Source organism: Onychostoma macrolepis, chromosome 08, assembly GCF_012432095.1.
Source record: "Onychostoma macrolepis isolate SWU-2019 chromosome 08, ASM1243209v1, whole genome shotgun sequence".
Taxonomy (NCBI): Eukaryota; Metazoa; Chordata; class Actinopteri; order Cypriniformes; family Cyprinidae; genus Onychostoma; species Onychostoma macrolepis.
In genome coordinates this window covers 10508465-10619524 of record NC_081162.1, presented here as the reverse complement: position 1 = coordinate 10619524, position 111060 = coordinate 10508465, and the positions used below count along the sequence as shown (strand labels likewise).

Below are 111060 nucleotides of genomic sequence, written 5' to 3'. Positions count from 1 at the left end.
GTTTTTTCCTCAAACGTGGATTAAACTCTTCTCCGATGAAGACGTGACTTGACATCCTCTGCTCACTGCATGTCGGGAGTCGAGACGGCTCACTTTTCCATCGGGCACGTCGCCAGACAGCCTGCCCTGGGTCAGGTCCTCATAGGAGGGCCGCCGTGGCCAAAGACACATTTGCTTGTAACTTCTGTCACCTGTTGCTTGAGGGACAAGGCAGCATGACTGAGAGCAGTCACATCAGTGCAGAAGAAGCTACGGAGGCCTTATCTGAAACCGGAAAACTGTGTGCCCGTCAATTTAGTTTCCTCAGGCACATCAGTGGCACAGCTCAGAGCTCATTTCTCATATTAACGCTGACAGAAATCAGCAAAGCAGGCGTCAAGCATACATACTTAGGCCAGATCGCTCTCACTCGGAGGGAGCCATTGGCTACAGATGATGCATGTCTGATTGATCGTGCTGGTGGACTTTAGAGACGTCTCAGATAAAATATATCAACATCTGAGATGAGCATTCTATAGGCTGAGGTGAACACTAACATAAAGTGATCTTAAAGGGACAGTTCACCTTAAAAAATCTTTTATCAGCCTCTTGTCATTTCAAACCTGCATGAATGTCTTTCTTCCCTCTGCAGAACACAAAATAAGATATTTCGAAAAACCTTTTTGACTTTGACACTGAAAGTCAATAGGGTCTAAAACAACACTGACTCTTACAGATAAAAAATACTGAGACATTTCTCAAAATGTTCTTTTGTGTTCCACAGAATAAAGTAAATATCAACTTTAGTAAATTGACCAGGTTTACTGCAAAAGATATTTCAAAGAATGTTGTTTTGGCCATACAAGTCAATAGAGTCCCTGCACCCCTTTGAAAAAAAAAACAAAAAAACACTGAGACTTTGATCAAAATATGATTTTTTTGTGTGTGTGTGTGTGTGTGTGTGTGTTCCACAGAAGATAGTTCTACATGTTTGGATTGATATGAGTGCGTGTAAATATATTTTTTGCCATCAAAACATGCACATTCCTGTGACTTGTGAATGTACAACAGCACAAATTAACAAGGCTAAACCTAGTACCACTGATGCATGGCAATGTTTTTCTTCCAACATTTTGGACTAAATAAAGGAATGACCATATAAAGTTTTTTTTTTTTTTTTCAGATTGTGAAATTGTTGTTGGTGTGTCTGTTGTTTGTTTGAATGGATGTTGTTTTGTTGATTTAAAGAAAAAAATTAAATAAAAAGCATGCACATTCCTATTCTCCCTGTGAATAATTTATCAGTGCATGTTGTTCCAAAGTAAATAGTTTACCTTTAATTAAAATCGAATATCTTGGTCATACTCTGAAACGACTTTCCTTTTCTGATGACATCACTTAGGCCATGCAGGCTATTGGATAACAGTCAAACAGCTGTTTAGACCTTATTACAGCAAATTCTAAAACAATTCTGGCTCAATTCTTATGCAAATCACCCTGTTTCGCCATCAAATCAACAGTTTTATACTGATTGACAATACAGTGATTCTCAGGGGGCCTCGGCAAACCTTTATAATCTCAGTTGTTGTTTTTTTTTAAATCAGGGACAATACACATTAATAATACATAAAATTATCCAGATTTAAGATGGCTAATTTTTATCTGTAGTCCCAGGTCAGGTTGATTATTAAGATGATAATAATAAAACCCTTAATATTGTTTAGATTAGATTAACAATCTTAATTAAAATGCTTAAAAAAGACACTATAAAAAATAAAGACGTACAGCACTGAACTAAGATTTAATAGGTTTAGTTAATACATTTTTTTATTACAGTCAAAGTACCAGAGGTGAATATATGCTTAGATTGAAGGGCCTTCAAATATTGTATTGGAGTCCAAACTGTTGAGAACTACCGGGTTAAAAAACTAAAAATAAATAAAAATCCCACCCTACATTTTTTCCCCCCTCAAGATCCTCTTAAATACGTCACATTACACAAGTTAAACTGTGAATGGCAAGTTGACTTTAAAGAGCATCTCTGCTAACAGCAACAAAACAAGACATAAAAACAATTCATGCTGTATATATTACAAGACAGTCCTTAGGAGCTGAAACACCTAATATTCTTACAAGATCTTTAAAACGCCACATATTTTATGCTGATGTTATTAATCTTCCATAAGCCATATCGTATAATAAGCTTATCTGCTGCATTAAAGACTCGCATCCTCAGGTTTTTAACGCACAGCAGTCCTGGTGTGCTGGTCATGCTTTTCACTAACACAATTTAGGCAGCCAGCATGTTTGGAGCTGAAGACCCTGTTTTTTTGGTATTTGGTTTGGATGGTGAACGTCTCTCATGTCCATGCTGCAATCCCAGTGTGTGCAGGTTGAGCTGGGTTTCATTATTTACATCTCTGCGGATCCTCCTGAGCTCTAATCTGCACGTCTCGCAGGCTCCTCGGGGCTATTTCATTTAGCTTTAATATGTGCGTTTGACGTTTTGTTCATTTAGCTTCCCCCTTTAATTTAATTGACATGCTGCTGCCTTGTTTTGTTTGTTCTCGCCTGTGTAGGGATGGTTTTTTTCTCATCTTCTAATGCTTCTATAATGCTGCGGTTGTGTTAGAACTTTTATTGTGTGTGGACAGACAGAGAAAATGAATTTATGCAAGCATGCTTATGGGAAGGTAAAAGTCAGTGACTTTTTTATTACATTACAATTGCAAGCGGTACCTGTGGGCATCAGCAGCATTGTGTTGCGTAATCTGATTGACTGAATAATAACCAGCTGAGATTATGAGAATGCCATTTTGTTGGTTATCGATTATGTGCATTGGTTAATGTTGCCTTTAAATTAGCAGTTATTTAATAGTGTAGACTGATGGTAAACTTATTTCCAAAAAGCACTTTGAGAAAACAAGAGCAAAGAAAGAGTTGTGATTTTCAGGAGCATAAATTTATAGTTAATAGTTAAACTTATTTGCGCGGTTTAATATTTTATATCTACTTTTAGCTCATGTGAAGCTACTCTGGGGCCTAGACCAGACATATTTCTCAAAAGTACAGTTATATAAGAGCCACGAGCTCCCACTTTTTATTTTAAGATGATTTAAATGAATGTTAAAGAAAGCAGTTGTGAATGATTAAGAATAGTTTTCTTATAAGTGAAAAGTAAAACTTTAGAATATCACAAAATTCTATTATATTTTTTCAAATGTAATCTGCAAAATCTTACATTATGGTTTTTAAACATGAGATTTTTTAATTTTATAGCCATAACCCTGCTGATGCGAATAAACTCAATAATAATAATAATCATAATAATAATTCACCCATGTTATTTACATTTTCTAATTATTATTAGGTGTTTATATCTGAACACGTACCATCTTGCAGACATTCCATTTGTATGTATGTATATATATATATATATATATATATATATATATATATATATATATATATATATTTTTTTTTTTTTTTTTATCTTATCATCAGCATTACTGATTGTCTAAATTATGTAGGCTATTTTAAAGGAAGGTTTCACAAAATGGTGTGTGTTTTAGCTACAGCATCTGAATGTGTTCTTTGTTTCGGGGACATCAGAAGCGCTGGTCGCAAATGGCGCGGCTGCCATCTGGCGGTCACTGAGAGAACGACACCCACTCAGACCTATTAATGTCTGCACATGTACTGACATTACTCTATCAATCCCATATTATGACTTTAGTTCAGAGCAACCTAGCGCAGCTTTATAATTGAGCATGTGGTAATTAAACTTTCACACTCTGAGGTTGAAATAACACCATACAAATTTCAACTAAAATGCAGTTGAAATTGATAATTGTGAATTTCTAAACACACATTACACAATAAAAAAATAAATCAATATAATCAGTCCATATGTATGGGTTACTGACAGTTGTGTCCAGATCTAATAAAAAATTAGAAAACAAAATGCAATGCATTACTTAGTACGGCAATGCAAAACATTACTTGAACACACCTCATAAATTTCTGATTTATACTGTTAAAAAAAAAAAAAAAAATTATTGTTTAACAAAGTAAGAAACCTGGTTGCTATCAAATTTTGAGTTAATTGAAAGTAAATATAGAAATAATAATAATAATAAATACTTTTTTGCACAATGTAAAGTCAAAAAAGTCTGGGTGGTTTATATGTCAAAAAATTTAATATAGAAAAAAGTATATAAGCTAATAATAAGCTAAAATTAAATATTGTCATTTTATTTCCTTATTAATATAGCAAAAAAAAAAAAAAAAAATTGTACAGCTATCATTATTATTATTATTATTAGCAGCAGTAGTATTACTATTATTTAAAAAATAAATAAATAAAAATAAAAAATTCTATCAAATTGATTTCACTGCAAGAAGCCATGCAGTTGTGTTGTCATCACATGACCAAAAAGTAAGGAAATATCCCCACCCCACATACATATGTGATATATGTGACCCTGGACCACAACACCAGTCATAAGCACAGGTATATTTGAAAAAATGCATTGTATGGGTCAAAATTATAAATTTTTCTTTTATGCCAAAAATCATTAGGATATTAAGTAAAGATCATGTTCCATTAAGATATTTTGTAAATTTCCTACCGTAAATATATTAAAACTTCTTGATAAGTAATATGCATTGCTAAGGACTTCATTTGGACAACTTTAAAGGCGATTTTCTCAATATTTTGATTTTTTGCACCCTCAGATTCTAGATTTTCAAATAGCTCAATTTGGAAAATTGACCCTTATGACTGGTTCTGTAGTCCAAGGTCACATATTGGCTATATTACATACATAAGGTAGCCTGTTAAAGGTAGCTGACCCATAAAGCTTGCAGCTGCATGTGATCACAAACCATGTGAATAAAGCAAGCCTAACATTATTAAAAAAAAAAAAAAATCCTGACTGAATAGTCTGTGTTTGTGTGAGTGCATGTGTGAGCCTCACTGGACTGATGATCTGTGATTTCAGTGCCATCTGGGCTTGGCCCTCAGGCTGTTTAGATCTTCATGCAACAATCTGACATCAATATGTAACACAGTTGCATCAGACAAAACCCATTCCCAAATCCAGCATGCACAATCAAATCAGCAAACCCCCAAGAACCTTTGTTTACAAACGGCTAAACGACAATAACACGGCCAGAGGATTGCCAAATGTGTTTAGATGGGGGGCGACGACCTCGTGTTGTATAATCAAAGTTTATTCATATCACCAGCCTGTTTCACCAATACGGCCTCCATCTCACACAGCGGGCTGCCGATATCCACCCGATCTCACCTAAACAAAAGCCATCTCATCTCCCGACCAACCGAGTCATTTTGGGTTATTAATACAACTAATTACCCTTTTTCTGGCCAAATTTGAATTTAAATGAACAATCGGAGATATCATCAAGAGAAGCAAAGGCGCCCCGCTGTGTTCTTTTCCTCTGATGGAAAGATTACAATTAGAGCACTGGAGTGGTAAGGGCAGGAGAGAGAGAGAGAGAGCGAACGAGAGCCTATTACACTGAAAAAATCTCCAATTACAAATCCGCTATACAGTTGTCAGTGGTAATTAAATGTGTGGCGAGTGCGGGGGCTTTGCTATTTGTGGCACCCTTTGTTTCATCATATTCAAGCCAGGCGCGTGACGTGAAGGTGATAGACATCGACGTGTAAACTTCGACAGAATGGCAGTTTTTAAAAGCAGTTATGTCTTTGTTGATCAAACTTTTATGGATGAATAGTTTGGGATTATCGATTGTGAATAAAGTCTTTCCACTGTCTGACCTTGGCTGCTTCAGGAAGTTTAGGTCAGCACAATTAAAAAACAAAAAACAAAAAAAAACCAGAACACAGGCAGAAGGACATTTGGCGTAAAAACAGACGTTGCATGTTCACGGAAAAAGTCTTTAATCATTTTTTTTTTTTTTTTTTAAAGAATTATGTACAGGTTTATATTAAAACCACATAACACACAGAATGCCTTCCCCAACAGTAGCCCAAACGAGTAAGCTTACAAATGCAAGCATTACCCATAATTCTCTTAGCATGCTCTTCAAAACAGTGGACCAACATTGTACAGTAGGGATTATAAAGCTCTTAAATACAGATTGAGTACAATGCCTTGCTCTCAGTCAACATATCCAGTTCAGTTTAGTACCCCAAAACCCTGTTTACACCAGAAATCATCGCTGGAGTCGCTTCTGCTAAAACAGTGAACAAATGAATAGTAGTGTTTTTTATTCAAACGCTCTCACTGGTTTAATTACAAAAGGCCCTATTGGAAATCACAAAGATTATGCAATTAGTCTTAGGTTAGAATATTTGAACATTGAGACCGTCACCTTTTATTTCTTCCAGTTACACCAAAAACACCAAACTTTCCGGGGGGGGGGGGACAAAAGTAACAAGCAAATCAAGATCAATCCTCTTCAAATATTTGCCACAGGTTACACAACCCTCAAGGTGCATGTTTTAGGTAGGACAGGCTATGTACACAAAAACATCAGTATAAGAATGTCATGAAAATATAGTCTTTGATTCCTTTGGCAACTACTTTCACCAAGATGCAGATACCACCAAATGCAACATTGCTGCTGTAGGGGGAAAATATTCAACCGCTGCAAACAAAAAGAGCACCAAAATAGTCTGATAGCATGAACCATTCGAGATTTTGAGATGTTTAATCAACCAACACCCGATTCCACATTACAGAAAATGTTGAAAAGGCAATTTTTTTAATATATATATCACATTATAACTTAAATAGGAACAAATAAAAACAAAGATATTCTGTTATAACATTTATATAGAATATAAAATGCTATAATATACAGAATATCAGTGTTGTTCCAAAGTGCACTGCGAAGTGAGTCTTGTAGCTGATGCTCTTCGCATTACAGTTTGTGCAAGAGAGAGATACATGGTAGCAACCGGCGATATAGAGTTCATGCACCATTCAAATCAGAAAGAAAATGTACAGAGCTCTAAAGGCTACAAAACCTAGAGGAAAAGAACGCATTACATTTTATTCATCCCTTTATGTACATAGTCAGAGGTAGAACTAATTGTTCTAAGTGCATCTACTATATTTAGGACCAAAACAAACACTCAGCCCTCAGTGTTTGCTTTTAGATGTTTAGGAGCAACGTTAAAAGGCAGATTTGAAGCGGGATACTCTGACAACCACGTATACTATTAAGAATAATTTTCTTTTGCCCTAGTTCTACTGGTGTGCAAAGGTTAGTGGGAAGTTCTGATCTAATAAAGATAATTTAACAACAACACATAGAGCATGATTTTTTTTCCTGTTTAAATAATATACTGTGCTGTAATTCATTAGATATCAACAGCAAAATCTGTTATGAAGAATATGTGCTAGCTGTTAGGGGGTTATGACACGAGGTAGCCTGTATCAATACATATATTCTCCTCAACATCAATACACTAGCATTGATAATGATGCCACAGTGTTACAATGTTCTTTGCCATCTAAACTCAAACATACTGTCAGAAAAAATATGCAAAAACTGTACCAGCTTGTCACTGGGATGTACACCTTATTTACCCCTAAAAGGTGCATGTTCGTACTTAAGGTACTACTATGAACCTTTTAGGGGTAAATAAGTTGTCCCTTTGAGGGTACATCATACGCTTTTTGAACCTCAAAAATATTCCTCCTAACTCGTAGTTTTACTTGGGAAATGCATTATAAAAATAACAATGATTTAATCCTACAAAAGTAAGAACTCTGAAACAATACATGGAATTTCAACACAAGTAAAGGTCAGTAGCAAACTAAATAAAAATATTTTCTGGGGACGACAGCAATAACTCTCATGCAAGACCATATCATAAGACCCAGCAGTCAATTTTCCATCTATTCAACACAAATAACAATCCTCATACTGACTGTCCAAACGTAGGGTGTTTCTACTTGGCATGTTGTACTTTTTATTTCAGGTTTGTTATTAATAGCATAGTGGCGTTTAGCCAGGCTTGACTTTGACAGCTCCGACTTCCTCACTTCAAGGAAGACGCAAGAAACGCTAGATGTGGCAGAAAATCCACCAAAACTAAAAGAACAAGTGTTACTGCAAATATCAGCAAGGCACTAATTTACAACACTATCCGCTAATGTGAGGAAACCCTGTTTTAGCAGCTCTCTGTGAGATTGAAGATTTCTAGAACTTGTTTCCTCAACCGAACCGTGTGCATCTGCCCGACATCTAATTCACGGAACAAGTCAGTAAATATAATAAAACATTAAATACAGGAGTTAAGTAATAAATACATTTTATTTTATATAAATATGTGGGCCCTTATTTCCAAATTGTCTGGGAAACGTAGGAAAGAATGAATGTACAATGACAACACCTGTTTACATTCATTGAACAAGCTGCCCTATTAAAATAATGGCATGATTAATTTGATAAACTGTAACATTGATACACTGGCAGCATCTATAGTGATGCGTTCTTCGATATGACTCGACGTGTGACTGTTAGCTTTGAACGGGGTGAGATTGCACGGTTTATACAAGGAGGACAGAATCATGGATTCCCCTCTGAAGCGTCCCGACACAAGATCGTTGCAGGTAGTTCCTGGTCCCTTTTTCATTCGATAGGTATGTTTTAATAGAGCTAATTACTTGCTAAATCTGCGTTTAATATAAAATTTGATTCTAAGCCCCAGCACCTCCCCAATACTACAGAAAAAGACATGTGTTATAAGCGAGATCAGTAGAGAGCGGCAATGTCGCCACCTGCCGCGTTATTTGTTTTTATTCGTTTAACACCCCAGCATAGTAAAACCTGTCATGATCATATCTAATGTTTGATCGAATTTAAACTTGAAGTGTTTTTGCCTCTATGTACAGCTATACAGACTGAGGCGATGCCGCGCTGTGCGTTCTCGATGAAGGGGAGAGTTGTCCGCGCTGTCCTCTCTCTTTCTCTCTTTCTCCTTCCTACAGTCTGCCCATACAGGTGGCTGTTCTGCTTCACTTGCGATCGTCGATGGTTTTAATGAATTCCACGGCGGCAGTGAACTGCATCCACCAATAGCACTCCTCCCCGCTCAGCCTGCTGGCGTAGAAATTATTGATGTACTGAATGGTGGACAGAAGGCAGGGTGGGTTTGCCTGGAGGGAGGGAGAGAACGAGTGAGAGGGGGGAATTAACGTACGAGATAACATCTGACCACCCACATTGTGCATGCTTACACATTCAAGCGCACTTACAAGTTTAGAAAATCTGGTGTGGGCGTGTGCATAGAAAATGCAAATAGGTATGGGTGGGGAAAACTGAAAAACATCCACACACACACACACACACACACACACACACACACACACACACACACAATAACTAAACGTACACACATCAAGCAAACAAAAACTCTAGTATTAGTATCAGTGCATTAAGTTTGTTTACAGGTTTTAACCTTGAAGCAAAGTAGCATTCAAAAGTGTTTTTTTATTAATACTTTTGTTCAGCAAGGATGCATTAAATTGATCAAGAGCGACAGTAAAGGGATTGCTTTTTTTTCCAAATAAAAGCTGTTCTTTAAATTTTTACTGTATTATTTGATCAAATAAATACAGACTTGGTGAGCATAAGAGACTTCTTTGAAAAACAAAAAAAATCTTACCAACCACAACGTAATGTATTTAAAATTAACCTTAAAAAGAATAATCTTCAACAATAATCTTTTTTTTTTTTAATGTCTTTTGTAGCAGTGATGCACACTATATTGGTACCATACCTGTTACTGGCTAATATATCATTTCTGATTTTTAAATAATGTCATTTAAAAAAAAAAAAAAAAAATACATTTTTCGTATCAACAAATATCGGAAATTAGGGCCAAAAAATTAGCATGATATCGATAATTATCACGATAACTCGAATATTTCTTTCAAGTTTAAAGGCAGATTTTTGCTTTTAAGTGAAAGTTGTAGAAAGCAGAATGTTAATTGTCACAACATCACAAACACTTCACATTTTTGAGTTCTTTACAATTTTCCAGTCATTTTTCCTTAAAATAAATATCTTAATAGAAAAATAATTTTCTTAGTGTCTGCGTGTTCTAATGAGTGGTATTGTTTCAAATCATGAAACAGGTTTGAGTTGCCTGACTTTGACAAGTATCTTTAGCACTGTTTGTAGTTCAAGCTGCAACACGTATAAATAATATTACATTTTGTGTCTCTTAGAAATGCACATTTGACAGTAGCTTGAGTTAGGATGCAGATGTAAATTTAAGTTCATTTTCAAAAACAGTAAAAATTGTAACAACCTTATTTTTATTCAGTGAAATTTAATTATTCTGACTGTATGAGTTTTATTAAAATAAACCATTTGTCTTCCATAGTAGCATAAATTTAGATCATGATAACGACAGTTATCATAAACTACACATAGCACCTCAATACCATGGTAAAAATGTAATTATATGGTTTCTAAGTATTTGTATGAAAAACAGTAGTCTAAATACATTTAGTATAAATGCTTAAAAGCTATAGCATTATTATTATAGCATTATTTTCTATTACTCCTTTAATACATTTAAAACATGTCTACATTAGGGTTGTGCGATATATATCGTCTGCAATAATATCGTAATTGTCATTTTAACGATGTACGATTTGATATTATCGAGTATTTTGCAAGAACCATTCAAAACACCCCTACAGAGTGCACGCATACATTACGTGAAGTCCAGACTTGTGCGAGTGCGCATTTACAGTGCCTTCACTGCATGATTCAATCTATTAAAACACATTTAGAACGATCACAAATTCAAGACATGGGGGCAGAAAATGTAAAAATTTATACCACTTCATATAGTTAATCGATATCACACGAAGAGTGCCATTTTTCCTCCAAAAATTACCATGTGATTTTTTACAACAGTTCAATAAAGTTAATTAAGAGACTTGCGTTTTAGATACCATATTTCCTGTTTTTGCGCTATTTCGATAACAAAAATTATTCCAAACACAGCCACAGCTGCGTCTCTAAGCAACATAACGGTGTTTCGTTCCTGAATGAATCAACCGTTTAAATGATTCAGATCTATCGCAATGACTCACTTATTAACAGTGACTTGCTGCCACCTGCTGGCGATTCAAGTATCTTTTATTATTTTCATAATTTCAAATATCAGTATTCAACGTTTTATGTTTAATATATCAAAACATTATTTATGCATTTGTTATTGCAGGTTAAAGTGCATTCATGTCCTGCATTAAACAGTGTGTAAATACATCTAAATGCCACTTCAGATGCAGCTTCTGTGATTCCTCTGCATTGCAAAGATTAATTTTGTTGATACCGATTTCATTTGCTTGGTAACAGCCCAAATGTCTTATTAGTCTAATTGACTGATTAAATGTAAGAATTTGACTCAAAAGATAAATGGACACTTTTAGAATAAATTGCTTTATAAATGTAAAAATGCTCATAAAATGGAAAAATCTGTTTAAACTTATTGGAAAAGATTCATTTCTATCAGTGTGAACTGACCACCAGCACAATAACACAACCAGAAAATAGAGATAATATTTTGTCAATATCGCACACCCCTAGTCTACATTAATGATTTACTACAGTAAATCCATTGGAAATAATAGCGATTTAGGTAGAAAAGTCTTCTGATTATCGTTGCACAGTGTTTCTCCTGTTTGTCAGCGCGGTTTCATCTGGCTGTAAATTAGTTTAAATCACCGAGTCATTGTGTTGCTCGCTGAACTCAAGCGCTTCACTGTGGTCACATTACCCAACACTTATTAGCAAGTAAACACAGTAATCTCGCACTGCCATTTGAACTTTGATCTGAGCGGATATAGGTCCGTGTGGAACGATTCAAATAAGTAGCATTGTTTTGATCAGCTTTTGGCACATAAGCTTTATATCAAACATTTATTAAACTCTTGTTATCATTTTATCAAGTAAAACTACATTGCGCTAATTATCGTTATGCTTTTATCGCCCAGCCCTATTGGAAATATAACTGTGCAGCTGGTTTTTAAGCATCAGGGAGGCAAAAACAAATAAATATTAGGTATCTTGTTTAAAGGACAAAGCAATGAATCCTGCTCTTACAAAATTACAACTGCAAGTTGCTTGTAGTTGAAAGGATGTGCAGTTTTTCATTACATCTTAAAGCTGTTTAATAAAGCCAATATGTGTTATGGATGTACTGTAGTTGCGATTACAGAACAGGCTGAATTTATTTAATGAACTTCTAAAGAGATATTTTTATTAAATGCCATATTTGATTACTTAGACCCCAATGCTTATGGGCCTTAGTGCCAACTATCAGAAATTATCATTGTACTGTTACAGAATGCACAACACACTTAACGCAATTATGAGCATTATCACTCTATGGTTGTGTCTCTTAACTCACTTTAATCAGGACAAAGACGAGCACAGGTACAAAGTCGTCTGCCCCGGGTACAGCGTCCTCATTGGCCAGGCTGAGCAGGTTCATAATTGTGGAGCACATGCGCAGGATGCACTGTACTTTATCTCGTGGGGTCTTATAGGCGTTGATGGTCCTAATCTCAGCCTGTGCTGAGGGCCACGGTGCCTCCTTCAGATACACCTGCACAGATTCACACAGATTAAACGCTATTTTTTTTTTGTCTTTGTTTCTAACTATATTCTGAGACGTAGTGCAAATCTGGTTACCTCTGGGATCTGCAGGGCTTTGTGATTGGCCGTCACCACTTTGCACAGACGTTGGATGTGCTCCTGGAATAGCCTTGAATAAAGGAGACATACCATTAACCACTTATACCATTTTTTTGTGCAAATTAACAGAGTCACAGGCAGTTGAAACATATACAGTGTCATAAACAGGATTTTAGTCCAGTAAGATTTCATTGTGGGCGCAACAAAGACAAAAACCATGTCTGACTGACAAAATGCCAGACAGATTAGTATAGAGGAGGTTGCATCATGAATCACATCTGGTTTAGACACAATGTGGAAATTAACAGGAATAAGGAAGAAGGATTTATGAGTTTCCTCACTCGTCTCTGTGGATGTCCCCATCCTGATTGGGGTAGAATGCCAGTTTGAAGATGCGGTTCATGACGCTGCGTTCGATGGCCATCTGGGCATCCTGGAGCTGCTCTTCACTGGCGTACTGCCAGATGGCATCGTGGGCCATGGCTCCATACAGGTAACGCAGGAAATCCTCCACGGCTGCTGTCTTATCGTCAGCTGCTGTGCAGCCCTGAAATGCTGCAGAACCACAAAGACAATCAGACTTAAATGCAGGGATCTCACTCTTATCATTTCATAGATTTTCGACCAGATGCACTTTATCTTGCCTGTTTACAGGAAATAAAATTATTTTATTTACAGTACAAATATCACATGTGCAGATTTACTGCTAAGTATTTTTGTCATTTTACACCATTCAGTTTGCGGTCAATAAGAATTGTTATTTTTAATAAACATTAATTAGCAAGGATGTACTAAATTGAATTAAACTGACAGTAAAGCTTAGTATAATGTTACAAATGATTTATATTTCAAGCAAACGCTGTTCATTTGAAAAAAAATTGTATCATGGCTTCCACAAAGTATTAAGCAGAACAACTGGTTTCATCATTGACAATAATAATAAACACATGAATAAATGATTTCTGAAGGATCATGTAAGACTAAAGGATCCTCAAGACAGGAGTAATGGCTGCAGAAAATTCAGTTTTGCCCTTATAAGAATAAATTACATTCTAATATATATAATTTTTTATAAAACTTATTTTAAATTGTAATATTTTTTTCACAATATTACTGTTTTTACTGTATTTCTGATCAAACAAATGCAGAATTACTGAACATAAGAGACTTCTTTAAAACAAAACAATTCTTAAGCAACCTCAAACTTTTGAACAGTACTGTATTTTTAAATTACTAACACTGTGATGTTTCTGGTCTATTAATGAGACTGCGACCTGTCTGCAGTTCTCCATGAATACAATCTCAGACATCATTAATCCAATAAACTACAGAGTAGGACTTTAGATAAGTGTGTAATAAGTCACTATAGTCTGAAAAGGGCTAGCCATGCATGCATAACTATACAATTAGCTGTAAAACACAAAAAAAATAAAAAAAACAGCTAGCTAGTAACCATCGGGTAATTAAAGTTTGAAACCTCAGCTCTAATGAGACATATACTCAAACTGATTTAAATACACTGGAATATATAATCAACACCATGAGTGCAACTACAACTTTCATTTTCATTCATAGAGATGCATATAGACCTTTGATGAAGTCAAGCATCTTTGACTCCATGTGTTCCAGGAGCAGTCGGACACAGACGGTGGTAAAGTAGCGGTTGGCCACTTCTTTATCTCTCAACACTCTCTGCAGGAGTCGCTCCAGATGAGCCTGAGATGTCTGCAGGCCTTGCCTGCACCGCGTCAGATAGGCGATGTACGGAGACCGCTTCCTATTGCACAAAATCATCACAGCGCTCATTATGGAGTCATGCCCAAAACCATGTCAGCACAATCTTTTATTAAACGGTGATTCATAGATGTGTGTGAAAGAAGTGAGTAAAAAAGAAACAATGTGACAAAGTTAGGGAGACATTAGGAGAGAGAGAATAAGAGAGTAATGTGTGTACCTGTAGTCCTCTGCCATGGCAGTGAGCAGTTTTCTGCAGGTGCGGGGGTCGAGGTGGCTGACGCAGCGCGTAGTCTCCTGGATCTGAGCCATCTGGTTCTTATCCTGCAGGTTAATGGCCTCCGCCAGCTGCACCTTCAGAAAGCACACGATCTCGTTGTCTGAGGAGAGAGAGGAGACAGGGGCCAGACATAAATGCACAGCGTTTTGAACCTCAAAACCTACAGAACAGCTACTTTCACCCCATGTGTAGAGCAACAAAAACTTTAGTTCAGATGAAGGTTCCTTTTAAACAGGACTGCATACTAGCATAAAAATAACAACGACGACAACAATAATAAGTTTATAAAATAAAAAAATAAATAATTGTAGTATTAATAATAATGACTATCATTATTATTAACAACACTAATAATTGCATATTTTTATTGCAGTTAATTTTTTTAAATTATATACAACTAATACTTTTTAAAAATAGTATTCATTTATTATTGTCATTATTATTATAATAAACTAAAAGAAACATATTACAACTTTGTAAGAAGTATAGTATGAGGCATGTATAGATAATTGAAGATAATATAGATCAGGGGTTCTCAAGAGGCGGCCCGCGGCCCGCATCCGGCCCATCTGCATTAATTTTGTGGCCCACGTCATGCTGAAGATTAATGTATTTTTATTACAATTTGCGCTCAAAATATTAGGCAATTTGATTTTTTAAAAATTAAATATATACAAATCGCAGTAGTAAAAGCTGCTCGATCTCTGCAAGCGTTGTAACTAACATGCAATTAAAAAGCGACACGCCCCAAACCTAAAAAAGAAGTGTTCACCAAAAGAAGACATTTAATAACACGATTTTACTCTACAACATCAGTCGAGTGTTTCAAATAGCTTCATTTTGTGAGCTGATGTGTGGTTTTTGTCACAGAACAAGGCAGACAATATATTCCATATTGTAACAAAGGCTGTGTCGATTAGCATTGGATTATAAATATACTTTATTATTATGAAAATACCAGAGATGGCTTGAAGAACTGTTTACAAACAGACATTGGGTCGTATACCGTTGGATATTTAAATAATTAGCCAGATTGCGAACAGATTCAATCATCATCAATACTGTTCATAAATGACAGGATTAAAGCCCTAATCACACACTGTGACATTCAAATCTGCGTTCGCGCTGCCGCTGATCCAGAGACAGCAGTTTACGGATAGGAAACATCATTACAAAGTCTTTTGTATCGTTATTTCTGCGTTACAAAAATTCAAATAATCAAAGAAGTACTGGAATAAAAGTTTATAGTTCGGATATAAACACTGCTGTCTACAGAAGGATAATAAATCACCTTTTTGAAAGTGACGATGCTTCAAATAATGATTGTGTCAATTAGAACGTAATGCCAGCAGGTGGAGACAAGTGACTTAAACAGATTCGTTCAAAAAAAATGTTGATTCATTCAGGAATGAAACAAGAGAAGTCTTTGTGAGCAAGTCATGAAGTTATGAATCATTTGTTTAACATTTTTTGTTTTTTGATCAATTCGTTGAAAATTGTATTCTATAAATAGACTGCAGCAATTTTTTCTACAAACTCTAGTAAATTACATGTTATTTTTAGTTGTCTGATTTATGGTGGGAGAATAGTGATATCTATTTTAAAAATAAAATATTGATACAATATAGTTAATATAAATATGAAAAATAATACTTCTTTCTAAAAGCATTTGTGAACCATATTTGCTCAAGAATGTTTTTAGTTTTAGCATTTTGAGTATGAATGCAATTTTATTTTGCATCAATATAGCAAAGCAAACTTTTAATCCAATTTTTTGTTCCAGATTTTTTTTACTGAAAAAAAAAAAAATAATAATAATAATAATAATAATAATAATAATATATATATATATATATATAATGCTCAGTGTTATTTTAAAAAGGACAAGGACAAGCAAGACTTAGATAAGTAATAAACTGTATTTCTAAATCAGTAAATCTGCAAATATTGTCTTAAAGTCTGATGATGCAAATTGTAATTTGTGGCCCTTCGCATTTTATGTAGTTTAAATGCAGCCCGCTTGGCCTCTGAACTTGAGTACCCCTGATATAGATAATAAGTAACCTTCAGGATCTGCATGGTCTGGGAGACCGTTACGTGTTGTTGCCGGTGGAATGATGGGAAATACAACCGAATCTGCAGAGCACAGCGCCAGGCGTAGCTTTTTCTTAATATCACTGCAGAGATACAAAAGACAGGTTATGCACACATTAGATCAAAATTCACTCCTCAGATGTTCTGAATCTGTTAAATGTTCATTGCCATTTTGTTTTCTGAGATTGGACTTTCAGAATGTACTGGTTTTACTTTCAAGAGAATAAAGTGTGAGTGAGAGTTAGTTTGTCTGAGACACCTGAAGGAGAATGTCTTGTCCTGAGGTGGTGCTGTTTGACTGGCAGAGTCTGGAAGGTCATCTGCAGAGATGTTCTGCAGAGCTTCATCTTTAGGGGAGTCATGCTCACTGTCTCCTTCTCTACAAGGCTCTGTAAAAAGCAGTATTGGGGAAGCTCTTTTAAAAACTGTAGTCAAGCTACTTTTAAAGTAGTTAAAGGAATAGTTTACTGGAATTACTGCAACTATATCCTCACTATTTCCAGTGCTGTTCCAAACAATGTAAGTTGCTAACAAAAAGCAATTTTATTTTATTTTTTTCATATATCAGTCAAAAAAGACTAAGCCTAATGTATTTTACTACAAAATGAGAAGAACTTCTACACACTGATTCGCTGATCAATCTGTAAATTATTTTTGTTGTATTGAAGTTAATGCCATATCAGCTTCACAGGCTATTTAATGCAAGAGACAAACTTAACTGAATAAATAGATACGATAAACAATACAATAAATAAATCATTTAATAAAATAATAATTTAATATAATTGAATAAAAAGAAAAAAACAGTAAACAACGTTGTGTGTGTGTGTGTGTGTGTATGTGTGAGTGTGTACTCCATAAACTATAAAATATTATTTGTGATAAAAAATAGTTTCACCTTAAAAAAAAAAGTCTTATAAACAAATCCTTTTGTTTGTCAAAAGCTGTGAATTATTTATGTGATTCATGCTTTAAATATTTACATGAACCAACCAATTTACTAAAATGAATTGGACAATGCAACACATGAGGGAACAATGTCTAAGAGTGTCTGTACCAGACTACTATAAAATGTTAGAAGCATCACTACTTTTAGTTATTTACTCCACAATACTGAAGAGAGTGTGTTTCTACAGTTTCTATATAATGTATGAACATTATCATATGACAAACCTTGTCCAACATAACTTCCAGCAACTGTCCCATCACTGTGGGTGGGTCGTTTCTCCATGATGTACTTGTACTTGTCCATTATTGCCTCTGCTGACTGAGTCTTGGAGCTCTGCCTGAATGCTGATGGCTCATCTGGTACACCTGAGGTGCATACACATGTGATCAGCTTGGAAAATGGCTGCAGTGAGTGTTTGATAAGAGTTAAATGAAAGCAGACCTTGTGGTACCCTCTCGGCTCCTTGCTCGTCTTTTTCCGGCTTATCCCGCTTTCGCAGCCCCCCGATCGGCACTGCAAAAATTAACAGGAACAGTTATTCTCACAAAAATCCCACAATGCTGCAGTCGTGCTCCTACAAGGCGGCAAACCTCAAGACACGGACCCTCTCCGGTCCAATGTACCAAATGGACGAACATGCTTTGAATGCTTTTGAGCCACTACCAAATTCAGTAATGGGGAACTAAAACAGGAAGCATGTCACTAATAAAGTGCAAACACACAGATGTGGGCCTCTGTGCTGCAGAATGTCATGTGTATGCGCGTGTGAAGGCTGTGTGCGAAAACAATCTGATGAGATTGTCTTAATATGAAAAGTCTATGAAAACTGAGGTCCCGATACCAAATTTCAATAGTTACCAAGAACAGTAAAATATCTTGACTCTCAACACTAATTTTGATTCCACAACAAAAAGTTATATGCTAGTAAACAATCTCGTTCTTTTTAATTTAACAATTAAAGTATTTAACTTTCTAAATAATTTTTTTCAAGAGCATATTTGAGCAAAATCCTTATTTAGAGTTCAACCACTGCAAAATAAATTATGGAAAACCAAGATGGCTGCATGAAGGAAAAGATGAAGCTTGACTGTGTCACGTCACAGCTCGAGCCGTCACGCAGTGGCGAGGAGAAGTCTACAGGAGCTAGCAAATATTTGGGCTGCTAGTGTACAGCACTAGACTGAGTGGGAGAGAACTTGAAGAGTGGGTTACCTGGGAGTTCACCCTCTGCAGTCCAATAGAGCACTGTGTGAGGAACACAGACAGCAACAGACAGGGTTGGGCTTCATAAACACAAACCCAAGCCATGCTAAATGCTAATTGCTAATGAGCATCAGAAAGGTAGACCGAATCGAGTTGCATATGGGAGTTTGACTGTCCAAAATTTTTTTTTAGTTTTTCATTAATTTGATCAAAAGTGACAGAAAAAACATTTATAATGCTACAATAGATTTCTATTTCTCAAATAAATGCTGTTCTTTTGAACTTTATATTCATCAAAGAATACTGAAAAAAAAAATTATAAACTAGAATATATACGGTACTTTATACCCTAAACATTTAAACGTACAAGGTAATTCCATACAAAACACATCTTTAGTGTGTAATAGTCAAACATCTGAAAGAAAAGAACAGCCAATAGTAAACACTTGATTTTTAAAATGAATAATACTTTCTTCTTAAAGAAGAATCACAAAAATCACAAAAAGACAAATACTGATTCACATTCAGAAATGCAATAATCCGAGTACACATTTAAAGTTTTGCACATTTAAGGAAGTCTTATAGTTGTAGGAATGCATATTAGAACAGTGACCATATCAGTATTAGTCAAAAGTTTTCAACTTTATTGCCATCATTCCATTTGGACCAATAATAGAAGCAGATATTATCAGCACTTTTCCCCACATTCAAACAAAGTACTACTTTTTTTCTATGCCGGCTATTTTCATATTTAAATGCAATTCTCTAGCCATTGGCCACTGATCCACAGGATGAAGGCAGGCACGTACTCATTACTAAAACCTACAGGGAATAAGAGTTAGGCTCCTCACCTTTAGGAATGGCAGGAACAAAGCGCTTCTTCCACCAGGGTCTGTTCCTATCAGACTTCTCATCATCACTGTCCTTTCTGTCCTCAGACTGAACGCATACAAAATCATGATCATTTAAGGAAGTTGTTCACTCAAACATTTACATTGTCAATTACTTGACCTCAATTAACTTGAACCCTGAATGAAGAAAAAAAGTTTATGTTTATGTTTCAGTTTATGTAACTTAGTGGAGTCGATTTTGAGATTTTTTTTTTTTTTTTTCTTTTTCAGAAATAACAATTTTACATAGCGGAAGATGCAAGATTTTTTTTACTAATTTAATTCTATAAATGAATGAATGAAAATGTAAACTGATCAAAAGTAACAGCAAAGAATGTATACTGTTACAAAAAAATATCTAATTCAAAAATACGCTGTCCTTTTGAACTTTAAATTCATTTAAAAAAGAAAAAACGTGGTTTCCACAAAAATATTAAGTAGCACAACTGTTTTCAATACTGATAATAATAATAATAAATAATAATAATAATAAATATTTCCTGAGCAGCAAATCAGCATATTAGAATGATTTCTGAAGGATCATGTGGCATTGAACACTGGAGTAATGGCTTCTGAAAATTCAGCTTTGCATCACAGGAATAAATTACATTTTAATTATTATATTAAAATAGAAAACGGTTATTTTAAATTGCAATAATACTGATACAGTAGTGCAAGTCTAGATAAATCATACTGATTATACAAAACTGATAAATCCATCTCTCTCACCTCTCCTTTGAGTGAATCCTTGCTGGGAGAGGAAGTGGGTCCTGTGGAATAAGCCCCAGCCGGTTCTCTCTCCTCCATCATGGTCCTGCGGTTCAGACCGGGATCACTGTTGGGTCTGCGGCCAGCGGATACCACATCTGTACTGCGGCTCCTGACCAGCCTTTCAGGGTAAGAGTGCCTCTGCTTGGGATGCTCCAGGTCACTCTGTGCTAGGTGGGGGGCGAAGAGGGGTGGACGAGGCTCCAGGTGACCCGCTATGCTGGCCTCTGGAATGGGCGGGTCAGGGGGAGGGTGAGGGGGCCGGGGATAGTGTACCTTGGGCCGCACAATGGTGCCAGTGGACGAACCTGCAAAGACATTTGACCCAAATTTAGAGGGTCTTTGCTTTAGTATTTAAATCATGCCACAGGCTAAACTCTATACCTGTGAGAAAAACATTTTTGCATATTGATATTTGCAACGTAACCTCCAGTTCTTGACAAACAAAACTAGAGCCAGGGTCGTGACATGACTTCTGTTCAACTGGCATTCATAAAAAAGGTTGCATGCACACCGTCAGCAGGAGTGAGTGTGTGTGTGTGTGTGTGAGAGAGCTTGAGAGAGCTGTCAGAGTCAGACAGACCTCAGGTGAAAGTAGGCCACCTGTTCCAAGGGTACAGCATCTCTGCTGTGTGCCTTCCAATGCCAGCCCTGTGCCACTAGCTCAGTAGGGACAGGCCGCTGAGCCAAAACGCCTGCAGTGAGGTCTAGCAACCTGTCATCCCCTCACCTTGCCCCACACACGTATTCTCACAATGTTTCTCCAACACATTTATGCAACTTTCCATTGTAGATTTGTAGGCTTAGACACAAATCAAATTTAGCCTTTAAACACCAACATCCTAAAAACCCTCTATTCTACAAGAATGGGCCATAATGGGATAGAAATCTGGCAAGTGCTTGCTTTATTTCACAGCGCACACGCTGTTCAGTGGGCTCTTGTCATTAGGCACATTAATGGCACTCCTTTCTAGCTCTTACATGTGTAAGTACTGCATTCAACAGCAGTGCATGCTGGGAAGTGACATTACCTTCTCCAGAGGAGAGGGGATCGAACATGGCCAGCAGTGAATCTGCTTGAGAGGGTGCACAGGATAGACCGTGGGCTCCTAGAGAGGTGGAAGAATGGAGGGATGCATAAAGGGATAAAGTAAATGAGTGACAAAATACACATTAGTCCCACACCAGAAATCCCAAGAAACATATTCAACAGCTGTGTAGGATAAGATTTAATAGAGAATAAAAACATATGTCTGAAGATAAGTTTGACATACTCCTTTATAGATGTGTTTACAAAACTCACAAAAATTTGGAATTTAAACTCAAAGATGCACCAAGTATGTGTTCATATGTTTCGCTGGCTCTTATCACCATCTTTAAACAACTGATGTGTCAGCATTATGCTCTCAGCAACACCTTTTCCATAAACTGGTGTGCAACATAATTCGATGTTCACTGGAATACAGATGCACTGATATTAAAATCTTGACCGATAACAAAGAGCTAGCAGTTATATAAAATGGTATAGCCATTAGCTAATAACATTAACAATTTTTAATGTTTTTGAAAGAAGTCTCTAATGCTCACCAAGGCTGCATTTATTTGGTCAAACTGCAGTAAAACAGTAATACTGTGAAATATTTTAACAATATAAAATAACCGTTTTCTATTTTAAAGGTGGGGTATGTATTCTTTCAAAAACGCTTTAGAAAACGAGTCGGGCCGAGTACCAAAACAAACTTGCAGCCAATCAGCAGTAAGGGGCATGTCTACTCATGAGGAGAGAGCGCTCATCAGTGCACATGACGGACATTAGCTGAGCCAAGCTACAGATTTTTATATATATATATATATATATATATATATATATAAAAACAAGTGGAAAACGTCTGTGTAACAAAAGAAGGCTTACACCATGTCTACACCGGACGTGACAGTTGTACACTGGACGTGACAATGCGACCGTTGAAAATAATTAGAAATTTGTGTCAATGTGTCATAAATAGAATGCGGCAGCAGTTTACTGTTGGGGATTTGTCATGTCGCGGCGCGGCAACCAGTGTTGACAGCTTCACTGATTATAATGAGTTCTATAGTATTTTGTTGCGCCGCTCACATCCTGCATAGACATGGTGTTACAATAAGTAGGATCCGTGTAAATATCGGATCAGCTTTCCAGCGCTGGAGAGAACTCAAGGAGCGGGAAGGCATGCGATCGAACGCCAAGGTTGCTTTGTTTCTTCTCGATAGGCGAGTAACATTGGTTTTGCTTTGTTTCACAAAACGAATCATTACCTGGGCAGTCAAAATACGTGCGAGACCCTTTTGGGATAGGGGCGTGTTTGTTTTGGTGATTTCAAATATCAACGTTGGCTACCAGAAATCACTTACCCCAACTTTAATATATTTTAAAATGCAATTTATTCCTGTGATGACACAGCTGAATATTCAGGAGCCATTACTTCAGTCTTCAGTGTAATCAGCATTTATTTGAAACAGAATTCTTCTGTAACATTATAAAAACTTAATTCATTTTTGAATTTAATGCAACCTTGCTGAATAAAAACTTATTTCAAAAACTTACTCACCCCAAACTTTTGAAAAGTACTGTAAATGAACATATGTCAGATGTTTAAAAAAAAAAAAAAAAAAATCACTAATATCAGCTGATATCAGAAATGGTACTGACACATTGTGGCAAATGTTGTCTGAATTAGGTTTCACTGAAGTTGAACCATCTACCAGCAAGGGATAACAGCCATGCTAACCAGCCAAACCTTGACATCTTGGCTGCCACAATGAGACTCTACTTGTGTTATGCACCACAAAACAGCTCGTATCAGTTCATATCTTAAGGAGTGGAACTTTCTTGGTGCATCTTTAAGTAATGAGTGAGTGTGTGTATGTGTGTGCATGCATGTGCTCAATCAGTCTCTTGATTGTGTGTTTGTACCATGAGCAGAGTCCTCTCCATCTGGACTGGTCACGGAGTCTTTGCCTCCAAAATCTGAGCTGCACTCTGAGCGTAGGTCTTCAATCTTATTGGGGATGTCCTCTGACGTGGCACTGATGCCTGCACAAACAATAAGTAACAAATCAGCAATACCTCCGACTATAAATCACAGAAGGAAACATATTACTTATAGAGCTGTGAAGTAGTTTGGTTTGCCAAAGAGGAAACTTTTCATGACATACTACCTCTGATACAAGGAACAAATGACAAAAAAAACCCAACACTTTGTTCTGCTGCCTTAGCAAAACGAGCCTAGAGTTTGAATGTGCATACATCTCTCAGATCTACAGAATAGTTCAGAGAGTAAGCAAAAGTATAACGTGTAAGTGATGGAGTGGTGGCCATGTTGAACAGCCAATCTCATTTCAAGCTCTTCATGGAAGCGAAGAAACCATGCCAATGCTCCCTTGAGCACACAAAGAGGGCAGGAGAATCCCCAGGGAGGTCAGAGTAGGTGAACGAGAGATGGAAACGGCAAGAATGAACGAAGGAGGAAGGGAAAGGTGATCCATCTGCCGAAGTCCTCAGGGAAAACTCCCCACAAGGAGTTTGCCGTTGTGTTACATGGCTATTCGTCTTCATCAGCATGTCAGGGAAGAAGAGTCGCTGAATAAAGAACTCAGCGAGGCAGAGAATAACATTCAAATGTGACATGCAAGATGTTAAAACCTTTGGATTGTTGAATTCTGCAAGTTCACTTTTGCACAATTCTGCGATTCCATACTGACAGCGTTTGCTCATTTGAACGCATTTAGACAGTTAGGTTTTTGTACCTGAAACGACACTGAGTCCCGGGGTGCTGGGTCGGGAGCTGACCTCTCTGACCTCTGTGTCATCTGAAGTGCTACCCACACCCGAGCAGCTCTCCAGCTCCTGCAATCGCTCCTCCTGCTTCAGGTCTGCAGCTTCTGCAACACAGATTCATTAACTGTAGAAAACTGCGTATCCACACACACAAAGACACCCAGGGCATCCCCGTGGAGGGCTCTCATTTACGTGCTCATTTGTAATAATGCAGGTCTCAATTGGTCTTCGGAGTCTACTTTTACACTGCCTAGAACTGAAACAAACCCCAGCAAAGGAAAAAAACAATCACTCATTCTCTCTTTCTAGTGTTTGTGATGCAAAACGGGCAGGGAGACAAGACCACACACAGACTGCCGTATGCCTGCTACTGGCACAGTCTGGTTTTACATCATTTCTTATTCACAAATTGCATGATTCATAACATAATCAGCCCTGTTTACAGGATTATCATTAAGGGTTGTCACAACAACCAAATTTCAGTAATGGACAACAACAATATTTAAATTTAAAAAAAAAAAATTCCTGATACACCAACAAAAACTAATATGCTACTTAACACATTGGTTTAATAAAAAATAAAAAAAATATGCAAATGTTAATTATGTTAATTATCAAACTGAACTAAAACAATGGAAAATATAATTAAAGTGTTTATTCAAGTAAATGGTCAGTAATAAAGAAGAAAAAAAGAGCAGTGAGTGATGTCAATTAAAAAAAATATTATTATTATTAATAATAATAATAATAATATTCAGGCTGCATTGTTTTATTAATAATAATAATAATAATAATAATAATATTTTATTATTTTTAATTTTTTTTTATACATCTTTAACATTAGTATTATTATTAGTAGTATAATAATGATAATAAGAATAATAAATCAGGCTGCCCACTTGATTCATTCATGTTTTCCTACCAGAAAATGTGACAGAAATGCCAAAAAAAAAAAAAAAAAAGTAAAAACACTAAAATTGTTTAAAAATGTGTGTATAAAATTAAAAGTAAAAGTGATTAAAAATGGTTAATTTACGTTCATAAAATCCTATTAAAATGAGTTGACAGGTTTATTGGCAGGTTCTCAAGGGACACTTTAGAATAGATTAATAATTTAGATCACAGGGGATTCTTGGGAAACCCTCCACTATAAGCTATAGCCTTATAGACAGGTATAGTAAGTTTAATAAATGCCATCTTTGGACCAGTGATATAAGCAGTGTTGTGTTACTAAATTGAGTATTTTAGCATGGCTGGAACACTGTATTTCCCAGCAGCCAGGAATAGAGCTACATTTAATAAAGAGTTCCATGATTATTTAGTAAAGCCAAAGCTGAATACTAACACCCTAAACTGAACCATCCTTGTATGGGTTCAGCTCTCACCTGAGTCACTCGGCAGAACCTCCACGCTCCACGCCTCGCTCGTCGTCTCAGAGATGGTAGAACCGTACGGGTCCAGAAGCACCGGCAGACACAGCATGCTGCCCAAGGCGTTCTCCGCCGCAGCTCCTGAGGAGAACACACACATAAGAAGCACATGGGGTATGAGGCGTCTGTGATCTAAAGCAGCAGGTAGGAGGACTGTGACAGAGATGGCCAAAGGTTAATTGCAGCCTTCCTCCTCACACACAGATACAGACACGCGTACGCGGTATCATCAGGGTTGTGACTTTGAGGTGTGGATCGAGCCGAGCATCACTCATAACCTCATTATTCTCTCAACCAGCATCCCACACAGCGCCTCCTCTCTCCGAAACACTCCCAACAGGAGCTAACGCCTAACAAGGCAGAAGAATGGAGATGGAGCGCTGGAAGGGGAGGGGGAGCATGAACAGCCAGCATGGCGGGGGGGGGTGTTTGCATGCATGCGGGGGCGTTTGATGGTCGGGCAGAAGCGGAGATCATGAGCGCTCCGTATGAAGCTCTCCACAGGTCACGTCTCCCTACATACGCACGCATACGTATGCGCACAAGGGCAGGTTTGGTGGGCCTGCAGGAGAGCTTTCCCCCGCTGGCCCTGTTTACAGTGAGTGAGGCAGGGGCTCTGGGCCGCCCGTCTTTCAGGTGCATGATTAAATGAGTGGCACCCGCAGTAGTGAAACAATTAGAATTTCTGCCTCATTATCATGGTAATCTTATCAGTGGGATAATGAGGTATTAATGGATATTTAATGTGTATCTCATAACCCAATCCCTCGGAGAAAACACATAAGGAAATCGCTGTAAATTCACTTAATGATGGAAAAGTCCCCCAACGCCATATTCCGAGGAATGAAAAATGGAGGATGCAAATGAGAAGGAACCAAGGTCAATAAGACTGCAGGGACTGTGTGAATGTCAGAGAGAGGGAAGCGAGAAAGAGAGAGAACACGGAAGACGAGGGAACAGAGTGAAAAGAAGGGGTGGAGGGAGGGAGCGAGAGAGACTGACTGAAAGACAGAGGAGGAGAAAGAGTTGGAGAGAGAGATGGAATGTGGTGGGATTAAATGAGAAGCAGTTTTAGGTTGTTCTACACATCACTCCGTTCCTGTACAGAAATTATACACACACTTGATACTTTTTTCAGGGTTATTTGATGAATAAAAAGTTAAACAGAACAGCATATTCAAAATAGAAATCTTTTCTAACAAAATGTCTTTACTATCAATTTAACACATCCTTGCTAAATAAAAGTATTAATTTCTTTAAATTCTTTAAAAAACACTGATCCCAAACTTTTGAATGGCAGTGTACATTACCTAATATTTTGGAAACTGGTTTCAAATTGGAAAGTATAAATCGATTTATAAAAATCTTTACATTATATTATAATAATGACTTAAATTATAACTATTTAATGTTGCTTAATGGCATGCAAATATTAATGAAAATGGCTAAAATGACAATTGATTTGTAAAAATGTCTTCAATAGGAAAACAATGATAGAATATAATTACAATAACAGAATCTATTGCATTCTTCAGCTCCTTGTTTGAGAAGTGCAACTTTTCAGCTAACCACAGGGTGGCGGTAATGAATTTGCTGGCCACGATGCCAAAATGAACCTTACACCTCACTGTGTAATTTGTCTTACTTATCAAATGTGTAATTTGCACCTGAATCCAAAACAAAATCAACCTTGAAATTGAAAGTAAAATTTCAATTGCAAAGAGAGGAAAAAACTACTATTTACGGTTATATGAACATTATATGACCCATATGAAAACAGCACACTACAAAAAATGCATATCATTATAGGCCTAACTGTAGCCATGACTGCAAGATTTGCAGAAATGCAATCGTACCTGCTATCTCCTGCAGTCGGTCCTCATCCATGTTGGGATCAAAGTCACTGCCCAGGACGTCAGTGCTCCAAGTCTCACTGACCGTCTCAGAAATGTCTCGGTCATCTGTCAGTCCCATCATGTCCCGAATCTCAAACTTACGCAGCTTATCGTCCAAATTATCCTGTGTAGTGGCTACATAAAGAACAACCCAGAGTAATAATTAAGCTACACCACTCTAACTGAAAAATTCCACAGCAAATCATATTTAGTTTATTGCTGGATGGTGAAAAACCAGTAATATAAAACACATATTCACCTTGTTCATGTTCCAGTAGCTGCAAGGCTTCTGCACCATTGCTACCAGACGGCCCTGGTCCTCCTTCTGACACAGACTCCACCTCCAAGTCCAAAGAAGAAACTGAATTGGAGCGGTTAGACGGCCCTGCAGACAGACCACATTTATTCATATTAACTAACAAGCTACTACTAACTTATTTAGTTAATGGTTTTATCCAAAAGAACACTTATTGCAACAACAGTCCTCCAACAAACAAAACAAAACAAATTTAACAGCAGATTATATCCATGACTGGCTTAATGTCCATTTCTGGCTGCAATGGAAAAAAAATAAAAAAATAAAAATAATTAAATTAAAATTAAATGGAATAAAATAAAATGCAATGAAATGAAATGCTATTAAATAAAAAATAAATTAAATATAAAATTAAATAAAAGTACAAAATAAAATGAAAAATAAAATAAAATAATATAAAAAAGAGAGATATAAACTAGCAATCTTTTAAACTATTTTATTTTATTACAAAAGGTAATAATGGAAAAGAAAATGTCAGGTGGATATGGGACAGCTTATGTACAAGACAGCCATCTGCTGGTTGTCTGGTGAAAACACACCCTCAGAAATGCCCTCCAGGTTGTCACTGCAGAGTGAGAAGCGCAGCGTTTTGTCAGGTTTTCCATGCAGTTTGGTGTCATCAACAGGGGCATCTCCTTGTCCACCGTCTCCAAGATGCAGAGTCAGAACCTACAGACAGACACAGCAGTCACTAACCAATACCACTATACTTGTTAACTACTACAATTAAGACCTTCACAGCGTGACATATCGACTCAAGATTCTGACCTCGTTTTCAGACATCATCCCAGGTACGGTCTGCAGTGAGGTTCCCAGCGAGATGACTAGCACTTCCTCAGGTGTGACCTCCTGCAGAGACTCCTGGGAGCTGGCTTCAGTCTCACCCTCCTGGGCCATGTTAGATCGGCTTCGGCTGCGAGAGCCTGCTGGGTGAGGAAGAGCAGGAATGGAGACAAACTGTTAGGGTTAAAGAAACAGCAAGGCTGCTAAGTGTGTTAGCAAAAGCCTGCATGAGAACTAGCACTCACAAATGCCCAAAAAACACAACAATAACATACAAGTGAACATAAACTTTTAAGAGAACTGTGGCAAATACAGCTTTTACAGATAACGCTTTAAGACGATATACGCGTTTGGTTCCAGACTGCTTAAATACAAATTGGACTGCTTCTCTTTATGGCTGATGAAACCTAATTCTAATGTGTTAACTCTGCATCATTCATTGAAACTGGAATGGATAAGACAAGAGCAAACAAATCAAATGAAGAAAACAGCTAGTATGGAATATGATGGAAAAAATGTATGACACTCATAAACAGTTTTGCTTGTCTGAGCAACTACAACTACATTTATATTGCTAGGGGCAAGTAATGCAACCCAGATGTGCTACAGCGAGAAGCAAATACATAGCAGGGACACACACGGCAAACACAGCGAGCACTGGCAAAGCATGGGTGAAGCGGTGAAAGGTTGGACAGGGGTATTTATACATGTCGGTCACGTAAGAGTGTCAGGGTTACCCACCAAATGGGGTTACTAAGGGTATATGAGCGGACAGGGCAGTGGCAGAGGGCTCCCAACACGTTATGGCTGCCAACTGTTGTCCTGATGATCATTGGCAGCAAGGCAAGAAAAAAGGTGGAAGAGACAGAAGGGGGAAGTCAGAGACTTGGTGGATAAGATAAACCGTGTGTAAAAGATCAGTAAGTGAGTGTAAGAACAGACAGTAGTTAATTAATAGAAGACCACTAAATAGTGTCCATGTCTGAGTGAGTTGTACAGAAGAGATATTAGCTGTTTCAGCGTCCTTATGACTCCACGCTTAAACCTCCCATGCTCATAACCGATTTCAATATATTTTGAATAGATCAACATGTAGCTAAACTAACAGCGCTATGCTCTATGCAGAAAAAAACAACTGGGTAAAATCATACATAGGATGCCAGCTAAGATTTTTTTTTAAATTCTAAAATATTATTATTATTATTATTATTAGTTGTTGTTGTTGTTATTATTATTATTGTTAATATCATCTTCCTATCTTATAAAAACAACAACAACAATAAACAGTAGTAGTAACAGTAATAGTAGTAGTAGTATCTTATATATCTTATTATTTAATAATCTTATATACAAATAATAATTAGTTATTAGGATTTAATTTTTCACTAAGCTAATTTTAAGATTGCTGTCTCTGTGGAAGATACATGGGATGCAATCCAAGTTTTTTTTTTTTGTTGAATTCGACAAAAATTATCTAAAAAACATTATTATTATTATTATCATCATCATCATCCTATCTTATAATAAGAACCACATCAACAAACAGTAGCAGATAGTATCTTATATTTTTCTTATTATTAGTAATTATTATTATTATTATTATTATTATTAATAATAATAATAATAATAATAATAATAATAATAAGTAAATAGTATCATTATTTAATAATAATAATAATTAGTAGTAGTAGTAGTAGTAATAATAATAATAATAATAATAGTAGTGGTATTATCTTATAACCGTAATAATAAATTATTATTGTCAAACGTTCTTAAATTATTATTATTATTGTATCATTTATTTTTTTTTAAAGTGCATCCTCAAATACACAATCATATGAACAACCAGTTACTAACAACACAGATTTAAGTTTCACATCCTTAGTGCACAAAACTTACTTTCAATATGAACATCACTGAAAGTAATGGTACTTGCAGCTCAATAAGTCAGTCAGATGTTGATTCAATACCCTTTTCAACTGACTCAGTAGGTTGACATAACTGATTCAATTTGATTCTTTTTGGACAATTTCAAAGAACCAGAATAAAGAGTCATTTATTCTTGAATCAGATTACACTGGACTGCACTTTCTGTAATCAAGAGGGTTAGTCTCCAAAGAATCTGCAGCAATCAACATGCAGTAAAGTTAATGTAGAAGGAATACCAATAGGGAGTCTGTTCTTCTTGTTGGCGGGTGTGGTAGCTGGGGAGAGCTGGGGTGTGTTAGAGGGCGTGAGCTCCAGGCTGTTGCTCTTTGTTGTGCGGGACTGAGGTACATTGGCTAGTAGGGTTTCCAGAGCCAGGTGGTCTTCTTCTCTGAGCTGATCTCCTGCAGTGACACTACGCACAAAGTCCACCTGAACACAGAAATGAGGTTGAATTTCTTTTTTCTTTGGCTCAAACATGCTATCAAGTAATCACTCCAAGTTGATATCCAGTGAAATAAGGACAAATAAAGATGCACAATGAGCTCTCTTTACATCTTCAGGTAATTTTTTTTAACTCATTCTTAATCAGTGCTGTTAATTAAAGCAGGTGGGCCTCATTATTCAGCTATCATCATTAGTGGATTTCAAACAGTGAGTCTAATGCAATAACAACATAGGAGTCGGGCTAATTGGCTCTGTAAATGACAGTGTGATGATGAACATCTTGCTGCTCATGCGGAGAAGAAAAACACAGGGAAATGGAGGGTTACTGGCTCTTGGTAGTGTTGGGCAGGAAGAGTTAAAGCATTAGGACTGTAAGGTATGCAGTATGACTGTTATTGCTATATTATGGGACGTGTTTGGGCATGTTCTGCTGAGGTTCGAAAGAGGGTGAGGTAGGCAAGTCATTTTTCATTGATCTGAAGCTTATGTAACAGCTAAGTACAGTAAAAGCACTGAGATGTTTTGATTAGGGGTGTCAAATGAATAAAAAAAAGTGATTATTCTTGTTTAATTACATGACACTGTGATTAATTAAATTAACTAAATTATTGCACATCAATATTACATAAAAGCTCACAAATGAAAAAAAAAAAAGTCAATCCTTCCTGCTACAATAATCTAATGTCTTTGAATTGACATCCCAAAAAGTGTCTAGAAGTTTGCTTTATCACATAATTAGCATAAGCCTGTCACAGACCTACAGTAATCCATTGTGCAATCAATCCATCTTAGTGTTAAAGTTTTTGTGTGCTGATTCACATGCAGGTGATCAAACGTGTTCATTTTAGTATCACATTATATGTTCTATAATTGTAGTAAATTACAATTTAAATGGACAGTCCTTGTTTACTGAAGGCAGACTAGTTTGTGAATATGACAATGTTCAGGACATCCCACTGTCTGCTAAACTGTTCAGAAAATGTTCAAACTATAAACATTTTCATGAAGCCTTAACATTTCAAGCAGGAAAAGGATGTGAAACTGCAAAGGAATTATTATATAAGTCATAGTGCAACTTATTACGAAACTGCAGACCAATATTTTAGAGGGATGTGATTGCAATGTGACCATGTGAACAACCCATTAAGCTCATTTGTACTTCTGACGATGTAATCATAAAACTCAGATGAAGTTAACTTCCTTCCACACATCTCATTCTTCACTACATTACATACCAGAGCTAAAAGCTGATTGTGAGTCATGTAAACCACCGTCCGTGTGAGACCCTCCAGTAAATTCATTGACGACATAGGTGGAGTCTCGACAGCTCTTCCACCGATGACGACATCCAAAAAGGCAGCCACACACATCTAAAAAGACGAAAAAGCTAACTGCAATGAGTCAATCCACAAAAGGAGTGTTGGGACGTGTTAATGAACCATTTCACATTTCCTGGTTATGATTAGAATAGCATACTACCAACGTAGTACTCATACTGTAATATGCACAATATTCTTTCTGCAGTATGTTAATATTCTATATGTATGCAATACCCAGATGACATTTACTAAAATATGAGTATGTCCAATAGCACATTACATTTTGTGGTCAAATTGCATTAAGAACCATGAAATTTCACTGGTGTTGGTTGGTTTCCACTACTCAAATGTTGCTATTGTTATCATATTACATTGTGAACTGGGCAGTGTGCAATACGCAAATAGTCTATGTTAATCTTCATATAGTAACAAGATGAAAAAGACAATCATTCAGAAAAAAAGGAGCTTGAGAATTCTGGGTTTGTCTCTTACCTTATCAAACTTGGATAAGCTGCTTTTACGTCGAGGATCTCCATCATCTGCATCAGACATGGCTAACTGCTGCAACAACTGCCCAACCTAAAACATCAAATTAGGTTTTATTTTTTAGAATATATTAATATAACAGCCAGACATGAACCATACTAAATATTTTTGCCAGGAAAAGAGTTTTATTGACTTATGGCTAGATGTCTTTCTATAGTGTCCCCTGTGCTGGCCATATGAAAAGTCAAACATAAATCGCAGTACAATTTATGATCAAATGATTATAATTTGGTTATGTTAATGAACTAAAATTTGACTCACTGAACTGCAAGTTATAACTTCAGAATCAGAACTTGAAGCAAACTGAAACTGTACTCTACTCTATATATAACCCTCTATGTACCATACTGTAAAAAAAAATGTGGTTTGTGGGACTTAAATTAAAATGGCCTACAATTGCTGACTGGTTATTCATGCAACAATTGTGGGCCTAATTCAAGTTACATTAATAGTATTTTTTTAAATATATTGTTTTGATGAATATTTTAATGCTGTATATTTAAATACAAATAAAAATTAGTGCATTCTACTGTCCTACTCTCAGCATTTTAACCCTAGCTGACAGCAGTTGAAGAAAGACCCTCACATTACAGTTGTTTTGTAATATACTGATTCAACAACATTATCCTCTACCTGCATGAGGTTGAAACGTGCCACCTCATTGATGGGTGCATCTGAGATGATGCCATACTGTTCAGGGTTGACGACAGCTGGACAGATGAAGCAGGTGAGCAGCAAGTCTGTGCACATCGTCCTCACCTCCCCGACCTCTAACCTCTCCACCCGTGCCAGCGTCTTATACATCTGAGACACAATCCAGCGCAGGCTCTGAGGGAAGCAATAGGTGTTCTGCTTAAGATAGCCAATAAAGGTATTGACCAGGGCTACCAGCTTGGCCTCGTTGGCCTCCACTGCTGCCTGAACTTTCCTGCGGTACTCATCTGTGCCTTTCTCCCCAAACAGACGCTCCTGCTGGGCCGGGGTAAAGCGCTCTATCAGTTTGGCTGGATCTGTCTCTAGATGGTCCTCGTCCTCCACCAGCAATTGCATGATGGGCTCGTGGAGGGTTGCAGTGAGGAAAAGCTTAGCTGAATACAGGCCCTCGGAGAAGAGTTTGAAGAGGATGCTGAAGGCACACGTGCCTCGCCGTAACAGACGACGAGGGTTGTCACTTTCCTTTAGCTCAAATTCCACCAAATAACGTAGCACCTGGACAAAGTAGGACCGCACAATGTAGTATGTGGTATAAATGTATCATCTTTAAGAAATAAAATAATAAATAAAACAAATAAATTAAATAAATAATATTTATAATAATACATATACCTAAAATAATATACTATAATAAATAAAATTATATTTTTAAAAATTATATTTCTACTACTACACACATATATCTTATGTACCTGCAGCAGGTAGCATTCATCCTCCTGCATGATGCAGTTGCCATAGAGCGAGGTGAAGACTGTGTGTATAACCCCCTGCGTGTGTTCATGATTAAGTCTTTCTCCTGCCACCAGACAGGATGCCACCAATCGTGGGTTCTCCCTCAAGCGGCCCAGGAACTCCCCATAGATGCTCTCTTGAAAGCCCAGTGTCTTATAACCATCCACAAACTGTGTGTCCTCCAGAAACTTGGCATGCTGGCAGCATTCCGCAGGAGAGGCCTCCGCACTGGAAAGGAAAGAAATGCATTCAGAGAACTGGACTGCAGAGAAGCATGTGATTAAATCTGATAACGCTGGAGATGTACTGGAATGAATGTGCAAATGCAATTCAGATAAAGAAATATCTAGATACTATCTGCTAGCTGGTTACGCCAACTATTCAATACAAGCTTATAAAACCCCAACTGAATATCCAAGTGGCTGTCCTGAACAAACTTGAATGTTGTGTAAAAGATCTTTCTAGCATCAAAAACTTTGAAAGAAGTTTGAAAACCATTGCCAAATTCAGCAATAGTTTACCAAGAAGTAATTTACTCAACTTTTTTATGTTCCAAACCTGTATGACTTAATTTCTTTCATTCAACACAAAAAAAATAATAGAACTTCTAGAGAATGTACAGGCTTCTCTCTTCCATAAATTGAAAGTGAACAGGAATCCAGGATTTTAGATTTGGGTCAATGAGTTCACTAGCAGAGCACGACGCAAGCATGCCTCAGATGACACAGCACATAAACGCCGTTTACGGTGTACGCTGGCCTTGACGTCAGTAGGTCACGACGTTTATGTCTTGCGTCATCTGAGGCGTGCTTGCGTCGTGCTCTGCTAGTAAACTCATGAACGCGCTTGTAGGAAGTGTCACGGAGGAGCAGAAAAAGTTGAATAAAGTCGATATTTTGGGGGGGTTTTTGCGCACAAAAAGTGTTTTAGTCGCATCATAAAATTCAGATTGCACGTCTGATAGCAGATGGACTGTTTTGACGACATCTTTCATACTTTTATGGACCTTGACAGTGCAATTTACTATGCAGTCAATGGGACAGTCACAAGCCTCCCGGTTTTCATCTAAAATATATTAAATTGTGTTCCGAAGACGAATGAAGTTTTTACGGGTTTGGAACGACATGGGGGTAAGTGATTAATGACAAAATTTTCATTTTGGGGTGGAGTATCCCTTTAAGCAACCAACATTGGGCAAAGTACAGAAATAACTGGGGCTAAAGAAATGCCTGCAGTTAATGCCACGTGCTGCACTTTTCACACATATCTCTTTAAATTGATTTTTAATGATATAAGGTAGTTTTGTTATTTGGAGCGACCACTCATGTGGTGCGACCAATAACAGCAATAACTGTATTAAAATAAAATATCTAATTTCTGTGGTTGAAATATGAATCACTGCTACAGTATGCTTAAGTGAATGGTATTTTTAAAACATTTTTATCAGTTTTATGCAATTTGCAGGAAAAATAAGTCTGTTAACTACATTTAAGAAGGCAATTCTGAAATTATAGAACAAAAATAAGAGATCATTATTTACAAAAACTCAAATTAAATGCAAATACTCGGTTTCTAAACACTTTAATTACTGAGAACATTTAAAAAAATAATAAAATAAATTAAGCATGTTAAGGAAATTATTTAATTTTAAGATAAATCATGGTCACACCACATGACATTTAAGGCTACGGCTAATTCATCTAGATGAAAAAAAACACTAAAATTTTAATTTTAATATGAATTTGTGTGTACACAACATTCTTAATGTTTGAACAATTACAGTAGACATTATTATTTTTTTGTATTTTAAAATCGGCCTGTTGAAAATCCTTATACGTCAATGCTCCATTTATTTATTTTTTCCCCCCATGTACCATAAAGAAAGAAACTCATACGGATTTGGAACAACATGAGAGTGAGTAAATGATGACAAAAACTTGGAATGAAAAAAAAAAAAAATAGAATTAGTCAATCTAATGTCAGAACTTGCCAAGCCAGAATAATCATGTGGCTCTTTCCCAAGTTTCAACCACTGAGATGATCCGCAATGTGATCTTAGCGATTCTACTGGTTCAGTTGATCAGGTAATGAGTCATGAAAGAAAATCACGAGGAGAGCCTGCTAGTTTTACTGGTCTGGAGTGCAGTCACCTGGTAAGGATGAGGCGGTCGAGGTTGATCCTTTGCTGTTTGGCGATCCAGGCTGCGCGGTAGAGCCGCTCTGCTGTCTTGAGCACCTCGTTGTTAAGCCGTTGGATGAGCTGCTTCTCTGACGCCACATACAGCCGTTCCTGCTTCAGGTGGTGGGCCAGAGTGTGAATGTCTGGCTTCACCATCGTTCAGCTCAGCCACGGCGCTTAAGTTGGACAGCAGGACAAGCAAATTAGTGGCATTGCAGGAATATTTACAACAGCATCATGTCAGTGAAGTATGAAGTAAATACTAATGTAAATTCAGTACAAGAGATGGGTGGATTATGGGCAACAAGACCTGAGCAGTATTATGTATATCCCAGGCTACAGAAGACATCACAATCACTGGGCTATTAAAAATAATAGTTATAACACACATACATATATGAGACACTGGACCACAAAACCAGTCTTAAGTTGCTGGGGTATATTTGTAGCAATAGCCAAAAACACATTGTATGGGTCAAAATTATCGATTTATCTTCTATGCCAAAAATCATTAGGATATTAAGTAAAGATCATGTTCCATGAATATATTTTGTAAATTTCTTACTGTAAATGTATCAAAACTTAATTTTTGATTAGTAATATGCATTGCTAAGAATTTCATTTAGACAACTTTAAAGGCGATTTTCTCAACATTTAGATTTTTTTGCACCCTCAGATTCCAGATTTTCAAATAGTTGTATCTCAGACAAATATTGTCCGATCCTAACAAACCATACATCAATGGAAAGCTTATTTATTCAGCTTTTGGATTATGTATAAATCTAAATTTAGAAAAATTGACACTTAAGACTGGTTTTGTCATCCAGGGTCACATATACTGCATAAATTAACAACGGTTTTCAGAGACAATGAATACTGACCAAAAGACAATAGAATTCAGTTGGAGCAGAGACCATAATTAATTAGACATGAAATTAAAAAATAAAAAATAAAACAGGCTGTGAGTGATGGAAGTAGGGTGTGTCTAGTACAGTTATTCTAGTCAAATGAACGTGCTTTTCCTGTTGTTCAAGACTAAATTAAGTTAACTAGAATAAATCAACTAGACCTTTTGCTGTGACCTGGATAACAGTGTCTTCAAAGACAGTCCGTTAAATATGTCGTAGTGTATCAAGTTCCTAAGTTGCGTGGTATGTTTCATTTTCCAAAACTGTTTTTAAGAGGCTGAAGGTTTTTGCATGAAGAGCCGTGTTAAAATGCATGTTAAATGCCTATACAAAATTATGACAGACCGAAAATAAAGCTATTTTGGCTATGGTGCTCAGGCTGATTGTTCCCTGCTGTCTCAGTTGTTCACAATTTTCTTGTACTAACAAAGACTGCATTTATATTTTTGTAAAAACAGTTTACTTTTTTTAAACATTGCCTGATCTGGACATCATGTCATACCAGTCATCCCAGTAAGTCAGCATGGAATAAGAGGTAAAAATACTTCTGGGAAGTAAGCAGAAGTATTCATCTAGCAGCAAGTTTGGTTCCTTCTGTGTAGTGTCATTAGGGTGGTATGAGTTTTCACAACAGGGATTCAGTAGTAAACCCTCATTATAACAGCTGGACAGCATATCTTAGATTCACACATACTCTACCTTGGTAGGATAAAAGCAAATGAGGCCTATTATAAAAGTAAAATCACTACACATAGAATCAATAAACAGAGCTGCTGAATAGTGCAAATCCAACTGTGTAAGACAAATAATCACGCCTAAACAGGAAGGCCGCTCTATTTCCTCTGAGACGAGAGAGAATAGAGCAATTTTCATACAGGGAACTTACCAGACTATTAACACGGACTATTAACACGGACATACAGCGTAAGAAAATTGCACAAATTTTATAAGGTCCAAAGGGCATGCTGAAGTAAAGCATTTTTTAATTACTTCACCTTTTTACCCAGAGTCAGCACACAGCAATGGCAACTACACATTTAGCTTCGACGCATTTCATTTAACCTCATGAAACTGCCGTAAAAAGCAGCAAGGCATGAAATGCATCATTTCTGTTTATTTGTTCTGTGTGCAAAACAGATGTCATGAACCAACTGTGCCAAAATCTTTGACCAAAATCATTCTACTGGTAAACATAGGCAGCACTGAGTATTAAGGATTATACAGCAGTAATCCTTTGCTAAAAATGCAAACATAATGAATATGACAATGCAAAGACCACATAAAATCTTTTAGAGTATCCTTCAACAGTCAAGTGCTTCTGAGAAATGAAAAGAGATGGAGTGTGCAATTTGCTCTTGGTCGACAATGTATTTTAGGACTGTCCAGATTTCTAATGCTGATGTTACTCAAATGTAAACTCCATAATACATACAGTGGGGGGGGGGGGGGGATTATTTGATCCCCTGCTGATTTTGTATGTTTGACAAAGAAATGATCAGTCTATAATTTTAATGGTAGGTTTATTTGAACAGTGAGAGACAGAATAACAACAAAAAAATCCAGAAAAACACATTTTAAAAAAGTAATAAATTGATTTGCATTTTAATGAGTCAAATAAGTATTTGATCCCCTATCAATCAGCAAGATCTCTGGCTCCCAGGTGTCTTTTATACAGGTAAGGAGCTGAGATTAGGAGCACTCTCTTACAGGGAGTAATCTCAGCGTGTTACCTGTATAAAAGACACCTGTCCACAGAAGCAATCAATCTGATTTCAAACTCTCCACCATGGCCAAGACCAAAGAGCTGTCCAAGGATGTCAGGGCAGGGCTCGCAAAATCGCTAGCCCGATGTCCCGGGGCTATTGTGTTTTCCAGTCAGGCTACCAAAATGTATCACCGCCTGCCCGACGGGCTACCTTACATACAGATCTCCCGCAGATCTTTAAAAACTCTTAAAGTGAGTTGTATCACACTAAAAGTTTTAAATACGTTAAATGGTATAAGAAATGTCTTAATTATAATTTCTAGAGGTCTTACAGTTGGGGACGGAAAGACAAGAGTCGCGATATGGCTGGATTAAACTTCAAAAGGCAATGATGTCATTGAATAAATATGAGCGCTGCACGTTTCAAGTCAAAACGCGGCGCGGATGTCTTTATGCGAATGTATCTGAAGGGAACCGACTGTCCTCAGGAACGTGTCGTTGGCATTTTAATTTCATTTTACCTATAATTCCTGATAAATCAGGGTTTATGAGCGAAGAGCTGCGTAGTGTACAGTGTTTCCGGGGAAAACGCAATATTTCAGCGCTCCTAAAGCGCCACCTCGTGGCAGAGAATGAATTTGCATTTCCAAAAAGCCTTTCTTGCTGTTTATGGTCAGATCAATGCAAATATCAACTTTTTACGCAGCAAACACAGAGTTGTAAATGAGAAAGAATTTAATGTGCCTTCTAAAAATGTAAACAATTAACACATTAAATTAACATAATACCTGACCATAATACCTTTAACATGAAAACCTGTATCTGAACTGTAAATAATGTAATTTTATGGCTCAATGCTGTATGTTACCATAGACATTGTCCAACCCTGCTCATTCTGTGTTCAGTTTACTTGTGCAGCTCTTAAAATGGGTCATGAATTGCCTTAAATTTATTTTAAAACATTCTGCGCAGACCCTGTAAATAGTGAAATAAGATTCCTTCCTTCATATTTGTTTATATTTGTGTATTGAAAATATTTTTGATTGACATTTATACTCCTATCTGATTTTCTACATTTAAAAAAAAAAAAAAAAAAAAAAGAAGTTTTTTTAATTTAGGCTATTTAAATTAATTTTCGGGCTACCAAAATCTGAAGAGTACCTGCCCGAAGGGCTACCAGGGATTTTGAAATTTAGCGAGCCCTGCAGGGACAAGATTGTAGACCTACACAAGGCTGGAATGGGCTACAAGACCATTGCCAAGCAGCTTCGTGAGAAGGTGACAACAGTTGGTGCTAGGGCTGGGCGATATGGCCTAAAAAAAAAAAAAAAAGTCCAATTTACGATTTAAATCGATTTCCCCCTACTTAAAATCAATCTGCAGATGACAAAGAAATTGTTCAAAACAAGTTTTAACTTTATTTTGTTTTGATTTTCCCTTCTGGGATTTGATCTGTATTTCCCCCTTGGGGTTAAAGTGCAATCAGCAACAACAAGCCAAAGAGACAAGATGGCAGGCCCTGCCATTGTAAACAGTGAAAATGTAGCATAACATAACACATAACATAAAATGTAACATAAAACATAAAATTATGTGACCCATTTTGATAAGTTTTCTTTAAACACAAGTTTAACATCTTGCTATTCAGTAGATAGGAGGTAGTTCTGATAAACGATGGACGATGACATCGTGGGGGTTAGGGGGTGTGCCCAAAGCGTGAATCCGTATTCAGAAAGGCACGGAAAACGAATAACGATTGCTAACGGTTGCCTGTTACAGTTACATACCGCTATACCGCTCCCTAGTATAAACGTGGACGTGCGATCGCCAATCTCGAAAGTGAAAGTGAAACTAAAAAGCGATCGTGCATTCAAAAGCAGTTGCAATGCATAATAGCGGCTCCCTGAATCCCGCAATTTTATACAGTATGATGATCACCCAATGAAAAACTGCGAGGGAAAGAAATATAAATTTTCCTCCCATCTTGTATTTATTCTCAGCAGTGAGTCAATGTCATGGATGTAAGGGCAGAGCGAGTTTAAATATCTTTCTAGTCTATATTTCCATCTTGTAATCCTGCTGTTTTGGGTATTTAAAAAAAAATTATTATTATTATTATTATTTGTAATAAAGCAGACACTGACTGTTGTTCATGTATTTATGACCTCATTTGGCGAGACTGCAGACGCTGAAAACAATGCGCGCTTCAGTATGTGTGTAGTAAACGAAACTGCACATCTGTGCATTCATAAGACAACAGGATTCATATTTAAATGGTATTGCAGCTTCACATTTACAGATACTAGTTCATATCGCGATTTGATTTAAGTGTAATGACCTAGTTTTGATTTACTCATCCAAACTTTGACAAATTGACAATGACATTACGTGTTATACAGTAAATACTGTTTTTATAACCAGATTCCGTCCGCGTTTTCCGCATCGCAGAAATCATAAAGCCCTGATCGCACCGTGACGCTCACGACCGGTGTAGACAAGGTGCGAGTTTTTTATGGGTTATGTTACAGCCCTGCTTGCATTTTTAATGTTTTTATGAAATCTCTGTATTGTTCATATCATCGTATTATTTACTGCCATGCGAGCCACAAATTAAAGCTTGGCGAGCCACATGAGTCTCGTGAGCCGCACAATGAGTAACACTGCTTTAAGGGATCCGCATTCCGCAGTACACGTCATTTTCTTTGCGAACACGTTGGGATGCAGCGGATTGCGGGGGGGGGGGGATCACAAAACCCTACTTAAACTCTAATATGGCAAATTCGCGGGGGGAGGGCTGAGCCCATTCCGGACTATGGGAGCCCAGAGGGGAGCGTTGGCGGATGTTAAAGAGAAAACCGATTTTCATTCAAACAAATCGACGTAAACTACACATTTGAGTTAATCGATAAAATCTATTTATCGCCCAGCGCTAGTTGGTGCGATTATTCGTAAATGGAAGAAACACAAAATAACTCTCAATCTCCCTCGGACTGGGGCTCCATGCAAGATCTCACCTCGTGGAGTTTCAATGATCATGAAAACGGTGGGGAATCAGCCCAGAACTACACGGGAGGATCTTGTAAATGATCTCAAGGCAGCTGGGACCATAGTCACCAATAGGGATGCAACGATTATAGATTTTGTTGGTACGATTATAGTCTGAGGAATAATCACGGTTTCACGATTATTATGCATTTATTCATTTCACAACATAAAATCACATAAACACTCTTTAGATATTAAAGTGTTATTTATTGCTGCCTTTTGAAACAGAAATAACACAGTAACCAATAATACAGCACAAAATAATAATACTAAAGAAAAAAAAAAGGTGACCTCTGCTCTGTAAACATCCATGTCAGTATTTCCCTTTTGAAAATAACAAATGTATTTGGTGTTTTCATTTCATTCTTTCTACATTTCTTTTGGACCTGAGGTACAGAACTTGGAAAGATGGTGAAAAATAAATTGACTTATGAATAATACTATAACAGGGATGATAAATCACAATATTAATGAAGTATTATTAATATATGACTAATATTAACTTTATTTATCCCACAGAGGACACTGTTACTAATGAGGGGAATAAACTAAACTATTATTGTAATCAACTGTCATCCATACTTATTCATTTTAATAATCTTTATTCATCTGATTTTACATAAGGCCTGAGAAAATCATGTCTATTATTTTGGTTTGTGAGATCGAGATCGAGCTGCCCACACAAACATTTAGGAGGACAGAAACCTGTTGTCAACGCTGCCCAGCGACTTTCATTAATAAAATAGCTTAGATACTGGATCGCTACATTATATTAATCAGCAAAGAGGGGGTAAAATGACTGTTTAAATAACTAAACTCAAATCTTCATTGTTTGTAGTGACGCAGATGCAGGTAGGCTAAAGCCTCGTTTATACTCGCGCCTGGCTCCGCTTGCGAGCCTCCGCTGACTGCGCGCGCTTCACACGCTGGCCGCTCTCTCTCACTGCACTATTTCATCTCTGAAGCGGCAGAATGTTAGCGCTAACGAACGTCGCGTCAGGTGGTCCTTGCCTTCACGTCGTGCATTAAAATCGTTTATTGCACAGCCAGAACAGGTTGGCTAGCTGTGCATTATCCCTTATGTATTCGCTCTTTAACAGCGATTTTTACGGCAATATTGATGTACCCAAATTTAAAATGGTCCCACACTATCGACTTCTGTCATTTCTCTGGTGGAAATAAAGGATCGCTGTTTGGTTCCTCTGTCATAGTTAATCTAGTAGCCTCCGTGTCTCTGATAAGCACGGCATTTTAAGCTGGTGCACCGCTAGTGTAACTTTGTTTTCGTTTTGCTCTTGTTTCAACAGTTCCATTCCATACAACAGAAACACTCGGTGTAGCAGAGCCTTTACGATTAATTAACCGTGACGTTTTAAAGCGCGGTTAATCGTAAAACCGGTAAATCGCTGCATCCCTAGTCACCAAGAAAACAATTGGTAACACACTACACAATCCTGCACTCCTGTAGCACCCGCAAGGTCCCCCTGCTCAAGAAAGCACATGTACAGGCCCGTCTGAAGTTTGCCAATGATTCAGAGGAGAACTGGGTGAAAGTGTTGTGGTCAGATGAGACCAAAATCTAGCTCTTTGGCATCAATTCAACTCGCCATGTTTGGAGGAGAAGGAATGCTGCCTATGAACACAAGAACACCATCCCCACCGTCAAACATGGAGGTGGAAACATTACGCTTTGGGGGTGTTTTTCTGCTAAGGGGACAGGACAACTGCACCGCATTAAAGGGACGATGGACAGGGCCATGTACCGCCAGGGTCAGGGCATCAAGGGTTTTGCCACCAAGTACTAAATCATGTTTTGCGATGGGGTCAAATACTTATTTCACTCATTAAAATGCAAATCAATTTATAACTTTTTTTTTGTTATTCTGTCTCTCACTGTTCAAAGAAACCTACCATTAAAATTACAGACTGATCATTTCTTTGTCAGTGGGCAAACATACAAAATCAGCAGGGGATCAAATATTTTTTTTCCCCACTGTAAGTGAGATATAATGTATAGTCGATAATGTGAACAAATCCAAAATAATACACTGAAGGACCAATCAGAGTGAAGTGTTCCAAAGCCATGTGATAATTAAATGTTTATTTTGTTATTTGTATATTTTGCTATTATTGTTAAATGTATTCATTAAAATATAAGTATTAGAAGAAAATCTAAACTCAATCTTAAAAAAAAATAAAAATTAAGAATTAAATGTTGCCTTGGCAGTTGGCAAAAAAACAAATTAATTAAATGGAACTTAAAACAATTTAAATCAAATAAAAAGCTAATATAGTAGGATATAAATATAGTTAGTATAAATACAGCTAATATAAATATAGCTAGCATATTATACTAAAATAAACAACACACTGATGTTAATCAGCATATTTAATGCAGCTATAACTCAATTACAAAGCCTGGACTACCGTGACCTGACAGACACTTCATGCTTCATGAATGGCCAAAAAATAATATGCAAATCACATTAGTCGCCTTTGCTTTCTCACATAATGGAGGGATATAGACAGAAAACACCCACACAACACCCATTTAATCTCTCTCTCTCAGACGCACGCACACACACAAGTATTAATGTACACACACAAACATTCAAACTAGAGAAAATGCAAAAAATCTGAATAATTTCTTGGACCATTCCTCAGGCACAAAGAGGTCTTTGTAAAGCACAGTTACACTGGAGAATGTGGGACGAAGAGCAGCCCAGAGACGCCCTTGATGGAGCCCGGGCCCCTGCGCAACTGTAAAAGCAGCCCACAAACACAGAGCGGAATATCAGTACATCCGCGGAGGCCTCTTGTACCACTCACTCCTGAATCAGCTCAACCTCTTGTCATCCTGCCAAATACAGCACATCACTGTGCGCGCTGTGTTTTGTGATTTAGCCTTGGGGGCAGAGGAAATGGCCACCTATTCACATACCTACTTCTTCTATTCTGAGAAGTTTAAGGTAGATGTAACGGCTTTCCTACTTTGTGTCAGCAAGCTTATAAATAGTGCAGAGATTAGCATAAATCAAATAACTAGGCCTACTTTTCTACAGATCTAAATTTTGCTTAGTTGGCCACATGGTATCATGTTTATACACTACAAAGGTTTGTATTTTTTTACACAGATATTTACAGATATTCAGACAATTTGCAAAACATTTCTATTTTAAACTATTGTTGTTAACTTATGTTGTTCTTTATAACTGCTTTTATAATTGTAAGATATTAAGTAAGAAAACAGTTCTTTTAAATTGTAATAATATTTTGCAATATTACTGTTTTTACTGTATTTTTCATCAAACAAATGCAGCCTTGGCGAACATAAGAGACTTCTTTAAAAAATAAATAAATAAAATAACAAACCCAAACTTTTGAATGGTAATGTATTAAAAGTGGTACTTATTGTATTGATATGACATGGTTGCATAAATAAATAAACTGAAAACCGCACAAACTGGACCCAATATAATAATAGGACCACAAATAAAAATGGACATTTTTAACTAACATACTGCTTTTCTTCCGCTGCCAAATTTCTGATATGGGAAGTTGAAGGAGTTGAGAACATTTTCTAGACACAGATGTCCCATTTCGATGATCGAAAAGATCAACAGAACATCAATGTATCTATTAAAAAATGGAAATGTTTCACATCTTATAAGCAGCAGTATTGTTTCTACTCTAAAACATCCCAGGGATGTTTCTCTGGTGGAACAACACACTGCCGTCAATATGAGCACAGCAGTGATAAACACACAAGAAACTAAAACCAAGAGATTCGTCTACTTTCGCTTTTTTCAGGTTTTGGACTGCAGCCGATGCTGTTTTTAGCAACACTGAGAGAAAGGCACACTTTCCAAAAGCATTGGGAACAGGAGGAAGGTCCTTTTTTCGGTTCCTCTATTTTGAAGAGCTGTGTTTGGATTAGATCTGACAGCATTTGAGCAGGTAGAGCAGACACATTCTGAGAAGGAATGGAGAGGGAGATGAATGTGTGCTTAGTGTATTCTTATGCAAGAGAACAAAATGTCTTTTATTAAATGTCTTCAAGCACATAGCCCATGGGTTTAAAGTAGGGATGTGCAGATAAAATTTTTTTAGAGGCCAAGCACAACCAACACTATTTTTTGTACCTGCTGATATGATACATGAAATTCAGTACTTCTGTGTTCAGTGTACAGTGCAATGCTGTTACAGTTTCCTTGTTATTCGCCTCCTATAGTCTACACGATTTTCTTCTGATTGAAATGATTGAACATGCCTGCACTAAACAAGCCGACAGCACTCGAGTGCACACACAGATTTCTGCTCACACAACAGCACAGTGTAGATTAACACTGCATTAGACTTGGTGCATTCCTTGTCTAACAGCATCAACCTCTCTCAAAACTGTAAAATATTGTCTTGTGCATTATTTGATTACAAATACAGTAAAAAAATAATAATAATAATATTGTGAAATATTATTACTATTTAAAATGACTGTTTTCTATTTTAATATATTTTAAAATGTAATTTATTCCTGTGATGGCAAAGCTGAATTTTCAGTAGCCATTACTCCAGTCTTCAGTGTCCCATGATCCTTCAGAAATCATTCTAATATGCTGATTTGCTGCTCAAGAAACACTTATAATTATCAGTATTGAAAACAAATTGTGCTGTTTAAGTGAACATGAAATTAAAATTATTCTTTATGCAGTGTTCAATATAAATACTTTAATATTTTGTGGAAACCGTGATTTTAAAGATTTTTGATAAACAGAAATATAATTTGAAATAGCCTAGAATTCTTTTGCATCATTATGAATGCCTTTCCTGTCATCAATGTGTATTTGCTGAAAAAAAAAAAAGTATTAATTACATTCAAAAAACAAAATCTTACTGACCCCAAAGTTTAAATTCTTTATGCTTTATGTATTTGTTGACAAGATTAAGAGTCAAAGTGATTCTGTTTAAGACAGACTGACCGGAAACACTCTGTGCGAGTTGCGTGTAACTCTCAGGTTAGGTAGGTGCCTTAACAAGGATCCGTTTTTCATTTCTTCTTCCTCTTTGTATCTGGTTGAGGCAGTGCTCTCAGTGCCCTTAAAACATAGCAGTGTGGAGCTGTGTGGGATATGAATCACAGCTCAAATGCAACATCAAGCACTTTCACATGTTTACAGTGCACCAGATCTGACCACTCATGAGAAACTACCCACACACTCCATTCAGCAGTGAATGCCATCTGACTCTGCAATGGACAGCTTTGTGGATGTACTAGTGACTGAGCAGATGAGAAATCCGAGTGGAAAATAAATGTTTCCTGGCCATTATGAATACAACAAGACAACATCTGAGGAATGAGGGCAGCTAACGTGACTAGGGATGTGATGAGGAATGGGATGCTTTCTCTATGGCCAGGCATCCCAACCACATTTCCATTAACAACTTGGCCATACTGAAAGCCCTTTCAGTGTGTTCAGATCTGCATTTTTTCTGCTTCTACTGGTATCTGACTGACCACTGAAAATCCCATAACCAAGCACTAAGTCATTCTGAGAAATATATTTCCTTACACCAGCCAGGCGTACAGGAGGGTGTGGGAGTACTGCACGGAAATGTCTCCAAACCAGGATGCTTTCTGCTCTCTTTAAACAATGCAAAACAATATCTCTGTGGTTTACAGAAATAGTGCACCAAGCAAGTTTGAGGACCTTGGCAAAAATCCTGAGATAAAATAACAACCACATGCACAGTTTAGCATCAGTCATCTTTGAGATTTCACAACAAAGTCACCAAACATAATGGGTCTAAGAAACACCTGTGCCAAGACAAGGAGGTGATATTATGCCTCAGAAAAATAGACTGCTGATGGAATAGCATACTAAATGACAAATCAAAACTTAAAAAAAAAAAAAAATAAATATCTAACATGACTAAAGTCAACACACAGATGACATAAGCCTCCTGTGAAACACAATTTCATGCTGCTCCCAGAAACCATCATCATACTTCTCATGTTGTAGATGGAGAAGTTGTTGACAGATCTGAAAAAGTGGTCAATTACGTAAAGGAAGGCCAACAAATGATTCCTTAATGAAATAAACAAATACAACAAACACTCCTCTCACCTATGTTTTTTATATTTTTTGAAGTGGGCAAACATTGAGTCCCTTTCACTATTTTGCTTTATTATATATATATATATATATATATATATATATATATAAAAAAAAAAAAAAAAAAAACAGTAAAGGTTTTTGCTGGAATAGATCTATTATAAATCTATTAAAACAGAGATACGAATAACATGACCACAACTGTTATCGCCCAATATTTAAATTAATTAACAATATCAGATATTTAGTTGGCCCATACTGGATATTTAACTGTGGGCTATTATAATTCAAAACTAGTTCAATTTAGCATTAATTTAAATGGAATGTTACGTCACCGATTTAACCTTCAAAGATTTTTTTTTAATCTACTGCCTGTGTGTGTGTGTGTGTGTGTGTGTCTCTCTCCATTTAGCCAAATTTCATTCCAAACTTTTGTCTGTGAAATATAAAATATATTTTGAGAAATGTCTCAAAAAAAAAAAAAGACTCTGGAACCATGTCTACTGTGGAATCTCAGAGAAGGATGATTCACATTCTAGTATGTTTACAAGCACAAGATGTTCAAGAATTGCCCATTTTCTCAGTTTTGCTAAGTACCAACAGCAGAGCACCAAGAAAAATATGCTAAGAGCCCCTCTGACATTACTATGTGTGTCAGCGCACTCTCTCTCTCTCTCATGCACATCATCACACACACATACTATCAGGAGATTCACACTTCCTAACTCCTGACCCTGCTAAAAACACATCCTGCTTGACCTCAGCATCACCTCACAGCACGTCCCGGAAACAGTTTGTACACTGCCTCAGTCACATGACACAAAACTGCAGTCTGTTAAAAATGCAGAACATCCATTAAAGCTGAAATGGTTTGTCAGTACATAGCACTAAACATAACCAGGATTTTTTGGCTGAGGTAGGAGTAAATTGGCATCATGAAACTTCCTTATTGAGCTTTCACTATACTAGAAGGCAAAAGAAGGTGTAGAGATATGAGCAGAGCACCACTAAAATAGTTACTGCATCAAATAAACTCCAGTATATTACTGAAAGAGCACCGCTGATCTAATGTCACAGCTTTGGCATGTGTTGAGGAGATGCCATGGGAGGAGCTTCATACCCTCAATATGAGGCAACAGGAGGACGGCCGAACAGTTGGGGGATGAACCAGATCAGAAAAGCAGTCCTTCCTGTGCCAGCCACACAGCTGAGTGATTAGAAAACAAGAGCGCTCTAGGATTTGGCAGACTTCTAAGAGAAACAAGACCAGCTTTTCTGAGACTGAGCAAGAGAGCTTGTACGGATCACAGTTTCCCAAATTACCCAAAACCCATTCAAATTTATTTTGTATTTGCTCTTAATTATGTCTAATCAAAGCATTCCAGTGCTGATTTAGTCTAACACCAATGGGACTTTCCGAAAAAACGGCTTTTGTGACAAGCAAAGCTTAATGCCCATCATCATTTTAAGAGGCGGTTAAAGTCACAATGAAAAAGAAGTAGCAACACGCTTTTTTTGAAACCGGATTATCAAAAAAAATTAAAATAGGGCGGGGACTTGGTTCTATCCAATAATTGTTAATGCAATGTTTCAGTTGATTATGGAAGGGCAGGGTTTAAGTGGACTATATGGGAGAAGCTCTGCAAACATGACCAGAGAGAAGTTTGTCGTTATTACCAGAAGACTGAGTTGTGACAATTTAATGAAATCTCAGAGGTTTAAAAAATAAAAAAAAAATGTAAAAAAACAAAAATGAAACATATGCACAGACGAATTGTTCACAATAAAATCTGTATCAAAAGAGATACAAATTTCATGCTGTACAATGTTTCATAACTTTAAGAAATATACAAATTGGGCAGTTTTGTCTGAAACAAAGTCAACACTAACATCTCACTTAATAAACTGTTGTATAAAAGCAATACCAAACTCACAAGTGTGCTGTTGGTCTGAATATCAACGTGATTAATGATCTGCAAGTTGAACCACATCAGCTAATGTTCCTAAATTATGGATTTTTATATGACTATTTGTGTTTCATTTTACACACCAAATTACCATTGTCTGAAAATGTTAACTAAACCTACCTTTAGGGATAGTTAGGTCACATATTTCCAGACAAATTATGTTGGGAAATAAGTGACCAGTACGCAAAACGTCGAATTTAAAGATTTGCGGCAAACAACACTGTCAAATACTGTTAACAAAACTATTATTTCGATCCATATTTCGATTACCATGGGAAATGTCTAACGTCAATCACATGTGAGCCATTATAGAGATTACAGGAACAATATTTGGCTGCAAATCCTAGTGCGATTGACATTGAAAGGAAATGATACAAACCTCTAAGGGCCTTAAACTATCAAATAACACACTGTAGGTGCCATTATCACAGCAACATGACTGTCAATGAGAAGTGCATGTCAACAACAAAAGCTGCAAGAGTCGGTGTGTCAGCGAAGAATCATCGTGTTTTATAGCGCAAGAATAAATGAAATAGCCTGCTTTGTAGCGTATTGAAATCTACATTCATGTAACAATATGCCTAGAAACCCAAATGTGTTCCTAAGAGCTTAATTTGGCAACAAACGTGCTTAAAAACAAAAGGTGACAACATGACCGAGACAAGCAGGCCAACAATCAGCTAACGCTCAGTTCGCTAAAGTGTCACATTAACAAACCAGCTCGAGCCAGCGTACAACATACTTACCGACAAATTTGACGGCTGGGTGTGAAGTACTGAATTCAGTCGCGACTGGTATGGGTGGGTTTTACAGTTTAGTTCTCGTTCCAGTCCTCCAAAGGTCCTAGTTGCGAATGAAAGAGATAAAAAGCCCTCCGTCGTGAGATTTTCTCCTCCCTTTAGCAACAGCCACAGCGTACAGCTGTCATCAAACAGGGACGCGCGCCATGCGCATGCGCAGTTCAAGCCTGCGCAGACCTTTTTTTATTCCCAGAATATGTACAAACATTTGTACAAATATATACAATTCGCAACAAATATGAATATAAAAAAGTATACAAAACATATACAAATATATGTAGGGGGAAAGAACCTGAGCAGACCTGAAACGTGTGTAATTTTTGAATGTGTTTTTTGTTTGCTTGTTTTGTACATGCGATTTGTTTTCTGTGTTTGCGATCACCGTTTTCTTTCACCATTATATTTATTTTTACCATTATGTTAAAAATTTGAGAATTAATTAAATTAATTTCACTTGAACGCTTGAAATAGGCAGAACCGTTGTTGAAATTCAATTGTTTTCCCAGCAGGTGTCGCTACCAGCATGTCATGATTGAAATATGTTAAATATGCTCTCTTTTGTGGAGAATGCTTTGTGGAGAAGTGAGTTGTATTCTCAGTTTTGGTTTGTAAATATATAAATACATTTAGATATGACTGCCTTTCTGTTGATGTTGCAATAATAATATTACTTCCTAAATATTGCAGAGGGATGCACAATGTGGGAAAAGATGTGCCAAGGAAAACATCTGGCACTCTTATACTTAGAGATTGATGTTTTATTCTGGTTCTGTTGTTTTTGGTTTTCTTGTGTGTTTTTATTTGTTTTAAACCACATTCTTAAACCAGTTGTGTGGGGTCATAGAGACCCCTGTACTGTATGTATATGTAATTACAAGAACTGTGGTAATTAACTTGTGTAGATGTCTGGTTTTTTAATCTTATTTTCAATAGATATATTTAAATAGAAGCTTAGTAATTCAAATGTAAAATGTAAAAACCCACATGCATGCAATGAACACATTATAAGTTCTGTCAAACTGTAAGCAAATGTATACAAATCAATTACAATACAAATTAATGAAATTGTATCATCATTCATTTCTTTATTACGGACAATATCATTGCATATATAATAAATAATATCCTTATCTCATGCAAAATTTTTAAAAAAGTGAATTGACACATTTTATAAAATCACCTCTTTGATTAACCCTCTGAAATCATATAAACACATTAAACAAAATACAAAAAAAAAAAAACATTAGCAATTACATTTTCTTAATGTACAATAAATTGCACCACTGTACATTTGATTAATACAGTTGGACAACAAATTTAAATACATAGATTAGTATCCTTTGCATTAACAAAATATAGTAAAGATATTTTTTATTTAGTGATATTTATTTTTATATATTTATTCAATAACAAAAATCTTGTGCAATGTGATTGTAAAATTATAGCATCTATAGGTGATAAAACTATAAACAGATTTAGGAATTTGTACCTCATTTTGTATATTTTGTCACTGAAATCTCAATGACATGTCTTATAAATCAGCATTATACACACTATTTACCTCCTTGGTGTATCTTTTTTTTTTTTAGTAGTATTTTTCTAGGAGGTCTTCAATAGTTTCATGGACGAACAACGCAAAATAGCACAGAAGAAAGCCATTCTGCTCCTTAGCTCTCTTCGCAGCTGTTCATATTGAACGATCTTATCTTGCGATCATCGTTGATTTTGAAAGTTCAGAATAATTATGGCTTCTCCCCTGATGGACCTTTTCCAGTGAACAATAGTGTGTGTTTGGATCACAGACCTCACTAGCATGTTGGCTTACCAATGCGAGTCCTGCTTCGCAAAGCCTTCTTGCCTTTCTGTGCAGGAGGTAGAGCAGGAGGCAATGGCCCAGGAGGATGACTTAGCGCCTCGTCTCTCCTCAGCAACATCTGAGCGCCGTTGCTGTTGGCGGTCTCAGTCTCCCAGCCCCCCAGTGGCTCTGAATTGGAGCGGGGCCCCAGAGACAGAGGTAAGCAAGTTTTAGGGGTGATAGTGGTCATTGTGCGGTTGAGCACTCGTCTTCTAGATGTTCCCAGAGGAGGCATGCTGGGAGGTCTGTGCTTCTTGGTCTCCATGGAATCGACTGTGTGGTTTCTTGGAAGTGCAGAGGGAGTTGTGCGAGCCAGCGTTTGTATTTTCAGTAAGTTAGTTAGGCGGGTCTCCAGGCCGCAGAGCGCTTGGTCTGTGTAGCTTTGCATCTCATGGCGAAGCTGAGCGAGCTCCTCTCTCAAATCCTTCTTTAATGACTCCAAGTTCAACAATATCTCCTCCAACAAGGTTACACATACCTCTTCTCCTCTTTCCTTACTATGTTCTCCGTTTTCTGTAATCCGCTCTTCTACAGTCTCTTTCTGGGCCGCCTGATCCACTGCGTTCTCCTCAGATGAGCTGATCTCAACTGTGAGTGCAGGTTCTTCTTGTTCTTTCTTGTTCTTCTCTAGTTCCTTGGTGAGTTGGTTTACAACATCTAGTATGCCCATGCGCTGACCATCCAAACCGGCCTGCGCTCTGATCTGACTCCTCACCAAAGAGAAGACTGAATGGACTCTAGCCTGTTTTTCTTTTTCTGTAACTGCCTCTGCTGTTTCAATCTTCTCCTCCATTTCTTCATGAACAGCATCAGCTTCAACCTGCATGTTTATTTCCTCCTTCACTTTGTCATCTCTGCTTCTCCTCTTTTGCAACCACTTCTCCAGGATGGCTGGGTTTTCTGCTGTCTGCTCATTCATGGTGTTTAGCTCTATTTGTTCTCTTTTCTTCACTTGTCTCCTCTCCTCGTGCTTGTTTTATAATCTCATGGTTTATTATCTCATTGTTGTTTCTTCATTCTCCTCTGATCTCTCCTATGACTTGTGTTGAGATCACGTCGAGCTAAGAGAGACCAACAGTGCTGTATTTCCCTCAAGAACTGTAGCTGTCCAATTAGCTTTGGCTACAGACTGCCACTCACTGTTCTCTGGGGAAACATACCTCATGTGCATCAACACCTTTCCCCAAACACTTACATATCTGCTCATTTAAATTTCAGCTATTGCAAGTGCAATGTGAAATACCCTGTCTCAGTAGGCTTGGACTTCTGAGAACACATAGTACGTGTTTCACATTTACATTTACAACACTGTGACTATTTGCTACAATTTTGTGAAGCAAAGTCTTAAATGAAACATTTGTATTCCTGTGGCTTTGGATAAATGTGTTGGCTAAATGAGCAAATGTAAATGCAAATATTTATATATAAGTTACATCACACCTGCATAACTGTCCTGAGTATCAACATTGTTCTCAGCATCATCTCAAACACTGTTAATGAAGTCCCCAGTGGGTTAAAAGCATTTTGCAAACTATTCAAAATGGGGCAGTGGGGCTGCAACAGTAAACCTGATAGGGGGAGTGACAGGGAGGAGTTTGAATTTTAGACATCAGAATGACACTGCAGTTCTTTAGAATCATTTTCATGAAACATTTACATTTCCTTCATTACCATATTGAAATGAACTCAGGCAAATATCTATTAATTTAATTAAAATTAAGTTTAAATAACTAATTGCATCAATAATTATTTAATTGTTTAATGAAATAGTAGTGTACATTTAAATAGAAATACAAACTCATTTAAAAGGAAATATAGTTCTGAAAAAAAAAGTGTGTCAAACTTCATGACTACAGAATGAATGGTTGATCATACTCACATGGAAAACTACATAAGCAGCTCAACTGGCCAATAGGGTTGAAGGAACTGTGTGCCTCCTCTTTTGCTTGTAGACAAACAGCTTCACAAAACATGAAAAAAGAAAATCACTCAAAAATCACAGCTTAGCTTCTAAAAGAGACAAAAATCTGAAGATCAATTATTTTGGGGTATATTTGACTGATTTTGTATGCTTGGAGACTTACTCTTTATTGCAAACTGCAAGTAGGTAATAGTTTTAAAATCATAGTCATTATATATTAAACTAATTTTATTATTACTTGATAAGATTACATTGCAAATCATAATAGTATATTAAACAGTATAGTAAAATAGTAATTTATATTCAACAGTAGAGCATCTTGATTGTTGCTCTACTCCTCTCCGGAGCTCCGGTGGGCGGAGTCTCACAAACTACAAATTCACATCTGCAGCATCTGCACTCACCTCTCCTCATTTCTGCCACTGACCCAAGAAGAGGCTACCTTCAAAAACCACTAAAACATGGTAAGACTTATTTTTTAAGACAACTTTGATTTGCAAGCTGACTGTCCAAACAATTTAAACATGCTTTCATTTCTTGTTTCTTTTTCTCTAGACATCCTACACTGACAAAGGTGAAAAGGTAGGTCATTATTTTTAATAACTTGGCTCCCTTCCTTCTCCTAATATACTAATATTTCACAGCCATCTGCCTTCTGAACTTGTGTGCTTGTGATACTCATTAGGCAACATCATTACACTATTCAAACTAGTCTCTAGATATCCTGTAAGAAATATACAAAAAATAAGCAGATCATGGTCATTGCTGTAATTGTTTTTATGCCAACAGCACGAGCAGGGCAGGTTTGTCTGCTTTGACCACCTAACTTTCTGGGTTGGAAATGCCAAACAGGTAATTCTTTAACATTATATGTTTATAGATTTAGTTTGTTTCTGAATATTGGAGGAGGTGTCCTGTAGGGAGATGCTATTGGCTCTTCTCAGGGGTGGGAGAAATAAGCATGCAGCTGCAGAAACCACCATCCTCCACTCACTAATGTGTTCCATATTGAGACGTTTTGGGCAATTCTTAGATCTCACCAGTAGATGGTGCCATTACCATTCTATACATGTAGAAAACGACAAATATGTATGTTAGGATCATTTAGTTTGGAATAGTTTGGATAATTTATATGAATGGCCTAAATTTAAAATATATAGATACAGATAAAGAATTTTGTCTTGTCATTCTCTTTGCTTTTCTCTCTGTGATGTTATGTATCCCAGGCAGCATCTTATTACTGTAACAAACTGGGTTTTGAGCCCCTGGCGTATCGTGGGCTGGAGACAGGCAGTCGTGATGTTGTGTCTCATGTGGTGAAACAGGGGAAGGTGAGAGTCAGATTGTGTCATTATTCCCGTCCATCCTCTTCATTCCTTATGGATTGAACATTTAATACATTCTGTAGAAGCCTTGACAATTTAACCTGCTTGCTCATGTTCTCCGATCAATGTCAATGTCTATTTCTTGTAGATAATTTATGTCTTCAGCTCTGCCTTGAATCCTGGTAATAAAGGTAAGACTTAGGCCTGTAAATGAGTATTGTAGATTCTTGATATTAGATAGTCTTCCATACTGTATAATCTGTTATTTTCCTTGAACAGAGATGGGAGATCACCTGGTAAAACATGGAGATGGTGTTAAAGATGTAGCTTTCACTGTAGAGAACTGTGACTTCCTGGTAGAGGTAAATGCTGGTGTAAATGCTTCTCATGTTTTATTTCTTAAAAGTGCTTTCTGAGGATCATTTGCAATAATCACTTCATTTTTCTGCAGAAAGCGAGAGAACGAGGTGCCATCGTCATTACAGAGCCTCATGTTGTGGAGGATAAGTTTGGCAGGGTGAAGATGGCAGTACTGCAGACGGTATGTATAGTGTCATGATTTTTTAAAACAAATTAATACTTTTATTCAGCAAGAATGTATTAATACAAATTTCAGTAGACATTCAATTTCAAATAAAAGCTGTTCTTAGCAAAAAATGTTTCTCGAGCAGCAAATTAGCATGTTAGAATCATTTCTGAAGGATCATGTGACATGGAAAACTGGAGTAATGGCTGCTGAAAATTCAGCTTTGCTTCACAGGAATAAATTACATTTTAAAATATATTCAAATATTTTTACTGTATATTTGAGTGAATAAATGCAACCAAAACATTTTAAAATCTTACCGACCCCAAACTTTTACACGGTATGTGTTTGTGTTTGTTTAAATCAAAATTTTGTCATAATTCTTCTCTGATTCCTCTTTCCTTATTGTTTTAGTATGGCGATACCACTCATACATTTTTAGAGCGGGCAGGATATAATGGGATCTTCCTCCCAGGATTCCATGCTCCTCTGTTCTGTGACCCTTTCTTGGCAAAATTGTGAGTGTAGTATTCAAACTGTATGATAACACGTAAATATGATTAAACTGTGTTTGCTATTGTTCAGTGGTGAAATGATGTGTCCATGTCTCATCATATAAGAAGTCCATATCTCAGATCACACTTGGATTGTTTTCTATCAGTGTCATTTTCTTAGTCTCTTAACCTGATTTTTCTTTCACAGGCCAAGTGGGAAGCTGGACTTCATTGATCATGTGGTTGGAAATCAGCCAGACAATGAGATGGTGCCAATAGTGGAGTGGTATAAAACTTTTCTAAACACATTGTTGAACTTATTCCAAAATTTGTAAATATTAACAGGCAGACAGCAACAGACTTCTGTGCCAGGGTTTTTAAGACTGAAACGCATAAAAGAAGTCACAAAGGTAAACTCGCTCAGAACAGCTCAAGTCTTTAGGGGGAAACTCCCTATCCATCCCATCCAGTCAGAATACACCGAGAGCCCCTCCCCAGTGATCAGCAGTGTGTCTCCATGGTGAGGATGGAGTGAAGACAGAGAGGAAAGATCAGAAGAGAGTCTCAGAGAGAATAGATGGAGACGGCAGATGGGATGGTTGCATTTTAGTCTGTGGTAGTGGACGACTGAATATTATGCAACAAAAAACCCTAGTAATTATGACTCAGCAAAATGGTTTTTAAAGGGTCTGAGACATCATCTGGAGACGGTTAGACACAGCAGGGAGGGGGAGAAGGAGGAAAAGAGGGTGGTGAGGGGTGGGAATAGCAAAATTATCTAAACCAGACCCCATCCCATCATGTCCAGCTCTTGAACATGCACTGCAGACAATGATTTATTTTTCAGAACAAATACCTAAACATTCCTAAACCAAGATGTATTTACTTGACTAAAGTGTTATTAAGTCTTATTTTCTAAAGAAATTATCAAAATTAAGTGAGTTTGTGCTTACAAAAGGAAAAATGTATTGTTCATGGCTTTTTTGTTATGGATAAACACTTTTTACTTTAAATAATAATAAATTATAAAGGAATAAAAATAAATGAATTCTTAGAGATTTATATTTTAAGTAATTTTGTTTTAAAAGGGAAATTTAAGGGGATTTTTTAACATATATAAACATTAAATGACTCTAACCTTGTCACTATTGCTATTAATTTTGCAGATGATCCCTTGTCACTTATATTTTTGCCATTGCTTTTTGCATCAGCATCACTGTGTTAAATTGACCTATGTGTGTTTGTATGAAGGTATCAGAGGAACCTGTTGTTCCACAGATTCTGGTCTGTAGATGACAAGCAGTTACAGACTGAATACAGTGCACTGCGCTCCATAGTGGTGGCCAACTATGAAGAAACTGTGAAAATGCCAATTAATGAACCAGCCATGGGGAAGCGCAAGTCCCAGATTCAGGCATGTATTATAGACATGACATCTACTGTACTTACATTCATCTATACAATGCATGCATCTATTCATCTGACTATTTTTTCTCTTTTTAGGAGTATGTGGAGTACTATGGTGGTGCAGGGGTTCAACACATCGCCATGAACACCTCTGACATCATCACAGCAGTGAGTAAACCACAGCAATAAGAGGTTTTACAACATTGATAGAGAAGGCAAAACGGTTTGTGTTGCTCTTTGTGAATGCTGAAAAAGTTTACTTGGTATTTTGAATATATTTTCAGATCCGTAACCTAAAGGAACGTGGTATGGAGTTCATGAGAGTGCCTGACACTTACTACCAGCAGCTCAAGGAGAAGCTGAAGTTTTCCAAAGTCAAAATTGCTGAGGACATCAGCATATTGGAGGTAAGACAATATTTCCAGTTCAATTAATCAAAGTGTTTTATCTGCTATTAAGAATGAGAAGCAATGCAGAGTCTAAATTTTGAATTTGACCTTTAAGTTGAAGGAAATGCAGCAAAGAGTTATTGGCCAGCTAATAATGCAAATTTCTGTAGCAAGTCTGAAGCAGAATGAGAAAATAGTGTGGCATTGTTTTATACAGGAACTTAAAATCTTGGTGGATTATGACGACAATGGCTACCTACTCCAGATCTTCACCAAACCAATACAGGACAGACCTACAGTGTTTCTGGAGGTAATCCAGAGACACAACCATCAGGTTAGGAAGAATCTAGCAATATTTCATGAATTGTTTCAGAGCAAGCATTCTTCATATATATTGCATTTAACTGATTAAAAACTGTTCTTCAGAAATGTCTCCTAAATGCAGAGACATATGTAGCATTTCTGGAGAAAAAATAAATAACAGTAGGCTACATTCCTTTCTTGTTTTAGGGGTTTGGTGCTGGAAATTTCAAATCTCTGTTTGAGGCAATTGAAGCAGACCAGAATGCCAGAGGAAACCTCACCATCCTTACACCTAATGGCACATCACAGAAACTCTGAATTGGTTATTGCTATTCACAGTAAATGCATGGTACACATATTTTGAAATATGCATAGTAAATTCTCTAATGTTTTACTTTGTCATATTTTTTGTTTGGCTTTTAAGCATGTGCCAATATATTTTGTACCCAAGTGTTTCTGCAACTACAGACACATCTGACCTTGTGGACCTTTAGAAAAATCTAAATGTCTCGTGGACATTTCCAACAGAGTTAAATTTACATCATATCTCAAATTATATATTATGTTTAACAGTGGTTGAAATAATATTACAATATGGTAGTGGAAATTATATTTTGGAATTTAGATTTGTTCTTGAGGTCTATTTCATTGTTTTGTATCCTGTATTTTTTAAATGTATTTGGCAACATTTGATAAGTGACTCCTTTTTGTTCCTCTTTTTGTGTAATTTGGATGGAGTCACTTATCAAAGATGCCTAGCAGTACACCTCACGTGAATTGAGATAGCTGCAATGTGCAATTGTTCAATTTAATCATAATAAAATAATTGTTCATTTATGATACACTCGTAAGCAGCTTCTAGCTTGTACCTGCGATTTTTGATCAGTAGTACACTGTAAGAAAATAGGGAAAAGATACTAGTAATTTTAATAGTAACTAGATACTAGTAACTGCTTAAAGAATAATTGTGTAGTAGCCAATTACTAGTTTACTAGCTATTAAAAAAAAACTCAAATTGTAATCATTCAAAAATGTGTAGCCTAAGTGTTCAATAATTAAATGCATTAAAAAAGTTATTTATATTTGAATATTATATTATACATATTATTTTACAAACAAATCTAAATTAACATACAGTGGGTACGGAAAGTATTCAGACCCCCTTAAATTTTTCACTCTTTGTTATATTGCAGCCATTTGCTAAAATCATTTAAGTTCTTTTTTTTTCCTCATTAATGTACACACAGCACCCCATATTGACAGAAAAACACAGAATTGTTGACATTTTTGCAGATTTATTCAAAAAGAAAAACTGAAATATCACATGGTCTTAAGTATTCAGACCCTTTGCTGTGACACTCATATATTTAACTCAGGTGCTGTCCATTTCTTCTGATCATCCTTGAGATGGTTCTACACCTTCATTTGAGTCCAGCTGTGTTTGATTATACTGATTGGACTTGATTAGGAAAGCCACACACCTGTCTATATAAGACCTTACAGCTCACAGTGCATGTCAGAGCAAATGAGAATCATGAGGTCAAAGGAACTGCCTGAAGAGCTCAGAGACAGAATTGTGGCAAGGTACAGATCTGGCCAAGGTTACAAAAAAATTTCTGCTGCACTTAAGGTTCCTAAGAGCATAGTGGCCTCCATAATCCTTAAATGGAAGACTTTATGGCAGAGTGGCCCGACGGAAGCCTCTCCTCAGTGCAAGACACATGAAAGCCCGCATGGAGTTTGCTAAAAAACACCTGAAGGACTCCAAGATGGTGAGAAATAAGATTCTCTGGTCTGATGAGACCAAGATAGAACTTTTTGGCCTTAATTCTAAGCTGTATGTGTGGAGAAAACCAGGCACTGCTCATCACCTGTCCAATACAGTCCCAACAGTGAAGCATGGTGGTGGCAGCATCATGCTGTGGGGGTGTTTTTCAGCTGCAGGGACAGGACGACTGGTTGCAATCGAGGGAAAGATGAATGCGGCCAAGTACAGGGATATCCTGGACGAAAACCTTCTCCAGAGTGCTCAGGACCTCAGACTGGGCCGAAGGTTTACCTTCCAACAAGACAATGACCCTAAGCACACAGCTAAAATAATGAAGGAGTGGCTTCACAACAACTCCGTGACTGTTCTTGAATGGCCCAGCCAGAGCCCTGACTTAAACCCAATTGAGCATCTCTGGAGAGACCTAAAAATGGCTGTCCACCAACGTTTACCATCCAACCTGACAGAACTGGAGAGGATCTACAAGGAGGAATGGCAGAGGACCCCCAAATCCAGGTGTGAAAAACTTGTTGCATCTTTCCCAAAAAGACTCATGGCTGTATTAGATCGAAAGGGTGCTTCTACTAAATACTGAGCAAAGGGTCTGAATACTTAGGACCACGTGATATTTCAGTTTTTCTTTTTTAATAAATCTGCAAAAATGTCAACAATTCTGTGTTTTTCTGTCAATATGGGGTGCTGTGTGTACATTAATGAGGGAAAAAAATGAACTTAAATGATTTTAGCAAATGGTTGCAATATAACAAAGAGTGAAAAATTTAAGGGGCTCTGAATACTTTCCGTACCCACTGTATATCAAATATATATATTTTAAAATATATTTATTTAATCGCGCAATGATATCACGTCATTTAGCAACTTTTAGCAACAAATCGACCTTCCTTTAGCAACTTTATCTGAAAATTAGTTGGCAACACTTAAGTAGCCTACTTGTGAAACAGTTACAATATCTTTTTTATTTTTTTGTCTTTATGCTATGTATAGGGAAGTAAGCAAAATAGCAAGGTAATCAAATCTCTTGTTTGCATTATTGTAATGAAGGTATATTTTTAATTATTCACCGCCAAGTGTAATACTAAATAGTGTATTTAGAGTAAAGTTTGATAGCATGCAGAAAAAAACATTTATTTGGAAAAATACATATACTTTTTATTTTCATTTATATTTCACAATAAAACTCATGAAAGCATATTTAACTTTAATCCAAACAATCTAATAATTAACATGATGAAAATCACATTTTACCAGTGAACTAGCATGTTAGATTGTCATTTGCCCCTGTGAAAAATGATGTTACGTCCTTGTGAATATATTTAAAACCCTTATTCCTCACAGACTTATAGAACAGGTTCATGTTAACTGAAACTTGTTTACTGCTAATACTTTGAGTGTGCAAGATCAGTCCTTGTCTAATTGAGGGTTCCTCTACAGTTCTCTGCGGCACACAGGCAGGGGATCTTCTCATCCTCAATAGGGAATTTGTAATCGTAAGTGATCTCTTCATTTACACCAATAGGTTGCCGAGAGTAGATGACTATCTTCTTTTGAGCTTCGACAGTGATGATTTTGGCATAGCAGTTTGGCTATGGAAGGAAAAACACAAAACCAGTAAACATAGAATTAATTACATTCATACTAAATGCTAAACAACAAAAATAATTATTTGGCATATTGACAATGTATTATGGCTAGTTACTTAAAAACACATCATTTTGGTCTTACATTACAACTGTGATTGATGAATCTTGCCAGGTTACCGCACTTGGTTGCATCAATGATAGTGTCCTGGTCGACTCGGAAAAGATAACTGCTTCCAATACCTTCATTTTCATAGCGCCTTTCACGCATGTCTGCAATCACCTACAAGCAGAATTTGGAATATAATAAAAAATATACCGGAACTTGTGAATTTGCAAAACATTTATAGCTTTAAAAAAAGAAATCACTGATGATTTAACTCAGAAATGAGTGCTGAAATATCTAAATATGTGTTTTAAGTTCAGATTGTGTATTGTGTATCTCACCTGTCGAATGCTCTGGCCTACATATTCAATTATCATTTCATCTGCAGCAATAGGTTCCTCTGCAAACAGCCCCCAGTCGTGAATACGACTCCTACCAAAACGCAGCTTCTTCTTACGGAACTGTAAAGAGGGAAAATATTTACACTCCTTGTGGACCATATAAAAAATAAAAAAATGAAGTAGCAAAATAGTGCTGTTGTGGAAGATTTTGGTGTTTCTGGTTATTCTACCATCTCTTTAGTTGTGTTATACTGTTGTTAGCACTAGGACAGCTGGTCCGTCTCACCTTGAGTTGGTTGAATTTGAGGAGGTCGCTGTCACAGCTGAAGGATGACAACAGGCGACGCTGTTCTGCTCTGAGTTCTGATCCTGATCTGGATGAAGATGGAATCTGAGCTGGCACACTTTTCCCCTGCATAGATCATCATATAATCTCAAATTACTTTTAAAAGTGCATTAAGTCATGAATTTCAAGACTTGACATATTCATGAAAACATCTTGGTCTTGGACTTTATACTGACACCTACTGGTGTGGATGCATAAAGTTTTTGTTCATGACAGTAAATTGGTCAAACTGCACAACATGCATGATTACGACACAACATGGTGGACATGGTAGAATAAAACTTTTTTTTTTTTTTTTCTTCGAGTTTACATTTCATGTGAGTTGTATTTGTTTACAAGTAAAACTTTTTGGAAGTGAAAAAATGGCGCATCTTTAAATAGACATAATGCAGAGAAATAACTGATGGTATTTTTAAGGTCTTTAAACGTGTTTATATATTTACAAATGAATGGCAACCGTAACAGACAAATAAATAAAGCACAATTTTCTTTCCAGTATTACGTCAGCATTATTTTTAGTTTACTATAATTGTATTTATTAATATTTTTAATTACTTTTTACTTATTCACATTTCAGTTTTCCTTGTAATTTTAATAAGTTTCAGTAATGTTGTTTTTCTTAGTTTTGGTGGGTTTATATAGGTTTGATTAAATTTTAGTCATTTTAGTATTTCAGCTGCAACTTATTTCATGTAGCTCCAAGGCAGCATCATTTTTGTTTAAGTTGTTCATCTGATGTTTGTTTTATTTTATTTCAGCTTTATTTCAATTACCGAAAACAATTTGTTAAGGTTTCAGTTAACAATAACAGCACTGTTTCTTTCTCACCTGATTATTTGAAATAAACTCTTCTGAAGCAGAAAGCTCATCCCTGAGATATCGCAGCTTTTCCCTCTTGCTGATGAAGTAATAACCCTCACTGCGTGCACAACCTGTCACATGATTCCTGATTCCATCCTGCCATCTTCTTGGCCTGTCGTCAGGAGTGCTGGTTGGTGCAACAGAGTCAAGGAACAAACAACAGAGCAACATGCATATGGAAAATATATTTGACACGATATATTTTAACACATTAGTCCACTGGATAAAAAATACATTATCAAGTACTGTGACTATGACATGTATTATGTGTTTAAGGATATGAGGATGTGGGACCCAGCGTGTGCTGTTCAACCAATCACATTCTTTATCCTCCACCACAAGCCTCTCATAAGTGGCCTTCAGGTGATTGATCTCCTCCTCATTTACCCCCTTAGTCCACACAGCATGAAGGACCAGCTTCTCTCTTCTCTCAGAACGTGGAGAGAAGATGAGGGGACATGTGGATGAAGGTTCTCTCCACCTTCTCCACACATAAGAACTCTCCTGAAGCCTTTGATTCTCACTCTGTTGATGTCTGTCCTCTGTTGATGTAGTTTGTCTATGGGATTCTGGTGGTTTTTGCTCAGTCCTAATATCTGAGACACAATCCAAAGGCCCCAAAACCTGATTTGAAGAAGATTTTGTTGTCACATTGTTCACTTGTAAGGGTGAATGAGTATTTATATTTGTGTATTGTCTTGTCCGTTGTAATTCAATTATTCGTCTTCTCATTTTAAGCCGCTCTCGTCGCCTTTTCAAGCGTGCCGTGTCTAAACAAGCTGTTCGACCTGAGGAGATATGACAGTCATGAGGTGCATGACTACTATTTATACTGAAATGATTAGTTTGCCCCTCTGACTGTGCAAAACCAGAGTTGTGATGATGGAGTCCACTAGCCCACAGCTCTCTATGGGTTCGGACAGGTGGAGATGGAGACATGTCTCTCCCTGGAGTCCTCGGGATCCCGCTGTCAGCACATGGAGACAGAACGGGGTTACAGGGGCTTCCCATTCTCAGTGAGGTCTCTTGCAGTAATCCCGCTGGTGTTATTCCCTCAGAGTGATAAACGTGGCGTGGACCATTGACCCTGCCTGGTGTTTTTGGTATTTCCTCATACATGGGGTATGAGGAAGGGAGAGGAGGACAGTGGTAAACGGGTGAGAAGGGAAATTCCTGGATGCCTGTGGGAGAAGGAGGAAGTGGTAGTGGTGTAGGTGGCCCTGGAGGTAAAAAATGATCCTCAGTCTCCTCCATTTCCAGACATCCACCAGGTGTGTGAGGCAGCTCCACCTCCTCAATAGTAGGAGGTGAAAACCGCAGTCCCAGCTCCATTTCAGGGTCTCTATCAGACAAGGATCCAGTGGGTGTGATGGGTCTGAGGTTCTCAGAATCCTCCAGTGTTTCTGTAATGACTCTCTGGTCCTCTGAATCTGAAGTGTATTGTGTCTCCAAATCATCTGAAAGCAGAAAGATACAGATTCTGCAACTACTTGATAAACTGTTGATTATTTATTTAATTGTCTGTTATAACAAATATGCAAATATAATGTAAGTCTATATAATGCAAAAATGGTTGAAAATATAAAGATTACAAAACAAATGTAATACAAAAATGTTTGAAACAGTTGAATCATCCAAAATTACAGTAATACTGCATAATGGAGAGTAACATTATTACAATATAACAGCATATACTGTAATACATTTTTGTTTTTTACTACTTTATTATGGCGCAAAAACCTGATTATATATAGGATTTTATTTAACGGCAGCCCTATAAGTTTGTTATATATTATTGCAAAATGTAAAAATATAGAAATATATAAACTAATATATAATAACATAATAATTATTATTTAGACACAAAAATAAAATGGTAAAATGATCATATGATCATATTTACATGTATACAGTGGGGCAAAAAAGTATTTAGTCAGACACCAATTGTGCAAGTTCTCCCACTTAAAAAGATGAGAGACGCCTGTAATTTTCATCATAGGCATACCTCAACTATGAGAGACAAAATGAGAAAAAAAAAATCCAGAAAATCACATTGTAGGATTTCTGGCTCTCACAGACCTGTAACTTCTTTAAGAGGCTCCTCTGTCCTCCACTCGTTACCTGTATTAATGGCATCTGTTTGAACTTGTTATCAGTATAAAAGACACCTGTCTACAACCTCAAACAGTCCAACTCCAAACTCCACCATGGCCAAGACCAAAGAGCTGTCAAAGGACACCAGAAACAAAATTGTAGACCTGCACCAGGCTGGGAAGACTGAATCTGCAATAGGTAAGCAGCTTGGTGTGAAGAAATCAACTGTGGGAGCAATTATTAGAAAATGGAAGACATACAAGACTACTGATAATCTCCCTCGATCTGGGGCTCCACGCAAGATCTCACCCCGTGGGGTCAAAATGATCACAAGAACTGTGAGCAAAAATCCCAGAACCACACGGGGGGACCTAGTGAATGACCTGCAGAGAGCTGGGACCAAAGTAACAAAGGCCTCAAATCCTGCAGTGCCAGACGTGTCCCCCTGCTTAAGCCAGTACATGTCCGGGCCCGTCTGAAGTCTGAAGCATTTGGATGATCCAGAAGAGGATTGGGAGAATCAGATGAAACCAAAATATAACTTTTTGGTAAAAACTCAACTTGTCGTGTTTGGAGGAGAAAGAATGCTGAGTTGCATCCAAAGAACACCATACCTACTGTGAAGCATGGGGGTGGAAACATCATGCTTTGGGGCTGTTTTTCTGCAAAGGGACCAGGACGACTGATCCGTGTAAACGAAAGAATGAATGGGGCCATGTATCGTGAGATTTTGAGTGAAAACCTCCTTCCATCAGCAAGGGCATTGAAGATGAAACGTGGCTGGGTCTTTCAGCATGACAATGATCCCAAACGCACCGCCTGGCAACGAAGGAGTGGCTTCAGAAGAAGCATTTCAAGGTCCTGGAGTGGCCTAGCCAGTCTCCAGATCTCAACCCCATCGAAAATCTTTGGAGGGAGCTGAAAGTCCGTGTTGCCCAGCGACAGCCCCAAAACATTACTGCTCTAGAGGAGATCTGCACGGAGGAATGGGCCAAAATACCAGCAACAGTGTGTGAAAACCTTGTGAAGACTTACAGAAAACGTTTGACCTCTGTCATTGCCAACAAAGGGTATATAACAAAGTATTGAGATGAAATTTTGTTATTGACCAAATACTTATTTTCCACCATAATTTGCAAATAAATTCTTTAAAAATCCTACAATGTGATTTTCTGGATTTTTTTTTCTCATTTTGTCTCTCATAGTTGAGGTATACCTATGATGAAAATTACAGGCCTCTCTCATCTTTCCAAGTGGGAGAACTTGCACAATTGGTGGCTGACTAAATACTTTTTTGCCCCACTGTATGTATGTGCATGTGTTTGCTTGTATTTTTTTGTGTTAGATATGAACTAGAAAATCAAAATCAAATGTTTTCGGCATGTTCACTGTGGGTTTGTAAGGCACTATTTCCCTTACTTTACCTTTTATTGGCTTAATTTAGCTATTTTGTGTAAACCTGCTTGTAGAAATGGATCAGTGAAGAGTAAACCATACCTGACAGTTCTCTGTATGTGGGAGACGGTGGGCTTGGCAGCTCTGACTCCTGGTCTGAAAAGAATATCACCGGGTCTGGGAGCTTTAGTTTGTTTGTTAAACAGTGTTTAACTGGGTCCTGTAAGGTGTATCTGAGAGGCTCAGGTAGTTTCAGACCTTGCATATAAACTCTAACGCTCAGTTCCTCCTCTGGGTCTTCTGTGCTAGCTGGATCCAAATCTGCAAGAGCCGAACCACAAATGACATTTGTCAAAACTGATGATTTAAATATTTATTTAAATATAAATGGTATTTAATGTTTTGCTACACCAATTGGATCAGAAAACTAGCTCTGATATAGCTATGAGAAAATATTAAGAATTCTCAAAAACATCTGATGCGCAGATAACTGAAACACATACATTCTCCTTGTAATATAATGTAAATAATGCAACAACAACAACAACAACAAAAAAACCAGTTGTTATAAATGTCCAGTTCAAAACTTTGATTAAGTTATGATTTATCATCTCTAAAAAATAACAATACAGATGAAGATAAAAATGCATGTCTTGTCTAAACAGTGACCTCTAGAGGACATATATATATATACATATATTTGATTTTTTTATTTTCATTTTGGAAACATGGGGGTTGATTTGTGCTTTATGTGAAAACAGAAAATCTATAAACTAACCGAACAATTCATGTTCCACATCACTTTCTACTAAATCTGGAGCAGATGGGGTCACAGGGGGGTCAAGATCTTCTTCCCATTGTGTAAAAGATGAGTAAATAGGAGTGTGAATGATCTCCTGGTTTTCATTTTCATCCTCATCTGAAGAAATCCATATAGTCTCTTCTATTTTTCTGTCCTCATGTGGAGTTTCAGTAAAAGAATGTTCACCATCCAACTGATCGTCCTCCCCAGAAGACAGAGAGTCTGAGGAATCATCGTTTCTGTCATCTGAGGAGTCAAAAACAGATCTAGAGGAAACTGAGGAGTCAATAACAGATGGAGAAGAAGCTGAAGAGTCAGAGACAGTTCTGGGAGAGGCTAAGGAGTCGTATCCTTGGCTTTTAGAAGCAGATGAGTTTGAACTTGTGTGACTGATAGTATCTGAAATATATAAAAACATACAATAAATGTATCATACAAGATGTAGAAAATATAATTATTTTAAAATTCTCTACAGAAGTTTGGGTTCAGTAAGATTATTTGTTGTTGTCATCTCTTATGTTCACCAAGACTGCATTTATTTGATTAACAATACAGTAAAAGCATTCATTTCCATATATTTTAAAATATAATTTATTCCTGTGACAGCAAAGCATTACTTCAGTCTTCAATGTCACATGATCCTTCACAAATCATTCTAATATGCTAATATGACGCTTAAGTTGTGCTGATTTGTGGAAACTGATTTTTGGGGGTTTTTCGGATTTTTTGATGAACAGAAAGTTTATTAGCATTTATTTAAAATATTTTTGTAACATTATAAACATATTTGCTGACTCTTTTATTTATTTTAATGCATTCTGCTGTTCCCATACTTTTGAATGGTAGTGTTTATATTTGTATAAAATATACTGAATATATATACAGTACAGAAATACAATTATTTTATTACAATTAACAGATATCAGTAAATACCTGTATCTGAGTGATCTTCATCCTCTATGATACCACTGGGATCACTCTTCTCATCTTTATGTACTTCATCAACTGACATCGCTTTACCCTCCTGAAAAACACAATGACACCATTAAACTCGTGTCCATTTGTGACCGGTAAATGATCACAATTTCAGCTTAAATATTACTTTTTATACAAGTACATATTTGTTTATAAAAAGTGAAACAACACCTGAGTAGACACATGAGCTTCCTCAGATTTTGGATTCTCTGCTTTGTCAGAATTCTCTTCATCTTCTTCCTCTTCACTATCTAACACCAGAGGCCTGGAATGCCTGCGTTTCACCATAGTGTCTTCACTGGAATTTTTGGTTGTGTCCTCTTCAACATTATCTACGGCTGTTTGCTGCTCTGATTCTTTAAAATAAAGGTTTACCATATTTCGTCATTGTGTAAGATTACTTTAAATGTAAGTAGACTGCAAACTCAGGTGGAGACAGGTGCAAACGGTAATAACAGTAATAAAAATGGTAATAGTGAAATAAAAGTAAGATTAAGAAATAAAGTAACATTGTGGAATCACAATCGGAAGATGCTATATAAAGTCACAGTCATCTTTTTATCTCTAAAGTAGGAGCAGGATTCTGTAGAAAACAGATCATTTTTCCACACTCAAACATCAAGGGTTTTTATAAAACCAAGTGAAACAGCGTTCCAAACTAACCTTCATCCTCCGAGTGCTCAAGACCAGGAGAAGGGCAGATCCTTTTGACATCACTAAAGGCTTCAGTTAATGGATCCTTCCTCTTTAACTGAGCATTAACACAAATCAGATATCATAAACCTTTTATATTACTGTTTGATATAAATTTTATGATAGCACAGGCAATACTAAAATGGATAATACATACTAAATCATAGTAAAAACATAATCATAGTCAAGATATCTTCTGTATATCTTGGAATTTACTGAAATACCAAGTTTGTACCTTAAAAGATGGTAGTTTGATGCCACCATGCAGACTTATTTTTCCTGTGCCCAATACAGAGCCTTCAACCCCTGCATTCCCCATTCTTAGGCTCTGCTGCATTGGTCTGAGCATTGTATCTTTATTTCCTCCCGATTTAACAGTTGGGGTGGATACCTGGAGGTGTACAACATGATGAACAGTATATGAAAGCAATGTTGAAATGGTAATGGAAATAAAGATTGACATTACACAGTTTATCACTACAGCTGAAATAAGATGCAATTCCCACCTTAGCTGCCTGTTCTTTATCATCCCACCACTGATCAAACGCTTTGAAGGCAACAATCTCAACCATCCTGCGATGCATGTCTTTCTTTATGCTAGCCCGCAGCTCTGAAGCGACAACAGCTAGAACTCCATCCACTGTTGCCTTATGGGGTGATTCATCCATAGGGACATAACCTGGTGGAGGTACTGAGGGGTCAAACCTGGGCATGGGGGGTGGAGGCCAAGGTGGCCTGTACCTCAACATTGTAGATGAACACCCAGCGGAAGGGAATGGTGGGCGATGAGTCATGAAATTGAAGGTTGGAGGGAGGAAGGGAGGTGAGAATGAGGTTTGCCCTTGTGTTATTCTAGTAGGAATGGGAAGAGGTACTTGGCTACCCTGCCAATTGGATGGCCTACAGACTTGCTGGATCTTTGGAGGAGGGTATAATGAACAAGAAGAACTAGGCAGAGTGTATCCAGGTAACAATGGAGCCATAGGTGGAGGAGGTAAATTAGGAGATGGAAGGGAGGGGTAGTGAGCAGATGGTGATATAATGATTGGAGGTGGGGGCATTTGAAGTATAGTCGGAGGTAAAGAGCTCCTGTTACTGCAGATCACTGGTATACTACACGGCTGATCTGAAGTATCTTCAACTTCATCTGGGTTGACCTTGGGCTTCTTAGCTGATTGAAGTTCATGGTCTTCTTTTCCCACATCACAGAGTGAAGTGAGACTCACATCATCAATGCCAGATAAACTTTCTCTTGGATGAGAGCCATTATTACTCACAATAGATGATGTTTGGTCACAGTTTAGGACAACATCTGTGGAACGAGAAGGAGAGGGGCTGGGATCTTTGGGAGAAGGTTGAGGATGATAGTCTGTACCACCCTCTTCAGTAGCTGAAGTCTCTGAGTCTGAACTTTCTTGGTTCAGAAGAGGCAGAACTGGACTTCCACCACTAAGAAGCATCTGGATGCGAGAGTCCAGGCTGTCAGGCTTTGATTCCAGAGCAGGAGATTCAGATTCAGGAGAAGGACAGTGCACTATAGGCTCTGAAAGATCTTCTGTGGTTTCAGAGGAAGAACACGGCTTTGGGGTATATGAGTGAGAAGACTGGCCTTGTGGTGGACAATGATTTTGGTTCACCTCATGGGCTGTCTTACAAGGTTCTTGAGTACCACTGAAATGATTTTCTGACTTATTTTCATTTATCTGTATATCAGGAAGAATGTAACGAAAATCCACTCCAATAGCCTTTTGAGGCAGAATATCTAAATTAGGAGGGGATGGAGGATCTTCACCAACAGATCTGTGATTAACACTGAGGCCCTTGATTGAGCCAGAAAAGTATTGGCCTGTGAGCTTATCCGAATGTGATGGTGTAGTTGAAGCATCCTGAAATTTTCTAAAAGGCAGTTGACTGGCTGTAGATCCAGAGTGGTAATGAGCTCCCCTATATACAGGTCTATGTATATAGTGGTGCTGTGGCCTACGGTTATATGCGTTTTGGTACTTGCTCTCAAGAGGTCTGACCCGGTGTCCTCTACGAACATGGTTGCTAAAGTGAGGATTGCGTCCTGGAGTTCTTTGTCTATTTGAAAAGCTGCCATTTTGACAAGGAGCTCCACCAAGCTTCCAAAAGTTTTGCACAGCACCTTGAATAATGCTAGGTTTACTTGAGGCTGGTTGAGTAACATGATCAGGCTGAAGCTGTGAGATGTTTGGGATGGATTGAATAAAAGGGACACTGGAGGCACTGTTTATCGGTGTTGATTCATTTGGGGTCTTTTCACACTGAGATGGTGTGCCTGGTCTACTGTGGGTCAGAGAAGGGGTGCAGGGGGTATCTTGGTATTGAGGGGTCTGCCAGAAGCTACTGGGTGTGTCCTGAAGCATGCTGGAGTAGGCAGTATCCATGGATAAAGGAGTAGAACAATCCAACGAAGGGGAGCCATTACATATTGACGACGATGATGATGATAATGTGTAAGTCAGCTTCTTCAGTGGTTCACACTCCTGAAATGTTGAAAGATACTTACAAGTGAACTAAAACAATAAATCCAGACAGGTTTCCAAAATAATAATAAAAATAATTTGTCAAGCAACGTCTTGTACTCACAGTTAAAGAGTCAGTGAACGAGGATGGTGACTGGGGTCCCCAGGCCTCTTCTCCAACAGGGAGAGTAAAAGGTGTATATAAACCACTAACAAGCATCCGGAAGTATCGGTTCCTCTTCACACCTAAAGTAATGAAGATCATGAATCATGTAATGCATGCAAATACAGTAAATCCTGTAATTAATACAGACCGCATACGTGTTCATGAAATATTTTATTTTATTTAGAAGATACTAACAAGGTATTATAGAAAAAAATAAAGGTAGAAATGTACCTTTGGGGTCAAACTCTACATGGATGTTGTTTCCCATCACAGAAGTGTTGTGGAGGTTTTTTACTGCATTATTTGCTGCCTTTACAGATTCAAAAATAACTTTCGCTATTCCTAAATGCTTCTTATTCTTTGGATTGTATAAAACTTTCAAATCTTGAACCTCTCCAAAGTTTGTACACATTTCAGATAGGAATCCATCCCTAATGTTGTCATTAAGCCTTGCAAATGTCAGCTCCTTCGGTGCTCCAACATAATTCTCATCAACCTAAAAAAAAGGGTTTATTGACATATGGCATTATTTTTGTTGTTGTGTTTTGGATGCGAGAAACCCAAAGGAAATTTTAATTGGTCAGATAGCATACATTAACATCTGTTTGTTACTTTTGAGAAACGACTATAAGTTTGATAACACTACCAATCACAATCACCTTTCTTAAAAAAAAAAAAAAAACACTTTTATCAGAAAGTCAGAGGAACAATGTTAAATTGGATAAGTAAGATAGATAGATATATAGATACATTAATGAAAACACATAATAAAGAATATGTTTACACATTTTATTTTCTCAGGGACCCTAAACACAAAGAAAGTAAATACCAATATAACATGAGGGTTACATGTTTATTATAATTTTTTTTTTTTTTTTTTTTTTTAATTAACATAGTACTAACCTTAAATTTGGGGACTGGGAGATCTGCTTCTTTGAATTTTGTCCAAAAACGTGCAATTCTGGGATCTCGTATAACATCCACAGGGAAACATTCAGGATGCTGGCGGACAACAATTTAGTAAGCTTCATTTGTACAATGCAGAATACAACTATACAGTGTAAATAGGATTAGATCTCATTAAGTTGGATAACTATTTTTTTTATGTTAACATCTATACAAATATTAGTAGCTATTTTTTTGTTCTGCTTAAAACCAGATGTACTTACCGGTGCGCTGAAGTGCTGTCCATCATAGCGGTACAATTTCTGACTTCCGCCGTTCAAAACCGGATCAATAATCAGTTTGTAACAACTCCAGTTTGGAGTTGCGTCTTCCAGGGGATCACAACTATCGGTTTTGACTAATAAATCTAAAATTGAAAATCACAGCACACAATGAAAAGTAGCGTTTTCACACGACGGAAGCTCTGAGTCATGAATATAATAAGTAGGCCTGCTACTAACAGATATTTTGATAGGCTGCAGCTTTATTTCTTACCGTTATCTTTTCGTTGACCCTCCTTTTCGACGCTTTCGTACATGATTCGCAGTCATTGTACAATGATAGTAAATGACTCTTTATAAGACGCTGATTAAAACGATATTTCCTGTAAATATCAGGAGGCCGTTGTCAGGAGTACACTGTAGGTCTTACGTGTCTCCCCAGAGGAGCCGCGCATCACTGCTGCACAACAGGTGGGAGGAACCTGCCGCCACACCCGCGCTGTCATCTGGACAGAAGACTGGAGATCACTGCGGATCCGCAAATCAAATAGATAAACGAAATAAATGCATTCAAAAAAACATGTTATTATTATTATTTATCATCATCGTCGTCGTCGTCATCGTCGTTATTAATAGGCCTATTCCAAATTAAAGTTATAAAATATTATTATCTCTAAACTTGATTTATTTAATAAAGTAGGCTACAAAGAATGCTTGTTTTAACCTACTCTACGAACAAGGTGAGTTGTAACAGCGGGTGGAGTTGGTTGTGAATCTATGGAAACATTTTATTTTAAAACAGAATTTTACGTTGTGGAAATTACTCAACAAATACATAGGCTAAATGATAGATTAAAAACATAACAGACAACACATATAACCCCAATCATTTTTACAATTGTGGCAAATGGCTATATTTGGCCTTATCTGTATTGAGGGTCCAGTATTATGGGGTAAGTCATTGAATGCTCAGACACGAAATTTCTGACTTTTTTTTTTTTTTTTACATTTAAGTGAAAGTTTTAAGTAAATGTTACAGTACTGAACTAAACAAAATAATCTGCTGATTTAACTTACTTCAGTTAGGCTATGTAATTTAATAACCATAAAAAATGCATGGGTTAAATACAACCCAGTGCTGGGTAAATATTGGACAGAACACATGCTGGGTTGTTTTCACTATATTAACCCAACCGCTGGGTAAAAACAACCCAATCGCTGGGTTCGTCTATAATATTTCCATATTGTATTTAACCCAGCATTTTTTAGAGTGTGGTTAAACTGTTTTACAACTTACCTTACAGCACTCCTAGATCACCCCTATACTAATAAGAATAAAATCTCCTGGGAAATGTGGGTACTTTCCAGCACATAGTGAACTCTCCTATAAGATTAAAATCTGTAAGAATGAATAGAATTTTAATATTGTTCTTAGTTATGAGCTCATTGTTTCAAACAAGTGAAAACTATTTTACTTAATGATTCATTTATTCATTCTTTGCAACAAATTTTCAGAGTGGTCATGACTTTTCTCTCCTTCATTTAATTTTCTACCAGCATGCTGGCGCTGCAGGCCTGTCTCTAATTCAGTAGGATTGGAACAAACAGTTTTATGGCTCCCTTTGCCTCTAAGGACCTCTTCACTATATTTTCAGTTGTAATGACAGCCCTGCTGGTGTGTTGCTTCATCTGAGCCCAAATATTAAACTCTTTGCTCTAAAGAACTACATATATCAAGCTAGTTTTTAAAGCCAAATTTATGATATCTTTTATTTTGTAAATAATATAACAAATTAATACAAACTCATAATACAGCATGTTACATTTCTTTTATTCAAAACAGGAGACACATTCAACAAGGCTGACAAGTTTTTGACCAAATTTGTTTATGGAAAAATAATATTTAAACATTATATGAAATAAACATATTAAAATTTAGCACATTACAAAATATATCAATGCATATAACATAAACAACCTTTATCTACACATTAAAGCATATTATGTAGAATGTTTCTGATATAAGGAAACAAACATATCTGCTATCTATTGATCCGTTGAAGTCACATATTTAAGGTATAGTTTAAAAACCTGTAATATTAAGTTAATATATATTAAAAACACAAACAAACACATTCTTACCTGTGAAAGTTTATCCAAATTCTCAATGATTTATTGTGAGAGATGACACATTGACCGTTCCAAGATGGCAGATGCGTCAATCAGGGTTGTCAGGTTTTCACAACAAAACCCACCCAATTTCTATTAAAAACTTGCTCAATCGCATTTCGAGGTGGTCCCCAGTAGTCTAGAAATTGGTTCCGGGGGATAAAATACACGTTTTTGGTGGGGTTCCTCTGGTAAAATTTGCATTCCAGGGGCTAAATATCATGTTATTGGGATCGCTTCAACCCACGGACATGAAAAACATTTTAAGGTAGCCATGTTAAAGTAGCCCAATTCTGTGGGAAAATCTTGGACTTAACAACACTGGCATCAATATGTCTGGAGTGCAGAAGCATGGGCATACCATCTCAGCCAACCCAGTCTCATTCACATTCATGGACAAGAATTAACTTTTTTTTATTTTGATTTATTTTTTTATTTTTTTCACTCAACATGACTTGCAATCTAGTGTATTTCAATACACTATAGTATCTCGGTGCAGGGTACCCCTTCAGTGTTTAAATCTTCGCATTTGTAGAAATAGAAATTAGAACAAAAATAACTAAAAATTATTTTATAAATATTTACTATTTTGGAGTACCTAACACTCCTACCCTAAACCTAAACCTACCCACTTCTCATCAATATAAAACACAGGCAAATGTAATTACAACAGACGTATGTATTTATTGTAAAAACATCAACTTATTTTTGTGGGAGAATCTTACATTTTTGTTGTATGAACTTAAAACGACAAGTTGATAAAACTCAAAAATCTGCTGAAGCTGGTTGCCTTAAAATTTTAAGTTGGCTCAACTTTTTTTTCTTTTTTTTTTTTTTACAGTGTATTACAAACATCACGTGTTGCATTCCAAATGGACAGATGTGGGCTATTTTTTCATTATTTCTACATTAAGCAGGTAAACGGTCTGGAGTTTATTCTGAGTGTGCTGTTTGCATTTGGAAGCTGTTGCTGTGAACCCACATCATGCAGTCAAAGGATCTCTCAATACAAGTGAAACAGACAATTGTTAGGCTTCAAAAACAAAACAAATCCATCAGAGAGATAGCAGAAACATTAAGAGTGGCCAAATCAACAGTTTGGTACATTCTGAGAAAAAAGAATGCTTTTTGTTTTCCTTTGTACAGAGCTCGATTTAGGTTTGACTAAACTGTTGCAATTGAATTCATTTTGACAACTAATAGTGTTAAACATCGACTGTTTTTTTTGTTTGTTTTTTTTTAGTTCATTGTTTATATAAAATTCAGTGAAGGTTGACTAAACTTTGAACTATCTGCATGTCTCATCCATGAGTAGGCCTATGCAATGATAGGCGACAATGATAGGCAATGATGAGAACAAGCTTTTGGGGTGTTGAGACCCAGAACCAAACTGACTGAGCAATAAAGCTAGAGTGAGCCCTTTTATTAAAATACCTGGAGGTAATACAAAAATAATAATTAAAAAATTTTCATATTCACTCAATTACCTGTTCTAATGCACAACTTCACAAATTCTCAATTACAATTACGTACAATTTAATTGTTTTCAGTTGTGTTTTAGGCAATGAAACAGTCCAGTATAGTCAAATAGGCTACATTTTGAAATAATGAAGATTTCTGTGCCACCACAGACTGGTTGCTGGCCCCTTCCTGGCCACCCCTATAAAAACAATCTGGCCACTGCCGAAGAGGGCAAATATCCCTATTGCTCAAAAATAAAAATAAAAATAAAAATAAAACCTCATGTTTGTGAATGTGTATTTGATTTACATTTGAGAGAAACTGAGAAGATTGTAAACAATACAAACTAGCTACCTTTCACTGAAAATTGCCGTTTTGAATTCAGAATAGGCCATCTGTGTGATTCAAGTAGATCCAGTGAGTTGAAAACTCTTGCTACTTCATACTTCAATACAAAACAATGCTGAATTTTGACAAAAAGGAGATTTTTAAATGTTATAATTGTGATTTTATGTCTAAATATAAATCCATTAGCAAAACATGTGAAAAGTACAAAGTGGAAATGGCAAATGACACAATAAATGATCCTCTGCTGCCATCCAATGGTCATAGTGGGTATCATCACATTCATTTTAATAGTAGGCCCATTTGTTTTTCTGCCAGGTGAAATCTTAGCAAATAGAAATATTAGAAATATTTTTAAACTTTTTTCACTTCTGATGAGTTTGTAATCTTCCATGAACATATGATTAAAAAAATTGCACAACCACCAATTAGGTGGCGATATACTCTAAGAATGTAACTCGCCATTAAACAAAAGAAGAAAAAAGGAGAATGGCACGCTTTTTGTTGGTGTCCATTTCCATGGTGACTTATCGTTTTGATGAGAATGTCTTGTATGTTAACCGTGAATATTGTTGACTGTGCAGTAGCCTATTATGATTTTACTGTGAACTTACAATGATTTTGGGACCAGCATACATCGAGTAAGCAAGTTTTGGATTAAAGAACCGAGAGTTCAGGGAATACGTGAAGGTAAGTTAACCTTGATGACTGAAATACACACCTGATTTACTAAAAGAAGTGAGAACTGTTCATTTTAAATGCACTTATCTCACTCCTCCCCTCACTGCAGCCACACACCACAATCAAGTCTGACAACCACAAGAACATAGAATATGAATATAATAAGAGAAAACAGGCAGAAACCTGTCATATCTAACACAGGGTAAAGACACTGCTCCTGTTTAGAGAGCGTCAAATGAACTTTGACGGGCTGCTAAGTAACAATGGACTATAACGATCAAAGAACACTGTAAAAGGACACAACACTTGTTTTTAATTTATACTTGTCTTTCATTAAAAATTAAATTGTGGATTAAAAAAAAGATTTATTCTAAAGTGATTAACAAGCCAATCAATCATGCTCACACAAATTTTACATTCCTTATTTAAATAAACAATGAACTTAATATTAGTGTAAATATCGATAAGACAGAATTTTTTTACTAATAGTTCAGCAAAATAATGCCATAATTTTCTCATTGTCACTGGTATTTAAAACCTGCTTGACATCAATCAAAAAAAAATATGTGAACTATTCTTTTTAGATACAGACTGTGAACTAATGTCATGAACTTGAGTCAAATGTATACACGGTTCATTATCAGTCCTGATTACTAGTTTAAAAATCACTGTATTTAAATATTAAATGACTGTAAAATCATCTGTCGCTAATTTTAGCTGACAATATTCGAGATTAGCTTAATCAAATTATCAAAAAATTATTAGCTTATCAAAAAGTTGATTTATTTCACTAATTCCATTCAAAAAGTGAAACTTGTATATTATATTCATTCATTACACACAGACTGATATATTTCAAATGTTTATTTCTTTTAATTTTGATGATTATAACTGACAACTAAGGAAAATCCCAAATTCAGTATCTCAGAAAATTAGAATATTACTTAAGACCAATACAAAGAAAGGATTTTTAGAAATCTTGGCCAACTGAAAAGTATGAACATGAAAAGTATGAGCATGTACAGCACTCAATACTTAGTTGGGGCTCCTTTTGCCTGAATTACTGCAGCAATGCGGCGTGGCATGGAGTCGATCAGTCTGTGGCACTGCTCAGGTGTTATGAGAGCCCAGGTTGCTCTGATAGTGGCCTTCAGCTCTTCTGCATTGTTGGGTCTGGCATATCACATCTTCCTCTTCACAATACCACATAGATTTTCTATGAGGTTAAGGTCAGGCGAGTTTGCTGGCCAATTAAGAACAGGGATACCATGGTCCTTAAACCAGATACTGGTTGCTTTGGCACTGTGTGCAGGTGCCAAGTCCTGTTGGAAAATGAAATCTGCATCTCCATAAAGTTGGTCAGCAGCAGGAAGCATGAAGTGCTCTAAAACTTCCTGGTATACGGCTGCGTTGACCTTGGACCTCAGAAAACACAGTGGACCAACACCAGCAGATGACATGGCACCCCAAACCATCACTGACTGTGGAAACTTTACACTGGACCTCAAGCAACGTGGATTGTGTGCCTCTCCTCTCTTCCTCCAGACTCTGGGACCACTTTTGTTTCACAATCCTCTCCAGGGTGCGGTTATCCCTATTGCTTGTACACTTTTTTTCTACCACATCTTTTCCTTCCCTTCACCTCTCTATTAATGTGCTTGGACACAGAGCTCTGTGAACAGCCAGCCTCTTTTGCAATGACTTTTTGTGTCTTGCCCTCCTTGTGCAACATGTCAATGGTCGTCTTTTGGACAACTGTCAAGTCAGCAGTCTTCCCCATGATTGTGTAGCCTACAGAACTAGACTGAGAGACCATTTAAAGGCCTTTGCAGGTGTTTTGAGTTAATTAGCTGATTAGAGTGTGGCACCAGGTGTCTTCAATATTGAACCTTTTCACAATATTCTAATTTTCTGAGATACTGAATTTGGGATTTTCCTTAGTTGTCAGTTATAATCATCAAAATTAAAAGAAATAAACATTTGAAATATATCAGTCTGTGTGTAATGAATGAATATAATATACAAGTTTCACTTTTTGAATGGAATTAGTGAAATAAATCAACTTTTTGATGATATTCTAACTATATGACCAGCACCTGTATACTTTCATACTCTCGTGTTTGTATTATAACATAATGGATAATAGATTATAACAGGATATTCAGTAAGAGAGCAGAACTCACAATGAATTGAAGTGATTGACAGCTCCAATGATTATAAAGTGAGCATTCTTTGATTGCTTTCTGTATATAATTTAATCATAATTTGAATAACAGCTGTTTTTAAAGCTAATATGGAACAATGTAAAGCTGACCAATCAGAACACACCCACACACACACACACACAAACACACTACTACTACTACTACCAAATCCTATGGACAGTTTTTCCCCACCATGTTCTTTGGCTTGCTCACTAAAAGCACTAAACAAATAAAAATGACATGACAGTTTCTAACCTTTGTGTCTCTATTTGTAGGTGTGTAGACTATCTATGAATGTATAGTTGTATGTATTTGACACTGTATAATATTATATGCTTGTCCTTGTGTATCCACAGGCTCTCACATATTTGCAAAATATATAGTTGGACAAACAGTATTTCCAAAATTTAGTCTTTTAGTGATGCTGGACAATTTGAAAATAATGTATTATGACTCAAACACATGGAAAATTGTTTATCGCTATCAGAGTGATTCAAAATGATGAAGAGCAAAGTGATGCTCCTGTTATATTTTGTGAAATGTATTACACCTTGCAAGAGTGATCAAATTATCTTAAGGAGCATCTAAATCACACAGATGGTGAGAGCTATAGCCTACATATCATTATCATCACACAAAACACTTAGGACCATATTTACAGAGATAGCTCGCAAACATCTCTTCAACCTGGGGCATCCTCACATATCCAAATTCACCAAGTGTTACAGCTTGCATGGATTTATATGCAGCAATTTGTGTTTATTGAACAAAAGGACTCAAGAACCAGACAACCAAAATCACATGCGATGAGATTTCTTGCCACAGACAGGCTTAACTTAAGCCTGTCTGTGGCAAGAAATGAAACTAAAAGACTGTTTCATCTGTTTCAGCTTTGTGCAAAGTGAAACATAAACAGTGAGTCTATATGGGCCCATATTAAGGTCAAGACAATACATTATAGGCCTACATTATCTCCTGCGATTACTATTTTTTGTTGGTTTATTTGTTTGTTTTTGTTTTTTAGTTATGAGTGTCACTATAGAATAACAATTTCTTAACTGATGCTTCTATAACTGTATGTTTGACATATTGGTCCATTTTTTACACAGAATTTGCACAATGTGTTAAACAGTTTTCAGATCTTTCCATTTTTGTAGCCATATTTTCATATATTTTATAAATAGTCATATTTTATTTTATAAATAGTAATATATATCATATATCATATAAAATGGTCCTATATTTTATTTTATTTATTCCATTCTGTTTACTTAATTGTTGTTCCTGTAAAGTCTGCCAATGTAGTTATTTTACTGCCTCCACAAATAATTACAAAAAACAAAAAAACACAGCTTTACCAGGTTAGTGTTCCTTACCAGGTTTTCCCTGCCTGTTTCTGGCACACATTTTATTGTTAAAATGACACAAAAGAACATACAACTGTCTGTTGTTATATACCTGTACATACAATTATCAATTTGTATATTTTTATTCCTTATTTACTTGTTCTATTTTTTTTATTCTTCTTTTTATTTTTCTGTGTTTTTTGTTCTGTCACTGTCATTCTGTTGCACTGTAGAAGCTTCTGTCACGAAAACAAATTCCTCGTATGTGTAAACATACCTGGCAATAAAAGCTCATTCTGATTCTGATAAAACAGAGAACTGGCAACAAAAGACTGATAAAATATATTAAGCATTTTACTACAAGTAAAATACTACATTTACATTTTACTACAAGTCTCCGCAGAAAATACAGTTGACTTTGTCCCTTCCTGTATATTGCCTCTATGTTTTTAGTCCAGTTAAGCTTATTGTCAATGTAGACCCCCAGGTATTTGTAGGAGTCCACAATCTCCACATTACAGCCACTTATACAGACAGGAGTGAGTTGTGTCTTTTTCCTCCTGAAGTCATTTACCAAATCTTTTGTTGTTGTAACATTTAGCTGTATGTGATTAGTTCCACACCACTCCACAAAGCTGTTGATAAGTGCCCTTTACTCCATCTCCTGCCCATCCACGATACACCCAACCACAGCAGAGTCATCAGAGGACTTTTGCAGGTGACAATGCTTTGTGTTGTACTGGAAGTCAGACGTGTAAAGGGTGAAAAGAAAGTGAGACAGAACAGTTCCTTGGGGAGCACCTATGTTGCACCTCCCGTGACACACAGTTCCCCAGCCTCACAAATTGTGGTCTGCCTGTGAGATAATAATTATTATGAGATAATTATGCAATTTTCTGTAAATGTCTGATTAAGGACGGTTGTCCTGTGTATGTTTAAATCTCGACTTATGTAAGCATATCTTATATATGCTTAAATGAAAATAAAAATAGTCCTCCGATTGAGAACCGTGCGTAGACAAGACTTTTATTTTGACCTGGCGTTAGACGTCATAAGGCTGCGCCGCTCTCGTCTGGCTCAACAGAGGTTTGTGTTTTAGTATTTAGGGTGTTTAAATCTATTTATACTAGTTTGCAAGTACTATGAAATCAACCGATGAATTGTTATGTGGAGTGTTTGTCCATGTGCCGCTTTACGGTTACGTTTTCAGACCATAATACAAAGGCAAAAATTAAATATAAAACCAAATCAAAACGTTTTGTTTTGTTTTTTTGTAAAATTGCAATTTCCATTTAGACCCCAAAAATACAAATTCAAACTCATTTACTCACACTCACGTCGTTACAAACATGTGATTTTCTTTATTATGTGGAACATATAACATGTTGCATTTGTATTGATATGGTCTAAAAATTTAACTAACTTAAGCGTTACATAAACCCTAATGGTGTATCTCCTTTATGCGTGTTATTTTGTCTGGAATCATATTTCTTTCTATTATTTGTTTTCCTTATTTTAAACATGATATGTCATAACATATAATGTCTAAACATACAGGGGGAAAAAAACTGCTGGTGAAACAACTTGAGATCAGCTTCCATATTAAGATGGCGTTTATTAAAGAAGAGAGTGAAGACATGAGCATTTCAGAGCCATTTCGAGTGAAACGTGAAGATACTGAGGAACAAACAGGTTGGTTCTCAAATCTGAATTATGTAATTATTATTATTATTATTTTTTTTTTAATTTTCACAAATATAAGGTGTTATTTACTAAAATCATAACATCAAAACATCATTTCCACTGGTCATGTAAATTCATGAAAATATTGTAGTGTAAAGATAATTAGCTTTTTTTTTTTTTTTAAATAGTGCAATAATAGCCTACCTTTGCCATAATGCCATAATCATTCACCATGGACACTGTGGAATACAGGGTTACATTCATGCTATGTCTGTTTACAAGATTGTGCTGTCACAATACCAAATTTAAGTAGTTGTTACCAATACCAGTAAAATGTCACCGTTCTCAGTAATAGTTTCAGTATATAACAAAAACTCATCAGAACTCCGTTTTAGTATTTTAACTTTTTGAAGATAAAAAAATAAATGAGTATTTCTGATGCTAATTTAAGTAAATGATACATTAAAACATTAGCATGTAGCCTTCAATTCTTTTTAAATTAAGTAAACATGAAGGCCAAGTGAAAAGTCAATGTAATGATAAGTATAACAAAGAAACAGATGATATGTAATAGAATAAGTGCGCTCTAAAAAATGTACATGTTGGGTTATTTTGACCTAGCTTGTTGGTTTTTATACATTAAAAACCCATTTGGTTTTTTGTTGTTGTTGTTTTTTTGGACAAAGTTAATTTTAAATAATAAAAATGCACTCTAAAATCTCTGTTATATAAATAAGACAGCAACAGCTCATATGCAATATTTTTTATTCAATGGCAAGTCAGTCTTTTACAATCACAAAATACTCAAAAAACATTCAGTAAATATTTTAGGCAACAGCAGTCAATCGGAATCTGTGGGAAGAAAACTGGTAACATAAGCTGTTCCAGTTCATTAAATTACAAACACATATTTATGGTTGAAAAGTTAGCTTCACCTTTGCTTGTGCCAGCTCATCTGTCTGACATTTAAATTTCAATTTCAACCCGTCAAACACATAGTGCGATCAAAGCTGTGTTGCTAGTTCGCTAGATCAGTAGCGCTCCAATTGTGGTCATTGGAGTGCACAGAAACTGTGCTACATATAACAACGTGGTGACGTGTTTCAGCCCTGTTTGCACATTCATTTGGTAGGAGGTGAAACTTCCATGGTGGAGGGGGTGTGAAGCGGTATGTGAGGGGGTTCATCATTTGTATTGACAGTAAAAATTACTCCACTGCTGAGTTACAGTAAAACTTCTCAGCACCTGGGTTAAATAACTGGCTGAACCCAGCATTTGGGTTAAAAAAATTAAATAACCCAACATTTTTTGTAGAAAGTCTGTTAGTCTGCATTCACACTCATTTTAGACTTAAAGCTGCCATAGATTGGAAAACTGTATTTACCTTGGCATAGTTGAATAATAACAGTTCTGTACATGGAAATGACATACCGTGAGCCTCAAACACCATTGTTTCCTCCTTTCTTATGTAAATCTTGTGAATGCAAAAGACATGTCAGCGCAAGCTCACTGACTAGGTACTTTCGCAAAAACTCTTGTTATAATCAAAAACTACAAAACGTATCTCTTATTTAAAATATCTTTATTACTTTGTTAGTTATACATGTCTATGGCTACAATGTTAAACGTTTCTAACACACATTGCAAATGGAAACCTTGATTTCTGTAGTTTTGTATCATTAAACTGGGATTTGCTTTTTTTCACTTTAGACCTGATGCCGCTTAAGGAGGAGAGTCAAGAACTGAATGAAATGGAGGAGAAAGAGCAGTATGAGAAACATGATTTCATAACTGGTGAAAAACTTGGCTTGCAGACTGAAAAGTCACAAAAACTAGTGCAGGAGACAGATTCCAAAAGTTATTTCACCTGCCATCAGTGTGGAAGTGTTTTCGGTTCTGCAGGAAGCCTTAAAGTCCACATACGAATTCACAATGGAGAGAATCCTTTCACTTGTGATCAGTGTGGAAAGAGTTACACTCGAAGCAAAACCTTAAAGCATCACATGAGAATTCACACTGGAGAAAAACCTTTCACATGTGATCAGTGTGGAAAGAGTTTCATACGTAAAGACACCTTTAATTTACACATGAGAATTCACTCAAGAGAGAACTGTTTTATATGTCGTCAGTGTGGAAAAAGTTTCATGTCTTTAGAAGACCTTAACAAGCATGTGATAATTCACTCGGGAGAGAAGCCCTTCCAGTGCCATCAATGTGGAAAGGGGTTCCAAGTAAATAAGGTCCTCAAGAGACACATGATATCTCATACTGGGGAGAAGCTTTTTAAGTGCCATCAGTGTGGAAAGTGTTTAAAACATGAAGAATCCCTCAATTACCACATGAAACTTCACACCGGTGAAAGACGTTTCACCTGCCCTCAATGTGGAAAGGGTTTCATACATAAAGGACACCTCAATGATCACATGAGAATTCACATGAGAGAGAACAGTTTGAAATGCCTTCAATGTGGAACGAGTTTCACAGACAAAAAACAACTGAAAATGCATGAAAATACTCACACCAAAGAGAGGCCTTTCTCCTGCTCTCAGTGTGGAAAGAGTTACACACTTAAAGGAAACCTTAAGACTCACATGAGATCTCACAGCGGAGAGAAGCCTTTAACTTGTTCTCAATGTGGAAAGAGTTTCATACATAAAGGACATCTTAATAGTCACATGAAAATTCACGAAAGAGACAATGATTTCAAGTGCCAACAGTGTGGAAAGAGTTTCACAGACAAGAAACATCTTAAATGGCACGTAAATATTCACAAAGGACAGAAGCCTTTCATGTGCTATCACTGTGGAAGGATTTGTACATGCAAAGCAAACCTCAAGGTTCACTTGCGAATTCACACTGGAGAAAAGCCTTTCTCCTGCCCTCATTGTGGAAAGAGTTTCACATTTAGCGGAAGCCTTAAGATTCACATGAGAATTCACACTGGAGAGAAGCCGTACACATGTCTTCACTGTGAGGAGAGTTTCGTTTATCTAGGACAGCTAAAAAGTCATTTGCAAACTCATTCTGGAGAGGAATTGCAGTGTTCTGATTGTTGCAAGAAGTAATTTAATTGTGATCAATGTAATAAAAAAATGTTGTCATCACACTTAAAGGGCTCATATGATGCGATTTCAAGTTTTCCTTTCTCTTTGGAGTGTTACAAGCTGTTTGTGCATAGATACGATCTTGCAACGAAGTTGCAAAGACTAAAGTCTCAAATCCAAAGAAATATTGTTTATAAAAGTTAAGACTCGTCCACGCCCTCCTAAAACGGCTCATTCAAACACGCCCCCACATGTCTACGTCACTGTGTGGGAATATTTGCATAACACCGCCCAAACGTACACGCAATGAAAGAGGGTGTGATTTTTATTCTCGCTGTAGTATTGTTGCTGCCGCCGGCGTCATGTCCTAGAGACTCTGTGTTTCGTTGTGAAAGCAAAACTACTTTGTTTGGGCTTCCAAAAGAGGACACAACTAGATATCAGTGGTTAAGTTGTGTTAAGGTGGGGCATAGAGGAGCAACAATAATGTACAGTATGTGGAAAATAATGTTTTTTTTTTTTTTATGTAAACCACATAAACATATTGCATTACACCAAATACACAAAATAATGTTCTTTTTAGCAACATCATATGACCCCTTTAAAGATACACCTGAAAAGTCACGCAGACAAGAGACCCTATTTGTGTTCTTTGTGTGGAAAGAAATTTCAATGGCTCTGAAATTTGAGATTGCACAAGAGATTTCATATCCATGTGAAACCTATGACCAGAGCAAGCTACTTAAAACGAAAGCAACAAATCCATACTGGAAAAAAAGCCTGATAAGTTTCAGCATCATGAAAGGTGACTTTTGTGGTGGTTGAGTGATGGTGCCTTAATTGTGTTATGCAAAGCTGCTGTTTTTTGTTTCTTGTCCCATGTCACTGTGATAAACATTAATAATTTTTTTTTTTTTCAGGAAATTTTGTTCTTACGTTATTGTGTTGTATGTGAGGCAACTATTCGTAATGTAGTTTTTTTTCAATGCACTGCCTTTTCTTTGTTACTTTTCTTTAATATCCTACCAAAATAATGAAAACTGCAGTGTGTAATGTAACCAAGTAATAATACTTTGTTTATTAAATGTATACTTGTATTTCCCCGACGCATTTAGAATCATTAAAATTCAAGGCATTCTAAATTATATAAAGTTCCAAACGTAGGTTCGGGAGGAGCCTAATCATTCAGTCCTGTCAAACATCATTATACGAGCCTATATAAGCAGCTCTCATTGCGCGGTCCCAGCGTCAATTCTTCCAGCATCCCTCCACATCCCCATCTCCTCCTCTATTTCTGTTTTTCTTCCTCTAGGTAGTATCGCAGTGCGGGGTTGAACGCCTCAGGTTTGAGCCTCCATTAAGGACAGCAAGCTAAGTTTGTTTACCATTAACCATCAGGACTGGATGGGCAGGGAGAACTCATGAAAGGCGGCATAAATGCCTCTATGTGTTTTATATTTATATAATTTAGTTGATCTATATCGCATGAAGAGTATGTTTTTTTTTCTCCAGTTATCAGCATGTAATGTTGATACAAATGTAATATTGATTTTATACAAGTTTAAAGTTAGCATTAAGTAACTTACATTTTGGACATTATATTGCCTGTTGTTTCTCAATATTGTCAACAAAAACAGTTCCAAACAAAGATCACAACACTGTTTTGCATCTTTGAGCAACACAGGATATGTATTGTGTTCCTTATTGAATCAATCAGCCGTTTGAATGAATCGGTTGAATCTCAATGTCTCACTCATGAACAGCGACTTGCTGACATCTGGCAGTGTTAATTTCACATTTCAACAATTTTTTCATGTTTTAAATAATTTCAAATAGCCTGGTTTTCAACATTTTATGTTTAAAAAAAACATAGGCCTACTTATGCATTTGTAACTAGGTCAAATGCATTCATGTCCCATCTGAGCTACAGTACAGTAAACTGTGTAAATACATCTAAATGCCACTTCAGATGCAGATACCATAATTGTTTTTGTTTGTTTTTTGTAATGAAAGAGACTAAGTACTGGCTGAAGTGCCTCTTATTATTACCCAAAAAACAAAATGGATGAAAGAGTTAAAATTAAATGCAATTTTCTGCTCAAACTGTCTGTGTATAAACATTTTTCTAAATTTATTTGCTTTTCCATTTTGCATTTAGGCTACTTAAGTATGTTTAATTTTCATACCTAAGTAGGCCTACAATAAATATTTCATACTTAAAACTTTTACTCAAGTAATATTCTAAACTTTATTCAAAATTTTCAGGTGAGAAATCTGTACGTTTACTTAACTGTGGCTTTCAGGGCTACTGCATCCACCACTGGAAAACTGTACGTATGTGGACTCATCTGGTCGGTCTGAAAAAGAAGTCAGAAGTTTAAAATAAACGAATAATGGTTAGTGGAACTGCAAACGAATGAAAACAAAACTTGCACATTCAGTATTGTGATATAAAAATGTGTGTTCTATTGCCTTTAAGTTTAGACCAATCCTGAATGGCAGCATAAAGATAATTTGTTGATAAAGAAAGCTTCTGTAACAGTGCATGGTTTCTGAACCTAAACATCAGTATGTTGCTGTTACAGAATCTTGCATTTCAGATGCTGTACTCACTCTATTGAAATTTTTTTTTTTCCAGCACATTAGTGGACAACGTTTTACCAAGCATACACTTTGAATTTTACGCTGAATTTCCTTGACATATTTAATTTGTATTTGTATTATTTTAATGTATAGGCTATACATTTTTATGCAGCGTCTATGATTTTAGGCAGTGTGTGAACGGGACTTTTATTTTGATCTGTCAGTGACATCACACGGCTGGACCGCACTCCTCCGGCTCAACAAAGGTTTGAGTTTTATCACGCTCAAGTATCTGAGGTGTTGAAATCGATACGAATCGATCAATCGATGTGTGGTTTTAACAAGTAATGTGAAATGAATGGATTATGTGAGGTGCCGTGTAACGCTTCAGTTACGTTTTCAGTTAATAGCCAAAACCGTTTTGTCTCCTGCCATTCAATTTTAATCTTCAAAATCTTGACATCAGAAAGTATTTGATTACATTACAGCCTTTTTTATTATTGTATTTTTGTGTCTGAAAACTGAACAAAGGCGTTACACGAACCCTGATAGTTTGTCTCGTAAATGGCTCAATATTTATGAGTGTTATTTGTTTGAGTAAAGCGCATTCATTCATATGTAAATAACAGATTAGATTCGGATTTGTATTTATTTCTGTTAATTGTTTTCCTCATATTAAACAAGACAAAATGTCCAAACATACAGGAACAAGAAACTGAGAACATCTGAGATCCATGTGACATACTATTATCAAGATGGCATTTATTAAAGAGGAGATTGAAGACGTGAGCATTTCAGAAACATTCATAGTGAAAAATGAAGATGCTGAGGATGACACAGGTTGGTTTATTAGTTACTGGTTTGTTTGTTTTTTGTTTTGTTTTGTTTTTGATGTTGGCCTTTAAACAAATGAATGATACATTTGAAAAAAAAAAAAAAAAATGTTGCAATCATTTAAATGGTCATAATGCCAAATATATATTTAAGCTTCATTTGTGTAGCTACATGTAAAGATAAGTTACTAAATAAGTAATGTTACAGGTTGTGTCTACTGTACACAGCTGGCTGAACTTTTGTTTTCTTTAGGGGAATTTCTAATATGAGGGGTGACAGGAAAATTACCATAATGTTTTATGTTAATACTCTTAAAAAAGATAGTTCTTTAAAGGTTCTTATTACAAATAGTAATAGTTCTATTTAGAAACATGTCATCTTGGAGAACCATTTTATGCTGAAATGGTTAATTGTGAAAAAAAAAAAAAAAAAAACCCTGTAACTGTCAAAAAAATTATTTCAAAGCCACCTCATTATCGATTTTCTGGAGTTCAGCCATCCAGCTAAACAGACTGTCAACATACTCTCAGCAGGTACTTGATATCCTCTTTAAAATGTCTTTAAATCTTAATTTTCAAATTGTAACTTGTTTCATCATACTGTCCTTTTTTTCTTAGTTTTTTAACAGCACATACAAATGTGTCATGCTCTGTTCAGTTGATGATACTTCTCTCGTATTCTCCACTAAGCAGGTAAGTGAGAGATACAGAATGTATGGTCCATATTTTTTGTGAGACATAATTAGACATAATTTCTTTTACTTAAACATCTAGAAGAGTGTGATTCTAAAGTCAACCGCGTATTTCTACCCAGACAGATGCTGAACCCCACAGACTCATCTGCCAAGATCAACAGCCACTAATTTTTACAAAAATACATATAATGATAGTCGTGAAGACATCACAGGCAACTGGAAAGATATTTAATTGGAACTTGACCTTCCATTACTTTTATTTTGTTTCTATTTGTATTTGCATGTCTATTTGTTGTATTACGTTTCATTTACTTATTTACTTAGTCTTCATTCATGTTCAAATATCGAGTGTAATTTTTATGCTTTCTTGTAATGACTTTTTAGAGCATTGTCATTTTTTCTATAATTTCCTTTATCAATAAAAAAACATAATTGACATAACTTGCTGTCTTTTTTTTAAACATAAGAGTAAAGTCAAGTCACTATTATTTGTATAGCGCTTTTAACAATGCAAATTGTGTCAAAGCAGCTTTACATCAGCTTGATATAAAGATGGGTGGCTTTATATCAGCTTTACAGTATTTAGACGGGGAAATAGTGTGTTGAAATAGTGTCATTCTCCTCTGGCCAGAGAAAATCAGCAGTTTAAATCTAGGCTAGAGCAGAGTCAGATTGTGCAGAGGACTCATCTGGTTCCTGTGGTCTTGTCCCGATGGCCGTCTAGGAGACAGGGTCTTCTTCACTGGGGATCAGTCTCTGGGGCTCATCTAGTTGTCCTGGTCTCCGCTGATGTTCAGGGCTGTAGAGGTCATCTCTAGGTGCTGTACCACCATCTGATCTGGATGCGGACTGGATCCGGGTGGCTGCAGTGACCTCGGAATAAGAAAGAAACAGACTAATATTAGCGTAGATGCCATTCTTCTAACGATGTAACAAGTACATCGGGTGTTTTGGGAAGTGTTACCGGTTCCGGTTGACCTAATTAATGCAGCCTAACAATCCTTTAACGGATTTGAATTATAGAAATGCGATAGTGTATTATGTGTAAACCAGGTTAAAGAGATGGGTCTTTAATCTAGATTTAAACTGACAGAGTGTGTCTGCTTCCCGAACAGTGTTAGGTAGATTGTTCCAGAGTTTGGGCGCTAAATAGGAAAACGATCTCCCGCCCGCAGTTGATTTTGATATTCTAGGTATTATCAAATGGCCAGAGTTTTGAGAACGCAGCGGACGTGAAGGACTATAATGCGATAAGAGCTCACTCAAATACTGAGGTGCCAAAACATTCAGGGCCTTATAGGTAATTAGCAAGATCTTAAAATGTATACGATGTTTAATAGGAGCCAGTGCAGTGTTGACAGAACCGGGCTAATGTGGTCATACTTCCTGGTTCTAGTAAGAATTCTAACTGTTGCATTTTGAACCAGCTGGAGTTTGTTTATTAAACGTGCAGAGCAACCACCCAGTAAAGCATTACAATGATCTAGCCTCGAGGTCATGAACGCACAAATTAATGTTTCTGCATTTGACATTGAGAGCATAGGTCGTAATTTAGATATATTTTTAAGATGGAAAAATGCTAGAAACATGTTTTTCGAAGGAAAGATTGCTATCAAAAAGTACGCCTAGGTTCCCTAGCTGATGACGAAGAATTTACAGAGCAGCCATCAAGTATTAGACAGTGATCTATGTTATTACATGCAAAAGTTTTTGGTCCAATAATTAACACCTCTGTTTTTTCAGAATTTAGCAGTAAGAAATTGCTAGTCATCCAGTTTTTGATATCAACTGTACATTTCGTTAGTTTTGCAAATTGGTAAGTTTCATCAGGTCGTGAAGAAATATAGAGCTGAGTATCATCAGCATAACAGTGAAAGCTAACACCATGTTTCCTAATGATATCTCCCAAGGGTAACATGTAAAGCATGAAAAGTAAGGGGCCAAGTACTGAGCCTTGAGGTACTCCATACTGCACTTGTGATTGGTATGATACCTCTTCATTTACTGCCACAAATTGATGGCCATCTTCAACCATGCCAGTGCACTTCCTCTAATGCCAACATAATTTTCTAGTCTATTTAAAAGAATGTTGTGGATAAGAGGATGCAATGTATAAACGGCCTTAGACCAGGCAGATAGAGGGTAAAAAAAAAAAATCATAATATTAATAAATAAAAACTAATATTAATAAAACTAAACTATTATTTAAAAGGAAATGAACCTTATAACAAGTGTTTTCAAGTATTGCTGAAAGATGCAGAACCTTAATCTGGTGCCCTTTTGAACCTTTTTTTTCTTAAAAGTGCATAGCTTAGGTAATGTGTTGTCATATTGCACTTGATGTCTGAGCAGAACTCTTATGCCTTACAAGTCAAATTGGTTTGTCATCAAGTAAATACAGTTTTGAAATCAGACTGCTCAATGAATATCAATGAGTGATTCATATCGTTCACCACAGACATTGGAATATGGGTTTACATACACATGTACAAGAGATATGAACATTTAGATCAGTGTTGGGAAGGTTACTTTGGAAATGTAATAGGTTACAGATTACAAGTTACCCTATTTAAAATGTAATTAGTAGTGTAACTATTTCAGTTACTTTATTAAAGTAATGTAACTGATTACATTTGATTACTTTTTGATTACTTTTCTAAATTTCTAATGTTTTCAACTGTTAATCATTTTCAAACATTTAAAGCAGACAGGGTTAACCTTACAGTAGGACTCAACACTGATTACTTTCAAAATCCTTCATCTCTTGAATTAAGAGTACTTGAATTGAAAGCACCTCTTTTTACTTTGAGATCATTCTGAGGTTAAAACGGATTTAAAACCATGACAAGAAAATAGTTTAATAGCTATAATACTGTTTTTAAAATCAAATCTTACCAATTTGCATGGCTATGACAGGAAACACTGACATTTAACAATTCTTTGGAAAAAAACAGTTAATCTTAAAGCATATACATAAGCCCAAATAGGAAATAAAACAATTATCGAATAAGCATGTGTCCTATTCTTTGTACTAAAATCCTGACACATTGGTGTGTCATATTTAAAGCAGTCAAAGCAATTTATGAAAGAAGTCAATTAAATCTGTATGTGGGTGGGTGTGAGTGATTTGCACTGATTTACATGCTGTAGACCACTTTAGCTTTATAATAAAAAAGGGTTATTTGATTTTATAATAGCATATTATGCATACAAGTAATAGCAATTTATTTAGAATCCAAAAATCCTTACATCAGTGACCTAAATGATCATACATTAACTGTTGCAGGTATCTAGATTTGCTTATTTACCATTAATATGATAATGGAAGAATTAACCTTTAGTACACTGAATAAATATAGCAGTTTGATGTCAGTTACTTTGTGCAATTTAACTGAGTTAACTTGTATTTTTCTTTTTTCCACCTTAGACCTGGTGGTGATGAAAGTGGAAAGTCAAGAACTGTATGAAATGGAGGAGGAAGATCCATACGATAAACATCACGGAGAAAAACTTTGCTCGCAGACTGAAAAGGAGCCCTCTCAAAAAAAATCTCGAAAGAAAAGTTTTAAAAACTGTTACATCTGTCCTCAATGTGGCAGGAATTTCACTTATGAAAAAAGCCTTAAAAAACATGAGTTAATGCACAATGTGCAGTGCCCTTTCACCTGCCAACAGTGTGGGAACATTTTCACTACGAACGGAAGCCTTAAAAACCACATGAGAATTCACACCGGAGAGAAGCCTTTCACATGTAATCAGTGCGGAAAGAGTTACACACGAAGTAAGACCTTAAAGGATCACATGAGGATTCACACTGGAGAAAGGCCTTTTAAGTGTGATCAGTGTGGAAAGAGTTACATACGAAGCAAAACCTTAAAGGATCACATGAGAATTCACACTGGAGAAAGACCTTTCAAATGCGATCAGTGCGGAAAGAGTTTCATACATAAAGTAACCCTTAATTTACACAAGAGAATTCACTTAAGAGAGAGCCATTTTATCTGCCATCAGTGTGGAAAAAGTTTCAAAGACATAGAACGCCTTAACAGGCATGTGATAATTCACTCTGGAGAGAAGCCCTTCAAATGCCAGCAATGTGGAAAGGGGTTCCAAATAAAAAACAACCTAAAGGCACATATGAGATGTCACATCGAGGAAAAGCCTTTCAAGTGCCATCAATGTGGAAAGTGTCTAAAACATGAAACATCCCTCAATTACCACATGAGACTTCACACTGGAGAAAGGCCTTTCACCTGCCTTCAGTGTGGAAAGAGTTTCATTCTTGAAGGACAACTCAGTCGTCACATAAGATACATTCACACCGAGGAGAAGCCTTTCGTGTGCCATTACTGTGGAAGGATTTGTGAAAGCAAATCAAACCTTAAGATTCACATTCAAGTTCACACAGGAGAAAAGCCTTTCTCTTGCCCTCAGTGTGGAAAGAGTTTCATACATAAAGGTCTCCTTAATTATCACATGAGGCTTCACACTGGAGAAAAGCCCTTCAGCTGCCATCATTGTGGCATGAGTTTCAGATATAAAGGACTTCTTAATGGTCACGTGAGAAGTGTTCACACCAATGAGAAGCCTTTTACGTGCCATCACTGTGGAAGGATTTGTGAAAGCAAATCTAAACTTCAGATTCACATGCGAATTCACACTGGAGAAAAGCCGTTCTCCTGTCCTTGTGGTAAAAGTTTCGCTCTTAAAGGAAACCTTACGGCTCACATGAGGCTTCACACTGGAGACCGGCCTTACATGTGCGTTCAGTGTGAGAAGAGTTTCGCCTATCTAAGACAGCTGAAAAGTCATTTGCAAACTCATTTTGGAGAGAAATCCCAGTGTTCTGAATGTGGCAAGAAGTTTGCAAAAACAAGCAATTTCAAAAATCATCTGCGCATTCACTCGGGACTAAGGCCATTTCATTGTGATCGATGTAATAAAAAATTTCTTTTGCCAACACACTTAGAGATACACCTGAAAAGTCACGCAGACAAGAGACCCTATTTGTGTTCTTTGTGTAAAAAGAGATTTAAATGGCTGTGCAATTTAAGATCGCACAAGAGATTTCATATCCGTAAACCTATTTCCAAAGCAACCTACTTGAAACGAAAGCAACTACTCCATACTGGAGAAAAACCTGACACTGTAAAAAGTGGTGGTCATGGGATGGCGCCTTAATTGTGTTAAAGTTACTGCTCTTGATCAGTTTTAAGTCATGTTTTGGAGCTACAAAGTGTCATGGCTGGACATTTCTGATACTGTTGTGGGGTTATGAGTGGGGATGGAGGAGACACTGCATTAAGGTTTTTTGCAGTTTTACTCGTTTGTAGGGGCAAAATATTAATCCACTTGAAAACATAGACCTTTTATATAAGCATAATCAATCCTACATTTAACTCTTAAATGTATTTCAGTAGCATTTTGCAACCAATATCTTTCGAACTTTCTAGTGAGTTGGATATATTAAAATCTCACATTTGACTTTAGTCTGCATCAGTTTAGCAACTAGTAAACCAGTTCTTCTTTAACAGTGGGTAGGAGGCTGTGTGGAGTAGCGTACCAATTTAGTGAAAGTGTATATGCTTTCGTTTAAATGTGCTCTTATGAATAGCCTGTAAACCATTCTGTTGTTTGTTTTGTGTTTGTTGACTTGACATGGCTTCATTTTCCTCTCTCGAATTCCTAACATTTTAAGTCAACATTCAAACACATATAACATTTTATGCACTGGTGGATTTATAGCCTGTCAGTCAACATTACAGTGCCACCCTCAGGCTGAATTACACAAGGACGCTAGACCTCTTCCAAAAGTGTGTCTGCATGTGTTCAGTGATTAACGTAATAAATACAAATAACGTATCAATGTAATATATATCATAATATATATGAAATATATAATGTAAGCTAGCGCTATGACCCAGATTCATAGCTGCTATTGGTACTCATGAGTGAATTTCAAATACAGACCCTTAATGTGATTTTTTTTTTTATTACGAAAATTGAGCAAGTATATAAAACAAGTGTCCAAATTCATCTTCATGCCTTATCCCAATTCACTGTGGCAAGCCTATAATATTAATTCAGATTTTGCACTGTCGAGTCGATTATTTTCCTACATTATTTTTGTATATTCTCGTCATCTCTATAAACACTTGTCCAGTTATTATGTGTGTGATGCATGTTGCTACAATAAATAGTGTTGTTTGACTAGCTAGGAAACTGTATATGTGAATGACGAAAAATCGGTTTCACGCTTATCATTCTAAACAAGGCATAAATATCTTTTTACCATCAGAATGTTTCATGTAGCCTACTTTTGTATTTTTTACTGCATATGTATGCTACTATTCATATTGTACCTTTTTTTCAATGTGCTGCCTTTTCTACTTTTCTTTGATATTTGATCAGAATAACCGAAACTGTATGCTATGTATGGACTCATCTTTCAAATCAGAAAATGTCAAGTTTTAAATAAACAAGACTTGGAATTTCAGTCATAAACTTGCATAACTTTGGAACAATGGTTAAAAATGAATAGACTACGGCTATTATTGGGAACTGCAAACATGACACAAGTGAGAACAATGAAAAAAAATGCAGTAATGATTTAAATGAGGTTTGGCAATTGCTATTTGCACTGAGTGTTAAAGATTGTGACATACAAATACATCGAGACCTAAATCTCAGCATGAGAACCGATGAGTTAACAGTAACCTTCGTGCCCCCCAGCGGTCAACAGGGAAAGTCCAGACAGGCGTTACTAAAGCTCAGAAAAGGGGGTCTTAGCCGGTGTTCTGTCGATTTGTGCTACCCTGTCAGATTTTGCTACCTCCCATTAAAACAGTAGGTAGTACAATTCGACAACGAGAAATGCTACCTGTCAAATTATGATTTATTAATGTCTACACCTACCACAACCCTAAACCTACCCTTACAGTAATGCAAATAGACTACAGTAATTATGTGTTATAATCGCGGTTGTGGCTAGAAGGGATACAGCTACCGGAAATCAACAATAAATATTTTTTTTCTACCTATTAGATTGTGTTTTATTAATGTCTACACCTACCCATACAGTAATGCATATACATGAAATATTGTTGTTCAGCATGAGAAAAAAAGACGCAATATTGATTTGCGCATGCGCAGTAGGATAAAATGTCAGGACACCCGTTTGAAGAGGCTCGAGAAAACAAACACTACTGTACACAGACAGTAATGCTCTTTTATATATCTACTGTCATATTTTTCAGCTGTTAGAGCAGGTAAATCAGATTACAGATGTTCTTTGTGCTTTTAGAGATGTGCTTAACCATTCGCCGTAGATAGTATAGGCTATGTGAACTACTAAAAGTAGAAAACGGTTAGAAGCATTTCATCACAATATAGTGCAACTTGTGCAACAATATAGCACAAGATGTGTTTAAATCATCTCTTTTCATTTTGCCATTTTATTCAGATAAAAAAAAAAAACGCCTCCTCGAAAGTGAAACTATACAAGCGAAAGTCATAGAGTTTGCCGAGTGCATTCTCGTTTATCACAAAATGTCTCATATGACACCATATTATACCTGTATTACTATTTTCCAAAGGTTCTCACTCACTGATGGCGTTGGCAACATATATAATCGGACAGACACCATTTCTAGAGTTCAGTGCTGTAGTGATGCTGGATGATCTTCATGTGATGTACTATGACTCGATCACACGGCAAGCTGTCCATCGTTCTTATGATGATTCAAAACACTACAATGAAGAGAAAAGTGATGCTGGTGTCATATTTCGTGATATGTACAACGACATGAAAGGTCGGGCATTTTATCTTAAGGAGCACCTAAATCACACAGACGGTGAGAACATTAACGTGCATATAAATTGTAAATGATGGTAATGTAAATCAATACCAGTAGGCTACTAACTGTTGTTTTCATCCTTTTAAAGGTGTACATGTTCACCAGAGACTTGCTGGATGTGAATTGTTGAATGATGATAAACCAGGTCCACTTCAGACATGGGATGCTTTTGATAAAAAAAATAAAGAGGAGTTCATTTTCAAGGAGGAGAAAAATCATTTCCAAATTGAATTGCAATGGATAATGTGGGACAATTTATATGCTCATATTAATTTTTTATATAAAAACATACAGGTGCATCTCAATAAATTAGAATGTTGTGAAAAAGTTCATTTTTTCTTGTAAGTTATTTCAAAAAGTGAAACTTTCATATATTTTAGATTCATTGCATGTAAAGTAAAACATTTCAAAAGTTATTTTTGTTTTAATTTTGATGATTAGAGCTTACAGCTCATGAAAGTCAAAAATCAGCATCTCAAAATATTAGAATATTTACATTTGAGTTTTAATTAATGATTATCCCTACAGTATAAATTCCGGGTATCTCTTGTTCTTTGAAACCACAATAATGGAGAAGACTGCTGACTTGGCAATGATCCAGAAGACGAACATTGACGCCCTCCACAAAGAGGGTAAGTCACAGAGGGTCATTACTGAAAGGTGTGGCTGTTTACAGAGTGCTGTATCAAAGCATATTAAATGCAAAGTTGACTGGAAGGAAGAATTTGGGTAGGAAAAAGTGCACAGGCAACAGGGATGACTGCAAGCTTGACAATACTGTCAAGCAAAGCTGATTCAAACACTTGTGAGAGCTTCACAAGGAGTGGACCGAAGCTGAAGTCAGTGCATCAAGAGTCACCACGCTCAGACGTCTTCAGGAAAAGGGCTGCCAAGCCACTTCTGAACCAGAGACAACGACAAAAGCGTCTTACCTGGGCTGTGGAGAAAAAGAACTGGACTATTGCTCAGTGGTCCAAGGTCCTCTTTTCAGATGAAAGTAAATTTTGCATTTCATTTGGAAATTAAGGTCCCAGAGTCTGGAGGAAGAGTGGAGAGGCACAGAATCCATGTTGCTTGAAGTCCAGTGTGAAGTTTCCACAGTCTGTGATGATTTGGGCTGCCATGTCATCTGCTGGTGTTGGTCCACTGTGTTTTCTGAAGTCCACAGTCTACGCAGCCATCTACCAGGAAATTTTAGAACACTTCATGCTTCCTTCTGCTGACAAGCTTTTTAAAGATGCTGATTTCATTTTCCAGCAGGATTTGGCACCTGCCCACACTGCCAAAGGTACCAAAAGCTGGTTCAATGACCATAGTGTTACTGTGCTTGACTGGCCAGCAAACTCACCAGACCTGAACCCCATAGAGAATCTATGGGGCATTGTCAAGAGGAAGATGAGAAACACCAGACCCAACAATGCAGATGACCTGAAGGCCGCTATCAAAGCAACCTGGGCTTCCATACCACCTCAGCAGTGCCACAAACTGATCACCTCCATGCCACGCCGAATTGAGGCAGTAATTAAAGCAAAAGGAGCCCCTACAAAGTATTGAGTACATATAGAGTAAATGAACATACTTTCCAGAAGGCCAACAATTCACTAAAAATGTTTTTTTATTGGTCTTATGAAGTATTCTAATTTGTTGAGATAGTGAATTGGTGGGTTTTTGTTAAATGTGAGGCTAAATCATCACAATTAAAAGAACCAAAGACTTAAACTACTTCAGTCTGTGTGCATGGAATTTATTTAATATACGAGTTTCACAATTTGAGTTGAATTACTGAAATAAATGAACTTTTCCACGACATTCTAATTTATTGAGATGCACCTGTATATCATCCTGTTTGTATTAAAGTTTTGCAGAGTTACCTGCAAATGAAAAAGAACAATGTGATGAGAAAAGGTGAGAGAACCTGCAAGCTGATCTTTATACACAAAGCTGTTAGTGTGGATTGATGTGACAGTAGTTTTCTATAACCTTCTCTGTAGTGAAACCCAGAGTCAGACTCATGAGGAAGACGCTCTCAGACTCTCAAGGGCTTCAGATCAGCTGTCTGGCCACTGGTTTTTACCCCCGTCACATTAACCTGACCCTGTTCAGAGATGGTCAGCCTGTGGATGATGATCAGATCACAGGAGGAGAGATTCTGCCCAACGGAGACGGAACTTACCAGATGAGGAAGAGTTTGGTGATCAGTGAAGAAGAGCTACATGAGGAATATAAATACAACTGCACAACGAAGCACCTCAGTCTGGACAACAAACTGGACATTACATTTGGTAAACAAAATTGCAATTTTAAAGTAGATATCAGGTTTAATAACAAAACTGTATCTGTGTGCATCTTATTATGTATGTATTTATTTATTTATTTATAATTCACCCCAGTTTCAGATGTGGCTGAATCTGATCCAGGATCCTTCAGTCAGCCTGTAGTTTTCAGTGTGCTGATGTTCATGTGTGGGGCTGTTCTCATCATAACTGCACTCATCATATGGAGGAGGAGACGAGCTGCTGGTAAATGTTCTGTTAAGTTCAGTTAATTACATCTAATGCTCAGTTAGAAACCAAACATCAGTTCCTTTAGAGACACTTTTTCAAACACCATATTCAGTTTCATGTTGGTGTTAACTTCCCCATTCTTATATGCAGGACGAGGCTCTGAGGCGTCACAGTATAAATACTTCTCTACTTCATGTGAGAGCTGTGTTTTATGACGTCATAGATGCAACATCATTTTAAGGTTAATTTTGCACATTGATAACCAAAAGATTATTTTCTTTATTTTAGCTTCCATGCAAGATGAAACATGAAAATTGAGTCTATTTGGTCAAGAAAATACATGCAAAACTTTTTAATTTGCTTGGTGGATGCCATTTAGATTTTATGATAATGATATTTTCTGATACTGAAATTGAGCTTGCCTCAGTTCACGCTAAATAATTCAGTCAATTTCTTTCATCTGGAAGATACAAATTGATACAATTCTGTTTGTATTTTACAAAACCAATATATATAAAAAATTTAAAAAAGTCAGAGACCGGAACTAGTGAACACCCCTCACATAACCTCACATATTAAATGCTTACTGTCATGAGTCCGGGTCCACGATGCTCCCCCTCACCACCAGAGGTCGCCAGCTCCCGTCTTCCCGGACTCATTTGCCATTACCACACACACCTGCCACTGATCACACTCCCAGCCAGCTGTTCCCCATCACAATTGGACTATTTATACGCCTCACTCCCCCTACTCTGTCTGGTGAGATTATATTGTTATTTGTAATTGTAGTTCTGGTCTGTCTATGCTCTATGGACACAAGCACTGTGTTGCCGTCAGTTGTGTCCCGTCTGTTGTGTCTCCTGTTTTGTTTTTGCCTTGTTGGCTTTTCTGTTTATTATTATTAAATTAGTTTTTCCCTGCATTTGGACCCTGATCTTGTTCTTGCCTTGCACATCCCTACCGTGCCGTGACAGAATCTCACCAGCAAACATGGGTCCAGCAGGGAAATTCCTCAACGTCCGCCAGGGAGACCGCAGCATTGAGGATTACGCCAGGGACTTTGTGGGAGTGGCTCGCCAGTCGGCTGCGGAGAGGACCTGCCTCATGATCTTTTCTGGGAGGCTAGCCGAGCCCTTCAAGTCCCTTATGCCTTATTGGCACCCCAGTCACTGGAGGAGTATATCAATCGGGCTCTGTACTTGAGAGGCTCATCCTCCAGGGTGGAGTTCGCTGTGGAGCCCGTTCACCGTTCTCTCGGAGCGGCAAGCAAGGAGACTTCACAGGTCTCGTCAGTTGTTCCCAGAACATCATGCCCATTCCTGGGCCGTCCAGGGCTGATACGCTGCGTGCAGGATCCCCGCTGATGTCATTGCGAGCGGTGTGGTCTGCTCGCGGTCCTCAGCGGCGGTGCCTGCTCACGATCGTCTTGAAGCGGCGGTGGCGTTCACGATCCTCACAGGATCCCGGCGGCGGTGCCCGCTCACGATCGTCAGCGGCGGTGGCGTTCACGATCGTCAAGCGGCGGTGGCGTTCACGATCCTCACAGGATCCCGGCGGCGGTGCCCGCTCACGATCGTCAGCGGCGGTGGCCGTTCACGATCGTCGAGCGGCGGTGGCCGTTCACGATCGTCCAGCGGCGGTGGCGTTCACGATCGTCGGCGGCGGTGGCCGTTCACGATCGTCCGGCGGCGGTGCCCGCACACAGGGTTCCCAAGGCGGTGTCCGCTCACAAGGTTCAGGCGGCGGGTCCGCTCACAAGGTTCAGGCGGCGGGTCCGCTCACAAGGTTCCAGGCGGCGGTGTCCGCCACGATCTCACAGGATCCCGGCGGCGGTGGCGTTCACGATCGTCGGCGGCGGTGTCCGCTCACGATCGTCGAAGCGGCGGTGTCCGCTCACGATCCTCACAGGATCCCGGCGGCGGTGTCCGCTCATGATCGTCGAAGCGGCGGTGTCCGCTCACGATCGCCCCAGCGGCGGTGTCCGCTCACGATCATCGGCAGCGGTGTCCGCTCACGATCCTCACAGGATCCCAGCGGCGGTGGCCGTTCACGATCGTCCAAGCGGCGGTGTCTGCTCACGATCGTCGAGCGGCGGTGTCCGCTCACGATCTCACAGGATCCCGGCGGCGGTGGCGTTCACGATCCTCACAGGATCCCGAAGCGGCGGTGTCCGTTCACGATCGTCCCGAAGCGGCGGTGTCCGATCACGATCGTCCCGAAGCGGCGGTGTCCGTTCACGATCCTCACAGGATCCCGGCGGCGGTGTCCGCTCACGATCATCCCGAAGCAGCGGTGTCCGCTCACGATCCTCACAGGATCCCCGAAGCGGCGGTGTCCACTCACGATCGTCCCGAAGCGGCGGTGTCCGCTCACGATCGTCCCGAAGCGGCGGTGTCCGCTCACGATCGTCCCGAAGCGGCGGTGTCCGCTCACGATCCTCACAGGATCCCCGAAGCGGCGGTGTCTGCTCACAAAGCTCCCGAGGCGGCGGTGTCCGCACACAGGGTTCCCGAGGCGGCGGTGTCCGCACACAAGGTTCCCGTGGCGGCGGTGTCCACTCACAAAGCTCCCGAGGCGGCGGTGTCCGCACACAGGGTTCCCGAGGCGGCAGTAGCCGTTCACGATCGTCCCGAAACGGCAGTAGCCGTTCACGATCGTCCCGAGGCGGCGGTGTCCGCACACAAGGTTCCCGAAGCGGCGGTAGCCGATCACGATCGTCCCGAGGCGGCGGTGTCCGCACACAAGGTTCCCGAGGCGGCGGTGTCCGCACACAAGGTTCCCGAGGCGGCGGTGTCCGCACACAAAGCTCCCGAAGCGGCGGTGCCCGCTCACGAACCTCTCGAGGTGGCGGTTCCCGCTCACGAACCTCTCGAGGCGGCGGTGCCCGCACACAAGGTTCCCGAGGCGGCGGTGTCCGCACACAAAGCTCCCGAAGCGGCGGTGCCCGCTCACGAACCTCTCGAGGTGGCGGTTCCCGCTCACGAACCTCTCGGCGGTGCCCGCACACAAGGTTCCCGAGGCGGCGGTGTCCGCACACAAAGCTCCCGAAGCGGCGGTGCCCGCTCACGAACCTCTCGAGGCGGCGGTGCCCGCTCACAGTTCCTCCGAGACGGCGGTGCCCGCTCACAAACCTCTCGAGGTGGCGGTTCCCGCTCACGAACCTCTCGAGGCGGCGGTGCCCGCTCACCGTTCCTCCGAGGCGGCGGTGCCCGATCACAGTTCCTCCGAGGCGGCGGTGCCCGCTCACGAACCTATCGAGGCGGCGGTGCCCGCTCACAGTTCCTCCGAGGCGGCGGTGCCCGCTCACGATCCTCTCGAGGTGGCGTTTCCCGCTCACGAACCTCTCGAGGCGGCGGTGCCCGCTACGGTGTGGCCGCTGGTTCTGCCCTGGGTCCCCATCCCTCCGGCGCTGCCTCAGTCCCCAGGTCCCCCTCCAGCACACGGACCTGATCTTGTTCTTGCCTTGCACATCCCTACCGTGCCGTGACACTTACAAAATACATACCAGTAAATAGGCCTTTTGCAAGGCTTTCTGGCATGCCATTAAATCTCAACAAGAGGAGAAGGTGCTCCTGGACAGTTTCACAGAGTATGAAAATATGGGCCAAATTGTTCAACATTTCATCTTTAAATATGGGACAATCCTGTATTTTATGAGACTGATAGCATTTCATTCATTCATTAATTTGTTTATTTATTTATGTTGGGGGGCATCACTGGACCAACTGGACCAGTAGAAGTGGACTGGACCACAGCAGGTATGTCAGTTTGCATGTCTTTTTGAACTGCTTAATGGTATTTCAAAAAAAGAAGGCAGCAGTAGCAATGCAAATGTTCAATATTGATAAACAGTAACATGTAGTATGTTTAGACCCCATTTATCAAATTGTCTTTCTTAATGTTATATCAATGAAATAAAAAATCAGTCAGACAGAATGAATTTTCATACTAAGATATTTTTTAATGTGAAAGTGATGTTAACTGTTGTTTTCATCATTTTATCATCATTCATTTTAAATCATGTGCGTAACTCAGATGCATATTGTCAGGAGTCCGGGCCCTGCATTTCTCCCTCTCACAACCAGAGGTCACTATCTCCCGGATTCATTTCCCCAAACTCCACTCACCTCATTAATTCATTTGTCCCAGCTGTTTTGTCTGAGATGTTAGCGTGTCTCTAATAAGATCGGTCACAAACATGATTCCTGCACGATCGAATGTGTAGCGTCTTATTAACTCACTGTCGTGCATTGTGTGTAAGACATTTCTTCTCCCTCTTCATGTTTCGTCCATTTTCTCCACTGCTAAAGAAACTCTTAAGCTTCTTAAAAGTCCTCGTCCGTACTCCTAACAATTTTGGACCTTAAGACCTCTTTTAAGGGTTAAGATGCTTTCTGAATTACTTTTTTCTTTACTAGGATCTTTTCTTTAATTTTAAGGGGAAACACCCACATTTCTAAGAATTTTATTAGAATTTTGATACTAGGAGCAACTCTTAGCCCTAAGATTTTTCATGAATACGGGCCGTGGTCTTTAACCCAGACCTATTATCCAACACAGATGGATCTCAGTTAACTGCTGCAATAGCATAAACCTCTCCTGATATTTTAATAACAATTACAAAAGAATAAAATAAAGTATATTTCTTTACCTTTTGAAACTTAGAAGGGTTCAATTTGAGCAGATAATTTTACCATCACTGTCATCCTCAGAGCACACTTCCCAAGTTCATTCAGCAATTGGCTCATATTCGCAATCTCAAACGATTTCAATGACTTCAGAATCAATATTTTCCACCATCAAATAACAGTTACACTTATATTTCATTGGGTACAGTAATTGCTCTGCAGTACAGCCATTCAAGCCAGTTAAAGTTTTGCTGATGATAGGCCAATTGTTTTGTTTTATGCCTTTGGTACAAGTGAAACATCACGTCATCATTGTCTATCAAACATTGCCACCTTGAAGAATAAAGGTGAATTGCAATTATTGAGTCACCAGAAAAAAAATAATAACAAATAAAAAATTAAAATAAAGAAATCAGAAAACAGACATTCTTTTACATTTTTATTATTTTTTTATTGTTATATTGCTTATAATGAATAGATTGAGTAATACTGAGAATGTTGACGTCTAACTTTAAATAATGAAACAGGGAGAGGGAAGTGAATGATGTCCCGGGTCGCTAAAGACCCGAGGTATATACATTTAAGCCAGGCATTTGAGGGTTAAACCATGTCCAAGTAAGGTAAAAATGACTCCCGGGATACAGGCTGCATGTACATACAGTATGGTACAATGTCTGCCTACCATACTTTATTTCTATTTTGACGAATATTTGGGGGAAAGAAAATATTGGTGTGTGCAACATGAAGTTACACACACTAATCAACACCATAAGAGTGTGCTTTAAAATAGCTCTAGTCATATCTTGACGTTACACCACCTATCCCTCTGTCAAGATCACTAACTCCACCTCCACACCTTGTTTCTATCTCACTCCCAGTGTGAAAAAAGTTTACAGACTAAATAAAAGTTTTACAGTCTCTTCCGTGTTGAGAATGTGAAAGATACTCTTTGACTGCCATTTGAAAACTGAAAAGACACCTGCACTGTTTTCTGAAGTACCTGGATTAATTAGCCTATTTGAGAGAATGCTCATTTTTGTGGGTATGTTGTTATTTTGGACAGTCGTTAACGCAGGTAAGTCAGCCTGCTTTTAGCTTCTGTTTAAACCATACGTGCAGTCATAAATCTGTAGTTTTGTATGTCAGTTTGTAAAATTGCTTGTGTATTTGTGTGTGCCTTGTAAATCCAGCTGCAAAAGATCAGCTTACTTTTTGCTTGATAGTTTTCTTGGTTTTAAGAACACTAACCAGTGAAGGTTTTTTTTTTTTTTTTTACGAAAATACTGGGATATTTTGCTAGCAGAATGGGATTCAGTCGTGTAAGCAATTGAGGAAAAAACTGTATCCTATAGTGAAAACTGCCAAGGAAATTGAAGTAGCCAGAGTTAAAATAAAAAGGGTGACAGTAATGCTGTCTCTCAGTATATATGCAGCGCTACAATAAGGTTATTGTTAGGATTTAGGACTTGTTTATGGTTGTGTAATCAGCTCTAAGATTATCGACCAATGAAACCTTTAGAATCGGCTGGGGGGGGCGGAGCTTGCGCTTATCTAGATTGGTGGGAAAAATCACGCCAGATTACATTTGCATACAAATAAAATATATTTATGGTATTTCTTTTTGACCTTTCTGTAGCTGTAGTTGTATAGTTGTAGGCTAGTCTTATGCAATGGTATAGTTTAAGACAACTCTAATATTGCATGCTTTTCCAGGTGTATCCACAGGTTCTCACTCACTGATGGCTTTTGCAACATACATAGATGGACAAACACCATTTCCTGAGTTCAGTGTTGTGGTGATGTTGGATGATGTGCAAATAGTGTATTATGACTCAGTCACATGGAAAGTTGTCTATCGCTCTCACAGTGAATCACAGTACTATGATGAAGAGCAAAGTGATGGTGGTGTTGTATTTCAGTATATATATAACAACCTGAAACAGCAAGCATTTTATCTTAAGGATCACCTAAATCACACATACCACACAGGTTAGTTCAAGCAACAAACTGATAACACCACACAATACATATCAATTATATCATTTTTATGTTTATGCACACAGAATATAAAAGAAACATGTGCTAGAGACAGTAATGATAAAACAAGTATTCATTTTCAGTAAAGACTAACAGGTCTTAATTAAAATTCTTACATTTCTTTTCATTCATCTACAGGTGTACATGTTCATCAGAGACTTGTTGGATGTGAATTAATGAACAATGATAAACCAGGTCTACTTAAGTCATGGGATGCTTTTGATCAACTAAATACAGAAGAGTTTGCCTTTAATGCAGAAAAAAACGATATGCAAGTGAAAAAGCCATGGATGTCATGGAGCCAACAAGAATGGCATAATAAAAAGTTCCTGCATGAATATATTTATCAACCTATTTGCATTAAAACATTGCGGAGGTATCTGAATATGGAAAAGAACAATGTGATGAGGAAAGGTGAATCGACCTAATTTACTTCAGTATAATTAAGATAAATATGACCCAGGCAGAAGTGCTGACAGAAAATACATCTGCTTTCGAATGTTTTATAAATCACAAATGTACGACTAATGCAGTGAACCCAACAGTTAAACAACAGTAACACTTCTCATCCTTCTCTTTAGTGAAACCCAGAGTCAGACTCATGAGGAAGACGCTCTCAGACTCTCAAGGGCTTCAGATCAGCTGTCTGGCCACTGGTTTTTACCCCCGTCACATTAACCTGACCCTGTTCAGAGATGGTCAGCCTGTGGATGATGATCAGATCACAGGAGGAGAGATTCTGCCCAACGGAGACGGAACTTACCAGATGAGGAAGAGTTTGGTGATCAGTGAAGAAGAGCTACGTGAGGGACATAAATACAACTGTTCAATGAAGCACCTCAATCTGGACAACAAACTGGACATTATTTTTGGTAAAGCAAAACTAGCAATTAAGTAAAATGCCCCTTTGGAAATCAAATTCAACATTATGTTTAATAACAACTGTCTATAGCTTAATGATTTATTTATTATTATTATTTTTAATCACTTCACCCCAACTTCAGATGTGGCTGAATCTGACCCAGGATCTTTCAGTCTGTCTGTAGTTATCAGTGTGCTGGTGTTCATGTGTGGGGCTGTTCTCATCATAACTGCACTCATCATATGGAGGAAGAGATGTGCTGCTGGTAAATGCTCTGTAAACCCAATTAGAAAAAAAAAAGAAACCAAACTCTTCACTCTCCAGTTTCTGTAGAGACACTTTCAGAGTTTACCTTATATGCAGTTTTATATTTCTGTAGTGTTATTGTTTATTCATCCTGGTTTAATTTTCATTCTTATTCAGGACGAGGATCTGAGACATCAAAGAGTGATTATTCCCTTACTCCATGTAAGTAACTGTGTTTAATGGGATAATATGAATTAATCAATATTTTAATTTCAGGCTTAAAATTTTGGACATGACAAGATGAAGATTTTTTTTCTTTCAGCTTCCGTGCAAGATGAAACATAAAAAAGAATCTACATGGGCTTACATTATCAACCTATATTCAAGATAATACATGAAAAAGTTATAAAGCTTTACCATTTACTTGGTGGATGTCATTTGTGTTACGATAATAATTTTAGCATTAATTTTACGATAATGACCATCTGATTTTATTCAGTCTGACTGACCGATTTTGCTTTATTAAAAGGACAAGATAATGTAATATAGACACAGAACAGTGTATAGTATGCAACATAAACATTTGAGCCTGTCTGGTCTGAAATCATAATAATGTTTAAGGACATTGTCTCCTGCTGTATTGTTGTGCAATATTTTTTTATACTGAATTTTTTTGTTCACTGTTATTCTGTTGGATGGTTTTACCTTTGTACGGTATTATAGATATTTACATGTTTTTTAGAAGTAATTTGGCATGCTGAATAAAAACTTGAGTCATCATGCATGAGTCATCTACTTTGTGTCTTTTATGTTATGAACAATGTAATGGGAGATTGTGCCCTAGATGAACAGGACACCTGACACATTTAGTGCTATATGACATTGCTTAGTTACAACTCAATATTCTTGAAATGTATTGTTTTCACTTTCCTTTTGAGACGGCACACATAGCATGGAAAAGTTTTTAGAAAAAGACAAAGACCTTTGTCTTGTAAATCAGAAATATATGAAAATATTCATAAAATAAGTTCAGATCAGTGATATTTACAAGTCAAAAGAGGAGCTGACTTCAAAGGAGCAATCATAGTGTGAACTTAAGCTGTCATCACTTAAACTTCATTATATCGGTGTTCATGGAACATGATACTAAAGAATTCCAAATGGCATTATAACAGATAAAATTTTAAATATACAAAGACTTTGAATTAGTCAACATTTCTATTGGGCATATCAGATCAATAGCAGAAATGAAATAGCAATGAAATAATGAAATAATAATAATGTAATAATGTAAAATGAAATAATAATAATGTAATATAGATGAAAGATGAAGGTAACTGGCTAATAAAAGCTTCTATTATAAAATCATGGCAAAATAGATATATATGACCAACAGGCAGACAGGGGCCACTTGTGCTTTTAGGGGGCACAATTTTAAAATTCATCCTAACCTACTTTAAGTATTATTAATTCAGTCATTTTTGACCATGTCATGTATCACTGCAATCTCTAGAAGTAATCTATAGCAATTTCAACTAAAATTAATATGTCATCATGTTTCATTTATTTTGACAAATAATTTTGTATGTCAGGGGCATCATTTCTGAGGG

At 37.3% G+C, this 111060-nt stretch overlaps 7 protein-coding genes across 17 annotated transcripts; 5 read left to right on the top strand and 2 right to left on the bottom strand.

Annotated features, from left to right (window-relative positions):
• Window positions 1-5867: 5867 nt before the first annotated feature.
• gapvd1 (GTPase activating protein and VPS9 domains 1) lies at window positions 5868-51397 on the bottom strand. 5 transcript variants are annotated; one of them, XM_058784600.1, is made up of 29 exons: window positions 51203-51397; window positions 36693-36897; window positions 34503-34770; window positions 33730-34305; window positions 33043-33129; window positions 32467-32601; window positions 31024-31216; window positions 29600-29680; window positions 28844-28998; window positions 28615-28744; window positions 28019-28144; window positions 27721-27894; window positions 25820-25945; window positions 24404-24538; window positions 23571-23690; window positions 21649-21726; window positions 20579-20925; window positions 19811-19898; window positions 18969-19001; window positions 18198-18269; window positions 17981-18121; window positions 17067-17196; window positions 16778-16890; window positions 14654-14813; window positions 14289-14476; window positions 13041-13254; window positions 12697-12769; window positions 12413-12610; window positions 5868-9140 (listed from the first exon to the last, which is right to left on the bottom strand). In XM_058784600.1, exons 2-29 carry the CDS (start codon window positions 36875-36877, stop codon window positions 9000-9002), a joined length of 4467 nt encoding a protein of 1488 aa, XP_058640583.1. In that variant the 5' UTR covers window positions 36878-36897; window positions 51203-51397; the 3' UTR covers window positions 5868-8999. The 5 variants fall into 5 exon arrangements, with proteins under 5 accessions (XP_058640583.1, XP_058640584.1, XP_058640585.1 ...); XM_058784601.1 differs by lacking the exon at window positions 18969-19001; XM_058784602.1 differs by lacking the exon at window positions 29600-29680 and having other exon boundaries at window positions 28844-29001.
• Window positions 51398-55461: 4064 nt separating this feature from the next.
• Window positions 55462-60235, top strand: hpdb (4-hydroxyphenylpyruvate dioxygenase b). Its single transcript, XM_058785261.1, has 14 exons — window positions 55462-55496; window positions 55588-55614; window positions 55822-55884; window positions 56259-56363; window positions 56506-56548; window positions 56637-56719; window positions 56809-56898; window positions 57298-57401; window positions 57586-57663; window positions 58629-58791; window positions 58881-58952; window positions 59069-59191; window positions 59391-59507; window positions 59684-60235. Exons 1-14 carry the CDS (start codon window positions 55494-55496, stop codon window positions 59792-59794), a joined length of 1182 nt encoding a protein of 393 aa, XP_058641244.1. The 5' UTR covers window positions 55462-55493; the 3' UTR covers window positions 59795-60235.
• Window positions 60236-62526: 2291 nt separating this feature from the next.
• Window positions 62527-74819, bottom strand: setd1bb (SET domain containing 1B, histone lysine methyltransferase b). Of its 2 annotated transcripts, none has more exons than XM_058783885.1 (18): window positions 74548-74819; window positions 74277-74419; window positions 74011-74109; window positions 73339-73603; window positions 73066-73187; window positions 70962-72980; window positions 70691-70846; window positions 70426-70513; window positions 69934-70118; window positions 69721-69811; window positions 68764-69186; window positions 68088-68306; window positions 64779-65953; window positions 64464-64631; window positions 63576-63701; window positions 63290-63409; window positions 62988-63125; window positions 62527-62848 (listed from the first exon to the last, which is right to left on the bottom strand). In XM_058783885.1, exons 1-18 carry the CDS (start codon window positions 74588-74590, stop codon window positions 62675-62677), a joined length of 5754 nt encoding a protein of 1917 aa, XP_058639868.1. In that variant the 5' UTR covers window positions 74591-74819; the 3' UTR covers window positions 62527-62674. The 2 variants fall into 2 exon arrangements, with proteins under 2 accessions (XP_058639868.1, XP_058639866.1); XM_058783883.1 differs by having other exon boundaries at window positions 70962-72962.
• Window positions 74820-83486: 8667 nt separating this feature from the next.
• LOC131545769 (gastrula zinc finger protein XlCGF57.1-like) lies at window positions 83487-89403 on the top strand. 2 transcript variants are annotated; one of them, XM_058784890.1, is made up of 3 exons: window positions 83487-83565; window positions 84037-84171; window positions 85873-89403. In XM_058784890.1, exons 2-3 carry the CDS (start codon window positions 84087-84089, stop codon window positions 87225-87227), a joined length of 1440 nt encoding a protein of 479 aa, XP_058640873.1. In that variant the 5' UTR covers window positions 83487-83565; window positions 84037-84086; the 3' UTR covers window positions 87228-89403. The 2 variants fall into 2 exon arrangements, with proteins under 2 accessions (XP_058640873.1, XP_058640872.1); XM_058784889.1 differs by lacking the exon at window positions 83487-83565 and having other exon boundaries at window positions 83578-84171.
• Window positions 89404-90007: 604 nt separating this feature from the next.
• LOC131545247 (gastrula zinc finger protein XlCGF26.1-like) lies at window positions 90008-97788 on the top strand. 3 transcript variants are annotated; one of them, XR_009272375.1, is made up of 4 exons: window positions 90145-90629; window positions 91089-91156; window positions 91241-91315; window positions 91437-91942. XR_009272375.1 is itself a non-coding variant. In XM_058783886.1 (3 exons), the coding sequence occupies exons 2-3, from the start codon at window positions 90545-90547 to the stop codon at window positions 96496-96498; spliced, it is 1839 nt and encodes a 612-aa protein (XP_058639869.1). In that variant the 5' UTR covers window positions 90008-90055; window positions 90495-90544; the 3' UTR covers window positions 96499-97780. The 3 variants fall into 3 exon arrangements, 2 of the variants coding, with proteins under 2 accessions (XP_058639869.1, XP_058639870.1); XM_058783886.1 differs by lacking the exons at window positions 91089-91156; window positions 91241-91315; window positions 91437-91942 and adding exons at window positions 90008-90055; window positions 94745-97780 and having other exon boundaries at window positions 90495-90629; XM_058783887.1 differs by lacking the exons at window positions 91089-91156; window positions 91241-91315; window positions 91437-91942 and adding exons at window positions 90089-90133; window positions 94745-97788 and having other exon boundaries at window positions 90495-90629.
• A 1198-nt stretch (window positions 97789-98986) lies between these two features.
• Window positions 98987-101892, top strand: LOC131546085 (DLA class I histocompatibility antigen, A9/A9 alpha chain-like). Its single transcript, XM_058785408.1, has 5 exons — window positions 98987-99170; window positions 101031-101078; window positions 101165-101455; window positions 101564-101692; window positions 101828-101892. The coding sequence occupies exons 1-5, from the start codon at window positions 98987-98989 to the stop codon at window positions 101890-101892; spliced, it is 717 nt and encodes a 238-aa protein (XP_058641391.1).
• Window positions 101893-108031: 6139 nt separating this feature from the next.
• Window positions 108032-110223, top strand: LOC131546012 (major histocompatibility complex class I-related gene protein-like). 3 transcript variants are annotated; one of them, XM_058785288.1, is made up of 7 exons: window positions 108032-108088; window positions 108173-108294; window positions 108481-108756; window positions 108924-109214; window positions 109347-109469; window positions 109628-109672; window positions 109773-110223. In XM_058785288.1, the coding sequence occupies exons 1-7, from the start codon at window positions 108045-108047 to the stop codon at window positions 109793-109795; spliced, it is 924 nt and encodes a 307-aa protein (XP_058641271.1). In that variant the 5' UTR covers window positions 108032-108044; the 3' UTR covers window positions 109796-110223. The 3 variants fall into 3 exon arrangements, 2 of the variants coding, with proteins under 2 accessions (XP_058641271.1, XP_058641270.1); XR_009272573.1 differs by having other exon boundaries at window positions 108040-108294; window positions 109378-109469; window positions 109773-109784; XM_058785287.1 differs by having other exon boundaries at window positions 108040-108294.
• The last annotated feature ends 837 nt before the right edge of the window (window positions 110224-111060 follow it).

What these genes read in the sequence shown, in the direction of transcription:
- gapvd1 (XM_058784600.1), bottom strand. Translation starts at nt 36,877, where the DNA reads ATGGTGAAGCCAGACATTCACACTCTGGCCCACCACCTGAAGCAGGAA. An exon ending in TGGAGAGGACTCTGCTCATG is followed by an intron (nt 21,727 to 23,570) that starts GTACAAACACAC and finishes CCACCTCTCTAG; the next exon opens with GAGCCCACGGTCTATCCTGT. An exon ending in GCCATGGCAGAGGACTACAG is followed by an intron (nt 14,477 to 14,653) that starts GTACACACATTA and finishes TTTGTGCAATAG; the next exon opens with GAAGCGGTCTCCGTACATCG.
- hpdb (XM_058785261.1), top strand. An exon ending in ACACTGACAAAGGTGAAAAG is followed by an intron (nt 55,615 to 55,821) that starts GTAGGTCATTAT and finishes TTATGCCAACAG; the next exon opens with CACGAGCAGGGCAGGTTTGT. An exon ending in CCTCTGACATCATCACAGCA is followed by an intron (nt 58,953 to 59,068) that starts GTGAGTAAACCA and finishes ATATATTTTCAG; the next exon opens with ATCCGTAACCTAAAGGAACG.
- setd1bb (XM_058783885.1), bottom strand. Translation starts at nt 74,590, where the DNA reads ATGTACGAAAGCGTCGAAAAGGAGGGTCAACGAAAAGATAACG. An exon ending in TCAAATTCAACCAACTCAAG is followed by an intron (nt 63,410 to 63,575) that starts GTGAGACGGACC and finishes CCCTCTTTACAG; the next exon opens with TTCCGTAAGAAGAAGCTGCG. An exon ending in TAGGCCAGAGCATTCGACAG is followed by an intron (nt 63,126 to 63,289) that starts GTGAGATACACA and finishes TTCTGCTTGTAG; the next exon opens with GTGATTGCAGACATGCGTGA.
- LOC131545769 (XM_058784889.1), top strand. Translation starts at nt 84,021, where the DNA reads ATGTCTAAACATACAGGGGGAAAAAAACTGCTGGTGAAACAACTTGAG. An exon ending in AGATACTGAGGAACAAACAG is followed by an intron (nt 84,172 to 85,872) that starts GTTGGTTCTCAA and finishes TTTTCACTTTAG; the next exon opens with ACCTGATGCCGCTTAAGGAG.
- LOC131545247 (XM_058783887.1), top strand. Translation starts at nt 90,545, where the DNA reads ATGGCATTTATTAAAGAGGAGATTGAAGACGTGAGCATTTCAGAAACA. An exon ending in AGATGCTGAGGATGACACAG is followed by an intron (nt 90,630 to 94,744) that starts GTTGGTTTATTA and finishes TTTCCACCTTAG; the next exon opens with ACCTGGTGGTGATGAAAGTG.
- LOC131546085 (XM_058785408.1), top strand. Translation starts at nt 98,987, where the DNA reads ATGCTGGATGATCTTCATGTGATGTACTATGACTCGATCACACGGCAA. An exon ending in CAAACTGGACATTACATTTG is followed by an intron (nt 101,456 to 101,563) that starts GTAAACAAAATT and finishes AATTCACCCCAG; the next exon opens with TTTCAGATGTGGCTGAATCT. An exon ending in GAGGAGGAGACGAGCTGCTG is followed by an intron (nt 101,693 to 101,827) that starts GTAAATGTTCTG and finishes TCTTATATGCAG; the next exon opens with GACGAGGCTCTGAGGCGTCA.
- LOC131546012 (XM_058785287.1), top strand. Translation starts at nt 108,045, where the DNA reads ATGGCTTTTGCAACATACATAGATGGACAAACACCATTTCCTGAGTTC. An exon ending in GAACAATGTGATGAGGAAAG is followed by an intron (nt 108,757 to 108,923) that starts GTGAATCGACCT and finishes CCTTCTCTTTAG; the next exon opens with TGAAACCCAGAGTCAGACTC. An exon ending in TGATTATTCCCTTACTCCAT is followed by an intron (nt 109,673 to 109,772) that starts GTAAGTAACTGT and finishes TTTTTCTTTCAG; the next exon opens with CTTCCGTGCAAGATGAAACA.